This window comes from Asterias amurensis, chromosome 3, assembly GCF_032118995.1.
Source record: "Asterias amurensis chromosome 3, ASM3211899v1".
NCBI classification, from domain to species: Eukaryota; Metazoa; Echinodermata; class Asteroidea; order Forcipulatida; family Asteriidae; genus Asterias; species Asterias amurensis.
The window spans coordinates 12,877,543-13,021,721 of record NC_092650.1 but is presented as its reverse complement, the minus strand read 5'-3'; the positions used below and the strand labels follow the sequence as shown (position 1 = coordinate 13,021,721).

General features: G+C 40.6%; 1 protein-coding gene and 1 long non-coding RNA gene across 2 annotated transcripts; one reads left to right on the top strand and one right to left on the bottom strand.

The window, feature by feature from the left end:
• Nucleotides 1–49,005: 49,005 nt before the first annotated feature.
• Nucleotides 49,006–69,004, bottom strand: LOC139934574 (uncharacterized). The gene is made up of 3 exons (XR_011785718.1): nt 68,872–69,004; nt 61,413–61,538; nt 49,006–49,073 (listed from the first exon to the last, which is right to left on the bottom strand). It is a non-coding gene; the product is annotated as an uncharacterized lncRNA (long non-coding RNA).
• A 7,474-nt stretch (nt 69,005–76,478) lies between these two features.
• LOC139935174 (uncharacterized) lies at nt 76,479–132,516 on the top strand. The gene is made up of 4 exons (XM_071929646.1): nt 76,479–76,844; nt 111,640–112,062; nt 116,249–116,371; nt 131,379–132,516. The coding sequence occupies exons 1-4, from the start codon at nt 76,769–76,771 to the stop codon at nt 131,597–131,599; spliced, it is 843 nt and encodes a 280-aa protein (XP_071785747.1). The 5' UTR covers nt 76,479–76,768; the 3' UTR covers nt 131,600–132,516.
• Nucleotides 132,517–144,179: the final 11,663 nt, after the last annotated feature.

The following is a 144,179-nucleotide window of genomic DNA, read 5'->3' as shown; positions in this document are numbered from 1 at the left end:
TGACAAGGGGACGGGGGTCCATCTCTGAGCGAACTTATTGTCGAGCTTAATCAGCCGTACTACAAACTCTATGTCGCCGTTCTGCTGTTTGTTTATCTTACTTTAGGGGAACTTTCATTGTATTAAAGTCTGAATGTAAGCTTATTTACTTATGCATGAAATTCATATTGTACGGATTGCCCTAAGCTGTGGAGATGTAAAGGTGCAAAACTGGAAGATTGTTAAAGCTAAATTATTGTGGGGTACTTCTATAAATTGTAGTTTCTTTGTTATTTCTAATCTGGTGTCACTGTGTTCCATTCTTGTGTCTGGGTTTTATGTATGATATTGGTCTGAGTAGAGTGGCGCAAAGGTCCACTCTGCGACAGACATCTTGCACCCCATAGGTTTGGAGTAAAACCAGAAGAATAGGTCATTAGAACACCTCACTTATGCTATGACTGTCTCTTCTACAACTTTCACTGGAAGTTTAAAGACTGATGATGTCGAATATCGCAATATATTGTCGGCGATATATCGTCGGCGATATATCGTGAATAAAATAAATCGATATCGCCCAAGCTTACGCTAAATTATTTGTGCAGCAGTATATGGTGTTGTATTTCAGTACATAAGACCCTCTCTTTCCAAACTATTTGAAGTAATGGGAACTCAATGTAAATATCGAAAGCTGAACAGTTTTTAACATGTATTTGCAACTATGGGCTAAAATCATTGCAGTTCCAGGGGTTTGGTCCGGAGTGTGAAACGGACAGGGCCCAATTTCTTAAAGCCTGCAAGCAGAAAAACTTGCTTAGGATCCAGAAATTATTGCTTAACAGAATTGTTTTAATGCTTCTGTTAAAACATTACCAAGCATGTTATTATGCTAACAATTTTTTTGAGTAATTACCAAAAGTGTCCTGGGGTCAATTTCACAAAGAGTTAGGACTCGTCTTATCTCGAGTTGGGACGGGTTACTCGTCCTAACTTTAGGATTAATCTTAAGGTCTACATGCTACAGTGCGGAAACAAGGGTGAGTTTTCCCCGTTATTTTCTCCCGACCCCGATGACCAATTGAGCCTAAATTTTCACAGGTTTGTTATTTTTTATATCAGTTGTCATACACGAAGTGTGGGCCCTTGGACAATACTGTTTACCGAAAGTGTCCAATGGCTTTAAAAAACACACTCTGCCTTCAACAAATGAAATGATGTCATTATCAGTCTGGTCATTATATATTTCCTTTAATCTCTCTCTCGATTCCTCTATTTATCAAGACAAATGGGTAGATGAAATCAGTGTACATTGTAGCAGCCCCGTTTGTGTACTTGGTTAAATGGGTGTGTTAGTACTGTGGGGTAGGAGTGGGAAGGGCAAGGATGTTGTGAGACTGTGTTACCATGGAGGTAGAAATAGCATGACAACCAATGGAAAATAAGCCTTCACAATGTCTTTTGTCATGGTATGTATAGGGTGCAATGTGATTGTCCTGTTGAATTCTTACAATATCTTCCTCCCAACCCCAACAAAAAGGACAGCTGTAATATAAATCCGCTCAAATTAGAATCAATTTGGGATGGCCATCTGCCCCAAGGTCTGAGTCAGACGTATGGGAACATAAGACAAATTGACGTAGATTAGTCTTGCTCTCAACTAATGCCAGCAAATCTGCCCTACAAGGCATGAAGAAAACTGCCAAGTTCATTTAGGAGTTGTCTGCTACTACCCCCCCCCCCCTTCCCTCTAAAACATGTGGCATTCATATCCCTGTTACTCTCTCTCCAGAGTAATGATATGTTGCAATATGGAAAATGCATCATAAACGGGATACAGAAGAGCGACTGTGGGGGAATACCTTTTTGTCTTTGAGCAGGAAAAAGTATGTCAACGACGATTAGCAAGTTGCTGTCCTGAAATATGGCATGTAGAGCAAGTGCTGGACTCGCTGGCACCTGTTTCATATCAATCAAGTACAGTGAGGACATGACAGCTATGTAGCGGCTCTCTCTCGGCTCTCTCTCTTGCTGCTTGTTGTGAAGACTGTTCTTGCTCAATAATCAGTTGACTAGAGCAGCTGTCTGCTGCCAAATTAGCCTGGGTGGATGAATTTACCAAACTGGTTACCTGATACAGCCAAGCTACTTAAAGGGTCTTTCCACTTTACTTGCTCCTGGTAGTAGTAAGATGTTGCCAAATTGGCTGGAGTTGTGTCTGTGATGTTATCACCCCTGATTAGTACTGGCAGTCTAATATCATTTGTCATTTCTTATGACTTTATTTTCTACTGACATAGTTTAGAAAATTGAAAAAAACTACACTAAGGATGCATTACAAATATAGACATATAGTTACAACAAACATGTATTATATAGTGTGTATTATGTCAATATGTATTAGCAAGTGGCCTAACAATATCAAAATTATCACATCTTGTAACAACTTTATAAGGCTTGTTCATTTCTTTCACAAGAAAGTTGTGGAAGTTGTGAGAGATAGAAATTAGTACATGTATGTCTTATGGAGTCCTCTTGTTCGTAAGAATGTATATAATAAATAAAAATAATAAAAACATGTCTCTGCAAAGTCTATCTCCTGGTATTCAAATACATGTTATTGTGAAAACTAGTTCACACTTATTCAAAAACACTGTGATAACATTTTTAATTTGAAATCTGACTGATTAAGTCCAATCAGTACCAATCCTCCACAGAAACACCACAATCTGACAGAAACTTTGTCAAAACCATGAAAATAGCATTTGAAGACCCCAAACATCTGTTGCTTATTTTGACTTGGTGTATGTGAAGCTAGCCCAATAGCTCCGACCAATTACTTGTTCAAATTGTTGCCAATTTCTATTTCATTCTATTTGTTTGCAAGAATTCCTGTGTTTGTTTTTTTAAATACTGTAACTCGCGAGATCATTGCTCGCGCGAACTGCTGGTGGCCGACTTCTACTCCCCATACCATAATCATAAGAGCAGTAGTCTCGCGGGGCCAGCAGTCTCACGGGATCACCGCGGGAATAGCGGGTAGATTCGGAACGCTATCACCGCGACAGACATTTAACGACTTGTCCACAAGCCTATTTAAGATCTAGCCAACAGACCTTTTAATATATTAAAGCTGGATGTAAAAAACCCACATATTCACAAATCGGCCCTTGGCTGCCATTTCATATTTTGTATCCATTATAAAATAAATGAAGATAGTACATTACACAGTATTGGCTACTGCTTGCAAACATTAAAAAAATGAGTGGCACAGAAATGCCAAGTCAAAGAGTTATTGATTGCACTTGCCTGCTTATTATGGGTTAGTGCTGATCAACAATAACAATTAAAAAAAAAACTAAAAAAAAATTAATATTCTTTATCTCGACGCAAATTTAACATCTATTAATAACAATCTACCTGTTACAACAGGTAGATTGGTTTGCAGCTGCTTTTGTGTGTTATACCATTAAACATTCGAATGACTCAATCGAGTGACTGGTATTTTGCAAACACTTGAAACAAACTATTAAATCTAACAAAAGAGGGCGCTATACTACTTTAGGCATGGTGATGATTCTGATGATAAAAGACACTTTACATCTTGTATCAAAATCTCATCTAGTTTTTAAAGTTTCATTTGGGATTTGATGGGTTGAGACAATGAGGGTGTAACAATACAATCCCGTATTAAAATTAACAAAATAAACAACAACCAAAGTCACCTTACAAAAACCACACATAAAACAGAACAAGTGTTTTGTCATATTTGTTTAAGTTGAACTCACTGTCGTACTATAGAAAGAGTTCCCTCCTGAATCTTTAAAATCCTCCACCAAATGGTAGCTCAACACCTAGGTACCAGGTACATGTAACACTGGTATGCCTGGCCCATTGAACACAACTTGTTGTTTTGGCCAACACCACCAAACAAAACAAAATCATATAACTTCCTGAATAAGATTTCTGAGGATTTGGGAGGGGTAGGCATATTAAGCCTTGGCATAATTCAGAATTATTATCAAATATTAAACCATAAGGGAAACTGGCTGGGTAAATTAGTTTTAACGATTTGGGATTGAGCAAAGACAAATTTACAAGAGTAGGATTTGAATGCTCGGGATTAACAGATTAATGCGCCAGCGCTCTACCAACTGAGCTTTCTACAAGGTGTTGGTGGTCTCCTTTTTTTGTTAAAGACAATGGACACTATTAGCAATTGTCAAAGACCAGTCTTCTCACTTGGTGTATCTCAACATATGCATAAAATAACAAACCTGTGAAAATTTGAGCTCAATTGGTCGTTAAAGTTGCGCGATAATAATGAAAGAAAAAAACACGCTTGTCACACGAAGTTGTGTGTGCTTAGATGGTTGATTTCGAGACCTCAAATTCTAAATCTGAGGTCTCAAAATCAAATTCGTGGAAAATTACTTCTTTCTCGAAAACTACGTTACTTCAGAGGGCGCCGCTTCTCACAATGTTTTATACCATCAACCTCTCCCCATTACTACCAGGTAAGGTTTTATGCTAATAACTATTTTGAGTAATTACCAATAGTGTCCACTGCCTTTAACAAAGCTATTGTTTTAAAGCCATTGGACCCTTTCGGTACAGAAAAAAAAAAAAAGTTCACAGATTTACAAATAATTTACAGGGTTTACAGAAGGTAATGGTGAAAGACTTCTCTTGAAATATTAGTCCATGAAATGCTTCATTTTTTGAGAAAACGGTAAAACAATATAAATTCTCGTTAACGAGAATTACGGAGTTGTTATAAACACATGTCATGACACGGCGAAACGCGCGAAAACAGGAGTGGGTTTTCCCGTTATTTTCTCCCGACTCCGATGTCCGATTGAGCCTAAATTTCCACAGGATTGTTATTTTATATATAAGTTGTGATACACGAAGTGTGGGACTTGGACAATACTTTTACCGAAAGTGTATAATGGCTTTAAAACAAAGGTTCATGCTCAGTAAATTTTATTTTGTTTATCCTCAAACATCTGTATGTTGATTTTTTTAAAGGAGTTTGTGTTTTTTAACTGCATCAGGTACACGAAACTGAGAAGTTACCTTTAAACACAGATTTCTATGATTGAAATGAGGACACAGCAAGACGGGTCTATGGTTGAGAGAGGTTCAGAGAGAAATGTATAAAATGTGCACCTGTTATCCCATGTGTAGGCATAGTCCACATTGTTAGCATTTCCACTGTAGGCTTCAGCAATAATTGAACAGTTGTCATATTGATGATAGGTCTTATAGTACAGAACTCCAGGTTTGGAACTGTGGATAAGAAAACAAATTAGTTAAAATCCTACTTCTACAAAAACTAATCAACAAGATTATTAAAAAACACTATCTTATTCACAGCTTGCTATTTGCATTTGTACTCTACAAAAAGGAAAGACATATAGCAAGGGTCTAGACCAATCTTGTTTAGCCCAAGGTGCAAGAACTGGCGCCGCGACACTACTGGCAGCTCAATGTTTTTATGCAAAGACATGAAAAAACATTGGTTTTTTTCAATTTATATATGAAATGTGTGTCTTGCTCGATGCTGCTGAACACAACTTCCCAGGCAAGACAGGGCATAAAGATGTAGAACATTGATATCTGCAGCTAAAAAACAATCCTGACAAACAGTACAGGCTGCATGGTCGGTTTTATTGTATTATATCAGCAAAGTATACAGGACAATGTTTTATATACCTCTCCCCATTACCCAAGAAAGATTTATGCTAATAACTATTAGGGGAATTGTGTAAACAGTGAAAAAGGCACTTTATTCTTAAAAAAAACCCCAAGAAAACAATGTTTTAATAATATGAAGCATTTATATAGCGCTCTACGGAGAACAGAGTGTTTTACATAAGACTATGACAACAAAAGAAAAACAAACATGTTTACATGTTTGTGTACCAAACTTTGCGCAAACAGGGTCCCAGTAATGGGAGCGCAGCTTGCCGGTATGGTCTAAACAACATTGGCTAATACTCTACACACATGATGAGATATGATTAGACGCAGGAAATTATTTGTTTGAATTGAGTCTGATATAAAGCCTACTGCCAACTTCCACAGATTTGAGGATATTCATAATGAAGAGGGATTGATGTTTGTTTTTATGAATAACTTCATGATGAATGTGTGCTATTCCGGAAAATGAAGGATGATAACTTATCATTTTATGCATATATGTTGTCAAAAAAATAATCTTGATTGATTGAAAAGGGTATCTTTCAAGAGCAAAATCATGAACTTCAGCAATTCATTAGCACGCTAAAGAGCCTGCTTAGTTTGCAAACTACTTTCTGAATACTGAACTTTCATAATGTCTAAAATATCAAATAGGTTATTTGGGAAGTATTATCATAACTAGACTTAAGTTTTTGTCTGAACAAAAACAAGGTGTTCGGAATGTCATTAAATTTTTGGTTGTAACAAATCCCAGTTTAACTGTTTTCATTATAAGAGTACTTCCTTCCATTTCCTAAGACATAGAGAACGTTTAAAATGGCTGATGTAATTCGGGAGATCCGTTTTTTCCCCCAAAATATTTAAAGACAGTTGACACTCACTTGGTGTATCTCAACAGACCCTTTTTATGGTCGTAGATAAGCCCAAAAAATTATTTTTGAAGAATATACAGATGCAAACTTTGAAGTAGGGGTCATACAATCTTGGCGCTAACTTTTTAAATGTAGCCCCAGTCTTGATCTATCAGCTGCCAAATAAAAAGACCTACAGCAAATAGTGAATGGTCACTTTTTAAACATAAAACCCTTGTAATTCGACACCTGATGATTTCATCATGATGCGACTTAAACTATTTCCTCTCCTTGTGTTGATACAAAAACAAGGTGTTCAGATTCCGGGAGTGCACAAAAACAAGCCTGGTGGACAATTAACAAAAAAAGACAAATCCATGAAGGTACGCCTATTTAAAGGCAATCGATACTATTGGTAATTACTAAAAATAAATATCAGCATAAAACCTCACTAGGTATTGAGTATTATGGGGAGAGGTTGATAGTATAAAACACTGTGAGAAACGGCTCCCCTGAAGTGACGTAGTTTTTAAGAAAGAAGTTATTTTCTCCGAATTTGATTTTAAGACCTCAGAAGCAAGCAAGCAAACAAACAAACAAACGCGCAAGCAAGCAAGCAAGCAAGCAAGCAAGCAAGCAAGCAAGCAAGCAAGCAAGCAAGCAAGCAAGCAAGCAAGCAAGCAAGCAAGCAAGCAAGCAAACAAACAAGCAAGCAAGCAACCAAACAAACAAACAAACAAACAAACAAACAGGAACAACTAATGTTACTAAAAAACACTGTACAGGTGCACTTTACATTGATTACGGGTGTTCAAATGCATTAAGCGTAAATTAGCACCAAGGGTAAAGTATGCGCACCACGCCTATGTTGAGACCCTTCTAGCCGTGTTTATATCACAAACACATGTTTAAACACCCCCGCACTCCACCAATAGGAATTATAGCGAAACTGTCTTGGGTATTTATGAATGCTTATTAACAACCAATTAGACCACACACAGTGGAAATGACACATTCTTTAAGTCAATGAACTAATTTAACTAACGATAAAGCCTTCTGTACGAGTTGACTGAGAATGAGATGATCTTAAATCAATCTGTAGCAATTATGATTGAGTTTGTCAACACTCTTGGTTCATCACCAGGACCTCTAGAGTGGGCTATGGGTTCGTTTAGCCTCCACATAATCTTCTCTCTGGAGTATTGGTCTCCCTGGTGAGTTCCGAGAGGAAGGAACAATGTCTGGATGAGATAAGGGTGAGTGAGAGGTGGTGGCAAGGTGCTAGAATGCGTCATTTGCTCAAGGGTAGACAGTCTGACTGAAGACTCAACATCTGTTTTACACAATTTCACAAATTGGGAAATAGCAATTATTTCTTTCGCTTACAATGATAAGGATTGTTATCCCCCCTCCCTATCCCCTATTCCAATCCAACTACTTTCAAAAATTACCAAACGAAATTTTCCCATTTATAAAACAAGTACCATTAAGAATGTTCTCAAAAAGTACCAAACAAAATAATCCCATTTAGGCCTATAAGACAAGAATAGTTAAGAATGTTTTGTTATATTGTACTTTACATCTTACTGGGCCTGAACATGAAGTCGCAAAAATCTTACTAAACTTTGGAGTTTCTTGTCACATTGTGAGCCTTTCTTCTTAATGAGTAGGCCTCACATGTTTTCAGCGACAAAAGGGAATAACACGTTCGCTCAAATGTTTTCTCAAAACGAACGAAATTAATGAAAATTGTTTGAAACTGGTTTGATTAGAATTGGTGCCAAATTTTCCCTACAGCATTAATAATTTCTCTCATTGATGAAGATCAATCTAATATTCTGAAATTTTGAGGTAACTTGCCGCCAGACTGGCTCAGAACTGTGACAGATCCATGTATCGCCACCCTGAATGTCAACCAAATCGCTAATCCTTTTATCCTCAACAGAACCTAGACGAAAGAGGACCATAGTCTCTCTAAAATTGAACCTGTCACCTCACACAAATCCAATCATGAAAACTTAGCCAAACAGGAACAATTGTATCCATGGCTGTCAGAGCAATTCCAGCCCAAGTAATCCAGAGCTTTCCTCAGTTCCTCGCCCTGCTGATCTTAGACACTCACTGCACCCCAGTGATGGTCAACATGGGAAGGGTCAAATTCAGACTGATTAATACTATACGCGTATCTTAACATTTTTAATTGAACTCATAAGTGATACGGATTAACATACCCTTCCTCAAGTGGTTGTTTTGGACAAAATAAATAGCTTGGGCAAACACTCTACTAACTTGTCAAAGTAACCTTGTAAAGTCTGCAAAACAACACCAACAAGGCATAAAACCTGACTATGGGAAGATATATACATTTGAATTTTTTTAATAAGGGAATCAATGTGTGGTTAAGAGGTTTTCAAGTAGTGGTTTAATCCCAACAAGGCCTGGTTCTTGATAATTTTACCGAGACGAAGTTGAGGTAAATTATAAAGAACCAGGCCTCGGCAGGTTTAAATCACTAGTTGAAAACCGATTCAACACACTTTGATTCCCATTCATAAATACCTTTTCGGTCAAAAAACATCAACACCTTTGGTTAAAAAGTAAAATAAGTGCAAAAATTATAATTGTTCAGTGATTTCTTTCAACACAACACCCCTCCAGCTATATGAAACGGTAAAGCCCTCCGCCGCCCACAGGTAAACAACTCCTTATAGGGGAATGCTGTGCGCATCGCGCGTATCGCTTGATGTGGCACAACTGTTTCAGCCGTTGCTCTCGACCAATAGCAATGAAGAAACTGTCTTATAAGGTTGCGTGTCCACCCATGTTGTTAACACTTTTTACTGTGCATTAACAAAAGGTTTATGCACACCCACCGCGCTCTGCAGCAATAGGAATAGCGAAACTGTCTGAGGTATTTATGAATCACAAATAAAATTAACCGCAATAAAAACCTACTTGGTAAACAGCGACTTTTGAAAGTATAGGCCGCCTAAAGCATTTTGATTTGAAGGTATGAAAAAAAAAGTTTTTACCCCCAAAATTTGAATCTGAGAAGTGTTAGGTTTTGTTTCCATACATCATTATTTTGTGTCTGCTACTGTTTTAACTCAAACAAAATACATGCAATTTGCAGGGAGCCAGCTTAAACTTAACTTACATCTTACTATATAATAGATGTTAAATTTAATATTAAAAATTAATATTTACATCTTACTCTTTTAAAATGGTCCATATAGGAATGGCTAGTAAAACACCACTATAAATATAATGCATTTAATTAATTTAAATAAAGGATTGTTATTTAGAGCTATTGGCATGTTTTTGTGTCATTTTAAATATTCATAAAAACAGGCTTCACCTACCAAAGACAATTCACAGTATTTGAGCAGGCCTACATTTTAAGTTTACCATAGTTTGTAGTGAAGCGGGTGCTTTTCATAATTAAAGGTTCAGAAAAAAAATGTATAGTAAACGGCAATTAGATTTGAACTAAGCGTGTCACACTCTGGCATGGATGGCCAATCAATGGAAATTATTGTAGCAACAAGATTTAAAATATTTTTTGGGTTCAAGGGTTGGTAGAACTCAACTGTGTTTTATGTTGTATTGCGCCCTCTGGTGACAAGAAAGTTTGATGTCAAAGGTGACATTCTTTGAAGTTGACAAAATTCAGAAAGTTTTTTTTGGGATTCCAACACAATCAGTATTTAGTTTTATTTTATTTTCAAGTTTAGGTATAATTGTATATTTTCTCCTAATATTTTTATATGGAGCTGGTCTACTGCGGTAATTGCCTGCAAAGGAGTATTAAAGTTTTTTTTAAATGAATTGAATAGGTTTCAAGTTTTACGCAGGGGAGTGCTGCATGCATGCATGTCGCCATTGCTGAAGTGCTGGTTCAAAGATGTGAACAAATCCTTTTTGTTTTGTATTACATTTTATACTCAACAACTTTAATTACAATTTCCCCGGGTGGACAGCATGACTTAATAGTGAGCAACACTTGCCTGTAAATTTAGGTGTGTTATCTTATTTCGCTTAATGGTGAAGTTTTCCTAGTTATAAAAAACCTCTATGAGGCAAGTTTCTTATAAATGCACACTTCAAGGGGCACCAAGGCAATCACCGAGCGAGGGCATTTGGGAAGGTACATGTTTGGTAATTACTCAGAACCAAATAATTTTAACTTAAAAACTGACTTGGTAACGAGCATTGGAGAGCTGTTGATAGTATAAAACATTGTGGGAAACAACTCCCTCTGAAGTAACGTAGTTTCTCACTAAAATAATAAAAGACTTCTAGCTAGAAGTCTTTTATTCCTATCTGAATAAAGCACACAAATTTGTCCAACAAGGGTGTTTTTTCTTTCATCATTTTCTCGCAACTTCGATGACCGATTGAGCCCAAACTTTCACAGGCTTGTTATTTTATGCTTATGATGGGATAAACCAAGTGAGGAGACTGGTCTTTGACAATTCCCAAATGTGTACCTTCCCTTTAAGGCAATTAATACCAAAACATTTGTTCCTCGCTAAATTTGTGATAGTATGTTCAAACTGTTTCAATTGCATTATTCAATGCAGGTCATTCTGTAGCTTTAAAATCGTTTAAGCCCATTGGTGGATTATTTATTTTGTGGATGCAGGGGTCATGGCGATGAGAATAAAGCTCAAACTCCCGTTGAAGGGAGCCACCATCAGAGCAACACGCACAACATTATTTGTAGTGTAAAACAGGAACTCTATTTCTAAACTATTCAGATTACCATCAAGGAGACAAAGGATTAAACAATAAAAATAAGACGATTACAGACGATTTATTCAACAGGAACAGTATGTGATCAGCTCACATGAGCCATCTTCCCCCCTTCCTCTCCTGCAGCGATCCCACAATAAACCAGTCAACGACGGTGCAGCAAACAATGGACAATAATATTAATAATCATGAACGAAAACAATCGTAAAAGGTTTATCGCGATTCAGAACCACAATGCGTTGTGGGAAGGAATATGGGGCGGTTTCTATGACTCGCGCACGTAACGCCTATACCTTTGTGTGGGTTCAACAGCGCGCTCTATTGATATTTTGCTATTCGCGATAAACCTTATGCAAAAGCCCGCTACATTTCCTCCAATATCTAACTAAACTGATGTTTCATGTTAATATCATCCTTGCACAATTATAATTCAGGCCTGGGCTAACTTATATAAAAGTACTACTACTAGGGGGGTACGACTCCACCCTAGTAGCTGAGGATCCATCGAACGGATTCTTATTACCACTTTTATCATGATGCTATAAAAAGGACCATTATTTTGCAGACTCAGTCAAGTGTCAGCTAGAGTGTGACCATCAGTCACTCACTCGTCTCGTCAGCAGGGAGGTGTATTTTTATAACTGACACACTTTAATTTTACATTACCTTGGCTGTACTTCCATGTCTTCATAATAGTATATCAGGGTGACTATAATGTGCAATGATCGCCATAACCTTCCAGCTACTTGGGTTAATTTATGGCACTTGAGTACACTGTGCACTTCACCGATTTTAAGGCCATGTGCGACTGTCAAAATAAACGTCTGACACTTTTGACAGCAAATGTATGGCTGGCAACAGAGGGCAGCAGATTGTGATTCACTTCACATTATAAGGCCGGATCCGAATTGGCGGCTACGGCCGGATCGCCGCGTCATCATGCATTGAAGTATAGGACGCCCTTAGCAACACCCCTGGCAACAGTCGTAGCCGCATCCGTAGCCACCAATTCGGACACGGCCTAACCCAAAAGTTTTGTTGGCAACAGAGGGCAGCATGCTACCATTACGGCTCTGATTATGTCTTACTAGCGGGATGCCGCGCTTCGCGCGGCACCCCGCTAGATGAGGAGGATTCTAGTATACAAATGTTGTAAAAGGTAATGTGGGGGCAAGGGAGGTATTCTTACAGATAATAATCATTTCTTAGGATTGGATTAGAAATTGTATTTATAATCGGTATGGAAATTTGTCATTAATGTTGTATTTTGATAAAAATTAATTGTTGAGCGTGCACAACTTAGTTGTGAAACGTCGCGACGCGTCGCCTCCCCTCCTCACCTTCTCTCTTGCGTTCTCCAACTCAAGGAATTGGTGTTCGTTTCTGGAATTGAGCTTTAATATTGGGGATGGGTATACTTGGCAATGATGGTACTTGGCATGATATGTAGGGTATTTCGTAATATTTTAGTGTTGATCGAGCGGGCCAACGCATTATCCGTAATGTGGATTAAGTTTCGCCTCATTTACGCATAGTTTTAATTCAATCGGCTTTTGTCATTGTGTCAATTTTATCCACTGCACTGAGTATTTCCCAGCTAAGATGACTGTAAGGGTAACAATGCTTAGTCGACTAAAAATATAGCACGTACACTGCTCCAATGACACACTTATTTTATTGTGTTGAGCACATTTGGTATAATTCAGTTACACGGATTTGAGTGGTCTAAGTCTGGTCTCCCCCCTCAAAAATAATCACCGCTGCTAATAGCACAGGAGAAATCCGACTAAAAAGGCTTGTATGAAAGTGGTACCCTCTTTTAAAAAAAATTCATAATCACAGCCACTAATAGCCGCGGAGTTTATCTGACTGAAAAGGAAGCTTCGAAGAAGTTCTGGTATACAGCAGATTAAAAAAAACGCGTCAGTTGGTATGGACTTTAACGACAAAGTAAATTTCTGCAAATTGTATTGAAAATAAATATATTTAATGATTGGTTGCTATAACTGTTGAATGATTTTTGCTTCGTTTCCAATAACGTGTACACGATTTTAGAATCTAAGGCCCCATTCATCGTGATTTTTTGAGCGTACGTCCAGGACGCATACAAAGTTGTCTGAGCACCAAATAAAGCGAGTTTTCGGAACATGCTGTGCAACATCTAATCTACTGTTTTTACCACCGCTTTTGGGAGTAACAGAGCGTCTGCATCATTAATTTTTAGTTTATTGTCATGTCAATTAATTCTCATGTAAACTTTCTGGTCAACATCCGCCGGGGCGCGCGACCCGCGCGACCCGCGTGACGAAGTCCCCTGATAAAACATCTAATTTTATAATAAGTTATCATAATTATCTGTGGAACCCTATACAAACTAAAATAATAGAAACGGTAATTTTATTGGTCTTTAAAAACTACTCCTACATTCTCTCACTTAATTCACTTTCAGAAAACATTTGCCTAGTTATTTTGAGGGTTTGTATGCCAGCTACCCCTGCATCCTCTCACTTAATTCACTTTCAGAAAACATTTGCCTTGCTGTTTTAAGGGTTTGTAGGCCAGTTTGGTTAATTTTGTATGGAAAAATTCGTAAAAAAAAAACGACGGCCGATTGCCTAATACAAAAAGGATTTGGCAAAATCTGCATCCTGAGTCCTGACCAGGCTGCGTTCTAACAATGTTGTTGCTTCAGAACTTTGAATGGAATGTTCGTCCACAGCTTCAAAACAGCCGTTGATGTTTCACAAAGTTCGAAACTATGAAAGCATACTATTCTTAAACGGTGATTTCATGTACTCTTTTGTGGGTATACAATGTATATGAAAAGAACCAGTAATGCATTTACTTTCTTTTTGAAAATGTTTCAACTTTTGCGTGTATACGTTCTGTGTGCGGGGGATGACATATGGACTGTACCACTAATGGTGCAGAGTTAAATGGAACAAATAAAGTTTCACAACAATGGGTTGCTGTTTGATGCGTTTAAAAAATGTTGGAAAGTTGGGTAGGCCTACATGAGTGACTTAATTGTAATAAACACATATGTAACAGATGCATGTATTAAAGCCTAATGTTTTTTATTTAACACGCGAAATTAAACCCCCTGTACAAAATGGTATATTATACACAATGCCATTTACCCCTCTGCGAAACATCAATGAGTCACTCTGGAATGTTAATGGGAGTCCGAGGTTGCCACCCACTTCAAACCTAAAGAGGTGTGCAGCCTACAGCTTCCCCCCCCCCCTAGACCAACAGGTGGCCCATATCAAAACCAGACAACCACAGAGGTGACTCTGTGCGCGGCCTACGGCTTCCCCCTTCGACCAACAGGTGGCCCATATCAAAACCAGACAACCACACATGTAAGGAGACATTGCTCGTGACTCCAGCCAATCAGACAACGCGTAAGAGGGAGTTCGGTTCAGGGTTTTGTAGACTTGCAACCCGACGTCTGTAACGATACAACCGTGTTGGGTTCCACAAGGATGCCATGCCACTGGACCTTCTTATTTTCAAACCAAGATGGCGCGGGTTGCGCTTTTAATAGTATAGATGAGGAGGATTCTAGTATATCCTGGTTCCATGTGTTTTCAGTAGGATAACAGGAAAACTGTTCACAATCAAAAACTGAATGGTTTTTTTTTCAAATCATCTATCCAATGTTTTAACAATAACACTTACACTTCATGGTGTGTTGAAATTCTTAAAGGCAGTGGACACTATTGGTAATTACTCAAAACAATTATTAGCATAAAACCTTTCTTGGTGACGAGTAATGGGGAGAGGTTGATGGTATAAAACATTGTGAGAAACGGCTCCCTCTGAAGTGCCATAGTTTTTGAGAAAGAAGTAATTTTCCACGAATTTGATTTCGAGACCTCAGATTTAGAACTTGAGGTCTCGAAATCAACCATCTAAACGCACACACCTTTGTGTGACAAGGGTGTTTTTTCTTTCACTATAATCTCGCAAGTTAGATGATCGATTGAGCTCAAAGGTTTGTTATTTTATGCATATGTTGAGATACAGAAACTGTGGGGGCTAGTCTTTTACAATTACCAATAGTGTCCATCACTGCCTTTAAAGTTTTGGTTTTACATTGAGAGAGACTGTCACATGCACACACAGTACAAAGGAGACGGCGGAGACCTTTTTGAGCTTTGTTCCCATTTATTTGCACTCAGTGTCAGGTGTACATACTTACACAAATGAAACTATAAATAACAAATACATATTTATGTATTTATTAAACAACATGAAAATGCACATAATATTAAACAATAAGAGAAGGGAGACAAAGGTGAATCGAAACAGTCCCATGAAAACAACATGCAAGACGAAATGCAGCAATATAACAAGCAATGGCTGAGGACTGATAATGATATAGAGTGAAACTTGAACATTAAAGCCAGTGGACACTATTGGTAATTGTCAAAGACTAGTCTGCTCACTTGGTGTATCTCAACATATGCATAAAATAACAAACCTGTGAAAATTTGAGCGCGATCGGTCGTCGGAGTTGCGAGATAATTCTCAGATGCTTGATTTCGAGACCTCAAAAGTTCTAAACTTGAGGTCTCGAAATCAAAATCGTGGAAAATTACTTCTTTCTCCAAAACTATGTCACTTCAGAGGGAGCCGTTTCTCACAATGTTTTATACTATCAACCTCTCCCCATTACTCTTTACCAAGTAAGGTTTTATGCCAATAATTATTTTGAGTAATTACCAATAGTGTACACTGCCTTTAAGACACTACAAAGACAAATCCGGCGTTTAAATTACAACAGAGAAATAACCAATATATATATAATAAACTTACATCATTGCCGGGAGAAACTCGTATACTTCGTCCGTGCACATGGTAAATGATACAGCAGTGTTCTGGGGCATACAGCGGTTTTCTGGTATAAATATTACATGAACCAACGATAAGAATACAAGTTGAAACAACGGGGGAATTCTGAAGTATTCCGATATAAACATTACATAGACCAACAATAACTACACATGAAACAACGGGGGATTTAAACACTAAGAAATAATTCCAAGCAATAAATAAATAATGAAACAATAGCAAGAAAATGAATTACATGAGAAATATACTCCAGAGGCTATGAACCGTAAAAGGGGGATCGAGTGCGGGAATTGGCTCAAAACGGCGATTAATATTTATATTCAGGAAAACAAGAAAATTACATCTTCCTGAATATATTTACACAAGGAAAGTTTAGTCTGCGAAGGTTTACATAAAGATATTTATACATAAAGGGAAGTAAATGCTTAACAGAAATAACACAGTTGAAAACAAGATAAGGTTACTTACGGATATGGCTACGGAAAATTTACAGGTGTAGAACTAAAATAAACTCAAACAGAACGTAACGGAATCAGGAAATGAGCCTAAGGTGTACGCTGCAAGAATATAATTACCAAGCAGCCAACGCCCACTTCGTTGGTACCCAGGGCACACTAAACATTCCAAAGCAATACAAAGTAAATACCAGAAACGCAGTGGTTGAAATAAATAAAAAGGGAAGGCGGGCGGGACAATGGGCCGAATAAATAAAAACTAGCAATTACTTATCAAGTTAAAGGTCCAGCATTAGCAAGAAGACTGAAAAGTAAAAGATCAGGCATGAACATTTTGCTCGCGGGATTGAGATTTTACTTTCACAACAGTGTTACATTGGCCCGGTATTGGGTCAGTATTAAAGGAACACATTGCCTTGGATCGGACGAGTTGGTCTTTGAAAAGCGTGTGTAACCGTTTGTTATAAAATGCATATGATTAGAAAGATTTTTTTAAAGTAGAATGTAATCATCCAAACAAGTATCACTTGAAATTGCGTGGTTTTCCTTTTACCTCGTCGACAAACACGGTCTGCCATTTATGGGAGTCAAATTTTTGACTCCCATAAAACATGGCTGACCATGTTAGTTCGCAACGTAGAAGGAAAACCACGCAATTTCGAGGCACATTTGTGTGGATCATTTTATTCTACTTTTAAAACATCCTTTAACCATATGCATCTTATAACAAACGGTTATAAACAGTTTTCAAAGACCAACTCGACCGATCCAAGCCAACGTGTTCCTTTAAAGGGTTATTTTTCCCTTGGCCTAAAGATCCAACTATAAATGTCACTTATACATTTGTTGTATACTTTAATTGCTCTAAAAGTACCAATCTCTGGAGCTCTGGCGTGGAGAGGCTGGCTGTTTCCTCATCATAGCCACTGCCGCCATCAAAAACTTGACTAAGTGGAAACTATTGATCAGCGAGTCCATGCCTCTATTGTTATACTCCTGAATACCCCGCTATTGTGCTTTTCTCTGACCATTTATTAATCCGTTCAAGTAAATGGTGTTTTTCCAGTAAAAGGTTATTTATAGAGATTTGGGCAAATTCTCATGCCTGATCTTAAACTTATCGAAACTTGTTAATGCTGGCCTTTATACATACATACATACATACATACATACAAATCAGCATTTATATGAGGCGCCTTTTCCCCAAGGTTATACAAAGCACCTTACAGAAGATGCAACAAAGAAGTCCCTTGAAGTCTCGAAATCAACCATCTAAAAGCACACAACTTCGTGTGACAAATGTTTTTTTTCTTTCATTATTATCTTGCAAGTTCAATGACTGATTGAGCTCAAATTTTCACAGGTTTGTTATTTTGTGCATATGTTGAGATACACCAACTGTGAAGGCTAGTCTTTAACATTACCAAAATTGTCCACTGCCTTTAAGGTGACTTTGCAGTTTTTTCTGTTGCCCATGTTGGACAATTTCCCCCAGAGTCAGATCATCCACATATTTCCATCTTCTACAGCAATCTATTGAAGCATCGTTGACAAGAACAAGGACAATTTTTCGCCCCAATTTAGTTCCTTGAGGAACACCACATGAGATTGATTTGGTGGATGAAAAATGACCCATGAGTTTAGTATTGTGTGTGCGACCATTGAGAAAGCTGCAGATGATGGGAACTATGAATGGTCTGACTCCGAGATTCAAACGTTTCTGAATAACAATAGTGTGGTTAACACGGTCAAAGGCCTTAGTAAAATCAATTGTGCAAAGTTGGGCTTATCCAGTCCTTCAACAATAAAATTTAACATTTCAACAAGATAGTGTGTAGTGGAACAGCCCTTAAACGAACACGCTGCCTTGGATCGGACGAGTTTCTCCCCCTGATCTATCAGGAAATGACTCTGTGATGAAGGCGTTGAATCTTTTCTTTGCGGCCGCTGCTTCCTGGAACATCTTCAAGACGGCGCGAGAATGCGAATGTGTCAAGACACTCTAGAGACATAGGAAAAAGAGACACTCATAAAAAAACTAAAACAACTTAAAGCAGAGATAATAGATGTCAAACTCTGTATTATGAAAAAAGGTTTAAATTAATTTATGGGCCAAAGTGGACCGTACAACTACATGGCCCTACTCCATAAAGCTGTTAAGCAGAAAAAGGTGCTTTGCTATTTACTTACACTAAGCAGAAATAAGAAGGGAACCCAGCACAATTGATGATCTGGATAAAACATGTTAATAGCGAATGTAAGGATGAATTACAACCATTTTACTCAGAGCACTTTGATGCTACTTAGCAGCATCTACCTGCCAAGGTGACATTGCTGATGCAACAAATTACGATCAAAGGTTTGTTATTAACACCCTATTACTTTCTATAAGCTACTTCATACACAAGTATGTATTCTCCTGTTTCATCTGGACTCATGTCTGTCTAGACTTGTGCCTTTTATTTTTACTAATGTAATGAGAATTCTTAGCAGTATTACCTGAGCGTCTCTTGTTGCTGGACAACATCTGAGCAGAACACAAACAGTTGAAGACGTTTTTGAACATCTCATTCTCCTATGCTTTTCAGGCCGCATCTCTATCTGCAACTTGTCTTGAAGGATGATGGCAATGATTCTACTACAGTAAAGCTGCCATTGATGCCCTGATGGAATGCCTCCCTGCACATCTTCCAACACATCTGTTGTCTCATTCCGAACGATTCCTGCAAGGGCATATAAAAAAAGAAATGGGGTTTGAACAAGGACAAATTTACAGGAGCAGGACTTGCAAGTCCAGCTCCAGTAAATTTGACTTGTTCAACCAACATTTTTAAGATCTACCCAGTCAGTTTCCTTTCTGGTTTCTTACTTAATGAGTAAAAACAAGTGTACAAAACACAATGAAAAACCTAATAATGTCACAGGAATAAAACAGACCATGCAACCTACTAGCAGATTTGATAATACCATTTGATTTTATGATGTTATGAGACAAACCACTGTACTACACAGGTCATTGGTTCGTAATTTTTTCTTTGTTAAACCCCCAAAACCATAAACATTACTGCGACAAACGAGAACTCTAGCGTAAGACGCTGTATAGTTTCAAGATGAGCCTATTTTTTTGTGCAGTAAAGTAAAGACAGCATCTCCTTCACCTTGTTTTGCTCATGGATCGATCTTTGGTTTGTGACAAATACATACATTTAATAATCTGCTCAAAACACTTCATAGGAATTGCAAAGGGCCATGTTCAATAATTGTTCATAGCAACTGGTTTGGGCATTTTTGATATCAGAGTTGACCATAGAAGATATATCAATACCTTCTGACCAATATCCAAAGACCATTGATATAGGGAGTGAAAAACTGGGGCAAATGTGTTAGAAGGTGTACACCTTCTCTGGGATGATCATGGCTTTGCAGAAATTGATGTATGCCAAAATCATCTCTGTAGCCTCATCAGTGTGGCAGATGTTCTAAAGACCTCTCAATCCCTATAGGCCTACTAGAAGCATGCCATTAGAGTAGCCGTACCTCTTACAAGTGGTTAAGATGGTTTTAATCATTGAACATACTTGGGTAGCAGTTGAACAGAGTTATGAACCGACGAGACAACCCGGCCTAGATCATCATGTAAGTTTTAAGGCCGTTGTCCAGTCTGGATGGGCCTGCTTCCTCTGTCCGTCGGGTCCCTTGCGTTGACGCCAAGCAGTTGCATGTCACTGGACATGGAGCTCTGCCCTGTCTTGTGTGGTGAGCCAACAAGTGTGGCCCCACCCACAATTTACGTTGGTACAACTCATGACCCAGTTGGCATCCTCCTTTCTCTCCACATGACCAAACCACCTCAGCCTGTGCCTCCTCAATACGGTGCCGATCCCCTCCACTCCGACTCTCCTCCTCAGCTCCTCACTTGACATCCCGTCAGACAGAGACCCCCCACACATCCCCCTAATCATTCTCATCTCTGCTCGTTCCATCTATTGATGGTGCCACACCCTTTTGGGCCGGCCATGTCTCGCAGCTGACACCATGCAGCTTTGGACACATGTGGTGTATACCTGGCCCTTCATCTTCAGGCACGGCCCCTTCTATGTAAAAAATGGGGCCAGCTCCCTGAACTTCTTCCATCCACTCCTCACCCCAGATGTCAATGCTGCATCTGAATAGCTCCCTCGGCACCCATCATGTCATAAAGGTAGCAGAATGACTCAACCATCTCAAACATGTCAAGAACGTGATGCTAGCAGCCTGAAGACTACCTTTCATGCAACTACATCACCTGTGAACCCATGTCCTACAAATACACTGGACTGACTTTGCAGCTACATGCTTCCCACATTTCCATAGCATTCGTCAAGCATCCGTTCCGTTACCAAAACAGCAAACATTAGGCACAAAGACAGAAAATGAAGAGAAAACAAACAATCATCTTAGGTTGACCAAAGATCCGAGGGCAGAATGATGCAGAGGGCTTAAGATCACAGTATGTGAGTTTCTGATTTGCTGATGGCTTAGAGACAGAATAAAAGATACCAAAAACTGGTTGGTGATTTTGCATTCAATGTCTGGTATGGGGTTTCTCGGTAGGTATCCGCAAGTGTCAGTTGATGCCTGTAAGTGTTGTAAGTGAGTTTAGGTTAGAGTAACGTTTAGGGTAAGGGTTAAAAGGTTAGGGTGAGGATTAAGGTGAAGGTGAGAGTGAGGGTTAGGTTTATAGTTAGGGTTAGGCAGACCGCTACCTAGAAAACCCATTACAGACATGAAATGCAACATCACTTACTTAAAAGACAATTCACCTCAGTCAATCCAACATTTTTGTCAGTTTTGACACAGTCTCTCTCCTCCCAACATACCCAAGTAAGAAGCATGTCTCATCACCAAACAAGCCCTAAAAGTGGATCCCTTCATGACAGACCGCACAAGCCTCACTTCTCAACAAGTCCACAATCTTCTCATAACCAGTGTATTTTTATCAAGCTGGGTCGTTGTTGGAGCTCCTCTCACCCTGGTCCTGGCGGATTTGCTCGAACATGTATGAACTCTGTTCCAACTGTCAACTGGATTCCATCGAGAATGTTGATATTCACCTCTGCTCTTCTATGTTGATGATACCTTTGAGGTTTGACCCAGCTACAAGGCAGTTCCTCCAACACCTAAAAAACCAGCAGCCACTGATCAAATTCACCATGGAACAAGAGAAGAACAACACATAGATGTTCAAGTTACCAGAAAAGCAGATGGCACCCTCGTCCATACAGTAGACTTCACCGGAAGCAGACACAATGACTGGTTTCCATACAACCCTTCATTCCATTATCTACACTTCAAGTCTGCCATCCACAATACTTGAACCCACTGTGCCATCAACACCTAGAAAGCTTGTAGCACCACTTCACCACATCAAGACGCCGCTGCAACTCAACCAATATAGAGCAGCATGCGGAGGAGGAAGAACTGCCATCTAGAGTGTCCCTGATGGACTCGCTGTTGGCTCCTGTAGGTTGGTAAAAACCCACCTCTCGTTCCCATAACTGTGCAGCGTGCAGTGGAGGCAGCATTGCCGTCTGGTGGCAGAGAAGTCGCGTCCAATCTGGGCCTGCTGCAGGCCCTGGGTGGGCGTGCGTGTATTTGCTGCTCCTTAGGTTCCCACTAAACCCACCACTGGCGGGTCTCTGTGGATGTCGGCGGGAATAACAAACGAGGCTTATTTGTGTTTCTTTGCCGCTGGTGCAGAGGTCCCGTCCCGTTAGGTGGAGCGCATCACGCCGCTTGCATGGGCCTACGGGTGGAAGGAACAATGCATCCAGGACGTCCTTACAGGCCAAAGTCGCTAGGGTGGAGACTCTTGTAAATTGATCCAGGACAGTGCGCAGCCCAATATCCAGACAATGGAGGGACGCCACCATCATATAAGCCGGGATCGTCGAGTCCTCATTGCCTGCCAGCGTGAGGTATCCGGACAAGAGAAGCAAGAAGGACGATGTGCGTATGCCGAAGCAAGACACCGAGTCCATTTTCCTAATTACCTCCTCCATTTTTCCCCGCGATCTGTCGGCAAAGGGAAGTTTTGGGGAGGTTGACACCCTGTCCGCGACCAGTTTGTCTGACGCGGAGTCCGGCAGGACCGGGGTCGAAAAATATTTATCAAAATCCCCAAAGGGGAACCGATAATATGAATCAGCCCGCTTGGGGTAAGCAATCCACGAAGAAGCTGACACGCGATCAGTACATACGCGGTCGAGTGGCATAGCCCAGAAAATGTTCCCACTCCTCGGAGCAGGGCCTGTCCTCCTCTTAAACAATTGCCGTTCAACGGGGGAGTCATCCATTTTTTCGGCGGTAAGGTCCAGCACCCAGGCCATGTCCCTCTGGACAAGGCGCAGTTCAGTCTCGACAATTGAGAGCCGTTGAACACTTGAGCCCAACTCGTCCTCTTCCGGTGATGAGTTGCCTAAGCCAGGGCTGTGCCTAAGCCATTTTGCTCTACATCCCAATCAGAAACATAGGACCCTGAAGGGTGTATGCTGATCCCTGTCTGGGATTGTGCGCGTGCACCCGTGCGTGACCGCACACCACTCTGTTCCACAACACCCCTGTGCGGTGGTTGTGGGACGGTGCCTGGCAGAGGAGGCCAGTGCCCGGCTGACTGTGCATGGTAGGCCGCTCCGATCTGAGTGCACCCAGCCATGACTAGAGTGGTCGGGCTTGGTGTACGGCCCAGGAATTCGGGCAGAGTCCTGGACTTCACGCCGGCTGGATATTGAGGCAGCTAATGTCTGCAATGCCATCAAGAATTTGTCCTGAAATAGCAGTTTGCTACCCTGATGACGTTTCCTATGGGCATCAGGCAAAGACACGTCAAGTGACCGCAAATGATGGTCCTTTCTGGGCTTCTGCCTCTTGTCTGATACCTGGTCCAGGACGAGTCCGAGGCCTTCTCAGAGGAAGCCCGAGTTACAGGGATATCCGGGCAACGGGTGAAACCCTAAGACGAGGGCGGGCCCTGTGAGTGGGGAATTCTGTGGGAATCCCAGGAACCCGACGCTGGACCATTAATCCTCTTCCCCATGGCAAGCGCCCCACAGCCTATGGCGTTGGCGGGTGCCGTTCGGGTTGGATAAACTCGTAAATACCGTCACCCACCATCGTGGGGGAATCCCCATGGTCGGTGCGGGCTGGGTTCCCTGAGCCCTTTGGAGGGGGGATGCCCTTTGGCTTCAGAGACCCGAGGCGGTGCTGGGGAGCGGGCGGTGCGCATTGGAATGGAGCCACTCTTTGCCCTGCCTCTCTTGGTTGTTGCCCCGGCACTGGTTTTCTAGGCCTTGCCGTACTTCGACCTTTGATTTGGTTGACCAACGCACGCTGACCGAAGAGAGAGAGAGAGAAAGCATCCCCTCTTTGATCGGTGGGTCCACCGGCTTACGCAGCCGAAAATAGTTATTTGACTCTACCGAGAAGTAGAGTGAAGTAGACTTGAGTTGTTTTATTTAGCCAAACAAATACTTCAAGACCTGATCAGTGTGAATGAGGAGGACTTGTGGTTTGAAAGTTTCTTTCACAATCATTGCCAGTAAAAGTGTAATTGGTAGGCATATAGAGAAATAATTTGTAGAAGTAAAACATTAGTAAAAGTAGGTACAGAGGAAATTCCAGTGGGACCCAGCAGTTTGCTCAAAACTGTTTTTATTTCTTTATTCGTTTCGTTATTTATTCATTTATTTACTTGTTTGTTTAACAATATTTATTTATCATTTATTTGTTTATCTATAAATATCTCTTTACATTCAATAATTTATTTATCTATAAATATTTCTTGATGGGCGGAAGGGAAATCAGGATTGTGTATCTTGGGTTGACTGAAAAAACAATGACAGTTTTTGGGTGTGCGATGGCTTGAGCCTGACGGAAACATCAGAGCTGCTTGGTGATTCTGCATTCAATGACAGGGATAGAAGAGGTGGACAGGACCACAGTCCACAATCAACCACAACCCCTAGCTCTAACACTGAACCTAACTCTAATCCTAACTCAAGTCCACATCCTGATCCTGCAAACCTAAAAAACACTAAGCTACCAAGACACAACCAAAGCAAACTAATGCCACCATCTAAGCTATACCTCAAGACCAATCAATCCATATCATGTCGGCCACTGTGGTCATATCCACCAAGACTAGAACCATGAAGTGACTGACATTCTGTCGACCAACACTAACAGACGCCTACAAACAAACCCTATTCCCACCACAAAAATGTAAGATCACCAGGCAAGCCATCATCACAACTATCTACTGTCATCCCAAGCCCCTTGCATCCTCCCTCTGTTTACTTGTACTTGTACCTTTATTGTTTTATGATCATATTATTGGGATGTTATTTTTCACCTTCTAATGATTTTGCTTTTTATGGTTAAATGATAGTTATTATTGTTGTAAAGCGCTTGGGAGCATTTTGAATGGATTTGGCGCTTTATAAATGTGTTTAGTTATTACTTATTATTACTATTATGAGCAAACTGCTGGGTACCATTTCTTTAAACCAATTACTCGTTTGATATACGCGTTTCTAGTGGGTTTCATTCTGGTCTTCCTCACACACTTGATCTTTGATACTGCATTTTCCGTAGTAATTGCATGGTCCATTCTAAAAACATCACTGAAACATACGCAAACAATGAAAATGGGCAATTCCTCTTGGAAGGACACAAAAAGTGATGCTGCATGACTTATGCAGAATTATTTAAAAATTCAACGCTGTTTGTGATAACATAGGAAGTAACATTTGGCACTGTGGTTACACAAAAAAGTGCCTTTGCATAGATTTACAAAATTGATGCAATCTGTACTGACCTGATTCCATTCTTCTTCTTGCAAGCTTGAGTGTAGAACCGACCTTGACACAAACATTGATAATGCTTGATTTCCCATCAAACAAGAAGCCGTCAAGTCATGCATCTTGTTATGGTTCAACCACGTCTGGAAATAAAGTATGAGAACTTCAATTGAATGGGCAAGTTGTGATTTTAAATTTTCTGTGATGAACAAACAGAGGCATAAGAACCACAATGAGAGATAAACATAAGTATGCACCCATAATGGGCTCTTCCACCAGAGGGACAACCTTAGCAAAAGTAGGTGCCTGCCTCTGATCCCCAGGGAAAAAGGAGATATTGGGCATGATTTCCAGTACCATCTGTCCCTCTTTGTTTGAGAGAAATAAAGCTTAGCAAGGTAGTTGCTTGCCTGTGACCCCCGGGAAAAAGGGAGATTTTGAGAATGATTTTCAGTACCCTCTATCCTTATTCCTATGAGGGTAACAAAGCATAGCTTGGTAGGTGTCTGCCATAAAACATGTTAATAGCGAATGTAAGGACAATTGACAACCATTTTACTCAGAGCACTTTGATGCTACTTAGCAGCGTCTACCTGCCAAGGTGACATTGCTGATGCAACAAATTGTGATCAAAGATTTGTTATTTACACCCTATTACTTTCTATAAGCTACTTTATACACAAGTATGAATTCTCCTGTTTCATCTAGACTCATGTCTGTCTAGACTTGTGCCTTTTTCATTTTTCGGTTTATTTTTTACTAATGTAATGATAATTCTTAGGAGTATTACCTGAGCGCCCCTTGTTGCTAGACAACAACTGAGCAGAACACAAACAGTTGAAGACGTTTTTGAACATCTCATTCTCCTATGCTATTCAGGCCGCGTCTCTATCTGCAACTTGTCTTGAAGGATGCTGGCAATAATTTCACTACAGTAAAGCTTCATGGCATCAAATGGCACTTTAGGGGCATGAGCCACTTAAGCAGCCATTGCATGAGGCCCTGATGGAATGCCTCCCTGGACATCTTCCAAGACATGTGTTCCAAACGATTCCTGCAAGGGCATTTAAAAAAAGAAATGGGGTTTGAACAAGAACAAATTTACGGGAGGAGGACTTGCAAGTCCAGCTCCAGTCAGTTTGCCTTGTTCAACCAACATTTTTTTAGATCTACCCAGTCAGTTTCCTTTCTGGTTTCTTACTTAATGAGTAAAACAAGTGTCCAAAACACAATGAAAAACCTAATAATGTCACAGGATAAAAAAGACCATGCAACCTACTAGCAGATTTGATAATACCATTTGATTTTTTGATGTTATGAGGCGAACCACTGTACTACACAGGTCATTGGTGCATAAATTTTTCTTTGTAAAACCCCCAAAACCGTAAACATTACTGCGACAAGCGCTCTGCTATCGAACAGTTAAACAAACAGACCTTAATTTTTTAGGAGCGCGATCGCGCTTGCGCTCCTACTGCGCTCCTGGGGCTGTCTTCAAGTGCGCGATCGACAGCGCACCTCCTCGATCATTACGGTGTATTTTATTCAGAACACAAAAGCAGATTTCACGCCTGTAGTTGTTGTTACTTTGCGTGCGACAATAAATAAAAGAAACATTGAACGCTAGAGGACGCTTTGGAACAATGAACTAGCGTGATATTAAACGCCCTCTATTGGTAAAATCTACGCGAACCAGCAATAAACGCATTTAGACAAGGTTAGACGTGTCACGTGGGAATTTTAGCGCATTTCCAGGCAGCGCAAATACGATGGCGAAGCGCATATCCTCAGCGTACGTAGCTCAATCAACATCTGTTGTGCAATCTCGAGATTGAGCAGCGCAATCAACAAATTGCTAGCTTTACGAACTCGCACGTGTACAATGCATAATCTGCATGCAGCGACCTCCCAGCCGGATACATTCCTACACACACACGTTACGTCGTCGTCCGTCGTTGCAATACTAGAACCATGGATCAACGCCGTATTTTCTCGTTAGAAAATGTGTACACCTTCTCTGGGATGATCATGGCTTTGCAGAAATTGATGTATGCCGCAATCATCTCTGTAGCCTCATCAATGTAGCAGATGTTTTAAAGACCTCTCAATCCCTATAGGCCTACTAGAAGCATGCCATTAGAGTAGCCGTAGTTCTTACAAGCGGTTAAGACAGTTTTAATCATTGAACATATTTGGGTATCAGTTGAACAGTGTTATGAACCGACGAGACAACCTGGCATAGATCATCATGTAAGTTTTAAGGCCGTTCCAGTCTGGATGGGCCTGCTTCCTCCACCAGTAACCCTGTCCGTCGGGTCCCTTGCATTGACGCCAAGCAGTTGCATGTCACTGGACATGGAGCTCTGCCCTGTCTTGTGTGGTCAGCCAACAAGTGTGGCCCCACCCACAATTTACGTTGGTACAACTCATGACCCAGTTGGCATCCTCCTTTCTCTCCACATGACCGAACCACCTCAGCCTGTGCCTCCTCAATACAGTGCCGATCCCCTCCACTCAGACTCTCCTCCTCAGCTCCTCACTTGACATCCCGTCAGACAGAGACACCCCACACATCCCACTAATCATTCTCATCTCTGCTTGTTCCATCTATTGATGGTGCCACACCCTTTTGGGCCGGCCATGTCTCGCAGCTGACACCATGCAGCTTTGGACACATGTGGTGTATACCTGGCCCTTCAACTTCAGGGACGGCCCCTTCTATGTAAAAAATGGGGCCAGCTCCCTGAACTTCTTCCATCCACTCCTCACCCCAGATGTCAATGCTGCGTCTGAATAGCTCCCTCGGCACCCATCATGTCATCAAGGTAGCAGAATGACTCAACCATCTCAAACATGTCAAGAACGTGATGCTAGCAGCCTGAAGACTACCTTTCATGCAACTACATCACATGTGAACCCATGTCCTACAAATTGTACACTGGACTGACTTTGCAGCTACACCCTTCCCACGTTTCCATAGCATTCGTCAAGCATCCGTTCCGTTACCAAAACAGCAAACATTAGGCACAAAGATAGAAAATGAAGAGAAAACGAACAATCATCTTGGGTTGACCAAAGAACCGAGGGCAGGATGATGCAGAGGGCTTAAGATGACAGTATGTAAGCTTCTGATTTGATGATGGCTTAGAAACAGAATAAAAGATACCAAAAACTGGTTGGTGATTTTGCATTCAATGTCTGGTATGGGGTTTCTCGGTAGGTATCCTCAAGTGTCAGTTGATGCCTGTAAGTGTTGTAAGTGAGTTAGGGTTAGAGTAACGTTTAGGGTAAGGGTTAAAAGGTTAGGGTGAGGATTAAGGTGAAGGTGAGAGTGAGGGTTAGGTTTATAGTTAGGGTTAGGCAGACCCCTATCTAGAAAACCCATCACAGACATCAAATGCAACATCACTTACTTAAAAGACAATTCACCTCAGTCAATCTAACATTTTTGTCAGTTTTGACACAGTCTCTCTCCTCCCAACATACCCAAGTAAGAAGCATGTCTCATCACCAAACAAGCCCTAAAAGTGGATCCCTTCATGACAGACCGCACAAGCCTCACTTCTTAACAAGTCCACAATCTTCTCATAACCTGTGCATTTTTATCAAGCTCCAACTGCCAACTGGATTCCATCGAGAATGTTGATACTCACCTCTGCTCTTCTATGTTGATGATACCTTTGAGGTTTGACCCAGCTACAAGGCAGTTCCTCCAACACTTAAAAAACCAGCAGCCACTGATCAAATTCACCATGGAACAAGAGAAGAACAACACATAGATGTTCAAGTCACCAGAAAAGCAGATGGCACCTTCGTCCATACAGTAGACTACACCGGAAGCAGACACAATGACTGGTTTCCATACAACCCTTCATTCCATTATCTACACTTCAAGTCTGCCATCCACAACACTTGAACCCACTGTGCCATCAACACCTAGAAAGCTTGTAGCACCACTTCACCACATCAAGACACCGCTGCAACTCAACCAATATAGAGCAGCATGCGGAGGAGGAAGAACTGCCATCTAGAGTGTCCCTGATGGACTCGCTGTTGGCTCCTGTAGGTTGGTAAAAACCCACCTCTCGTTCCCATAACTGTGCAGCGTGTAATGGAGGCAGCATTGCCATCTAGAGCGTCCCCGGACTCGCCGACACGCCTGTAGATTTGTGAAAACCCAGCTGTCGTTCCCATTCCCGTTACTGTCCGTCGGCGAGAGGTCGCCTGGTGGCAGAGAAGTCACTTCCACAACACCCCAGGATACCGCAGGGCAGACGCACGAAAGTCGCAACCCATCTGGGCCTGCTGCTGGCCCTGGGTGGGCGTGCGTGTATTTGCTGCTCCTTAGGTTCCCACTAAACCCACCACTGGCTTATTTGTGTTTCTTTGCTGCTGGTGCAGAGGTCCCGTCCAGTTAGGTGGAGCGCATCAAGCCGCTTGCATGCGCCTACGGGTGGAAGGAACAATGCATCCAGATCATCCTTACAGGCCAAAGTCGCTAGGGTGGAGACTCTTGTAAATTGATCCAGGACAGTGCGCAGCCCAATATCCAGACAATGGAGGGCCGCCACCATCATATAAGCCGGGATCGTCGAGTCCTCATTGCCAGCCAGCGTGAGGTTTTTGCACAAGAGAAGCAAGAAGGACGATGTGCGTATGCCGAAGCGAGACACCGAGTCCATTTTCCTGATTACCTCCTCCATTTTTCCCCGCGATTTGTCGGCACAGGGAAGTTTCGGGGAGGTTGACCCCCTGTCCGTGGCCAGTTTGTCTGACGTGGAGTCCGGCAGGACCGGGGTCGAAAAACATTTATCAAAATCCCCATTGGGGAACCGATAATATGAATCAGCCCGCTTGGGGTAAGCAATCCACGAAGAAGCTGACACAATGCCCTCGATGCGATCAGTACATACACGATCGAGTGGCATAGCCCAGAAAATGTTCCCGCTCCTCGGAGCAGGGCCTGTCCTCCTCTTAAACAATCGCCGTTCAACGGGGGAGTCATCCATTTTCTCGGCGGTAAGGTCCAGCACCCGGGCCATGTACCTCTGGACAAGGCGCAGATCAGTCTCGACAACTGAGAGCCGTTGAACACTTGAGCCCAACTCGTGCTCTTCCGGTGATGAGTTGCCTAAGCCAGGGCTGTGCCTAAGCCATTTTGCTCTACATCCCAATCAGAAACATAGGACCCCAAAGGGTGTATGCTGATCCCTGTCTGGGATTGTGCGCGTGCACACGCGCGTGACACGACACCACTCTGTTCCACAACACCCCTGTGCGGTGGTTGTGGGATGGTGGCTGGCAGAGGAGGCCAGTGCCTGGCTGACTGTGCATGGCAGGCCGCTCCGATCTGAGTGCAGCCAGCCATGACCGGAGTGGTTAGGCTGGGTGTACAGCCCAGGAATTCGGGCAGAGTCCTGGAGATATTGAGGCAGCTAAAGTCTGGAATGCCATCAAGAATTTGTCCCGAAATAGCAGTTTGCTACCCCGATGACGTTTCCTATGGGCATCAGGCAAAGACACGTCAGGTGACCGCAAATGATGGTCCTTTCTGGGCTTCTGCCTCTTGTCTGATACCCGGTCACAGGACGAGTCCGAGGCCCTCTCAGAGGAAGCCCGAGTTACAGGAATACCCGAGAAACGGGTGAAACCCTAATACGAGGGCGGGCCCTGTGAGTGGGGTATTCCGCGGGAATCCCAGGAACCCGACTCTGGACCATTAATCCTCTTCCCCATGGCAAGCGCCGCACAGCCTATGGCGTTGGCGGGTGCCTATCAGGTTGGATAAACTCGTAAAATACCGTCACCGACCGAAGGGGGGAATCCGCATGGTCGGTGCAGGCCGGGTACCCTGAGCCCTTTGGAGGGGGGATGCCCTTTGGCTTCAAAGACCCGAGACGGTGCTGGGGAGCTGGCGGTGCACATTGGAATGGAGCCACTCTTTGCCCTGCCTCTCTTGGTTGTTGCCCCGGCACCGGTTTTCTAGGCCTTGCCGGACTTTGACCTTCGATTGGGTGTACCAACGCACGCTGACCAAAGAGAGGGAGAGAAAGCATCCCCTCTTTGATCGGTGGGTCCACCGGCTTACGCAGCCGACTGAGGCTGCGGGGCCGGTTGAAGGGCTGGAAGCCAGGCGACGGAGTGTCCCGAGCGCAGCCCTCAGAGAGCTCTGACTGTCCCAGGGCGTTGTGGGTAGGATGGTAGAGGGCGCTATTGTGTGTGTTTGGAAGTCTTAGCATTATTGCCTTGCTGCATAGGGAATTGCAAATTAGTTATTCGACTTTACCGGTAAGTAGAGTGAAGTAGACTTGAGTTGTTTTATTTAGCCAAACAAATACTTCAAGACCAATAAAACCTATAAGCAGCATGTACTGATCAGTGTGAATGAGGAGGACTTGTGGTTTGAAAGTTTCTTTCACGATCATTGCCAGTAAAAGTGTAATTGGTAGGCCTATAGAGAAATAATTTCAGAAGTAAAATATTAGTAAAAGTAGGTACAGAGGAAATCCCAGTGGGACCCAGCAGTTTGCTCCTAAAACTGTTTTTATTTCTTTATTCGTTTTGTTATTTATTCATTTATTTACTTGTTTGTTTATCAATATTTATTTATTTATTTATTTGTTTATCTATAAATATTTCTTTACATTCAATAATTTATTTATCTATAAATATCTCTTGATGGGCAGAAGGGAAATCAGGATTGTGTATCTTGGGTTGACTGAAGAAACAATGACAGTTTTTTGCTGTGCGATGGCTTGAGCCTGACGGAAACATCAGAGCTGCTTGGTGATTCTGCATTCAATGACAGGGATAGAAGAGGTGGACAGGACCACAGTCCACAATCAACCACAACCCTAACACTGAACCTAACTCTAACCCTAACTCAAGTCCACATCCTGATCCTGCAAACCTAAAAAACACTAAGCTACCAAGACACAACCAAAGCAAACTAATGCCACCATCTAAGCTATACCTCAAGACCAATCAATCCATATCATGTCGGCCACTGTGGTCATATCCACCAAGACTAGAACCATGAGGTGACTGACATTCTGTCCACCAACACTAACAGACGCCTACCAAGAAACCCTATTCCCACCACAAAAATGCAAGATCACCAGGCAAGCCATCATCACAACTATCTACTGTCATCCCAAGCCCCTTGCATCCTCCCTCTGTTTACTTGTACTTGTACCTTTATTGTTTTATGATCATATTATTGGGATGTTATTTTTCACCTTCTAATGATTTTGCTTTTTATGGTTAAATGATAGTTATTATTGTTGTAAAGCGCTTGGGAGCATTTTGAATGGATTTGGCGCTTTATAAATGTGTTTAGTTATTACTTATTATTACTATTATGAGCAAACTGCTGGGTACCATTTCTTTAAACCAATTACTCGTTTGATATACGCGTTTCTAGTGGGTTTCATTCTGGTCTTCCTCACACACTTGATCTTTGATACTGCATTTTCCGTAGTAATTGCATGGTCCATTCTAAAAACATCACTGAAACATACGCAAACAATGAAAATGGGCAATTCCTCTTGGAAGGACACAAAAAGTGATGCTGCATGACTTATGCAGAATTATTTAAAAATTCAACGCTGTTTGTGATAACATAGGAAGTAACATTTGGCACTGTGGTTACACAAAAAAGTGCCTTTGCATAGATTTACAAAATTGATGCAATCTGTACTGACCTGATTCCATTCTTCTTCTTGCAAGCTTGAGTGTAGAACCGACCTTGACACAAACATTGATAATGCTTGATTTCCCATCAAACAAGAAGCCGTCAAGTCATGCATCTTGTTATGGTTCAACCACGTCTGGAAATAAAGTATGAGAACTTCAATTGAATGGGCAAGTTGTGATTTTAAATTTTCTGTGATGAACAAACAGAGGCATAAGAACCACAATGAGAGATAAACATAAGTATGCACCCATAATGGGCTCTTCCACCAGAGGGACAACCTTAGCAAAAGTAGGTGCCTGCCTCTGATCCCCAGGGAAAAAGGAGATATTGGGCATGATTTCCAGTACCATCTGTCCCTCTTTGTTTGAGAGAAATAAAGCTTAGCAAGGTAGTTGCTTGCCTGTGACCCCCGGGAAAAAGGGAGATTTTGAGAATGATTTTCAGTACCCTCTATCCTTATTCCTATGAGGGTAACAAAGCATAGCTTGGTAGGTGTCTGCCTATGCACGCAGCACCATTGATGATCTGGATAAAACATGTTAATAGCGAATGTAAGGACAATTGACAACCATTTTACTCAGAGCACTTTGATGCTACTTAGCAGCGTCTACCTGCCAAGGTGACATTGCTGATGCAACAAATTATGATCAAAGATTTGTTATTTACACCCTATTACTTTCTATAAGCTACTTTATACACAAGTATGAATTCTCCTGTTTCATCTAGACTCATGTCTGTCTAGACTTGTGCCTTTTTCATTTTTCGGTTTATTTTTTACTAATGTAATGATAATTCTTAGGAGTATTACCTGAGCGCCCCTTGTTGCTAGACAACAACTGAGCAGAACACAAACAGTTGAAGACGTTTTTGAACATCTCATTCTCCTATGCTATTCAGGCCGCGTCTCTATCTGCAACTTGTCTTGAAGGATGCTGGCAATAATTTCACTACAGTAAAGCTTCATGGCATCAAATGGCACTTTAGGGGCATGAGCCACTTAAGCAGCCATTGCATGAGGCCCTGATGGAATGCCTCCCTGGACATCTTCCAAGACATGTGTTCCAAACGATTCCTGCAAGGGCATTTAAAAAAAGAAATGGGGTTTGAACAAGAACAAATTTACGGGAGGAGGACTTGCAAGTCCAGCTCCAGTCAGTTTGCCTTGTTCAACCAACATTTTTTTAGATCTACCCAGTCAGTTTCCTTTCTGGTTTCTTACTTAATGAGTAAAACAAGTGTCCAAAACACAATGAAAAACCTAATAATGTCACAGGATAAAAAAGACCATGCAACCTACTAGCAGATTTGATAATACCATTTGATTTTTTGATGTTATGAGGCGAACCACTGTACTACACAGGTCATTGGTGCATAAATTTTTCTTTGTAAAACCCCCAAAACCGTAAACATTACTGCGACAAGCGCTCTGCTATCGAACAGTTAAACAAACAGACCTTAATTTTTTAGGAGCGCGATCGCGCTTGCGCTCCTACTGCGCTCCTGGAGCTGTCTTCAAGTGCGCGATCGACAGCGCACCTCCTCGATCATTACGGTGTATTTTATTCAGAACACAAAAGCAGATTTCACGCCTGTAGTTGTTGTTACTTTGCGTGCGACAATAAATAAAAGAAACATTGAACGCTAGAGGACGCTTTGGAACAATGAACTAGCGTGATATTAAACGCCCTCTATTGGTAAAATCTACGCGAACCAGCAATAAACGCATTTAGACAAGGTTAGACGTGTCACGTGGGAATTTTAGCACATTTCCAGGCAGCGCAAATACGATGGCGAAGCGCATATCCTCAGCGTACGTAGCTCAATCAACATCTGTTGTGCAATCTCGAGATTGAGCAGCGCAATCAACAAATTGCTAGCTTTACGAACTCGCACGTGTACAATGCATAATCTGCATGCAGCGACCTCCCAGCCGGATACATTCCTACACACACACGTTACGTCGTCGTCCGTCGTTGCAATACTAGAACCATGGATCAACGCCGTATTTTCTCGTTAGAAAATGTGTACACCTTCTCTGGGATGATCATGGCTTTGCAGAAATTGATGTATGCCGCAATCATCTCTGTAGCCTCATCAATGTAGCAGATGTTTTAAAGACCTCTCAATCCCTATAGGCCTACTAGAAGCATGCCATTAGAGTAGCCGTAGTTCTTACAAGCGGTTAAGACAGTTTTAATCATTGAACATATTTGGGTATCAGTTGAACAGTGTTATGAACCGACGAGACAACCTGGCATAGATCATCATGTAAGTTTTAAGGCCGTTCCAGTCTGGATGGGCCTGCTTCCTCCACCAGTAACCCTGTCCGTCGGGTCCCTTGCATTGACGCCAAGCAGTTGCATGTCACTGGACATGGAGCTCTGCCCTGTCTTGTGTGGTCAGCCAACAAGTGTGGCCCCACCCACAATTTACGTTGGTACAACTCATGACCCAGTTGGCATCCTCCTTTCTCTCCACATGACCGAACCACCTCAGCCTGTGCCTCCTCAATACAGTGCCGATCCCCTCCACTCAGACTCTCCTCCTCAGCTCCTCACTTGACATCCCGTCAGACAGAGACACCCCACACATCCCCCTAATCATTCTCATCTCTGCTTGTTCCATCTATTGATGGTGCCACACCCTTTTGGGCCGGCCATGTCTCGCAGCTGACACCATGCAGCTTTGGACACATGTGGTGTATACCTGGCCCTTCAACTTCAGGGACGGCCCCTTCTATGTAAAAAATGGGGCCAGCTCCCTGAACTTCTTCCATCCACTCCTCACCCCAGATGTCAATGCTGCGTCTGAATAGCTCCCTCGGCACCCATCATGTCATCAAGGTAGCAGAATGACTCAACCATCTCAAACATGTCAAGAACGTGATGCTAGCAGCCTGAAGACTACCTTTCATGCAACTACATCACATGTGAACCCATGTCCTACAAATTGTACACTGGACTGACTTTGCAGCTACACCCTTCCCACGTTTCCATAGCATTCGTCAAGCATCCGTTCCGTTACCAAAACAGCAAACATTAGGCACAAAGATAGAAAATGAAGAGAAAACAAACAATCATCTTGGGTTGACCAAAGAACCGAGGGCAGAATGATGCAGAGGGCTTAAGATGACAGTATGTAAGCTTCTGATTTGATGATGGCTTAGAAACAGAATAAAAGATACCAAAAACTGGTTGGTGATTTTGCATTCAATGTCTGGTATGGGGTTTCTCGGTAGGTATCCTCAAGTGTCAGTTGATGCCTGTAAGTGTTGTAAGTGAGTTAGGGTTAGAGTAACGTTTAGGGTAAGGGTTAAAAGGTTAGGGTGAGGATTAAGGTGAAGGTGAGAGTGAGGGTTAGGTTTATAGTTAGGGTTAGGCAGACCCCTATCTAGAAAACCCATCACAGACATCAAATGCAACATCACTTACTTAAAAGACAATTCACCTCAGTCAATCTAACATTTTTGTCAGTTTTGACACAGTCTCTCTCCTCCCAACATACCCAAGTAAGAAGCATGTCTCATCACCAAACAAGCCCTAAAAGTGGATCCCTTCATGACAGACCGCACAAGCCTCACTTCTTAACAAGTCCACAATCTTCTCATAACCTGTGCATTTTTATCAAGCTCCAACTGTCAACTGGATTCCATCGAGAATGTTGATACTCACCTCTGCTCTTCTATGTTGATGATACCTTTGAGGTTTGACCCAGCTACAAGGCAGTTCCTCCAACACTTAAAAAACCAGCAGCCACTGATCAAATTCACCATGGAACAAGAGAAGAACAACACATAGATGTTCAAGTCACCAGAAAAGCAGATGGCACCTTCGTCCATACAGTAGACTACACCGGAAGCAGACACAATGACTGGTTTCCATACAACCCTTCATTCCATTATCTACACTTCAAGTCTGCCATCCACAACACTTGAACCCACTGTGCCATCAACACCTAGAAAGCTTGTAGCACCACTTCACCACATCAAGACACCGCTGCAACTCAACCAATATAGAGCAGCATGCGGAGGAGGAAGAACTGCCATCTAGAGTGTCCCTGATGGACTCGCTGTTGGCTCCTGTAGGTTGGTAAAAACCCACCTCTCGTTCCCATAACTGTGCAGCGTGTAATGGAGGCAGCATTGCCATCTAGAGCGTCCCCGGACTCGCCGACACGCCTGTAGATTTGTGAAAACCCAGCTGTCGTTCCATTCCCGTTACTGTCCGTCGACGAGAGGTTGCCTGGTGGCAGAGAAGTCACTTCCACAACACCCCAGGATACCGCAGGGCAGACGCACGAAAGTCGCAACCCATCTGGGCCTGCTGCTGGCCCTGGGTGGGCGTGCGTGTATTTGCTGCTCCTTAGGTTCCCACTAAACCCACCACTGGCGGGTCTCTGTGGATGTCGGCGGGGAATAACAAACAAGGCTTATTTGTGTTTCTTTGCTGCTGGTGCAGAGGTCCCGTCCAGTTAGGTGGAGCGCATCAAGCCGCTTGCATGCGCCTACGGGTGGAAGGAACAATGCATCCAGATCATCCTTACAGGCCAAAGTCGCTAGGGTGGAGACTCTTGTAAATTGATCCAGGACAGTGCGCAGCCCAATATCCAGACAATGGAGGGCCGCCACCATCATATAAGCCGGGATCGTCGAGTCCTCATTGCCAGCCAGCGTGAGGTTTTTGCACAAGAGAAGCAAGAAGGACGATGTGCGTATGCCGAAGCGAGACACCGAGTCCATTTTCCTGATTACCTCCTCCATTTTTCCCCGCGATTTGTCGGCACAGGGAAGTTTCGGGGAGGTTGACCCCCTGTCCGTGGCCAGTTTGTCTGACGTGGAGTCCGGCAGGACCGGGGTCGAAAAACATTTATCAAAATCCCCATTGGGGAACCGATAATATGAATCAGCCCGCTTGGGGTAAGCAATCCACGAAGAAGCTGACACAATGCCCTCGATGCGATCAGTACATACACGATCGAGTGGCATAGCCCAGAAAATGTTCCCGCTCCTCGGAGCAGGGCCTGTCCTCCTCTTAAACAATCGCCGTTCAACGGGGGAGTCATCCATTTTCTCGGCGGTAAGGTCCAGCACCCGGGCCATGTACCTCTGGACAAGGCGCATATCAGTCTCGACAACTGAGAGCCGTTGAACACTTGAGCCCAACTCGTGCTCTTCCGGTGATGAGTTGCCTAAGCCAGGGCTGTGCCTAAGCCATTTTGCTCTACATCCCAATCAGAAACATAGGACCCCAAAGGGTGTATGCTGATCCCTGTCTGGGATTGTGCGCGTGCACACGCGCGTGACACGACACCACTCTGTTCCACAACACCCCTGTGCGGTGGTTGTGGGATGGTGGCTGGCAGAGGAGGCCAGTGCCTGGCTGACTGTGCATGGCAGGCCGCTCCGATCTGAGTGCAGCCAGCCATGACCGGAGTGGTTAGGCTGGGTGTACAGCCCAGGAATTCGGGCAGAGTCCTGGAGATATTGAGGCAGCTAAAGTCTGGAATGCCATCAAGAATTTGTCCCGAAATAGCAGTTTGCTACCCCGATGACGTTTCCTATGGGCATCAGGCAAAGACACGTCAGGTGACCGCAAATGATGGTCCTTTCTGGGCTTCTGCCTCTTGTCTGATACCCGGTCCAGGACGAGTCCGAGGTCCTCTCAAAGGAAGCCCGAGTTACAGGGATATCCGAGTAACGGGTGAAACCATAAGACGAGGGCGGGCCCTGTGAGTGGGGTATTCCGCGGGAATCCCAGGAACCCAACTCTGGACCATTAATCCTCTTCCCCATGGCAAGCGCCCCACAGCCTATGGCGTTGGCGGGTGCCGTTCGTAAAATACCGTCACCGACCTTCGTGGGGGAATCCGCATGGTCGGTGCGGGTCGGGTACCCTGAGCCCTTTGGAGGGGGGATGCCCTTTGGCTTCAGAGACCCGAGGTGGTGCTGGGGAGCGGGCGGTGCGCATTGGAATGGAGCCACTCTTTGCCCTGCCTCTCTTGGTTGTTGCCCCGGCACCGGTTTTCTAGGCCTTTCCGGACTTCGACCTTCGTTTGGGTTGACCAACGCACGCTGATCGAAGAGAGGGGGAGAAAGCATCCCCTCTTTGATCGGTGGGTCCACCGGCTTACGCAGCCGACTGAGGCTGCGACCCAATTGAAGGGCTGCAAGCCAGGCAACGGAGTGTCGCGAGCGCAGCCCTCAGAGAGCTCTGACTGTCCCGGGGGCGTTGTGGGTAGGCAGTGGAGGGCGCTATTGTGTGTTTGTGGAAGTCTTAGCATTTTTGCCTTGCTGCATAGGGAATATGCAAATTAGTTATTCGACTCTACCGGTAAGTAAAGTGAAGTAGACTTGAGTTGTTTTATTTAGCCAAACAAACACTTCAAGACCAATAAAACCTATAAGCAGCATGTACTGATCAGTGTGAATGAGGAGGACTTGTGGTTTGAAAGTTTCTTTCACAATCATTGCCAGTAAAAGTGTAATTGGTAGGCCTATAGAGAAATAATTTTTAGAAGTAAAATATTAGTAAAAGTAGGTACAGAGGAAATCCCATGGGGACCCAGCAGTTGGCTCATAAAACTGTTTTTATTTCTTTATTCGTTTTGTTATTTATTCATTTATCTACTTGTTTGTTTAACAATATTTATTTATTATTTATTTGTTTATCTATAAATATCTCTTTACATTCAATAATTTATTTATCTATAAATATCTCTTGATGGGCGGAAGGGAAATCAGGATTGTGTATCTTGGGTTGACTGAAAAAACAATGACAGTTTTTGGGTGTGCGATGGCTTGAGCCTGACGGAAACATCAGAGCTGCTTGGTGATTCTGCATTCAATGACAGGGATAGAAGAGGTGGACAGGACCACAGTCCACAATCAACCACAACCCTTACACTGAACCTAACTCTAACCCTAACTCAAGTCCACATCCTGATCCTGCAAACCTAAAAAACACTAAGCTACCAAGACACAACCAAAGCAAACTAATGCCACCATCTAAGCTATACCTCAAGACCAATCAATCCATATCATGTCGGCCACTGTGGTCATATCCACCAAGACTAGAACCATGAAGTGACTGACATTCTGTCGACCAACACTAACAGACGCCTACCAACAAACCCTATTCCCACCACAAAAATGCAAGATCACCAGGCAAGCCATCATCACAACTATCTACTGTCATACCAAGCCCCTTGCATCCTCCCTCTGTTTACTTGTACTTGTACCTTTATTGTTTTATGATCATATTATTGGGATGTTATTTTCACCTTCTAATGATTTTGCTTTTTGTGGTTAAATGATAGTTTTTATTGTTGTTAAGCGCTTGGGAGCATTTTTAACGGATTTGGCGCTTTATAAATGTGTTTAGTTATTACTTATTATTACTATTATGAGCAAACTGCTGGGTCGCAATGGTATCTCGTATATTACTTTTTTGTTAATACTTTACATTTTTAAAGTACCATTTCTTGATATACACGTTTCTAGTGGGTTTCATTCTGGTCTTCCTTACACACTTGATCTTTGATACTGCGTTTTCTGTAGTAATTGCATGGTCCATTCTAAAAACATCACTGAAACTTGGAAGGACACAAAAAGTGATGCTGCATGACTTATGCAGAATTATTTAAAACTTTCAACGCTGTTTGTGATAACATAGGAAGTAACATTTGGCACTGTGGTTACACAAAAAAGTGCCTTTGCATAGATTTACAAAATTGATGCAATCTGTACTGACCTGATTCCATTCTTCTTCTTGCAAGCTTGAGTGTAGAACCGACCTTGACACAAACATTGATAATGCTTGATTTCCCATCAAACAAGAAGCCGTAAAGTCATGCATCTTGTTATGGTTCAACCACGTCTGGAAATAAAGTATGAGAACTTCAATTGAATGGGCAAGTTGTGATTTTTAATTTCTGTGATGAACAAACAGAGGCATAAGAACCACAATGAGAGATAAACATAAGTATGCACCCATAATGGGCTCTTCCACCAGGGGGACAACCTTAGCAAAAGTAGGTGCCTGCCTCTGATCCCAAGGGATATTGGGCATGATTTCCAGTACCATCTGTCCCTCTTTGTTTGAGAGAAATGAAGCTTAGCAAGGTAGTTGCTTGCCTGTGACCCCCGGGAAAAAGGGAGATTTTGAGCATGATTTTCAGTACCCTCTATCCTTATTCTTATGAGGGTAACAAAGCATAGCTTGGTAGGTGTCTGCCTATGCACGCAGCACCATTGATGATCTGGATAAAACATGTTAATAGCGAATGTAAGGACAATTTACAACCATTTTACTCAGAGCACTTTAATGCTACTTAGCAGCATCTACCTGCCAAGGTGACATTGCTGATGCAACAAAATATGATCAAAGATTTGTTATTTACACCCTATTACTTTCTATAAGCTACTTTATACACAAGTATGAATTCTCCTGTTTCATCTAGACTCATGTCTGTCTAGACTTGTGCCTTTTTCAATTTTCGGTTTATTTTTTAGATCTACCCAGTCAGTTTCCTTTCTGGTTTCTTACTTAATGAGTAAAACAAGTGTCCAAAACACAATGAAAAACCTAATAAAGTCACAGGATAAAATAGACCATGCAACCTACTAGCAGATTTGATAATACCATTTGATTTTATGATGTTATGAGACGAACCACTGTACTACACAGGTCATTGGTGCATAAATTTTTGTAAAACCCCCAAAACCGTAAACATTACTGTGACAAACGCTCTGCTATCGAACAGTTAAACAAACAGATCTTCATTTTTCAGGAGCGCGATCGCGCTTGCGCTCCTACCGCGTTTGCGCTCCTACCGTGCTCTTGGGGCTGTCTTCAGGTGCGCGATCGACAGCGCTCCTCCTCGATCATTACGGTGTATTTTATTCAGAACACAAAAGCAGATTTCACGCCTGTAGTTGTTGTTACTTTGCGTGCGACAATAAATAAAAGAAACATTGAACGCTAGAGGACGCTTTGGAACAATGAACTAGCGTGATATTAAACGCCCTCTATTGGTAAAATCTACGCGAACCAGCAATAAACGCATTGAGACAAGATTAGACGTGTCACGTGGGAATTTTAGCGCATTTCCAGGCAGTGCAAATACGATGGCGAAGCGCATATCCTCAGCGTACGTAGCTCAATTAACATCTGTTGTGCAATCTCGAGATTGAGCAGCGCAATCAACAAATTGCTAGCTTTACGAACTCGCACGTGTACAATGCATAATCTGCATGCAGCGACCTCCCAGCCAGATACATTCCTACACACACACATTACGTCGTCGTCCGTCGATGCAATACTAGAACCATGGATCAACGCCGTATTTTCTCGTTAGAAAATGTGTACACCTTCTGTGGGATGATCATGGCTTTGCAGAAATTGATGTATGCCAAAATCATCTCTGTAGCCTCATCAATGTGGCAGATGTTTTAAAGACCTCTCAATCCCTATAGGCCTACTAGAAGCATGCCATTAGAGTAGCCGTAGTTCTTACAAGTGGTTAAGACAGTTTTAATCATTGAACATATTTGGGTATCAGTTGAACAGTGTTATGAACCGACGAGACAACCCGGCATAGATCATCATGTAAGTTTTAAGGCCGTTGTCCAGTCTGGATGGGCCTGCTTCGTCCACCAGTAACCCTGTCCGTCGGGTCCCTTGCATTGACGCCAAGCAGTTGCATGTCACTGGACATGGAGCTCTGCCACGTCTTGTGTGGTCAGCCAACAAGTGTGGCCCCACCCACAATTTACGTTGGTACAACTCATGACCCAGTTGGCATCCTCCTTTCTCTCCACATGACCGAACCACCTCAGCCTGTGCCTCCTCAATACAGTGCCGATCCCCTCCACTCAGACTCTCCTCCTCAGCTCCTCACTTGACATCCCGTCAGACAGAGACACCCCACACATCCCCCTAATCATTCTCATCTCTGCTCGTTCCATCTATTGATGGTGCCACACCCTTTTGGGCCGGCCATGTCTCGCAGCTGACACCATGCAGCTTTGGACACATGTGGTGTATACCTGGCCCTTCAACTTCAGGGACGGCCCCTTCTATGTAAAAAATGGGGCCAGCTCCCTGAACTTCTTCCATCCACTCCTCACCCCAGATGTCAATGCTGCATCTGAATAGCTCCCTCGGCACCCATCATGTCATCAAGGTAGCAGAATGACTCAACCATCTCAAACATGTCAAGAACGTGATGCTAGCAGCCTGAAGACTACCTTTCACGCAACTACATCACATGTGAACCCATGTCCTACAAATTGTACACTGGACTGACTTTGCAGCTACACCCTTCCCACGTTTCCATAGCATTCGTCAAGCATCCGTTCCGTTACCAAAACAGCAAACATTAGGCACAAAGATAGAAAATGAAGAGAAAACAAACAATCATCTTGGGTTGACCAAAGATCCGAGGGCCGGATGATGCAGAGGGCTTAAGATGACAGTATGTAAGCTTCTGATTTGATGATGGCTTAGAAACAGAATAAAAGATACCAAAAACTGGTTGGTGATTTTGCATTCAATGTCTGGTATGGGGTTTCTCAGTAGGTATCCTCAAGTGTCAGTTGATGCCTGTAAGTGTTGTAAGTGAGTTAGGGTTAGAGTAACGTTTAGGGTAAGGGTAAAGGGTTAGGGTGAGGATTAAGGTGAAGGTGAGAGTGAGGGTTAGGTTTATAGTTAGGGTTAGGCAGACCCCTACCTAGAAAACCCATCACAGACATCAAATGCAACATCACTTACTTAAAAGACAATTCACCTCAGTCAATCTAACATTTTTGTCAGTTTTGACACAGTCTCTCTCCTCCCTACATACCCAAGTAAGAAGCATGTCTCATCACCAAACAAGCCCTAAAAGTGGATCCCTTCATGACAGACCGCACAAGCCTCACTTCTTAACAAGTCAACAATCTTCTCATAACCTGTGCATTTTTATCAAGCTCCAACTGTCAACTGGATTCCATCGAGAATGTTGATATTCACCTCTGCTCTTCTATGTTGATGATACCTTTGAAGTTTGACCCAGCTACAAGGCAGTTCCTCCAACACCTAAAAAACCAGCAGCCACTGATCAAATTCACCATGGAACAAGAGAAGAACAACACATAGATGTTCAAGTCACCAGAAAAGCAGATGGCACCCTCGTCCATACAGTACACTACACCGGAAGCAGACACAATGACTGGTTTCCATACAACCCTTCATTCCATTATCTACACTTCAAGTCTGCCATCCACAATACTTGAACCCACTGTGCCATCAACACCTAGAAAGCTTGTAGCACCACTTCACCACATCAAGACGCCACTGCAACTCAACCAATATAGAGCAGCATGCGGAGGAGGAAGAACTGCCATCTAGAGTGTCCCTGATGGACTCGCTGTTGGCTCCTGTAGGTTGGTAAAAACCCACCTCTCGTTCCCATAACTGTGCAGCGTGCAGTGGAGGCAGCATTGCCGTCTAGAGCGTCCCTGGACTCGCCGACACGCCTGTAGATTGGTGAAAACCCAGCTGTCGTTCCCATTCCCGTTACTGTCCGTCGGCGGGAGGTCGCCTGGTGGCAGAGAAGTCGCGTCCCATCTGGGCCTGCTGCAGGCCCTGGGTGGGCATGCGTGTATTTGCTGCTCCTTAGGTTCCCACTAAACCCACCACTGGCGGGTCTCTGTGGATGTCGGCGAGGAATAACAAACGAGGCTTATTTGTGTTTCTTTGCCGCTGGTGCAGAGGTCCCGTCCCATAAGGTGGAGCGCATCACGCCGCTTGCGTGGGCCTACGGGTGGAAGGAACAATGCATCCAGGACGTCCTTACAGGCCAAAGTCGCTAGGGTGGAGACTCTTGTATATTGATCCAGGACAGTGCGCAGCCCAATATCCAGACAATGGAGGGACGCCACCATCATATAAGCCGGGATCGTCGAGTCCTCATTGCCAGCCAGCGTGAGGTATCCGGACAATAGAAGCAAGAAGGACGATGTGCGTATGCCGAAGCAAGACACCGAGTCCATTTTCCTAATTACCTCCTCCATTTTTCCCCGCGATTTGTCGGCAAAGGGAAGTTTTGGGGAGGTTGACACCCTGTCCGCGACCAGTTTGTCTAGCGCGGAGTCTGGCAGGACCGGGGTCGAAAAATATTTATCAAAATCCCCATTGGGGAACCGATAATATGAATCAGCCCGCTTGGGGTAAGCAATCCCGAAGAAGCTGACACGCGATCAGTACATACGCGGTCGAGTGGCATAGCCCAGAAAATGTTCCCACTCCTCGGAGCAGGGCCTGTCCTCCTCTTAAACAATTGCCGTTCAACGGGGGAGTCATCCATTTTTTCGGCGGTAAGGTCCAGCACCCAGGCCATGTCCCTCTGGACAAGGCGCAGTTCAGTCTCGACAATTGAGAGCCGTTGAACACTTGAGCCCAACTCGTCCTCTTCCGGTGATGAGTTGCCTAAGCCAGGGCTGTGCCTAAGCCATTTTGCTCTACATCCCAATCAGAAACATAGCACCCTGAAGGGTGTATGCTGATCCCTGTCTGGGATTGTGCGCGTGCACCCGTGCGTGACCACACACCACTCTGTTCCACAACACCCCTGTGCGGTGGTTGTGGGATGGTGGCTGGCGGAGGAGGCCAGTGCCCGGCTGACTGTGCATGGCAGGCCGCTCCGATCTGAGTGCACCCAGCCATGACTGGAGTGGTCGGGCTTGGTGTACGGCCCAGGAGTTTGGGCAGAGTCCTGGACTTCATGCCGGCCGGATATTGAGGCAGCTAATGTCTGGAATGCCATCAAGAATTTGTCCTGAAATAGCAGTTTGCTACCCTGATGACGTTTCCTATGGGCATCAGGCAAAGACACGTCAAGTGACCGCAAATGATGGTCCTTTCTGGGCTTCTGCCTCTTGTCTGATACCCGGTCCAGGACGAGTCCGAGGTCCTCTCAGAGGAAGCCCACTTACAGGGATATCCGGGCAACGGGTGAAACCCTAAGACGAGGGCGGGCCCTGTGAGTGGGGTATTCTGCGGGAATCCCAGGAACCCGACTCTGGACCATTAATCCTCTTCCCCATGGCAAGCGCCCCACAGCCTATGGCGTTGGCGGGTGCCGTTCGGGTTGGATAAACTCGTAAATACCGTCACCGACCATCTTGGGGGAATCCCCATGATTGGTGCGAGCCGGGTTCCCTGAGCCCTTTGGAGGGGGGATGCCCTTTGGCTTCAGAGACCTAAGGCGGTGCTGGGGAGCGGGCAGTGCGCATTGGAATGGAGCCACTCTTTGCCCTGCCTCTCTTGGTTGTTGCCCCGGCACTGGTTTTCTAGGCCTTGCAGTACTTCGACCTTTGATTTGGTTGACCAACGCACACTGACCGAAGAGAGAGAGAGAGAGCATCCCCTCTTTGATCGGTGGGTTCACCGGCTTACGCAGCCGAAAATTAGTAATGTGACTCTACCGAGAAGTAGAGTGAAGTAGACTTGAGTTGTTTTATTTAGCCAAACAAATACTTCAAGACCAATAAAACCTATAAGCAGCATGTACTGATCAGTGTGAATGAGGAGGACTTGTGGTTTGAAAGTTTCTTTCACGATCATTGCCAGTAAAAGTGTAATTGGTAGGCCTATAGAGAAATAATTTCAGAAGTAAAATATTAGTAAAAGTAGGTACAGAGGAAATCCCAGTGGGACCCAAAAGTTTGCTCCTAAAACTGTTTTTATTTCTTTATTCGTTTTGTTATTTATTCATTTATTTACTTGTTTGTTTATCAATATTTATTTATTTATTTATTTGTTTATCTATAAATATTTCTTTACATTCAATAATTTATTTATCTAGAAATATCTCTTGATGGGCAGAAGGGAAATCAGGATTGTGTATCTTGGGTTGACTGAAGAAACAATGACAGTTTTTTGCTGTGCGATGGCTTGAGCCTGACGGAAAGATCAGAGCTGCTTGGTGATTCTGCATTCAATGACAGGGATAGAAGAGGTGGACAGGACCACAGTCCACAATCAACCACAACCCTTACACTGAACCTAACTCTAACCCTAACTCAAGTCCACATCCTGATCCTGCAAACCTAAAAAACACTAAGCTACCAAGACACAACCAAAGCAAACTAATGCCACCATCTAAGCTATACCTCAAGACCAATCAATCGATATCATGTCGGCCACTGTGGTCATATCCACCAAGACTAGAACCATGAGGTGACTGACATTCTGTCCACCAACACTAACAGACGCCTACCAAGAAACCCTATTCCCACCACAAAAATGCAAGATCACCAGGCAAGCCATCATCACAACTATCTACTGTCATCCCAAGCCCCTTGCATCCTCCCTCTGTTTACTTGTACTTGTACCTTTATTGTTTTATGATCATATTATTGGGATGTTATTTTTCACCTTCTAATGATTTTGCTTTTTGTGGTTAAATGATAGTTATTATTGTTGTAAAGCGCTTGGGAGCATTTTGAATGGATTTGGCGCTTTATAAATGTGTTTAGTTATTACTTATTATTACTATTATGAGCAAACTGCTGGGTACCATTTCTTTAAACCAATTACTCGTTTGATATACGCGTTTCTAGTGGGTTTCATTCTGGTCTTCCTCACACACTTGATCTTTGATACTGCATTTTCCGTAGTAATTGCATGGTCCATTCTAAAAACATCACTGAAACATACGCAAACAATGAAAATGGGCAATTCCTCTTGGAAGGACACAAAAAGTGATGCTGCATGACTTATGCAGAATTATTTAAAAATTCAACGCTGTTTGTGATAACATAGGAAGTAACATTTGGCACTGTGGTTACACAAAAAAGTGCCTTTGCATAGATTTACAAAATTGATGCAATCTGTACTGACCTGATTCCATTCTTCTTCTTGCAAGCTTGAGTGTAGAACCGACCTTGACACAAACATTGATAATGCTTGATTTCCCATCAAACAAGAAGCCGTAAAGTCATGCATCTTGTTATGGTTCAACCACGTCTGGAAATAAAGTATGAGAACTTCAATTGAATGGGCAAGTTGTGATTTTAAATTTTCTGTGATGAACAAACAGAGGCATAAGAACCACAATGAGAGATAAACATAAGTATGCACCCATAATGGACTCTTCCACCAGAGGGACAACCTTAGCATAAGTAGGTGCCTGCCTCTGATCCCCCAGGGAAAAAGGAGATATTGGGCATGATTTCCAGTACCATCTGTCCCTCTTTGTTTGAGAGAAATGAAGCTTAGCAAGGTAGTTGCTTGCCTGTGACCCCCGGGAAAAAGGGAGATTTTGAGCATGATTTTCAGTACCCTCTATCCTTATTCTTATGAGGGTAACAAAGCATAACTTGGTAGGTGTCTGCCTATGCACGCAGCACCATTGATGATCTGGATAAAACATGTTAATAGCAAATGTAAGGACAATTGACAACCATTTTACTCAGAGCACTTTGATGCTACTTAGCAGCATCTACCTGCCAAGGTTACAATGCTGATGCAACAAATTATGATCAAAGATTTGTTATTTACACCCTATTACTTTCTAAAAGCTACTTTATACCAAGTACGAATTCTCCTGTTTCATCTGGACTCATGTCTGTCTAGACTTGTGCCTTTTTCAATTTTCGGTTTATTTTTACTAATGTAATGATAATTCTTAGCAGTATTACCTGAGCGCCCCTTGTTGCTCTGAGCAGAACACAAACAGTTGAAGACGTTTTTGAACATCTCATTCTCCTATGCTATTCAGGCCGCGTCTCTATCTGCAACTTGTCTTGAAGGATGATGGCAATAATTTCACTACAGTAAAGCTTCATGGCATCAAATGGCACTTGAGGGGCTTGAGCCACTTAAGCAGCCATTGCATGAGGCCCTGATGGAATGCCTCCCTGCTCATCTTCCAACACATGTGTTCCAAACGATTCCTGCAAGGGCATTTAAAAAAAGAAATGGGGTTTGAACGAGGACAAATTTACTGGAGCAGGACTTGCAAGTCCAGCTCCAGTCAGTTTGCCTTGTTCAACCAACATTTTTTAGATCTACCCAGTCAGTTTCCTTTCTGGTTTCTTACTTAATGAGTAAAACAAGTGTCCAAAACACAGTGAAAAACCTAATAATGTCACAGGATAAAACAGACCATGCAACCTACTAGCAGATTTGATAATACCATTTGATTTTATGATGTTATGAGACGAACCACTGTACTACACAGGTCATTGGTGCGTAAATTTTTCTTTGTAAAACCCCAAAAACCGTAAACATTACTGCGACAAACGCTCTGCTAACAAACAGTTAAACAAACAGACCTTCATTTTTGAGGAAAGCGATCGCGCTTGCGCTCCTACCGCGCTTGCGCTCCTACCGTGCTCCTGGGACCGTCTTCAGGTGCGCGATCGACAGTGCTCCTCCTCGATTATTACGGTGTATTTTACTTAGAACACAAAAGCAGATTTCACGCCTGTAGTTGTTGTTACTATGAGTGCGACAATAAATAAAAGAAACATTTAACGCTAGAGGACGCTTTGGAACAACGCACTAGCGTGATATTAAACGCCCTCTATTGGTAAAATCTACCCGAACTAGCAATAAACGCAATGAGACGAGACTCGACGTGTCACGTGGGAATTTTAGCGCATTTCCAGGCAGCGCAAATACGATGGCGAAGCGCATATCCTCAGCGTACGTAGCTCAATCAACATCTGTTGTGCAATCTCGAGATTGAGCAGCGCAATCAACAAATTGCTAGCTTTACGAACTCGCACGTGTACAATGCATAATCTGCATGCAGCGACCTCCCAGCCAGATACATTCCTACACACACATGTTACGTCGTCCGTCCGTCGTTGCAATACTAGAACCATGGATCAACGCCGTATTTTCTCGTAAGAAAATGTGTACACCTTCTCTGGGATGATCATGGCTTTGCAGAAATTTATGTATGCCAAAATCATCTCTGTAGCCTCATCAATGTGGCAGATGTTTTAAAGACCTCTCAATCCCTATAGGCCTACTAGAAGCATGCCAGTAGAGTATCATAGTTCTTACAAGTGGTTAAGACAGTTTTAATCATTGAACATATTTGGGTATCAGTTGAACAGTGTTATGAACCGTCGAGACAACCCGGCCTAGATCATCATGTAAGTTTTAAGGCCGTTGTCCAGTCTGGATGGGCCTGCTTCCTCCACCAGTAACCCTGTCCGTCGGGTCCCTTGCATTGACGCCAAGCAGTTGCATGTCACTGGACATGGAGCTCTGCCCTGTCTTGTGTGGTGAGCCAACAAGTGTGGCCCCACCCACAATTTATGTTGGTACAACTCATGACCCAGTTGGCATCCTCTTTTCTCTCCACATGACCGAACCACCTCAGCCTGTGCCTCCTCAATACGGTGCCGATCCCCTCCACTCCGACTCTCCTCCTCAGCTCCTCACTTGACATCCCGTCAGACAGAGACACCCCACACATCCCCCTAATCATTCTCATCTCTGCTCGTTCCATCTACTGAAAGTGCCACACCCTTTTGGGCCGGCCATGTCTCGCAGCTGACACCATGCAGCTTTGGACACATGTGGTGTATACCTGGCCCTTCATCTTCAGGGACGGCCCCTTCTATGTAAAAAAAAGGGCCAGCTCCCTGAACTTCTTCCATCCACTCCTCACGCCAGATGTCAATGCTGCATCTGATAGCTCCCTCGGCACCCATCATGTCATCAAGGTAGCAGAATGACTCAACCATCTCAAACATGTCAAGAACGTGATGCTAGCAGCCTGAAGACTACCTTTCATGCAACTACATCACCTGTGAACCCATGTCCTACAAATTGTACACTGGACTGACTTTGCAGCTACACCCTTCCCACATTTCCATAGCATTCGTCAAGCATCCGTTCCGTTACCAAAACAGCAAACATTAGGCACAAAGATAGAAAATGAAGAGAAAACAAACAATCATCTTGGGTTGACCAAATATCTGAGGGCAGGATGATGCAGAGGGCTTAAGATGACAGTATGTGAGCTTCTGATTTGATGATGGCTTAGAGACAGAATAAAAGATACCAAAAACTGGTTGGTGATTTTGCATTCAATGTCTGGTATGGGGTTTCTCGGTAGGTATCCGAAAGTGTCAGTTGATGCCTGTAAGTGTTGTAAGTGAGTTAGGGTTAGAGTAACGTTTAGGGTAAGGGTTAAAAGGTTAGGGTGAGGATTAAGGTGAAGGTGAGAGTGAGGGTTAGGTTTATAGTTAGGGTTAGGCAGACACCTACCTAGAAAACCCATCACAGACATCAAATGCAACATCACTTACTTAAAAGACAATTCACCTCAGTCAATCTAACATTTTTGTCAGTTTTGACACAGTCTCTCTCCTCCCAACATACCCAAGTAAGAAGCATGTCTCATCACCAAACAAGCCCTATAAGTGGATCCCTTCATGACAGACCGCACAAGCCTCACTTCTTAACAAGTCCACAATCTTCTCATAACCTGTGCATTTTTATCAAGCTCCAACTGTCAACTGGATTCCATCGAGAATGTTAATATTCACCTCTGCTCTTCTATGTTGATGATTCCTTTGAGGTTTGACCCAGCTACAAGGCAGTTCCTCCAACACCTAAAAAACCAGCAGCCACTGATCAAATTCACCATGGAACAAGAGAAGAACAACACATAGATGTTCAAGTCACCAGAAAAGCAGATGGCACCTTCGTCCATACAGTAGACTACACCGGAAGCAGACACAATGACTGGTTTCCATACAACCCTTCATTCCATTATCTACACTTCAAGTCTGCCATCCACAACACTTGAACCCACTGTGCCATCAACACCTAGAAAGCTTGTAGCACCACTTCACCACATCAAGACACCGCTGCAACTCAACCAATATAGAGCAGCCTGCGGAGGAGGAAGAACTGCCATCTAGAGTGTCCCTGATGGACTCGCTGTTGGCTCCTGTAGGTTGGTAAAAACCCACCTCTCGTTCCCATAACTGTGCAGCGTGTAGTGGAGGCAGCATTGCCATCTAGAGCGTCCCTGCACTCGCCGACACGCCTGTAGATTTGTGAAAACCCAGCTGTCGTTCCCATTCCTGTTACTGTCCGTCGGCGAGAGGTCGCCTGGTGGCAGAGAAGTCACTTCCACAACATCCCAGGATACCGCAGGGCAGATGTACGAAAGTCGCGACCCATCTGGGCCTGCTGCTGGCCCTGGGTGGGCGTGCGCGTATTTGCTGCTCCTTAGGTTCCCACTAAACCCACCACTGGCGGGTCTCTGTGGATGTCGGCGGGGAATAACAAACGAGGCTTATTTGTGTTTCTTTGCTGCTGGTGCAGAGGTCCCGTCCCGTTAGGTGGAGCGCATCAAGCCGCTTGCATGCGCCTACGGGTGGAAGGAACAATGCATCCAGATCATCCTTACAGGCCAAAGTCGCTAGGGTGGAGACTCTTGTAAATTGATCCAGGACAGTGCGCAGCCCAATATCCAGACAATGGAGGACCGCCACCATCATATAAGCCGGGATCGTCGAGTCCTCATTGCCAGCCAGCGTGAGGTTTTTGGACAAGAGAAGCAAGAAGGACGATGTGCGTATGCCGAAGCGAGACACCGAGTCCATTTTCCTGATTACCTCCTCCATTTTTCCCCGCGATTTGTCGGCAAAGGGAAGTTTTGGGGAGGTTGACCCCCTGTCCGCGGCCAGTTTGTCTGACGTGGAGTCCGGCAGGACCGGGGTCGAAAAACATTTATCAAAATCCCCATTGGGGAACCGATAATATGAATCAGCCCGCTTGGGGTAAGCAATCCACGAAGAAGCTGACACAATGCCCTCGATGCGATCAGTACATACGCGATCGAGTGGCATAGCCCAGAAAATGTTTCCACTCCTCGGAGCAGGGCCTGTCCTCCTCTTAAACAATCGCCGTTCAATGGGGGAGTCATCCATTTTCTCGGCGGTAAGGTCCAGCACCCGGGCCATGTACCTCTGGACAAGGCGCAGTTCAGTCTCGACAATTGAGAGCCGTTGAAAACTTGAGCCCAACTCGTGCTCTTCCGGTGATGAGTTGCCTAAGCCAGGGCTGTGCCTAAGCCATTTTGCTCTACATCCCAATCAGAAACATAGGACCCCAAAGGGTGTATGCTGATCCCTGTCTGGGATTGTGCGCGTGCACACGCGCGTGACAAGACACCACTCTGTTCCACAACACCCCTGTGCGGTGGTTGTGGGATGGTGGCTGGCAGAGGAGGCCAGTGCCCGGCTGACTGTGCATGGCAGGCTGCTCCGATCTGAGTGCAGCCAGCCATGACCGGAGTGGTTGGGCTGGGTGTACAGCCCAGGAATTCGGGAAGAGTCCTGGAGATATTGAGGCAGCTAAAGTCTGGAATGCCATCAAGAATTTGTCCCGAAATAGCAGTTTGCTACCCCGATGACGTTTCCTATGGGCATCAGGCAAAGACACGTCAGGTGACCGCAAATGATGGTCCTTTCTGGGCTTCTGCCTCTTGTCTGATACCCGGTCCAGGACGAGTCCGAGGTCCTCTCAAAGGAAGCCCGAGTTACAGGGATATCCGAGTAACAGGTGAAACCATAAGACGAGGGCGGGCCCTGTGAGTGGGGTATTCCGCGGGAATCCCAGGAACCCAACTCTGGACCATTAATCCTCTTCCCCATGGCAAGCGCCCCACAGCCTATGGCGTTGGCAGGTGCCGTTCGTAAAATACCTTCACCGACCTTCGTGGGGGAATCCGCATGGTCGGTGCGGGTCGGGTACCCTGAGCCCTTTGGAGGGGGGATGCCCTTTGGCTTCAGAGACCCGAGGCGGTGCTGGGGAGCGGGCGGTGCGCATTGGAATGGAGCCACTCTTTGCCCTACCTCTCTTGGTTGTTGCCCCGGCACCGGTTTTCTAGGCCTTTCCGGACTTCGACCTTCGAATGGGTTGACCAACGCACGCTGATCGAAGAGAGAGGGAGAAAGCATCCCCTCTTTGATCGGTGGGTCCACCGGCTTACGCTGCCGACTGAGGCTGCGGGGCCGATTGAAGGGCTGCAAGCCAGGCAACGGAGTGTCGCGAGCGCAGCCCTCAGAGAGCTCTGACTGTCCCGGGGGCGTTGTGGGTAGGCAGTGGAGGGGGCTATTGTGTGTTTGTGGAAGTCTTAGCATCATTGCCTTGCGACATAGGGAATATGCAAATTAGTAGTTTGACTCTACCGGTAAGTAGAGTGAAGTAGACTTGAGTTGTTTTATTAAGCCAAATAAACACTTCAAGACCAGTAAAACCTATCAGCAGCATGTACTGATCAGTGTGAATGAGGAGGACTTGTGGTTTGAAAGTTTCTTTCACAATCATTGCCAGTAAAAGTGTAATTGGTAGGCCTATAGAGAAATAATTTTTAGAAGTAAAACATTAGTAAAAGTAGGTACAGAGGAAATCCCAGTGGGACCCAGCAGTTTGCTCATAAAACTGTTTTTATTTCTTTATTCGTTTTGTTATTTAGTCATTTATTTACTTGTTTGTTTAACAATATTTATTTATTATTTATTTGTTTATCTATAAATATCTCTTTACATTCAATAATTTATTTATCTATAAATATCTCTTTACATTCAATAATTTATTTATCTATAAATACCTCTTGATGGGCGGAAGGGAAATCAGGATTGTGTATCTTGGGTTGACTGAAAAAACAATGACAGTTTTTGGGTGTGCGATGGCTTGAGCCTGACGGAAACATCAGAGCTGCTTGGTGATTCTGCATTCAATGACAGGGATAGAAGAGGTGGACAGGACCACAGTCCACAATCAACCACAACCCTAACACTGAACCTAACTCTAACCCTACCTCAAGTCCACATCCTGATCCTGCAAACCTAAAAAACACTAAGCTACCAAGACACAACCAAAGCAAACTAATGCCACCATCTAAGCTATACCTCAAGAACAATCAATCCATATCATGTCGGCCACTGTGGTCATATCCACCAAGACTAGAACCATGAAGTGACTGACATTCTGTCGACCAACACTAACAGACGCCTACCAACAAACCCTATTCCCACCACAAAAATGCAAGATCGCCAGGCAAGCCATCATCACAACTATCTACTGTCATCCCAAGCCCCTTGCATCCTCCCTCTGTTTACTTGTACTTGTACCTTTATTGTTTTATGATCATATTATTGGGATGTTATTTTTTCACCTTCTAATGATTTTGCTTTTTGTGGTTAAATGATAGTTTTTATTGTTGTAAAGCGCTTGGGAGCATTTTTAATGGATTTGGCGCTTTATAAATGTGTTTAGTTATTACTTATTATTACTATTATGAGCAAACTGCTGGGTCGCGATGGTATCTCGTATATTCCTATTTTGTTAATACTTTACATTTTTAAAGTACTATTTCTTTCAATCAATTACTCGTTTGATATACACGTTTCTAGTGGGTTTCATTCTGGTCTTCCTTACACACTTGATCTTTGATACTGCGTTTTCCGTAGTAATTGCATGGTCCATTCTAAAAACATCACTGAAACATACGCAAACAATGAAAATGGGCAATTCCTCTTGGAAGGACACAAAAAGTGATGCTGCATGACTTATGCAGAATTATTTAAAAATTTCAACGCTGTTTGTGATAACATAGGAAGTAACATTTGGCACTGTGAATTTTAGCGCATTTCCAGGCAGTGCAAATACGATGGCGAAGCGCATATCCGCAGCGTACGTAGCTCAATCAACATCTGTTGTGCAATCTCGAGATTGAGCAGCGCAATCAACAAATTGCTAGCTTTACGAACTCGCACGTGTACAATGCATAATCTGCATGCAGCGACCTCCCAGCCGGATACATTCCTACACACACACGTTACGTCATCGTCCGTCGTTGCAATACTAGAACCATGGATCAACGCCGTATTTTCTCGTTAGAAAATGTGTGCACCTTCTCTGGGATGATCATGGCTTTGCAGAAATTGATGTATGCCAAAATCATCTCTGTAGCCTCATCAATGTGGCAGATGTTTTAAAGACCTCTCAATCCCTATAAGCCTACTAGAAGCATGCCATTAGAGTAGCCGTAGTTCTTACAAGTGGTTAAGACAGTTTTAATCATTGAACATATTTGGGTATCAGTTGAACAGTGTTATGAACCGACGAGACAACCCGGCATAGATCATCATGTAAGTTTTAAGGCCGTTGTCCAGTCTGCATGGGCCTGCTTCCTCCACCAGTAACCCTGTCCGTCGGGTCCCTTGCATTGACGCCAAGCAGTTGCATGTCACTGGACATGGAGCTCTGCCACGTCTTGTGTGGTCAGCCAACAAGTGTGGCCCCATCCACAATTTACGTTGGTACAACTCATGACCCAGTTGGTATCCTCCTTTCTCTCCACATGACCGAACCACCTCAGCCTGTGCCTCCTCAATACAGTGCCGATCCCCTCCACTCAGACTCTCCTCCTCAGCTCCTCACTTGACATCCCGTCAGACAGAGACACCCCACACATCCCCCTAATCATTCTCATCTCTGCTCGTTCCATCTATTGATGGTGCCACACCCTTTTGGGCCGGCCATGTCTCGCAGCTGACACCATGCAGCTTTGGACACATGTGGTGTATACCTGGCCCTTCAACTTCAGGGACGGCCCCTTCTATGTAAAAAATGGGGCCAGCTCCCTGAACTTCTTCCATCCACTCCTCACCCCAGATGTCAATGCTGCATCTGAATAGCTCCCTCGGCACCCATCATGTCATCAAGGTAGCAGAATGACTCAACCATCTCAAACATGTCAAGAACGTGATGCTAGCAGCCTGAAGACTACCTTTCATGCAACTACATCACCTGTGAACCCATGTCCTACAAATTGTACACTGGACTGACTTTGCAGCTACACCCTTCCCACGTTTCCATAGCATTCGTCAAGCATCCGTTCCGTTACCAAAACAGCAAACATTAGGCACAAAGATAGAAAATGAAGAGAAAACAAACAATCATCTTGGGTTGACCAAAGATCCGAGGGCAGGATGATGCAGAGGGCTTAAGATGACAGTATATAAGCTTCTGATTTGATGATGGCTTAGAAACAGAATAAAAGATACCAAAAACTGGTTGGTGATTTTGCATTCAATGTCTGGTATGGGGTTTCTCGGTAGGTATCCGAAAGTGTCAGTTGATGCCTGTAAGTGTTGTAAGTGAGTTAGGGTTAGAGTAACGTTTAGGGTAAGGGTTAAAAGGTTAGGGTGAGGATTAAGGTGAAGGTGAGAGTGAGGGTTAGGTTTATAGTTAGGGTTAGGCAGACCCCTACCAAGAAAACCCATCACAGACATCAAATGCAACATCACTTACTTAAAAGACAATTCACCTCAGTCAATCTAACATTTTTGTCAGTTTTGACACAGTCTCTCTCCTCCCAACATACCCAAGTAAGAAGCATGTCTTATCACCAAACAAGCCCTAAAAGTGGATCCCTTCATGACAGACCGCACAAGCCTCACTTCTTAACAAGTCCACAATCTTCTCATAACCTGTGCATTTTTATCAAGCTCCAACTGTCAACTGGATTCCATCGAGAATGTTGATATTCACCTCTGCTCTTCTATGTTGATGATACCTTTGAGGTTTGACCCAGCTACAAGGCAGTTCCTCCAACACCTAAAAAACCAGCAGCCACTGATCAAATTCACCATGGAACAAGAGAAGAACAACACATAGATGTTCAAGTCACCAGAAAAGCAGATAGCACCCTCGTCCATACAGTAGACTACACCGGAAGCAGACACAATGACTGGTTTCCATACAACCCTTCATTCCATTATCTACACTTCAAGTCTGCCATCCACAATACTTGAACCCACTGTGCCATCAACACCTAGAAAGCTTGTAGCACCACTTCACCACATCAAGACGCCACTGCAACTCAACCAATATAGAGCAGCATGCGGAGGAGGAAGAACTGCCATCTAGAGTGTCCCTGATGGACTCGCTGTTGGCTCCTGTAGGTTGGTATAACCCACCTCTCGTTCCCATAACTGTGCAGCGTGCAGTGGAGGCAGCATTGCCGTCTAGAGCGTCCCTGGACTCGCCGACACGCCTGTAGATTGGTGAAAACCCAGCTGTCGTTCCCATTCTCGTTACTGTCCGTCGGCGGGAGGTCGCCTGGTGGCAGAGAAGTCGCGTCCCATCTGGGCCTGCTGCAGGCCCTGGGTGGGCGTGCGTGTATTTGCTGCTCCTTAGGTTCCCACTAAACCCACCACTGGCGGGTCTCTGTGGATGTCGGCGAGGAATAACAAACGAGGCTTATTTGTGTTTCTTTGCCGCTGGTGCAGAGGTCCCGTCCCATTAGGTGGAGCGCATCACGCCGCTTGCGTGGGCCTACGGGTGGAAGGAACAATGCATCCAGGACGTCCTTACAGGCCAAAGTTGCTAGGGTGGAGACTCTTGTAAATTGATCCAGGACAGTGCGCAGCCCAATATCCAGACAATGGAGGGACGCCACCATCATATAAGCCGGGATCGTCGAGTCCTCATTGCCAGCCAGAATGAGGTATCCGGACAAGAGAAGCAAGAAGGACGATGTGCGTATGCCGAAGCAAGACACCGAGTCCATTTTCCTAATTACCTCCTCCCTTTTTCCCCGCGATTTGTCGGCAAAGGGAAGTTTTGGGGAGGTTGACACCCTGTCCGCGACCAGTTTGTCTGACGAGGAGTCTGGCAGGACCGGGGTCGAAAAATATTTATCAAAATCCCCATTGGGGAACCGATAATATGAATCAGCCCGCTTGGGGTAAGCAATCCACGAAGAAGCTGACACGCGATCAGTACATACGCGGTCGAGTGGCATAGCCCAGAAAATGTTCCCACTCCTCGGAGCAGGGCCTGTCCTCCTCTTAAACAATTGCCGTTCAACGGGGGAGTCATCCATTTTTTCGGCGGTAAGGTCCAGCACCCAGGCCATGTCCCTCTGGACAAGGCGCAGTTCAGTCATCCCAAAAGTCTCAAACATCATCCCAATCAGACCCTGAAGGGTGTATGCTGATCCCTGTCTGGGATTGTGCGCGTGCACCCGTGCGTGACCACACACCACTCTGTTCCACAACACCCCTGTGCGGTGGTTGTGGGATGGTGGCTGGCAGAGGAGGCCAGTGCCCGGCTGACTGTGCATGGCAGGCCGCTCCGATCTGAGTGCACCCAGCCATGACTGGAGTGGTCGGGCTTGGTGTACGGCCCAGGAATTCGTGCAAATGATGCAAATGATGGTCCTTTCTGGGCTTCTGCCTCTTGTCTGATACCCGGTCCAGGACGAGTCCGAGGCCCTCTCAGAGGAAGCCCGAGTTACAGGGATATCCGGGCAACGGGTGAAACCCTAAGACGAGGGCGGGCCCTGTGAGTGGGGTATTCTGCGGGACTCTGGACCATTAATCCTCTTCCCCATGGCAAGCGCCCCACAGCCTATGGCGTTGGCGGGTGCCGTTCGGGTTGGATAAACTCGTAAATACCGTCACCGACCATCGTGGGGGAATCCCCATGGTCGGTGCGGGCCGGGTTCCCTGAGCCCTTTGGAGGGGGGATGCCCTTTGGCTTCAGAGACCCGAGGCGGTGCTGGGGAGCGGGCGGTGCCCATTGGAATGGAGCCACTCTTTGCCCTGCCTCTCTTGGTTGTTGCCCCGGCAATGGTTTTCTAGGCCTTGCCGTACTTCGACCTTTGATTTGGTTGACCAACGCACACTGACCGGAGAGAGAGAGAGAAAGCATCCCCTCTTTGATCGGTGGGTCCACCGGCTTACGCAGCCGAAAATTAGTAATTTGACTCTACCGAGAAGTAGAGTGAAGTAGACTTGAGTTGTTTTATTTAGCCAAACAAATACTTCAAGACCAATAAAACCTATAAGCAGCATGTACTGATCAGTGTGAATGAGGAAGACTTGTGGTTTGAAAGTTTCTTTCACAATCATTGCCAGTAAAAGTGTAATTGGTAGGCCTATTGAGAAATAGTTTTTAGAAGTAAAATATTAGTAAAAGTAGGTACAGAGGAAATCCCAGTGGGACCCAGCAGTTTGCTCATAAAACTGTTTTTATTTCTTTATTCGTTTTGTTATTTATTCATTTATCTACTTGTTTGTTTATCAATATTTATTTATTTATTTGTTTATCTATAAATATCTCTTTACATTCAATAATTTACTTATCTATAAATATCTCTTGATGGGCGGAAGGGAAATCAGGATTGTGTATCTTGGGTTGACTGAAAAAACAATGACAGTTTTTGGGTGTGCGATGGCTTGAGCCTGACGGAAACATCAGAGCTGCTTGGTGATTCTGCATTCAATGACAGGGATAGAAGAGGTGGACAGGACCACAGTCCACAATCAACCACAACCCTAACACTGAACTAACTCTAACCCTAACTCAAGTCCACATCCTGATCCTGCAAACCTAAAAAACACTAAGCTACCAAGACACAACCAAAGCAAACTAATGCCACCATCTAAGCTATACCTCAAGACCAATCAATCTATATCATGTCGGCCACTGTGGTCATATCCACCAAGACTAGAACCATGAGGTGACTGACATTCTGTCGACCAACACTAACAGACGCCTACCAAGAAACCCTATTCCCACCACAAAAATGCAAGATCGCCAGGCAAGCCATCATCCCAACTATCTACTGTCATCCCAAGCCCCTTGCATCTTCCCTCTGTTTTCTTGTACTTGTACCTTTATTGTTTTATGATCATATTATTGGGATGTTATTTTCACCTTCTAATGATTTTGCTTTTTGTGGTTAAATGATAGTTTTTAGTGTTGTTAAGCGCTTGGGAGCATTTTTAATGGATTTGGCACTTTATAAATGTGTTTAGTTATTATTATTATTACTATTATGAGCAAACTGCTGGGTCGCGATGGTATCTCGTATATTACTTTTTTGTTAATACTTTACATTTTTAAAGTAACATTTCTTTAAATCAATTACTCGTTTGATATACACGTTTCTAGTGGGTTTCATTCTGGTCTTCCTTACACACTTGATCTTTGATACTGCGTTTTCCGTAGTAATTGCATGGTCCATTCTAAAAACATCACTGAAACATACGCAAACAATGAAAATGGGCAATTCCTCTTGGAAGGACACAAAAAGTTATGCTGCATGACTTATGCAGCATCATTTAAAAATTTCAACGCTGTTTGTGATAACATAAGAAGTAACATTTGGCACTGTGGTTACACAAAAAAAGGGTGCCTTTGCATAGATTTACAAAATTGATGCAATCTGTACTGACCTGGTTCCATTCTTCTTCTTGCAAGCTTAAGTGTAGAACTGACCTCGACACAAACATTGATAATGCTTGATTTCCCATCAAACAAGAAGCCGTAAAGTCATGCATCTTGTTATGGTTCAACCACGTCTGGAAATAAAGTATGAGAACTTCAATTGAATGGGCAAGTTGTGATTTTAAATTTCTGTGATGAACAAACAAGGGCATAAGAAGCAAAATGAGAGATAAACATAAGTATGCACTCATAATGGGCTCTTCCACCAGGGGGACAACCTTAGCAAAAATACAAAAACTTTTTCATAAGTGCAACTAAACCAGTGGCCGCGCTGGAGTAGGCCTTACGAGGAGGATGGAAAGAGCAAACCAAAGTTGTTTATTTTATTTCAATAGCTTGTATAATCGGGAAGCTATTCTCATTTAAACATGGCAGAGGGACGTTTTGAGTCTGTCAATTTTTTACTGATTAAGGCGCCTTGTCAAAACCTCCCGAGCGTTCCTCTGCTGACAGTCCGCTGACTGGACAGCAAATACCGCCGTTGCTAAGAACCTCGGACAGTCCGCGGAAGAACGGCCATGTGTGTGAAGCGCAGCGAAGTTAATGAGCTGTACATGCCGGGCGCTATTGTTGCTATAACAATAAGTCTTATGAATAAACAAGTTGTATTTTCAGGTCATGAATATCAGCGGCTTGGACGCGGACCGGCCGTGCCCTGCCAGAATAATACATTTTCAACTCATGAATACCATCGTTCTGGAAGCGGACAGGCCGCACCGACAAGACAATTACACCATAATGTTGGGTGTGCCAGCCGACCCTCCAGTGCATAAGATAATCGCACACTTCATAAATCAGGGAACGATTTCGCCAGTATCGCATCGCAATTTGTGATGCAATTTGGATGATTTGCTTTGCAATTCTAAAAAGTGCAGCGCAAATGTTGCGATCCAATTTGCGATGCATATTTAGCAACATTTATGCTTGATGCAAAAATATAGATTTTTTATTTGAAACCATTCAAATTTAATCAATTTTCCCGCAAGAAAAACGATGCTAAATTGAAATCACCGCCGACGACTAACGTTTTCTTCCGTGATGTTGAATACTTTTACACACCGCTCTGGATATAGGGCAAAATCGACCAATGAAAACATTCGTTACGCACTATATGAAAATTCAACAGCCAATAGAAACACGTGTCTCTGAGACTGTGGCTTTCTCCCCTCATACATTGGATGAACCATATTTGCAAAAATTATGATTGGTAGGCAATTTTCAGTTTGCTACTAATTGCATCATACATGTCCTGTCTTCCCCTATGACAAATATATCATTGCCATAATGTTCCAAGATATTCCCGATAATAAACACTACCCGTTCCCATAAATCTTCCCTTATTAAAAAACAAATTCCCAAATTTATCTCATCCCGGTCCCGCAGTGTCGGTATAACTTGTTCAAATCCCGTCGTATCACGTTTATAAACTCATTCCTGTCTTGTTCCGTCCTGTAACCATGTCCTGTAAATAAACACATTCCCGTTCCATTTTCCCGTATAACTATACATGTATGTATGTAGTTTTATGCTAATCATGATCGTTGCAAAAGATAATATAAATTTTAAATTGTCCCCCGTCACTGCTACTCTGACGCCCACTTGGAATGGAGCTTGCACGTAGCCTGAAACTTTTTTCAGTCGAAGCCGGGAATAAAGAAAACCATTTCTACAATTCACATGGCATGTAGGCCCAACCAAGATTGGAGGAAATGGCTTTTAGTTACACATCCACCCTTACTTTGCTTTTTAATATAAGCAAAGGTAAAACCATTGTTAACCACCTGCGTTCCTCCGCGGTTCCGCTGATCAGCTAATAAGCTGGACCTTACAATGGCCGCCCTTTAACAGACTGGTGTCCACATTCACGCAGCAACGCTTGCTGATACACCATTTTGAAGTCAGGGGACACGACCATTGAGATGGCCTTTTGCGGAGACACGGTGTGTATCGGATAGTCTTGGTGGGATCCGGAAATTAGAAAAACAGAGCGCCCGCTACATTCATTCATTACAAGCGTGTACAGTTTTTGCCGTGCGTACAGTGGCGTAACCAGAGGGGGGGCAGGGGGGGCCTGCGCCCCCCCTCAGAACCCTTGCCCTCGCCCTCTTGCCCCCCCATATGAAATCACAGAAAAGTATATTCTTATAAGCCCTAATATATAAAACGTTTAGGGCTGCATAAAATGCTGCCGTAAAAAGGAGAACTTTTATTTATATCAGTATGTGGACTATAACGCAGTCATGAAAAATGCATGGAAACGTGCGCGCAATCGTATTGGCGGTAAATGTATGTTGTGGTTTTGCGGTTACAGAGAGTGCAGAAAGTCACAGAGTTCTGTTTAATACGTTGTGGTCTGAACGCAGATCAATAGCTCCGTTAACACAACTTAGTCAGATCATGGAGCTATAATGGTCAGATGCACTACAGAGAAATTTACTACAGCAAAATGGCCAGCGAAAAAGACTGCTTAGACCATTTCTTCTCCTTTGAAGCAACAATGGAATTGAGAGGTTGGCCTATTTTAAATAACCGTTTCATAACTAAATAGTGACTATGTTACACCAACAATTTCAATCCTGTAGTTTGATTTTTATTTTTTATTATTTAAATTTTTTTTACACTTGTCACATTAAGGCCGATTAAAAAAAGAAACATGTTTAGCGTCCGGGTTTCTCAAAAAAGGAAGGAGTAGGGGCTTTTTATTTTTTATTTCAGGATGGCCGCCATTCTTTGTTAAAATGTCAAATAGCCATTGTTTTTTCGACTGCTGAAACACACAAAACATTAATGAAACATTTTGGTCAAGGCATTCAGACAAGACATTCAGATTGTTTTTGCTGAGATCATTACAATATTTTCAGCATTTTCAGTCTGAGAAAAATCAACACAATATGTCCGTATTTCATGTGTTCGAAAAACTGGGCAAAAATCACATTTTTATTCACATGAATTAATTCAAAATAGTACTTTTGGAAAGCTGACAAATTTCTATAAGTACATCATGTGCTTTGGTTTCTCACATAATCATGAAAGAAAGAGCACCCTCCAGTATTCGTGAAAATAATCCTTCTTGTGGCAGTCGACAAAATGGACAGGCAGAAATTTAGAACAACAAGGTGGGCTAGGAAAGGGTTATGCTACAAGACCAATGGACAGAGTATGTTCCGTTCTAGGGCAACAGGTTACAGTTAGCCAGTCATCAAAATTGTTACATGAATGGACAGATAAACTGTCCAGCTTCAAGAAGCCGTTTGATCCAGGCAACTGCGCGGCGCAGTTCACAAGTTATGGCAAGTTACTATACGTAAAACGAGTAGCGGCAATTTTGATAGTTTTTCACTCCCCGCCATAGGCGCGAGAAAGAAAGTCAGAAATTTAGACGCGTCAATATCTGGTCCCGAAAACGCAAAAGTAAACTTAAAGGAACAATACAGAATTGGTAAGAAACAAAAATTGTGAAGATCACAGATTTACATAAAACTTACACGGTCTAATGATGATGATAGTAGAAAACATCCCTTGAAATATTTCTGTCTGAAATTGCATATAATATTTGATGAAAAACAAATAGTCTAAATTTGCGTTTGGAGTTTATCGCTCAGGGAGCGTTTTATTCATTTTTGTTTTGGCATCGAAGCAATGCAAAGTTTGTAATCGGTTTTTCACTATTCTCTCGTGACCCAGACGGCCGATCGTTCTCAAACTTCTACAGGTTTGTCAATGGTGGATTACATAAAGTGCTTACACTGCCAGCAACTGTTTTCGCAAGCAAAACCAATTCTGCAGGGAAAAAAAGTGAGTACTGAGTAGAAAATTGCCTTTTTTGAAAAAATTATTGAACGTAACTCAACAAAAGGGAAATACAAGCATTATGAATGTATATTGAGTAGGATGGGGAATGCTTTAGGTGTACAGTACACAGGAAACTTCAGTTCTGGCTGGCTAACGGTCGCAAAACTTTCACCCATCAACGCTGATTTGAAAAACGGGTACAACTATAGAATGCAGGTACACTTCGAAGCTTCGACTGCGCCTCCGCGGAGACGGAGTTGCGGTGACGTTCATACGTACACAGTACCCCGGAGTTGAGGTCGCGCTCTGTTGCTTAACTATAAATATTTGGCAACCTAGGGGGCACTCTGAAAGATGCACAACAGCGCCCTCATTAGGCTCGAAAATACACAACTGCGCTATAGCTAATGCGCAGCTGTGTTGTCAATTTATTTTATACGATAACTCACAAGACCATTAGATGATTATTTCAATAATTATGGGAACTCCGTACAAATAATTAATAACTATTAATATTGCCGTACTACATATTACCCCAAAAGAGGATTATTTCCAAAAGGATAATAATTAAAGGCCGAATCATAATACATTAGAGGATTATTTAAAAAAGGGAAAAAAGCCTGAATTCTGTACAATTATTAATATTGCCCTCATACACTTGACCCCATTAGAATAGAGGATTATTTAAAAAAGGGAAAGAAAGCCCGAATTCCGTACAATAATTAATATTGCCCTAATACACTTGACCCCAATAGAGGATTATTTTAAAAAGGGAAAGAAAGCCCGAATTCCGTACAATTATTATTATTGCCCTAATTAATCCCATTAGAGGATTATTTAAAAAAGGGAAAGAAAGCGCGAATTCCGTACAATTATTAACATTGCCCTAATACACTTGACCCCATTAGAGGATTATTTAAAAAAGGGAAAGACAGTCCGAATTCCGTACAATTATTAACATTGCCCTAATACACTTGACCCCATTAGAGGATTATTTAAAAAAGGAAAGAAAGCCCGAATTCCGTACAATTATTAATATTGCCCTCATATAAGCTTGGGCGATATCGATTTATTTTATTCACGATATATCGCCGACAATATATCACGATATTCGATATAATCGCGATTAATTAAATTTGACATCTCAGGGTTCGAAATTAGCGGTCGCCCGATTGCCAAATGCGAGTGAAAATAGCGGCGGGCGACTGAAAACCATTTCTCACTAGCCCGCCGGGCGAGTCAAATAATTATTCCTTTTCACATATAAATGAGGGTTCAGTGGCAAAATCCCACAGAAAACTTCTACTAAAGCTTTTAAATTAGTAAGTTTGACAATTCTAGAAACTTGCTAGATTTAATTTTGTCATGATCGGGACCGGAATTGCTGTCGTTCGTATCAGAAAACACGTACAATCAATTGAAAACACGATGCACAAACCACATGGTGCCGAGTATCCTCACAGTACACGGTCGCCCACTGGTGGTACATCCATGCAGTGTGCACAGCACATACACAACGCACACAGTCGTCCAAAGTCAATTCTGACCAAATCTCTGCACGCTGTGATTGGCCGTTGATGGCTGTTAATAAATTCCATATTCATTATGTTCTTGACTAGACTTCAATGCAGTACATGTTCATGAACGGAGTAAAGAATTGCCGCACGTTGTGCATAATGACTGCAGACTGTGCACAATGTACAGCCTTGGACAACCAATAACATGGACAACTTTTGCCAACAGAGGGCGTTACGGGGCAATTCATTAATTATTTCTCGATGTGCGTTGTTGACTGATCGTTGATTCATGAAGACTTTGTTGCAAACGGAGTTCAAAACATGTTCAAATCAACCGACCCCCTAACCACAAAGTCATTAAAGTTGTTGTTGATGGAAAAGGGATAGTTTAAGGTAAAAATTCAGATATAAAATCCTCAAAAAAAGCAATTTTAAGGGCTTCACTTTCGTGTTTTTTTTTTTTTTTTTTTTTTTTTTCGTTTTGAAAATTTTGTGTATAATTACATGTGGGCTAGTGAAAAACCTGCGGGCGATCAAGAATTTTGGTTGACTCGCCCGGCGGGCGATTGAAAAAAAAAGTTAAGGGAAACCCCTGATCAGTCTTCAAACTCCAAGTGAAAGTTGTAGAAGAGACAGTCATAGCATAAGAGAGGTGTTCTAATGACCTATTCTTCTGGTTTTACTCCAAACCTATGGGGTGCAAGATGTCTCAGCTAGCAAATACATCGCGATATTTAATCGATATCGAAATATATCGATATTTCGATTAAAACCAAATCCATCCAATATCGAAATCGTTTCCAAATTAATATCGCGATATTCGATAATATCGTGATATCGCCCAAGCTTACCCTCATACACTTGACCCCATTAGAGGATTATTTAAAAAAGGGAAAGAAAGCCCGAATTCCGTACTATTATTAATATTGCCCTCATACACTTGACCTCATTAGAGGATTATTTGAAAAAGGGAAAGAAAGCCCGAATTCCGTACAATTATTAACATTGCTCTCATACACTTGACCCCATTAGAGGATTATTTATAAAAAGGAAAGAAAGCCCGAATTCCGTACAATTATTATTATAACCATAATACACTTCACCCCATTAGAGGATTATTTCAAAAGGGGAAAGAAGCCTTCACGATTGCATCATATGCACGTCTTCCTAAAAACGCCCTCTATCGGCCATTGCCAACACCGCGACTCCGCGCCTCTGCCTTTCCCGTCTTCACGATTGCATCAAATGCCCCTCTTCCTAAAAACGCCCTCTATCGGCCATTGCAACACCGCGACTCCCCGCCTCCAGCTTCACCGTCTTCACGATTGCATCAAATGCACGTCTTCCTAAAACGCCCTCTATCCACTGCTTCACCTACCTCACCACTAACGTCACACTTTGACTCCCTACGACCCTAACATTTTATCTGTTGTATTCATCAATAGCACTCAATACAATCAAGTAGTATATAGTACGACCAAGTTACTTAAACCGTACGTGACCGCGACTCCGCCTCCGCGGAGGCGCAGATAGAGCTCCGAGTGGACCTGTATTCTATAGTTACTCCGAAAAACGTATAGCGTTAAAAAAAAACTAAATATGTGACCCCTATAAGGCTCACAGGGGAGCCTTATAGTTTCTAGAAGTAGTTCCAAGATATTTTGTTTTCTATGGATTTATTAATCTATATTGTTTTGGAAAACTGAATCCTTGTTTGATTTGGACAAGGTTAACGTTATCAATTGGTGAGTTATTCACAGCTACTTTTCACACACAAACTGACAGACTCGCTACTTACAAAATGTACGTGTTTCTCTGTGTTTTAGCCAAGGGAGAGTTACAAGTAGACTCTTTGCTTGGCAAGTCAAACCACACAAAATTCATCTATTCTATGGCCATGTTTACATCGCGCGCAGACATGGCAGGTTATAAAACACTACAAAATTTGCCTCGTTCTTTCTCCATGATTTGACACCTTGGTGACATATCCTACGAATACGATACATGACGAACCACGATACCGTTCAAGGAAAGTGCCAGTGAATTTACGTACGGACGCGAATTTCGACAGAAGAAGTTTAACAAAACAAAGATTTACCTTTTCTTGGTCATTTAGAACTGCGTCATAGGTTCCACGTCCCTACCATCTTACAAGATGGCGACTGCAAAATGTTCTCTTTGTTCAGTCATAGAAAAAGAGTCTATAAACGGTTTTTTGTAAACCAGCCCAGCGCTAGAAGTAGAACACCCTTTTCATGTGGCGAGAGGAACATAGACTGGTGCGCACTACGTGATTCGCGAGCTTCGCAGTGTGTGACGTCTGGTGCTCATCCCTGGGTCGATCCTGGTGTGTCACGGGGTTTTTTCCAGTACAAACGTGGGTAATTAAATTAAAAAAACGCCGCACACCGGGGTCGACCCGGGGAAGCTGAACGAACGCACCCACTGGCTGTTCGACGAAAGACCGTCTGTCGCAAGTCACAGCTAAAAAAAGCCATGTTAATTATGTTTGGCATTGTATGGCAACAATTTTAAATTGTTGCCAACAATGCCAAACAATTATACACATGGCCATAATTTTTAACGTCACACAACTATTCCACAATAAACAGTGCATTTATTTTTTAATACAAAGCTACCACTTGTGAGATATAGTATTAAAATTAATTGAAAGCTTGCAAAAAAACCAAAACAAAACGTTTGGCCGGTAAGTGTATTTAGGACATACCGACAATTGAAAAAAAAATCGGGCCCCACAACTGTGCCGCCGAAGTGGTCGCCAGGGTAAAATAGTAATCCGCCCGGGATATCCGCACGCCCGGACGGAATATAGTGGAGCTCTGCGATTTGTGTTTTAATTGTTCTAAATATACTTCCGTAGGGTCGAGAACATCGCTTGATTCTTGAATGTTTCTTTACGTGATTTGTTTATCACTGAGAACATTTTTTGCTTAGTAATAGAAAGTTTGTGTGCTTTATATAACAGGCTTTGTGAAATTGGGCCCAGGTGACTTGCCTCCGTGTTTTTGTCCTCATCTGCTGTTTTTACCACCGCTATATGGGAGTAACAGAGCGTCGGCCTCATTAATTTTTTAGTTTATTCTCATATCAATTAATTCTCATGTAAACCTTCTGGTCAACATCCGCGGGGCGCGCGCCCCGCGTGACGAAAAAAATAAAAAATAAAAAATAAAAAATCTAATTTTATATGTTATCATATCTGATGTGGAACCCTAACCCTATACACCCTAAAATAATAGAACGGTAAATTTTATGGTCTTTAATGACTACTCCTACATCCTCTCACTTTAATTCACTTTCAGAAAACATTTGCCTTGTTATTTTGAGAGTTTGTACGTCCAGTTTGGTTAATTTTGTATGGAGAAATTCGTAAAAATGTAGTACCCGATTCAGCCGCACATGAGGGCTCTTTCGTTAACAAAACCCGACGGCCGATTGCTTATATAAATACAAAACGGATTTAGCAAAATGCACATACTGAGTCCTGACAAAACTGCGTTCTAACAATTTTGTTGCTTCATAAATTTGTCCAATAGAATGTTCGTTTATAGCTTCAAACAGCCGTTGATGTTTCGCAAAGTTCGTAAATGGTTTTAACTGGCAAAACATATAATATGAAAAGAATCAGTATAATGAATAGGATATGAGCCCTTAGCTTTCGATATAATCCGGACCTTCTTCAGAGGCATAAAAAAGTACAAACAAATACATATCCATTTATAGAAAAAGAGAGGGGAAAGGGATTAAGGAAAGGATCCAGAAAGAGAAGCGGGAAAATAACAGCCAATCAAAGTTTCTATTTCAGAAACAATATTGGTGGCTATGAACCAATAGGAGTGAAGTGGCGAGGACAAAGGATGTTTAGTATGAAAAGAATCAGTAATGTATTCTTTTTGAAAATGTTTCAACTTTTGCGTGTATGCATTCTGTGTGGGTACATTCGTTTTGGGGGTGACCTGAGGTGCATGCCGTCACCACGAGAGGGCGGGTGTGATCGTTCGATTAGCTCTTGTCAGGGGCTCACCCGAGTGAGCACCGCCGGGTCGACCCAGGGAAGCTAAACGAACGCACCCTTAATGGAAGTACGAGGTCGCCACCCACTTCAAGCCTAACGAGGTGGCCCTGTGTGCAGCCTATGGCTTCCCCTCTTAGACCAACAGGTGGCCCATATCAAAACCAGACAACCACACATGTAAGGAGATATCGCTCGTGACACAAGCCAATCAGACAACTCGTAAGAGGGAGTTCGGACGGTCAGGGTTTTGTAGACTTGCAACCCGACGTCTGAAACGACACAACCGTGTTGAATTCCACAAGGATGCCATGCCACTGGACGCTTTCGTATTTATACGCAGCAGCAGTGCAAGTGATGGTTACGATTATACGCGATACTAGCCGGTGTGGCGGGTTAGAAGAAAAAAGCTTGTGAGCGGTCTCCTCCCATCCCCTTCTTCAACCGCTGTCGTTCACCACTCGCTCAAAACACGCGTGTGGCTTGGGTTGGGGGTCCAGAATCACCGGGGACCATGTGTGACATTCCGTGGGTGCTTTGTTTGATGTATTATTGGACATTAACTTGGGAATTATTCGATCCCATTTAGAGGGCGGGGAGAGTTATTCTTAATGACCACCAGTTTTTAGTCAACTTTAAATGAAAACTGCATGCCCCTTTTAAAACCATATCTACCAACCCCGCCCGCGCCGCTTGGGTGCAACTTATTGTCGGACAATAAGCCAACCGAAAGGGCGCTATCACAATTTGATGAAAATGTTGTAGCGTTTCGTTAGCGGGTAGTAGTTCAAGAGAGGGTGCAAAGTAACGGCACTTTTCCCAGCCTCGCTCACCCTTAATAAATTATGTAGGCCTAAACTAGGCCTTACACTCACACCCATCAGCTTCATCCATAGTAGCTTACATCAATCCTAAACTGATTTAAAACTATAGGCCTAGCCTAAGCTCAAAACTAGTATGCTGACTGGGCTTCGGCGTGTATAATATAGACAACGTCACCGTGTTCAAAAAACGGCTGGTCATGTGATGGGATTTCCTGGCAGGCAAGGTTGTTATCGGTTATGTAACATTGGCTAGTTTCCATGTTTCTTGATATCAGTGTCCGCAAAAGGCCTACCACTTTGAAACAACCACACTTCAAAATCGATCGACTAGTCGATGATTATCACCAAAACTTGTATAGCGCCCTCATCCGGCAAACATGGGCACACCCGCTCAACTTCTCCAGTACTTCTCCAGTAGTCTCGTCCTTGGTCTATGCGTGGAGGTAAAACTCTGATGTAGCTCTTAGCCTTGCTGTAGCCTACAGATCCTTAAAGACGAGCAAGAATGGTACTCCCACATTAAAACCTCTATCGGATCTTGTTTATGTTGTTCAGCTATCAATTCATTGTTGTGGTCATGTTTTTCTCCAAATAATGTTGCTGCAATTTTTTTACCACAAAAATTGTACCTCGATTCTTCGTTTTTTGAAAATTTCCCGCCCTGTACTGGTTACCGGCAATCGAAACCAACAATGAAGTCCAAAATATAGTATCAGCGGACTTGTGCACCAGCGAAACGTGGTCAGTTGATCATTTTCCATGGACGCCATAATTGTTGCAAGACAGTGAACAAACCAAATGTCATACATGGTCGGATGCCTTTTTGTAGTCGACAAACACGGCAAACACCTTTCCACCTTGTTTCTCCAATCGGTGTTGGATGAGAAGTCTTAGGGCAAAAACTTGTTCTACTCTGCTGCGGCCAACCTTTTAAACTTTGTTTTTAAGTTATATCCAGCATGATATAATAAAAAATATTTAATACCTAAGCTTAAGGAAAAACAATCTGAAACAGACTTCTGTAAAAGAAAAAATTAGCTAATCACGGTTTCAAGAAACCATTATTATTCAGGTCGATTATTTTGCGGATTTCGTGTTGTAATGACGGCCCAGTTGAGTTTATCTTGGATACGCGTACGAATAACAACAAAATTGACTTGTAAAAACAAACTAACTGTTGTAATTTGGTACGAAGCCGGCGTGGCGTTTCAAAATAAAATGAAATAGCGCCCTCTCTTGAATCATCTTCGGTGGCACACTCGGTGTGGGAGACACGCACACCAGGGTGACAAAATCCCCTATGGCACTGATTGATATTAATCTTTTGTGATGTGACCACTGAAGAAAATCCTGGGGATAAAGGGAAATAGGGTAGACGGCAATTTTCAAAATCACCCCATCGTCTAAAGCACGGATTTAAGCTAGTAGGTGTGACGTACATTGTGGCGTATACATGACTCCATGTTTGGTTTCCCGACTATGCATCTTTAAAGCCATTGTACACTTACGGAACAGAAAAAAATAATAAAAGTTCACAGATTTACAAATAACTTACAGGGTATACAGAAGGTAATGGTGAAAGACTTCTCTTGAAATATTATTCCATGAAATGCTTTACTTTTTGAGAAGACATTAAAACAAATCATCAATTCTCGACAACGAGAATTACGGATTTATTTTAAACACAATGTCATGGCACGGCGAAACGTGCGGAAACAAGAGTGGGTTTTCCCGTTATTTTCTCCCGACTCCGATGACCGATTGAGCTTAAGTTTTCACAGGTTTGTTATTTTATATATAAGTTGTGATACACGAAGTGTGGGCCTTTGAACAATACTGTATACCGAAAGTGTCCAATGGCTGTAAACACAGTCGATGGTAACACTATATACTCTAGCTCCCGACAAATACACGTTAAGCGGTTAGTTCCCTGTCTCTTTTTGAAGTGCAACATCAACACAACAACTTTGCATAAAACTTTAAAGGGATTGTACATTGTTAGATCACTATATTGAAAATCGGTCCCTGACCGCGTCTGAGTAAAACAGACACTTAAAGGAAACGGCAGTTACACCAATGTCTATCTTGTCCCTTTATATGACAGCTTGATTTTGATTTTATTTTTTTCAATTCTTACTGATTTCCCTGATATCATAAAAATAATAATTCCAAATGGTTTGGTTGGCAGGATTCAAACTCTTGTATTCCTGAGGGCTCGGCGCTGTCGATATTAAAGTCACCTGGAAATATAATTTTTTTTTCTTTCAAACATAAGAGTATATTCTTACGAACAATAAAACAATTTTTGTAGTAATTGTTTGTCACGATTTATATGTTTAAAAGATATATAAAGTTGTTTGGGGGCTGACTCCGCTTACCCCTTTTGTGACGTCAATCGAGGCAGACTTTGCCTGCAATGCGTATAGTGAACACACATGCAAAGTACATTTCAAAAAGTGTTTTTCTGCATTCAGCAGCAATACACCTGGTCGGCATTGCCGGAAAAAACAATTTTTTTTTTTTCTTTTGTTGAAACGTACAAACTCACGACTTGGTCCGTACATGTACTTTGCAATTGTGTTTACTCTACGCATTACAGGCAAAGTCTGCCTCAATTGACGTCACGAACAGCGCCCTCTCGGGTCGGGGTCTACTCTTAAATTTGTAAATAACATAAGAACTGATTTTTTAAAACCACATTCCACTCATCAAAGCACATATATTAGTGACAAAAGCTTTATTTTGAAAAAATACCACTTCCAGGTGACTTTAAAGGCGCGAGAGGCAGGCTCCACCCCACTCACCGGGCACGTGCCAACATCCATTATTTGAACTGCGTGAACTGTGCTGTTTGCTTTCCATGTGAAACTATTATGTGATGAATCTCATTGTTTAATCACCATCGGGGTTGCATTCTTGTAATTTTGTTGAAAGGGGTTATAATCGGAGATATGAAAGCAACGGCGAAGAAGTGCCACTAATAAGGGATTATAGATCTAATACAATTTTACGCAAAAGTACACAATAGCCTACGGCTGTTTCCGAGGTGATCTATTTCACATACAACTTTTACAATTTTCTAAGTTTAAAGGAACACGTTGCCTTGGATCGGACGAGTTGGTCTGTAAAAAGCGTTTGTAACCGTTTTTTATAAAATGCATATGGTTGGAAAGATGTTTTAAAAGTAGAATACAATTAATGATCCACACAAGTTTGCCTCGAAATTGCGTGGTTTTCCTTTTACTGTAAGAACTAACACGGTCGGCCATTTTATGGGAGTCAACAATTTGACTCCCATTAATGGCCGACCGTGTTAGTCAACAAGGTAAAAGGAAAACCGTGCAATTTGGAGGCATGTTTATGTGGATCATTGTATTCTACTTTTACCTTTCTACCCATATGCATTTGATAACAAACGGTTACAAACGATTTTCAAAGACCAACTCGACCGATCCAAGGCAACGTGTTCCTTTAACGAAAGAAAAAGAGTGGAACTTTAGTGTCACTATTACAGTTCCATTAACTTTAGGATCTTACATCGAGTCCATTGTGGTGGGAGGCCTGATTTTCACTTGCGGCTGCGGCTGCGGCTACGGCTACGGCCGTTGGGGTGTTCCTACTGCCACCAATGCTTCATGGCATGCTGACGTGATGATTAAGCCGTAGCCATAGACGCTAATACGGACACGGCTTGACTAAACTGAAAGACCGTTCCTCATGATCGGATCTTACATAATGAATGTTGTCAAGCTTCAGGAATCATTGGAACTACACATCCCCCGCATACTCATTCTCATGATCGAAATCTTACATAATGAATGTGGTCAGGCTTCAGGAATCATTGAAACTACACATCCCCCGCATACTCATTCTCATTCCCCGCATGTGCTCATTCTGCATGTCTCAGAACACATGCAATCAATTTTGATTAGTTTTGGAAAGCATTTTAAACTTTTTATTTAATAATTTGTTAAATTTTAGCATAAAATAACAAACCTGTGAAAATTTGAGCTCAACTGATGGTCGAAGTTGTGAGATAATAATGAAAGAAAAAACATCCTTGTCATACGAAGTTGTGTGCTTTCAGATGCTTGATTTCAAAATCTAATTATGAGGTCTCGAAATCAAATTTGTGGAAAATTACTTCTTTCTCGAAAACTGCGTCACTGAAGAGGGAGCAGTTTCTCACAATGTTTTATACTAGTATAAAATAAAACATTGTGAGAAACTGCTCCCTCTACAGTGACGCATATCAACCTCTCCCATGCTAATAATAATTTCGAGTAATTCGCATTTTGTCGTCCGCCACCCCCCCCCCCCCAAACAAAAAAAAAAGAAGAAGAAAGAAGAAGAAGAAGTGCAACTTGAAACGTGGCGGATGCACTGACCACGTGATCGTCTGTGTATAACATGAGATTGTTAGTCAAGCTGTTGTATACACCTTTAAAATGCAAATGGAGGAATAATGTCTGATAAATCACGATTCTACTCACGGGGGGGGGGGTATGAATACCGTCCGTCACCGTATCTTAAAGTCACACTCCATAATTCATATCCTGTATAAATAACAATGTGAATTAATATTTAACTTCTTAAAATTATTGGGCTGAGCTTCAGAATTTTCTTATTGAGTGATATAGGGTTTAGGAACTGCACATTTTGGCTGTGTTGAAAGACAGTAAAAGACAGAATTTTTGAATCATGCAGGTGCAATCTGAGTGTACACGTAGAGATTGCTCACTATACTTCAAATACAAGATGCCTATTGGAGTTTGAGCACTAATCAATGCATGTAGCATAGAGAGAGAGAGTGGGATAGAAAGCTAGAGGCCGGCCGGCAGTGTGAACCAGGGTTACCTCAGTCGGCTCCGTAACAACCCTCACCCATGATTGTGAAAAGCCAACGAGTCTGGCGTGGACACCTTCATTGTATGGGAGTGTGTGAAGAGGTACTAACATCCTAAGATTCGGCCGTGATCTTCCAGACATGAGAATGCATTATTCGTGGACTAAGGCGGCTGTGTTGGCAAGGCACTGAGATGGTGTGAGCTACATGCATCCAGTACACGCGGGAAGTCTGCTGGTGACAAGGCATGATGTAGCGTGCGACTCAATAACTCAGTCCACGGCGGGGAATTATGCGTCTTTCTCCACTGATGTTAATCACTTTCCTTGCCATATTTTGTTTGCCTGCTATTTCTACGTACCGCATCAGTAAGTTTCATTTTCGTTTTTTTGTTTTAACTTGTGGCCGTCTCAGTTGGGTCATTGCTTACGGGTGAAGAACTTTATTGTACCAAACGGTAATTAGAGCCCGCAGTGTTACATATATGCAGTGTTCATATTTAATGGGAACCCGTGTTGTGATCATGAAACTCAATTCCTGCTAATGTAATTCAGCGAATTAAGGGATGTACATTGTCGTTTAGTGTGGCAGGGTAAGAGATGACCTGTAGATGTGCTGGCTTAATGTAAGCTGCACGCCACAGGCTTCAAGTCACAGCATAATATAGTCAATTTCTATTTCTTCAATCGTTCTTGGTTACACGCTCAGAAGAAAAAAACATGCACTCAGCGAACAGCATCAAAAGTGTCAGTGGTACAGGAGTCAAAATGGCAAAAGTCTTATGCCACTAAATTATAATTCAACTTGTGATGAAAACAAAACCTCGTTTCACTTTAAAGACAATGGACACTATTGGTAAATGTCAAAGACAAGTCTTCTCACTTGGTGTGTCTCACCATATGCATAAAATAACAAACCTGTGAGAATTTGAGCTCAATTGGTTATCGAAGTTGCAAGATAATAATGAAAGAAAAAAAATACCCTTGTCACACAAAGTTGTGTGCTTTCAGATGCTTGATTTCGAGACCTCAAATTCTAAATCTGAGGTCTTGAAATAAAATTTGTGGAAAATTACTTCTTTCTCGAAAACTACTCCACTTCAGAGGGAGCTGTTTCTCACAATGCTTTATACTATCAACCTCTCCCATTACTCGTTACTCGGTAAGGTTTTATGCTAATAATTATTTTGAGTAATTACCAATAGTGTCCACTGTCCACTGCCTTGAAATAAGCCAGTTATCGAATTGACTTATAGCAAGCAAGCAGCAACCCACAAATGAAAAAACACCACAGCTATATTAAATCGAACAATATACATTCATTAAATATCTGTTCATTAATTGGCCGACAGTCAAACTTAAAAATTTCGACCATACTATCTTATCGTCGGTTTGGATTTTTTTTAAACTTCTAACCAACTATTTCAAAATCCGCTAGCTCACATAAAGGACCAACACTCATTTGACACATTTTTGTTGTTGATATAACTAAATATATGATAATAAATTTCTCAGAGTCCAGCTTTCTCCAGAAGACGATCAGAGCATACTGATCGAAACGTCGAGTTGAAACCAACGGTTCTTTTCAGAACCACCCTAACTCATTAGAGATAGTCATGACATGGGCCCAATTTCATAGAGCTGCTTAAGCAAAAAATTTTGCTTAAGCAAAAAATTCATTGCTTAGTAAAATTAGATTACCGGCCAAGACTCCACTCAATTGTAATGCTAAGTAAACAACAGCTTAACACTAGTCATATAAGCAATGTATATGGCAGGAAACTTTGGCCAGTAACATGTGTAAAATAAGCGAGCTATTTTCGTGCTTAAGCAAATTGTTTGCTTAAGCAGCTCTATGAAATTGGCCCATGGTGTTACCGCAAACCTTTCTATATTATATAATAAATTTTGTCAGAAAGGTGTTTTAAAAATGCTCATATTAGAGTCGCCTGTATCATCCCGCACGAATTTACAACTAATGTCTTAATGAACATGCAATGTTTTATCCATTTTCTCATGTAGTCCTAAATGTACAATAAGTTTCTTGAGATACTAAAGGATTGGAACGAATTTGACTCGCAAAACAGTCATGCACTTCCCCTTAAAGAGAAGGTACACGTTTGGTAATTACTCAAAACAAATAATAATATCGAAGTCTTATATGGCGCATGTATCTACCAAACAAGGTACTCAAGGCGCTGAGTATATACAAACATTACCTTAAAAACTGAGTTGGTAACGAGCATTGGAGAGCTGTTGATAGTATAAAACATTGTGAGAAACGGCTCCCTCTGAAGTAGCATAGATTTTGAGAAAGAGGTAATTTCTCACTAAAAAAAAACACAAAAAAACTTCGAGCCAGAAGTATTTTATTCCCATCTCAAAGGACACAAATTCGTCCAACATGGCTGTGTTTCTCTCATCATTTGTTCGCAACTTCGATGACCAATTAAGCTAAAATTGTCACAGGCTTGTTATTTTATGCTTATGTTTGGATACACCAAGTGAGAAGACCGGTCTTTGACAATTACCAAACATGTACCTTCCCTTTAAAAGACAAGAGTATACCTTTGTTTTGGAACAGTTTCGATCTGTACATCAAAACTAAACATGTGGACATTTCATTTCAAAAGGTGGTCAAGTTTTGTAGATATCGCAGAGAATCTGGGGCAGTGTCCTATATGTCCAACCAGGAAGAATGATTCCTGACAGGGGGCCAATTTCATAGAGCTGCTTATAAGCAAAAAATTTGCTGAAGCACGAAAATAGCTCGCTTATTTTACACAGGTTACTGGCAAAAATTTCATGCCATATACATTACTTGTGACTGGTATTTAGCTGTTGTTTGCTTAGCATAACAATTCAGTTGAGTCTTGGCCGGTAGTCTGACTTTACTAAGCAAGGAATTTTTTGCTTAAGCAAATTTTTGTGCTTAAGCAGCTCTATGAAATTGGGCCAGGGATACACAATCTGAGAAATTTTCAAATCTTTTTCCATAACCGCAGTACTTCGAAGTCAAATGTCTCTTTAAAATGCACTATACTCTCCAGGTCTGCTGTACTTTCAACACACTTAACTTGTTATGCCATTAGTTTGCAGAGTCTTTATACCAAACTTAATTAACAGACCCTTTAATCATAAGTAATTTGTTTGGTGTTTTTGCTTGAGAGCTTTTAATCGTTGAGTTACTGTCCACTTTAGCTGATTGCAGTCAGACTTCATCCAGAATAAAACAGCCAGATACACTGTTTTCCCAAGAATGTTGGCAAATATTGCGATACAATTCTTACATCATTTTGGTGTGTAGGTATTTGCCGATGTTGTTGTTAGGGCCGGCTAGAGAAGGGATGTGTCGGGGATGGGGGTGTGGTGGTGATTATGAGGAGGGGGGGAGGGGTATCATTTTGTGTACAAACACACAAGGCAGGTAATGTTCTTCTCACATTAAAGGCAGTTGACACTATTGGTAATTACTCAAAATAATTATTAGCATAAAACCTTTCTTGCTGACGAGTAATGGGGAGAGGTTAAAAAATAAAAGATAAAACATTGTGAGAAACGGCCTCCTCCAAAGTGCCATAGTTTTCGAGAAAGAAGTAATTTTCCACGAATTTGATTTCGAGACCTCAGATTTAGAACTTGAGGTCTCGAAATCAACCATCTAAACGCGCACAACTTTGTGTGACAAGGGTGTTTTTTTCTATCATTATTATCTCCCAATTTTGATGACCGATTGAGCTCAAATTTTCACAGGTTTGTTATTCTATGCATATGTTGAGATACACCAGGTGAGAAGACTGGTCTTTGACAATTACCAATAGTGTATACTGTCTTTAAATAATCATTTTTGAAAATAATGTTTTTTAACTCAATAATGTTTGAGTTTCACATTGTGGTTTTTGAGATCTTGAAACCCCATTTTTATTGCCCGCGACAGATATTATTTAGGCTGTTAAAGTTGATTGTACGACAAGGTTTTTGAAATGTTTACGAAGAACAAAATGCTGTCTGCTTCTCCTATATAGGATTATTGTCGGTGTATAGATAGACATAAATCAGATTATTGCCATGGCAACTGAAACTGTTTTCCGGTTACCTCATCTCGTTTTAATTCGTTCTATAATCAAAATGGATTCACTGGTAATCCATTTCTAATACGCCCATGTAGTCGACGTTTCTCAGACAGAACACACGTAACAGAATACAACCCATCGGACGTTTGGTATCGCAAGTTTTAGATGGCAATTCAAAACTTAAACAAAATGTGTGTTGACATATACATATTTATATTCTTGTAAAAACAAATTTGTGAAAGAGGCAGTCCGCAGTTGGTATAGTCTTCAAACTTAGAGGGAACGTAGCCCATGCCTTTTTGCAACAGTTCGACTGGTTTTTTTTTATGAATGTAGATATTTTATATACAAAAACCGAACCTGTGGAAATTCAGGTAAATGTAATTTTAAAAAACTATATTTTTAAAACCGCTTTTTAATGTCTTCTTCTATGGTCACCTTGCCAGTTAGTTTAGAATAGGGTTAGAGGCATCTGTCTCCCGAAAAGGTCAAAACATTACCGATGCCAGCAGAGATAGGCCTATGTAATAAGTAATTAATTAGTTCTCTGTTGGTGGGACAGACGTATCCCCATACTTTTGTTTGGGCACTGGCCTGGTGACCAGTCTTTTTTCTTTGTCTTTATCTTCCACTCTGTGATTTTCAACATGTGTTGTGCGCCTCTGATCAGTTTGTATGTAAGGGGCGCAATATAAATTTTAAATATTATTATTATTATTATTATTATTATTATTATTACTATTATTATCATTAAGTTTCATTTCAAAAGGTAGTAGCGTTTTTTTATTATTTGTATTTGCATTTGCACACATTTATTTTATTGCTGCCCTACATTTAAACTTACACTTTTTACAAAGTTTTATAAATATATTCAAATTATGAGTAGTTTACAGTTTTACTTAGTATCTTAGGATATGAAAGTTTACAATGATTTAGATAGTTATATATAAGGAAGCTTTTGAGTAATAGGAAGCTTTTTGAGATATCATTGGAAACCCGGAGAGGTTAATTCTACGCTGGACGAATAATCCGTAATTGGAGTAGGCCTACACAATCTGAGAAACGTTTCTGACAGTAACGTTTCTCAGATTAAAAATTGTTCGGGACAAAAACTGATATCTTGTTCCATAACCACATTACGTATGAGGTAATAATTCTATAATATTGTTTTATATTTTCGAAAGCTGCTGTACCAAGTGAGTTAAGTTGCTCAGTTTTTTATTGTCGTTAATTATGAGTTTTTACAAAACGTACGCAATCATCAGTCTTTATTAAAGGCAGTGGACACTATTGGTAATTGCTCAAAATAATCATAGCATAAAACCTTACTTGGTGATGAGTAATGGGGAGAGGTTGATGGTATAAAACATTGTGACGAACGGTTCCCTCTGAAGTGACATAGTTTCCGAGAAAGAAGTAATTTTCCACGAATTTGATTTCGAGACCTCAGATTTAGAACTTGAGGTCTCGAAATCAACCATCTAAACGCACACAACTTCGTGTGACAAGGGTGTTTTTTCTTTCATTATTGTCTCGCAACTTCGACGACCAATTGAGCTCAAATTTTCACAGGTTTGTTATTTTATGCATTTGAGATTCACTTAGTGAGAAGGCTGGTCTTTTACAATAACCAGTAGTGCCCAGTGCCTTTAAACTGCAAAGTACGTCATCGTTTATGGAAGAGTAAACTAATGAGCGTAACTATGTATAGGATGTCAATTAAAACACCATATATAATTGTCAACATATACAACATATTAATACCTTGTCGCAATCAAACACTTAAAAAGTTATGATGTCACACGTCTGTACGACAAATACGATTTGAATTTATTAACAGTGATATTACCACATGCAATCTACGTTTATTTAACTAATTTTAATTGAATCTTTGATTCCTAAAGACCTCGTCACGGCAGTTAAAGAAACACGTTGCCTTGGATCGGACGAGGTGGTCTAAAACAAGCGTTTGAAACCGTTTGTTATAAAATGCATATTGGTTGGAAAGATGTTGTAAAAGTAGAATACAATGATCCACACAAACATGCCTCGAAATTGCGTGGTTTTCCTTTTGCTTTGTGAACTAACACGGTCGGCCATTTATGGGAGTCAAAAATAAGTGACCGACCGTGTTAGTCGACGAGGTAAAAGGAAAACCACGCATTTTTGAGGCATATTTGTGTGGATCATTGTTTTCTACTTTAACAACATCTTTCCAACCATATATGCACTTTATAACAAACGGTTAAAAACGCTTTTTAAAGAGCAACTCGACCGCGCCGGTCCAAGGCAAACGTGTTCCTTTAAATTTATTCATTGCATTAATTGAGTAGAAACACAACTCCCATTGACAAATTAATATGATCAAAAAAACCAAACAAAATGTCCGATTACATTTTTATGTTATTTCAAAACCAAACGAAAAATGTATGGAGATTTTTCATGTTTGTCTTTTTTCACAAACATGTATTTCTGTTATGTTTTATTTGTGTAACTTCCGTTGAAGGAACACGTTGCCTTGGATCGGTCGAGTTGGTCTTTGAAAAGCGTTTGAAACCGTTTGTTACGAATTGCATATGGATAGCACAAACATATCTCGGAGTTGCACGGTTTTCCTTTAACGTTGCAAAAAACAAAACACGGTCGGCCCATAAATGGCCGACCGTGTTAGTCGACGATGTAAAAGGAAAACCACGCAATTTTGAGGTGTATTTGTGTAGATCATTGTATTCTACCTACACAACATCTTTACTCCCATATGCATTTTATAACAAACGGTTACGAACGCTTTTTGTAGACCAACTCGTCCGATCCAAGACAACGTATTCCTTTAAGCCTACTGAAACTCCAGAAGACGACCAGAACATACTGATCGAAACGTCGAGTTGAAACCAACGGTTCTTTTCAGAACCACCCCCATTACATGATGTTACCGCAAACCTTTTTCATAACCTACTGAAACTATTCTTTTAAAAACATTGCAGTCGTTATGAAAAAATGAGTTGTATGTAGTCGAAAGCGCCATACGGTGTTATTGAATTAAAAGCGAATATTGCCACAATAGTAAAACCAAACTAGGGCATCTGAAGCTTACAGTGTAATTTTGCGGCATTATAAACAGTTTCCAAGGTACTGTATTGTGCTAAGAGCTTTATTAGCCGTACATCGCCTTGCCATATTGTTAACCATGCTGCTATGATAATACGCTGCTAATGCACTTCTCCATTTTTCTAACACGTCAACAACAACAAATGCAATAAATCTTTTAAAGGGAAGGTACACGTTTGGTTATTACTATGAAAACAAATATTAACTTAAAAACTGACTTGGTAACGAGCATTGGAGAGCTGTTGATAGTATACAACATTGTGAGAAACGACTCCCTCTAAAGTAATGTAGTTTTTTGACAAATAAGTAATTTCTAGCTAGAAAACTTGTATTCCTATCTGTAGGCACACATATTCAGCCAACAATGTGGTTTTTGTTTCATCGTTTTCTCGCAACTTCGATGAACAATTTGAGCCCAAATTTTCACAGGCTTGTTATTTTATGCTTAGGATGGGATAAACCAAGAAAGAACACTGGTCTTTGACAATTACCAAACGTGTACCTGTATAATTATGTCCATGGAATAATCAGGGTTATGATTGGGATGACCAGGGTGGTGATGGGATGATCAGGGTGGTGAATGTGATGATCAGGGTGGTGATGGGATGATCAGGGTGGTGAATGTGATGACCAGGGTGGTGATGGGATGATCAGGGTGGTGAATGTGATGATCAGGGTGGTGATGGGATGATCAGGGTGGTGAAGGGATGATTAGGGTGGTGATGGGATGATCAGGGTGGTGATGGGATGATCAGGGTGGTGATGGGATGATCAGGGTGGTGAATGTGATGATCAGGGTGGTGATGGGATGATCAGGGTGGTGAATGTGATGATCAGGGTGGTGATGGGATGATCAGGGTGGTGAATGTGATGATCAGGGTGGTGATGGGATGATTAGGGTGGTGAATGTGATGATCGGGGTGATGATGGGATGATCAGGGTTATGATTGGGATGATCAGGGTGGTGATGGGATGATCAGGGTGGTGATGGGATGGTTAGGGATGATTGGGATGATCAGGGTTATGATTGGGATGATCAGGGTGGTGATGGGATGATCAGGGTGGTGATTGGGATGATCGGGGTGATGATGGGATGATCAGGGTTATGATTGGGATGATCAGGGTGGTGATGGGATGATCAGGGTGGTGATGGGATGATTAGGGTGGTGATGGGATGATTAGGGTGGTGAATGTGATGATCGGGGTGGTGATGGGATGATCAGGGTGGTGATGGGATGATCAGGGTGGTGAATGTGATGATCGGGGTGATGATGGGATGATCAGGGTTATGATTTGGATGATCAGGGTGGTGATGGGATGATCAGGGTGGTGATGGGATGATCAGGGTGGTGATGGGATGGTTGGGGATGATTGGGATGATCAGGGTGATGGGATGATTAGGGTGGTGAATGTGATGATCGGGGTGATGATGGGATGATCAGGGTGGTGAATGTGATGATCGGGGTGATGATGGGATGATCAGGGTGGTGATGGGATGGTTAGGGATGATTGGGATGATCAGGGTGGTGATGGGATTATCAGGGTGGTGATGGGATTATTAGGGATGATTGGGATGATCAGGGTGATGATGGGATGATCAGGGTGGTGAATGTGATGATCGGGGTGATGATGGGATGATCAGGGTTATGATTGGGATGATCAGGGTGGTGATGGGATGATCGGGGTAGTGATGGGATGATTAGGGTGGTGAATGTGATGATCGGGGTGGTGATGGGATGATCAGGGTGGTGATGGGATGATTAGGGATGATTGGGATGATCAGGGTGGTGATGGGATTATCAGGGTGGTGATGGGATTATTAGGGATGATTGGGATGATCAGGGTGATGATGGGATGATCAGGGTGGTGAATGTGATGATCGGGGTGATGATGGGATGATCAGGGTGTTGAATGTGATGATCGGGGTGATGATGGGATGATCAGGGTTATGATTGGGATGATCAGGGTGGTGATGGGATGATCGGGGTAGTGATGGGATGATCAGGGTGGTGATGGGATGATTAGGGATGATTGGGATGATTAGGGTGGTGATGGGATTATCAGGGTGGTGATTGGGATGATCAGGGTGGTGATGGGATGATCGGGGTTATGATTGGGATGATCAGGGTGGTGATGGGATGATCGGGGTAGTGATGGGATGATCAGGGTGGTGATGGGATGATCGGGGTAGTGATGGGATGATTAGGGTGGTGAATGTGATGATCGGGGTGGTGATGGGATGATCAGGGTGGTGATGGGATGATTAGGGATGATTGGGATGATCAGGGTGGTGATGGGATTATCAGGGTGGTGATGGGATTATTAGGGATGATTGGGATGATCAGGGTGATGATGGGATGATCAGGGTGGTGAATGTGATGATCGGGGTGATGATGGGATGATCAGGGTGTTGAATGTGATGATCGGGGTGATGATGGGATGATCAGGGTTATGATTGGGATGATCAGGGTGGTGATGGGATGATCGGGGTAGTGATGGGATGATCAGGGTGGTGATGGGATGATTAGGGATGATTGGGATGATTAGGGTGGTGATGGGATTATCAGGGTGGTGATTGGGATGATCAGGGTGGTGATGGGATGATCAGGGTGGTGATGGGGTGATCAGGGTGGTGATGGGATGATCGGGGTGGTGCTTGGGATGATCAGGGTGGTGATGGGATGATCAGAGTGGTGATTGGGATGATCGGGGTGGTGATGGGATCATCAGGGTTATGATTGGGATGATCAGGGTGGTGATGGGATGATCAAGGTGGTGATGGGATGGTTAGGGATGATTGGGAATATCAGGGTGGTGATGGGATTATCAGCGTGGTGATGGGATGATCAGGGTGGTGATGGGGTGATCAGGGTGGTGATGGGATGATCGGGGTGGTGGTTGGGATGATCAGGGTGGTGATGGGATGATCAGGGTGGTGATTGGGATGATCGGGGTGGTGATGGGATGATCAGGATGGTGATGGGGTGATCGGGGTGGTGATGGGATGATCGGGGTGGTGTTGGGATGATCGGGATGGTGATGGGATGATCGGGGTGGTGATGGGATGATCAGGGTGATGATTGGGATGAGCAGGGTGATGATTGGGATGAGTAGGGTGGTGATGGGGTGATCAGGGTTGTGATGGGGTGATCAGGGTGGTGAGTGTGATTATAAGGGTGATGATGAGATGATCAGGATGATGATGATTGGGATGAGCAGTGTGATGATTGGGATGATCAGGATGGTGATGGGAGGGTCAGGGTGGTGATCAGGGTGGTAGTGACGGGGATGGGGGTGATTATGATGAGGATGATTAGGACGATCGAGGATGATCGGGGCGGGGATCAGATTGATGACAGAAGGTGTAATGGTTGATTAATTTATGACGATAGTCAGGTTGATGAGGGTGATTATGAAGAAGATTATTAGGTCGATGTTGGATAATTATGAGGGGAATGATCGGGTTGCTGATTAATGATCACTAATTAGTGATGGTAGCAGATGATCAGGGCGATGGGGATGATTATGATAATCGGAATGTTGATTGATGACAAGGAAGGGTTACGGTGGTTGCAAAGGATGGCGGCGATCAGGGAAACGAGATGATAGGGATGACCAGGGTAAGTATTGATGATAAAGGTGACGATAACCAGGGAGGTGAGGGGTTGATAAGACTGATGATATAGAGGATGGTGATGGGTATGAACAGGGTGATGAGGGTAACTTATTTGGGTAATGGTAATGATCAAGAGGAGCGTTGGGGATAATAAATGTATCACCCACGGATTTCATGATTGATTTGACATTAAAATGCTAGTATCATATCTTAAGTCCTATAATGTCGTGTACAAGTTCAGCCAATGACTAATAAGGTGTGGTGTCAAGTTGCACCAACGAGCACGTCAGCAAACATGCCCTTTGCACCAAGACCAAGATACATCGAAACCAGCGTGGTTGACTCGTAAAGTCAGCTACCACATCAAAAAAAATAGGGGGGACAAAAACTTTTTTATTTTTTCGAAATGTAGGCGTGATCATTAAATCACCATTATCCTGATCATCCCCATCTCCACCCTTAAAGCAATCGCACAGTATTGTCCAAATGCCCACATTGTCCAAATGCCACACATGACTGTGTTTAAAGCCATTGGACACTTTCGGTATACAGTATTGTTCAAAGGCCCACACTTCGTGTATCACAACTTATATATAAAATAACAAACCTGTGAAAATTTAGGCTCAATCGGTCATCCGAGTCGGGAGAAATAACGGGAAAACCCACCCTTGTTTCCGCACGTTTTGCCGTGTCATGAAATGTGTTTAAAATTAATCCGTTATTATTCACGATATCGAGAATTGATAACTGTTTTAATGTTTTTTTAAAAAGCAAAGTATTTCATGGAAAAATATTTCAAGGGAAGTCTTTCACCATCACCTTCTGTAAACCCTGTAAGTTATTTGTATAGCAGCAGCAGTTTCACAAACTGCGTCATTTCTTGATCAATGTAAATATGTCTTATCTTGATTCAATGAGGTTTTATTAGAAACCATCATCGTATGCCACGATACTCCATATCTTGATTCATGGAGAATGTATTAGAAGCCATCATCATACGCCACAATGAGCCTTATCTTGATTCAATAAGGATTTATTAGAAGCCATCATCATACGCCACTGTGTACCTTATCTTGATTCAATAAGGATTTATTAGAAGCCATCATCGTATGCCATGATATACCATATCTTGATTCATGGAGGATTTATTAGAAGCCATCATCATACGCCACAATGAGCCTTAAGGCCCGGTCACACAGGCCCCGATAACGAGAACGAAAACGATAACGATAAAAATGCACGCCCTCGATTGGTTGAATGGGCGTGGGCGTATTCTGCGTGGAGCAATTCAACCAATCGCGAGCGTGCATTTTTATCGTTCTCGTTTTCGTTCTCGTTATCGGGGCCTGTGTGACCGGGCCTTTATCTTGATTCAAGAAGGATTTATTAGAAGCCATCATCATACGCCACTATGTACCTTATCTTGATTCAAGGAGTATATATTAGAAGCTATTATCACATGCCACTATGTATATTATCTTGATTCAAGGAGGATGTATTAGAAGCCATCATCACAGGCCACTATGTACCTTATCTTGATTCAAAGAGGATGTATAGGAGCCATCATCACATGCCACTATGTATATTATCTTGATTCATGTAGGATGTATTAGAAGCCATCATCACAGGCTATTATGTACCTTATCTTGATTCAAGGAGTATATTAGAAGCCATCATCACAGGCCACGATGTACCTTATCTTGATTCATGGAGGATGTATTAGAAGACGTCAGCACAAGCTACTTTGTACCTTATCTTGCTTCATGTAGGATGAAGTCATCATCACAGGCCACAATGAACATTATCTTGATTCAAGGAGGATGATTAGAAGCCATAACCCCAGGCCACTTTGTATCTTATTTGATTCATGGAGGATGTGTTAGATGCCATCATCACAGGCCACCTTGTACCTTATCTTTATTTATGGAGGATGTATAGAAGCCATAACCAGAGGCCACTATGTACCTTATCTTGATTCATGGAGGGTGTATTAGAAGCCATCATCGTATGCCGTTATGTACCTTGTCTTGATGCAAGACACATAGTGTCTGAAAACTTTAACAAACTACGGACTTCTTTCTACATGGAGGCATGATTATTACATAAAGAAGACCAAAAACACGCATATAATTATGTTAAAGCCATTATACACTTTCGGTAAACAGTATTGTCCAAGTCCCACACTTCGTGTATCACAACTTATATATAACATAACAATCCTGTGGAAATTTAGGCTCAATCGGACATCGGAGTCGGGAGAAAATAACGGGAAAACCCACTCCTGTTTTCGCGCGTTTCGCCGTGTCATGACATGTGTTTATAACAAATCCGTAATTCTCGTTAACGAGAATTTATATTGTTTTACCGTTTTCTCAAAAAGTAAAGCATTTCATGGACTAATATTTCAAGAGAAGTCTTTCACCATTACCTTCTGTAAACCCTGTAAATTATTTGTAAATCTGTGAACTTTTTTTTTTTTTCTGTTCCGAAAGGGTCCAATGGCTTTAAGAAGAGCAACTTTCGAAAGTTGCCTTAGTTTCATGATACGATTTTTATGGACATTATCATCATATAGAACCCATCATCGTATGCCACTGTGTACCTTATCTTGATTCAAGGAGGTTTTATTAGAACCCATCATCGTATGCCACTGTGTACCTTATCTTGATTCAAGGAGGTTTTATTAGAACCCATCATCGTATGCCACTGTGTACCTTATCTTGATTCAAGGAGGTTTTATTAGAACCCATCATCGTATGCCACTGTGTACCTTATCTTGATTCAAGGAGGTTTTATTAGAACCCATCATCGTATGCCACTGTGTACCTTATCTTGATTCAAGGAGGTTTTATTAGAACCCATCATCGTATGCCACTGTGTACCTTATCTTGATTCAAGGAGGTTTTATTAGAACCACCATCGTATGCCACTGTGTACCTTAGCTTGATTCAATGGGGTTTTATTAGAACCCATCATCGTATGCCACTGTGTACCTTATCTTGATTCAAGGAGGTTTTATTAGAACCCATCATCGTATGCCACTGTGTACCTTATCTTGATTCAAGGAGGTTTTATTAGAACCCATCATCTTATGCCAATGTGTACCTTATCGTGATTCAATGAGGTTTTATTAGAACCCATCATCTTATGCCACTGTGTACCTTATTTTGATTCGATGAGGTTTTGTTAGAACCCATCATCGTATGCCACTGTGTACCTTATCTTGATTCAAGGAGGTTTTATTAGAACCCATCATCGTATGCCATTGTGTACCTTATCTTGATTCAAGGAGGTTTTATTAGAACCCATCATCGTATGCCACTGTGTACCTTATCTTGATTCAAGGAGGTTTTATTAGAACCCATCATCGTAAGCCACTGTGTACCTTATCTTGATTCAAGGAGGTTTTATTAGAACCCATCATCGTATGCCACTGTGTACCTTATCTTGATTCAAGGAGGTTTTATTAGAACCCATCATCGTATGCCACTGTGTACCTTATCTTGATTCAAGGAGGTTTTATTAGAACCCATCATCGTATGCCACTGTGTACCTTATCTTGATTCAAGGAGGTTTTATTAGAACCCATCATCGTATGCCACTGTGTACCTTATCTTGATTCAAGGAGGTTTTATTAGAACCCATCATCGTATGCCACTGTGTACCTTATCTTGATTCAAGGAGGTTTTATTAGAACCCATCATCGTATGCCACTGTGTACCTTATCTTGATTCAAGGAGGTTTTATTAGAACCACCATTGTATGCCACTGTGTACCTTATCGTGATTCAAGGAGGTTTTATTACAACCATACTCGTATGCCAATGTGTGCCTTATCTTGATTCAATGAGGTTTTATTAGAACCTATCATCGTATGCCACTGTGTACCTTATCTTGATTCAATGAGGTTTTATTAGAACCCATCATCGTATGCCATTGTGTACCTTATCGTGATTCAATGAGGTTTTATTACAACCATCATCGTATGCAACTATGTACCTTATCTTAATTCATGGAGGATGTATTAGAAGCCATCATCACAGGCACCCATGTACCTTGTCTTGATTCAAGCCAAATAGTGTCTGAAAACTATAACAAACTACGCATTTCTTTCTAAATGTAGACATGATTATTACATAAAAAAAGACCAAACATAATGCATATAATTGTGTTAAGAAGAGCAAGTTGAAAATTGCCTTAGTTTCCTGTTTGATTTTTACGAGCAGCAGTTTGACATACTGCGCCATTTCTTGATCAAATAAGATGACGCACCACAACATGCCACGGTGTACCTTTACTTGATTTACGGAGGGTTCAAATTGAGGCACAATTCTGTCAACATCACCAACACCGTACATTATCTTGAATCAAAGATATTTGTTTAGAAGTAATATCAACAATATTGTTTTTATATTGATTAAGTTGTTTGTCAACATAACAAATCGAAGATTTGATAAGTTTGATAACATTAGTTTTGCAAAAGTAGCAGTGTTATTGAGACATGGGTTTGGAGCATTCTGCATGAAATCTGAAACGCATTATGCATGATTGTAGACCATGGACATTTTGAGCTAGTTTCCCATCTGCGGTTAACAAACAACATTCCTCCCACGCTTTCCGTGCTGAGGTTTCAACATGCCGAGTGTACATGAAAGCTGTTTGGCATGGCATGCTGGTTCCTTCATTCTCTTTAAGTATTTAATTGTTTGACATTTTAGAAGTACATGAAGAGAACGCAGCCAGTTATTTCTGACATTATTTCTAGGTCTAAACTATGCTTTAATTTCCTTTGTGATGAACTCTATGCTTGTCGTTACATTTGAGACGGCAATAATGTTTTCATACTAATGAGCATATTAGGAATAACATTATGAGTTGTATTTAAAATAAGGGTTTATGTCATGGGGAAATACTCAGCCGTTGTATGTTTGACGATATGGCAACACGACATTAAGTATCCATACAATAATGTACAATTACTGAGGAATTCGGAACGGACACAAATTATTCTCAACCAAGGTTGAAAGAAAAGGGGGAAATAACACAATTTCAGCAGCAGGCAGAACTGGTATTACTTTGTGTACCACATAATGATCGCTGAAATATTGTGGAACAATGGTAGTGATCAGTTAACCTGTAACAATACACTGTGAATGCTAAACTGTTATAATGAGAAATCCCAATTCTTTGTTGGAAAGTTACCTCTTTCTCTAAAGCTACAAAAGTTCAAAGGGTGAATTTTCATTAAACAAGGTTTTATAATGTTAACTGATATCCACTGCTTTTCTGTTACAAAAAGAAAATCAGGGTCATTCCGTTGTGGAGTACAGCTTATTTAAAGGCAGTGGACACTATTGGTAGCCCTGTTCGCATTGGACTTAAAGGCAGTGGTCACTATTGGGAGTTACTCAAAATAATTATCATCATAAAACCTGTCGTGATTACAAGTAATGGGGAGAGGTTGATTGTATAAAACATTGTGAGAAACAGCCCCCTCTGAAATGACGTAGTTTTCGAGAAAGAAGTAACTTTCCACGAATTTGATTTCGAGACCTCAAGTTTAGAATTTGAGGTCTCGAAATCAAGCATCAGAAAGCACACAACTTCGTGTGACAAGGGTGTTTTTTCTTTCATTATTATCTCGCAACTTCGACGACCAATTGAGCTCAAATTTTCACAGGTTTGTTATTTCATGCATATGTTGAGATACACCAAGTGAGAAGACTGGTCTTTGACAATTACCAATAGTGTCCACTGTCTTTAAATACATATTTAATGCATTGAAATAGTGTGGAACAAATCAGCTAACCTGTAACAACGATACACTGTGAATGCTAAACTGTTATAATGAAGTCCCCTCGCTCACCATAACACCTTTCTAAACACACAATGCATCATTGGGCTAATATTGCCTCTATTAAAGAAAGTCATTATTGAGCAAGTTGATCTTGAGTATTCAGCAAATAATTGTGCCATGGCGACTTCATTTATATGTAGCTGGAGCGACAAATCGCCCCAAGGCAGAGCAAAGAAATCGCAAATATTAATTTCGATATTTCAGCCAACTCTCACATTACACTAAAGCTCATCAAATACAATTTACTATCGTTCTGCGTCAAACGAGTATGTCATTATTTTGGTTGGTGGAATAACTGTCCATGGAGGAAATCATCTGTGATTCATATGCATTAGGGAAAATAGCTAAAGCATTTTTCGAATTGCTTGGCACATTATCTTTGGGTTAATTTTGCAGATGTTCTTGGCACGCATGCAATGCTTCCAACGTTCAGAAGGGGAAACTGGGCGCATGTGGTGAAAACATTTTCACTACAGACATTAAAGACGTTATGATCTTTCTAAAAAAAAACAGACAAATGAATAAAAAGGTACACACTTACTAAAATTAACAAACTAACTCAACCGATCAACTAACTAACTAATATAACCAACTAAATAACTTTCTAACTAACTTACTTACTTACTAACTAGCTTTACCGATACGAACAGCTAAACAGCAATCTGAGTTAATTAATAAATAAATAACGCACAGCAAGGGCTGTTGTTTTCACTACAGACTGAATGAATACTTATGAACGTACTACAAAAATAAATAAATAAATAAATAAATAAATGAATACATAGCTATAACAACTAACTTACAAACTAATTAACCAACTAGCCTACTCACAACTAAACAACTACTTGAATAAATATATAAACAAACAAATAATGGACAGCAACGGTTGTCATGTTCTTTTTTAAATTCGACCTGCAACCGTGCCCTTCAATTCAACTTTGTTTTATTACACATTATTAAATTTGAAATGTCGACCTGGGACAATTAAAGGAACAAGTTTTTATTCCTTTTGTCTTTAATCTCTCAAACAAATGCAATCGTAATGTACGTTATTTGTTTTTATAACCTCAAGGTGCAGATGGATAAATGTTGAATCGGTTATCTCATAAGATAAAGCCACAAACTCCAAGAATTATGCTTGTGGTGTAGTTTTTGACAAGAGCGCCTCCGAAGGTGTTACAATGTGTTTCTTAGATATTCAACTTAAAGAGAAAATAGAAAGGAAACAAAACAAGGCATTTTTTTTGCATGAAAAATTAACGCACCATTTGTATGCTTTATGAACCTTTTGTGAACCATTCTAATCCGGAAAAAATGAAATAAACTTGCTTTGAAAACGATTGTGTCTTTGAAAACGGTTATTTACTCTGCTCTTTTAAGCCAATTCCTTTGGATTTGTTACGGAAAGAGTAAAGCGTCGATTTTAACGATCATACGTTATTAGGCTACATACTAATTTCTGGCTGAAATGTAAAAAAAAATTCTATAATTCCGAAATGCCGTACAAAGCATTAAAGCGTTAAAAAACTATTTCTATTATATTTATTGACCAAACCAACAGCGGACGAGCCGCCAGTTACAGGAAAGGATACAAAACAATTAGAAATATTCATATAGCTTATATAAAAACAATCTGATATGTAGAAAGTTAACAATTAATTTAAAATAGAATCATCTTAGGAAAGAAAATTAAAGCATACATTGAAGATTAAATAGAATAAAATAGGGAACAGAAACAGACCACCATGAACGACTGTGAAAGTATATTTAAAATAAATTTTAAAAGCAAAAGCCTACATTAAGTTATAAAATAGAATAAACGATAAAAGACAAGGGAAATAAATTTAAAATCAAATAAAAAATAAACAAAAATATAAACAAATCTAGTGTTCTAGTGTTTGAGATGATATCCTTTAAATTATCAGCTTTCAAGTACAAACTAAACTGCTCACAAAAAGTAAGGAATTTTTTAATATCGTATATATCAATGCAAAGCTTGGTCAAGTCCAGCAACATGTAATCATTGTAAATGTGGTATCATTTTAAAGAGGAACAGATCAGCTTTGCATTGATATTATACCATGTACAAAGAGAGTATTAAATAATGACAAAATATACTGGATTGAAAAAAAGTTTCCTTACTTTTTGTGAGCAGTCTATATTGATGATTAGTAACCAAAATAGAACTACTTTTCATACAACATATAAGCTTCGATCAACCTTCGTCAGATGATAACTTGCAAAGGCCTTGCATAATAATGCCACCATTATAGACCGACATGAGTGATGTATAGGTCCCTGGTGATAACTAATTTACATCACATTGAGTTCACTATAGAGGAACATCTACAGAGCAGCACATTAAACCTGCACTTGGATTATTTCAAGTGTCTGAAGCTAACTAATCAAGACCATTCTCCGCACCCCCAAAGGAAATTGTAGAATTGACACTGTGGCTTAGATATTGTTGAGGTTTATCTCCCCTCAAAGCTAATTTACCTTGTAATGTTGAAGGTTACCGATAGTGATGAAGATGACATTGCGGGGGTAGACAGCTGCTTTTAGCAACAACTTGTTTTGACACATCTTTCTCAAATCCAACCCACTTAAATGTTTTTAAAGTCACCTGGAAATATAATTTTTTTTCTTTCAAACATAAGAGTATATGCTTACGAACATTAACACAATTGTTTTAGTAATTGTTTGTCACGATTTATATGTTTAAAAAATATATAAAGTTGTTTGGGGGCTTCCCCTTTTGTGACGTCAATCGAGGCAGACTTTGCCTGCAATGCGTATAGTAAACACGCGTGCAAAGTACATGTACATCCAAGTCTGCCTCGATTGACGTCACGAACAGCGCCCTCTCGGGTCGGGGTCTACTCTTAAATTTGTAAATAACATAAGAACTGATTTTTTAAAACCTTAGTTAACTGTTTATTCACATTCCACTCATCAAAACACTTAGTGACAAAAGCTTTATTTTGAAAAAATACCACTTCCAGGTGACTTTAAAGCTTTCTCCCGTAAATAACTGTATATAGAGAAATGAGGATCTCAATTGACTGGTTCTTGCTGCGTGAATGTTTATTATACCGATTATTACTCACAATGTATTACCAACTGCAAACGGCGTCTAAAAGATCCATTGACTGGTCACCCTTTGTGCCCAAGTGCGGTACTTAAACATTGAGGTTTGAACATGCTTATTATTTTATGCGGCAGATCAATTGACAACCTTTTAGGACAGATGTTGATATGATATCCCGAACAATCTTGTAGTACAAACAAGTTTTTTTGAAGGGGCACCATCTTGCACTTTTAACCAAGTTTAGTGAAGTAGGCAAATGAAAATTATGTTGTTAGTTCTACTTCGTATCTGTAAATAAAATGAATCACATCTCATTTTAAATTCGGCCAGTCTCAATTTCGAGTTTGCATGAATACGAACTATAGGCTACCCTGTAAGTTATTTTAAGCTGCGATTATCATGAGATTACCAGAAGTTTATCGTACGGTCTCCGCAGTCAAAAGCCCCGATTCGTACACATCAAGACTAATTTTGTTTTGTAATTTATTATTAAAATATTTTTCTTCTTTTGTTTCTTTCCCCTAAGCCTGATCAGACTACTGATTAACAAACCGTATTCTCATTGAGAACTTTGTAGCTAGATAGCACTATAAGCAAAATGGTCGGCTATGAAGCATAAGTTTGTGTTACAGTATATAATCCACTAGATAGATGGTGTTACATAATACACACAGATCCTAGTAATTTGATTGGTGACAACACACGTCACGTGTTAACCTTTATTTTGCCATGTAAACTGCCGCGACGCTCTACGATTATTCATGGAAGTCATTTATCGACATTTATGGAACGCATGTAATTAATGAATATATTAATAAAACTAAATCATTCCTAAGTTGTATTGTAACTTTCATTAGAGCAAATTTTTTTATTTTTTTGATTACGCATGTTGAAAAAATTCCTTGTGAATATATAATGTAGGCTTTAATGCAAAACATTGTCAGTGCCGTTGACGGGAAGCTGGAACATGAGCCAGTGAGTTGGGCAAGCGGTGAAGCACACACAGTGCAGCATACATCCAATTGCCTGCAAACCTGTCTTCGCCTTGATTTGACTGAACAGACGTTTGTCTCAGAAGCATTTGCATAAATGTCTGCTTGTGCCGTCTGTACCGGGGTCAGACATGTGAGTACCGTATAACAGTCTGACTGGCAGATTTCAGCTTTCCCTCCGGCTCAACTTTAGCATGAATTAGATCGGCCGCATATGCAAAAAAGGCCGCATAAATCTACAATGCTGTGTACTAATTTATCCCTATATACGCGAAGTCATTGTGTTTGTCTTTTCGTTGGTGTTAAAGTCCCGTTATAGCTCAAACCCTGGTCTAACAATAGGTTTAGATTAACCTCGTCAATATATGTATTATCAATGTGGTTGTCATTGTTATAATCATCCCATGATCATAATTTTAAATCTCTATATTCCAATCACCACTGATAATGATCCCAATCACCGCGACCTCTTCATCCACTTGACTCATGATTCTCACTTAGTATCATCATAACATAACCAACATCAACATCATATACATGAACCACACAGACTCATTGCCATCCCACGGTACCATATTCTCCACATTCCCACAAATTCACCCACCTTCCCAAACACCACCTTCATAGGCACGATCACAAATATATTTACGTATCCATTCATAACACTATCATCATCACCCAACCATCATTATCATCTCCATAAATCACCGTCACATTTACCAATATCATCTTAATCCCTATCACTGCCACCTGTATCCTCATTCACTCTTAATGATCACCGACATCATTATTATCATAATCATCATTATCGGAGCAATCGGTATCACCGTTCATTGTTATTAGTAACATTGTTATTAAGAGATTAAGAGCATCGATATCACCAGTGTCATATCACCGTTATACTGCAGTTTTAAATATCACCACATGACCATCAACAACACCAAACAATACTACCGTTGTCATGATGACCATCAACAACACCAAACAATACTACCGTTGTCATGATGACCATCAACAACACCAAACAATACTACCGTTGTCATGATGACCATCAACAACACCAAAAAATACTACCGTTGTCATGATGACCATCAACAACACCAAACAATACTACCGTTGTCATGATGACCATCAACAACACCAAACAATACTACCGTTTTCATGATGACCATCAACAACACCAAAAAATGCTTCCGTTGTCATGATGACCATCAACCACACCAAACAATACTACCGTTGTCATGATGACCATCAACAACACCAAACAATACTACCGTTGTCATGATGACCATCAACAACCAACCAATACTACCGTTGTCATGATGACCATCAACAACACCAAACAATACTACCGTTGTCATGATGACCATCAACAACCAACCAATACTACCGTTGTCATGATGACCATCAACAACACCAAACAATACTACTGTTGTCATGATGACCATCAACAACACCAAACAATACTACCGGTGTCATGATGACCATCAACAACCAACCAATACTACCGTTGTCATGATGACCATCAACAACACCAAACAATACTACCGTTGTCATGGTAACCTCTATCAGGATCACCGTTATCATAGGAATCATTCCCACTGTTACCACGACCACCAAAGTCAACACTATAACAGTCTCACTATTATCATTGTATGCTTTATGCTCATCGTTATCATGGTTATCAATATCACCAGAATCAATATCACCACTCGTCATATCACCATAATCTCAACATTAACAAGCTCACCGATATCATTACCATCACCACCGTGCTCAACAATAATTATCACCGAAATTGCAGTTGTCAAAATCACCCTTTATGATCAACCAATACTACCAATGTCATGGTCACCACTATCAAGATCACCGTTATCATACAGTAATCATTCCCACTGTTATCACGACCACCCAAATCACCACTAATCAGTCACTATTGTATATGCCATATGCTCATCGTTATCATAGTCATCGATATCACCAGAATCAATATCACCACCCGTCATATCACCATAATCTCACCAGTTAACAAGATCACCGATAATTCATCAGCATCACCACCATGCTCAACAATCATCATCACTGTAATTGCAGTTGTCAAAATCACCCTTAATGATCACCATCAACAGCCAACCAACCAACGTCATGATCACCACTATCAGGATCACCGTTATCATGTAGTAATCAGCCCCACTGTTATCACGACCACCAAAATCACCACTAAAACCAGTCTCACTATTATCATATTATGCTCACTGTTATCATAGTCATCGATATCACTCGAATCAATATCACCACTCGTCATATCACCATAATCTCACCATTATAAACCCACCATAAATAATACAATTCCTCTTCTTTCACCACAATCATCATTCCTCATCAACATTATCAACATTATCATGCTTGATATTGATAATAATTTTAAGAAAAACAAATGATAGGTCTAGACACAATGTACCTTAACTAGGCCTCAATAATAATATGTCGCCCATCATCTGAACTTAGACACAATCCAGGCTGTAGGCAAATGGTACGCATCAGCAGAAAAACGGAGACGAGAATTTATGATTTTGCTGAGGTCTGTTGCATCAGTCTCCTGCATGTATTTAGAATTATGGACGAGAATTGAGAATGATGCTGTAATCAGTGCATGGGTTTATCATAGGAGGCCCACAGACGGGTTTCCCAGAACATTAGGATAATTACTACCCGCAATATTTCAGTCTAAGAATATTGGGGGAAAAATCGATAGGTTTTAAGTGGTTTTAAAAAAGTAACTGAAAATTTGCATTAATGTAACATTTAGAAAACATCAACAGCATCCAGTGATCATTTATGATAAAAAAAAATTAAAAAATTACCAAATATTGAAAAAATAAGGATTTTGGTATTTTTTCAAAATGTCCATAGATTTACATTAAACTTACACAGTTTGAAGATAATGATTGTGGAAAGTTTCCCATCAAATGTTCCTTACTGAGGTGCTGTAGTTTTTGACAAATGAGTAAAACAATGTCATGAAAACACGTTTGTAAATTATTAAAATAATTTTCGTCTCATGAGACGAAAATTATTTTCATGACATTGTTTTACTCATTACATAGACCCTTTAATGTTGTGGTGGCACGCTATGGTGAAAATGAGAAGGATTGTGTTATGGATTAAAATTGATAATGCGATAGTTATGTCTCTGCTGTTTGGTTCTCATGTTTATTCTGGTGCTGGTTTGTATGTTGTTCCTGTTGATCGTGCCTTGCTGCAGTTGTTGTTGCTGCTGTTGTTGTTTTTGTTGCAGCTGCTTGTGTTGTTGTGGATTTTCTAACGCTGCTGATATTGCCGTTCCTATTGCTGTGCTGATGTTGCTGTTTGATGCTATGCTATGATTGGCTGGTGTTGCTGCTGCTGTTTATGACTTCTATGATGGCTGTATCTGTGTGTATAGCTGTACCTGCTGTTAAAGTTACTGCCAGGGCCCAATTTCATAGAGCTGCTAAGCACAACAATTTCCTTAGCAAGAAATTTCTTCCTTGGTAAAAACAGGATTACCAACCAAATTTTCATTTGTTGCATACTGCTTGTTAGTTTGATATTCAGCTGTTGTTTGATTATCCTAAAAATCCCGTGAAAATTTGGTTGGTAATCCTGTTTGTATCAAGGCAAACATTTCATGCTAAGCAAATGTTTATGCTTAGCAGCTCTATGAAACTGGGCCCTGCTCATAGCTGCTGCTGATGAAGCTGTTGTTTCTGCTGTATCTGAGTTGATTGTGGTGCTCCATGGTGCTAAAGCGGCATGCGGTACTGCTGTAGCTAGATATGATGAAGATGTTGTTGCTGATTGTGTTGTTGATATCTAACATAGTGTTTGACTAGTCGACATTGTTGGCAGCGAGAATCGTTAATTTGTTTTAATTGTTTTGTGGTATAGCAAGTACTCTAGCATCAGGATTGTGGAAATGATTAAACCCCTTAAGATTAATAAGTATAAAAAACACGGAGATAAGAACAAACATCTATTCTAACAAATATGTTGAGTATCAAAGCTCAGATCTTTAGAACCCGTCATTGCTCTTTCACATAATATCTCTTTTGCAAGGGTTACAAAACAGGGTTTTAAATCAAGGTTCGATGTTTTAATCAAAATGCTAAACTGTGAAAACAGCATAAACTGGAGAATGTGACACACGAATATAAGCCGTAACATTACAAGTTAATCATCTTTCTCAACGAGACACAATACATGCCTCCGTGCACCAGTCTAAAACAACACGACAACGAATTACTTGTGGCCTACTCACAGCCCGTCTGAACTTCATTCGCATAATATGATTCTGTATCTACCCACACACTTAATCATTGTACATGATGGGACCCCTGTGCCCAAACACCGCCCGGGTAAATCGGTCATCTCGCCCCGCCAGCTGACGGGCTAATACTGTGAATTGTCTCATTTCTAAGACATCCGATGTTTTCCAGCGTCTTGCTATGTCAGCAACAGTTAGCCACAGGAAATTCGGCAGCCATTTTATCGATCGGGAAAAATTTGTTGCATTAGCCGAGGACTATACCGTGACAAGCATGCCTTGATGTTATACACTTATACACTGACGACCCTGAAGAAGTGATGATGAACCGTCAGAGGGCGCTATTATAGACAATAGACAATAGCCAACTTGTTAAACATACAAAGAATTTTGGTTGGTAATCCCGTTTTATCATGGAAGAAATTTCATGCTAAGCAAATTGTTGTGCTTAGCAGCGCTATGAAATTGGGCCCAGTATGGTAGCAGCTTTCAAACGAGCTTGGCGTATTTTAACATTATACATCAGAAACACTTAGGCCTAACCATAAAAACAAGACAAACATATAAACTGCTTCGTTTTAAAGGCAGTGGACACTATTGGTAATTACTCAAAATAATTATTGGCATAAAACCTTTCTTGGTGACGAGTAATGGGGAGAGGTTGATGGTATAAAACATTGTGAGAAACGGCTCCCTCTGAAGTGCTATAGTTTTCGAGAAAGAAGTAAATTTCCACGAATTTGATTTCGAGACCTCAAGTTTAGAACTTGAGGTCTCGAAATCAACCATCTAAACGCACACAACTTTGTGTTGTAAGGGTTATTTTTCTTTCGTTATTATCTCGCAAGTTCGATGACCGATTGAGCTCAAATTTTCACAGGTTTGTCATTTTATGCATATGTTGAGAGACACAACTGTGAAGGCTAGTCTTTGACAATTACCAATAGTGTCCACTGCCTTTAATATTGCGGCTAAGTCTGTGCCGCCAGCTATCTTATTTTAGCCAGACGTAAGATCAAGACGTATTGAGCTAACATTTATTGTTTCCAATCATACCTTAAAGGGTCTGTATAAGTCTGGTAATCACTCTAACAAATTATTGCTAATAAATTTTACTTGGTTAGAAGTACAGCAGCTTTCGCTAGTGTAAAACATTTTGAGAATAATATTCACGTTCTTCAAAGTAATGTGGTTAAGGAGAAATACACCATTTGAATCTGAGAAAATAAATTGTCAGAAACGTTTCTCAGATTGGGTATTCCAAGTACGGATTATTCTCCATCGGTGGATTAGTCGCTCCAGATTGTCGCCGGTATCTAAAAAACGAGGCAACTATTTTCACAGGTTACTTTTTGTTTTAGTTTTTTTAGGATTAAAGGCAGTGGACACTATTGGCAATTACTCAAAATAATAAATAGCATAAAACCTTTCTTGGTAACGAGTAATGGGGAGAGGTTGATAGTATACAATTTTGTAAGAAACGGCTCCCTCTGAAGTCATGTAGTTTCGAGAAATAAGTAATGACCCACGAATTTGATTTCGAGACCTCAGGTTTAGAATTAAAGGTTTCGAAATCGAGCATCTGAAAGCACACAACTTCGTGTGACAAGAGTGTTTTCTTCTTTCATTATTGTATCGCAACTTCGACGGCCGATTGAGCTCAAATTTTCACAGGTTTGTTATGTTATGCATATGTTGAGATACACCAACTGTGAAAGCTAGTCTTTTACAATTACCAATAGTGTCCAGTGTCTTTAAACCAAACAAAACAGTTCAAATCAAGATACACTTTCCCTTTAAATGAGTCTTATACCGTTTCCGAATTAGCTGCCGTGGCTTTGGCTAGCTTACTGAGTTAACACGCGTTGAACTCAGCATCCATATCATCCAACAGCCAAAGCCGCATCCATTGTCGCCAATCCAGACGCGGCTTAATTGTGTCTCAAGCTATACCTCCTTGCAAATTACTCTTGTCCCAAATAACTTTTACTGATTTAGTATTGTAATTTCACTCGACGTAGATTTTGATTAACAATTGAAACATATCCATGTTGGTTGGTTTTTCCTTGACAATTTGTAATATATTGTTTTCATTTGCCCATTCGGTCGAGAACTTACAAGATAATGCAGAAATTGAATGTTTGTATGGGTGAAATTGAAGAGAGAAACACGAGCGTGCCCAGCTTGGAGCGTGCCTATCTAAGATGATCATGACTACCCTTGTTAGTATCTGTTGACATCGAAGTTCTTCCATATTATACTGATGATAAGGAATGAAGCGTGGAAATTACACTGAATAATTAAGGTGAACTTCGTAGATGAGGAACGAGGATTGATTTATATGGCTTGACATGAAATTGTCCGTCAGACACACTCTGGGCTCGTGGGAATTGGATGCTTCGGGAAAAACAGGAAAACTCATTGGAATAGTGACGCGTGACTCAATATACTTTTGGTTATCTTGGAGTTTGTGGCTGCAACTGTCCCTATGTTACGCTGTGTTTAAAGGGTTCGTCACAACTAGATCTAATTTTCGGAGTTGCAGAAGTTGCAGGGTTTTTATTTTCTTTCGGAATTCAAGTCTGTTATGGAGCGAAACCAGTGGAGAGCCATTGTCTGAAATGCCCGAGTTAGCTCGATGGTGAATTATGTAAATATTAGTCACAAGCAGTACAAAGAACATCAGTTAACAATGATTTAAAGGGGATGTACTTTTTCCTAACAAAAAACACAATGCCCACAGATTTACATTAAACTGACACAGTTTGAAGATTATGATAGTAGAAAGCTTCCCTGAAAATATTACTTACTGAGGAACTGTAGTTTTTGAGAAATGAGTAAAAGTAATAATTTACGTCTCAGTTTTAGCATGTAAAAACGTATTAACCAGTTATGCTATGGTTTGGTGTAATATCATAACTGGTTAAGGGGATTTTACATGCTAAAATAATTTTGGTCTCAAGAGACCAACATTATTTTGTGACTTGTTTTACTCATTTCTCAAAAACTACACAACATTAGTTAGTAATATTTGAACTGAAGCTTTCCACTATCATTATCTTCAAACCCGGTAAGTTTAATGTAAATCTGTGGACATTTTGAAAAAGTACCCGAATCCTTTAATTGTGATTATGTATTTTCCTTTCTGAAACAACAGACTGTGTCATGTAATTTGGCCCTAGCTTCTCCAGTACAAAAATACCTTGATTATCATGCAGGTTTTAGTTTTAGGTGATGCCGACACCCTGAGAAAACAATGGAACAACTTAAATTCATAGAAGGCATTTTTAATTTCCGTCAAGATTGAATTGTACGGTGGAAATTCAATAGTTAAAATTTAATTCTAGCTAGACACATATATTTTGGTTTCAAAATACAATTATCTCAATAATCTACACCATAATAATCAATAATTAAGCTTTGTTATTATTCCAAAATGTAATTATACAACTTGTTGTATAGTTGATTCTGCTAAGCATTTTGGCATATGGAAGTTTGTAAACAACTAATCGGCTCAAACAAACAAATAGAAAGATAGAAAAGAAAAAGAAAGGAAGATGTAGATGTTCCCTGAATAATAGAGAAACACATGCGCTGCTACAAACAATCGTAGGTGTCCTATATAATTACTGACTGATAATTACACATCAGCGAAGTAATCTAAACACTAGGGGTTGCTGACAGCAAATCTCGCCATGTGTTGAAAGCCGTCTTACGAAAGGTGCTATAAGGCGTTTTGGGTTACGGTGTTTTGTAAGCTTGAAAACGCGAGCCTGTAAGGTAAGCACTTCGGGAGACAGACTGGGACCCCGTCTGCATCGCTGAGAAAATTTAGAAGGTGACTCGAATCTTGAAGAGTTCTATTTGTAGGACTATATTGTATAGTTCAAACTCCATGGTTGAAAATAAAATTAGTTTTCAAAGAGCTCATATAATCCAACTGCGTGTTCGAAAATTCAAAAAGGTTTCGACTGCTAATCTGCTTGGTCTTTCGGTTGAAATGTAGTTTTTTTTAAGCGTATGCCTACGTCTTAATCAATCAAAACCCAACGACGTAAACTCTACTCAGAAAATCAAACTGGTAAACACAGAAATGTAAATAGGTTTTTAAAATAAGAAAGGCAAGTATGAAATAATATTCTAATTTTTACAGTAACCTGTGACATTTAAGGAGTTAGACGTAAATGAAACACTTTACATGATGAAATATGAACGAACAAACTCAGTCAGAAGAGGTTTGAACATGTTTGATTCAATGCATCCAACCAGAGAGTGATCTTGATTTGGTTTTCTTAACACGGAGGCATTAATGCCTTTTAAAACGTTTCATGCAAAGGAAAATTGTTTGCCATTTGCAGCGAACTTTCTTTAGGCCATAGCCACGTAATCAAGTGTAAAAAAGGTGTTGAAAAAAGCACAATAACATACCCTAAGCTTCTGAGACAGCGGATAAGTGTCATGTCCTAGCTTATACATTAAGTTCATCTTTAAAGACGCTGGATACTATTGGTAATTGTCAAAGACCAGTCTTCCCACTTGGTGTATCTCAACATTTGCATAAAATAACAAACCTGTAAAAATTTGAGCTAAATCGGTCGTCGGAGTTGCGAGATAACAATGAAAGAAAAAACACCCTTGTCACGAAGGTGTGTGCTTTCAGATGATTGATTTCGAGACCTCAGGTTCTAAATCTGAGGTCTCGAAATCATAGCCGTCGAAAATTACTTCTTTCTCGAAAACTGTGTCACTTTAAAGGGAGCCGTTTCTCACAATGTTTTATACTATCAACAGCTCCCCATTTACTCACTGCCTTTAAAGCAAGATTTAAAACTGTTGACCTTCCTTGTTTCACTTCATAAATTGATAAAAATCACGTCATGTGGGAACAGTTTTGATTATTTCATGTAATGACCTGAAACAAAAATAGGCTTTTTAATCAACAGACAATTATTTTAAGTTCACCCTCTTTGGTTTTTATTTTTGTTATTATTGTGTTTCTGGAATAGGCCCACCAGCACCTTCTGCTGTGTTAGGAATTATCCTTGGTTTCGTTTTGGTGGTTTTATGATGATAGCCCATGTTGTTTTCATATTGCCGTATATGTACATCATGACCTTTTACGTTAGGCCTACCTCGGAGACCCGGAATTCCTTGCAAATTATCCAACCATAAATAATTTAGCCATGGATTCTAGGTTCATGAATTTTCTTTCATATATAAATAGGGGCCTATAGCCTTTTTGGAGCTGACAACGCGGCTAACTCCCTTGCCAATATATTCACAGATTAAAAGGGATTCCACTATACTTTTCTTCTTCTTCAGGTCACACCTTTAAAAGCTGAATGTTTTGGATGATAAAAATGTGCAGATGTTATTTGTATGAACAGGTTTCGTGCCGTTGCAAAGATGTTGTCGTTTATGCATGATCGAAGCCTCGTCTGGATGAACAGTCAAGGGAAGATCTACTGATGGAATATTCAATTCATACTCACTGCTCTGCTTAAAACAACAACATCATCTACGTACATGTCTACCTCTCTGAAACGGTTGCCCCGAAAAACAACATTTACATTTCTTGGCCTGTCTCTGTATGTAGAAGTCTTTATTGGTCAGCATAATTTGTTTTTATAACATCAGTAATGGCACGAATGCGCAAAAGTAATGTCACACAAGTACATGAATAAAATGATGAAAGATTCAACTGTTCCATCGGGGTGGGGGGTGGGGGGTTGGGGTTGGGGGGTACAAATTAATACTAGCGGTACATCTTTAGAATGATCATAATTAAGTTAACATTAAAGACAGTGGACACTATTGGTAATTGTCAAAGACTAGCCTTCACATTTGGTGTATCTCAACATTTGTATAAGATAACAAACCTGTGAAAATTTGAGCTCAATCGGTCATCGAACTTGCGAGATAATAATGAAAGAAAAAAACACCCTTGTCACACGAAGTTGTGTGCGTTTAGATGGTTGATTTCGAGACCTCAAGTTCTAAATCTGAGGTCTCGAAATCAAATTCATGGAAAATTACTTCTTTCTCGAAAACTATGGCACTTCAGAGGGAGCCGTTTCTCACAATGCTTTATACCATCAACATCTCCCCATAACTCGTCACCAAGAAAGGTTTTATGGGAATAGTTATTTTGAGTAATTACGTACAGTGTCCACTGCCTTTAAGTTGTGAGTATTCATTTTGGTTTTTACCCATACACTGATGTGTTTTAACACTGTATACTCAGTACTTTCCCCAATTCCCTTTTATTCACAGGACTCGGGAAAGTACTAAGTATACAGTGTTAACACACATCGGTGTATGGGTTAAAAAACGAAAAAATTATATTCTTTATCCCCGATGCAATTTTAACATATCTCATATTAAGTTGTGAACCAAACGCAAATCATTAAACAAAATCAATTTGTGATGGTATGCGATTTAGCAATGGCCTAGAGGCAGTCCTCATTTTAAGTGGGGAAGCTAAAAATCATTTACCAGTAATTGACCAAAGAAAATCCTTACCAACCAACGTTTCCAGATTTGAAATGGATTTCTAGTAGCTTGATGGTTTTGTCATCTGGTGTATTGACAGAGATTCATTTAGCTCATCGTGAGGATCAGCGAACATGGAACAAATAGTTCTTGAAATTGTTTGTTTGTACAGCCAATTTTTTCTCACTGTCCTTTCTCTTAAAGCCATATACACTTTCGGTACAGAAAAAAAAAAAGTTCACAGATTTACAAATAATTTACAGGGTTTACAGAAGGTAATGGTGAAAGACTTATCTTGAATTATTATTCCATGAAATACTTTACTTTTCGAGAAAACATTAAAACAATATCAATTCTCGATAGCGAGAATTACGGATTTATTATAAACACATGTCATGACACGGCGAAACGAGGGGAAACAAGGGTGGGTTTTCCCGTTATTTTCTCCCGACTCCGATGACCGATTGAGCCTAAATTTTCACAGGTTTGTTATCTTGTATATAAGTTGTGGTACACGAAGTGTGGGCCTTGGGCAACACTGTTTACCGAAAGTGTCCAATGGCTTTAAGCCGTATTCGCACTGGATTAATATTTTGGGTAACTTAACCATGACGCACAGGGTAACATTCCGACGGGTTAACTTTCCCACCGTCAGCACTTTTATTTATTTGACTCGGGTAAACTTACCGAGACCGTGGGTAAACTATCCGAGCTGGCCCCCTGCGTAACGTTGAATAGTTCGATAATCACGAAAATCTTATTCTTCCGAGACAATACATGTCAGTTTCTTCGGGTCACTGACGGATGGGAGATTTAACCGCATTGGACTTTCTGGCTCGGTTAAATTGACCTGGTCAGTCCTCCTGGGCGCATTTGGCTCGGTTAAACTACCCATTCGGGTCGGGTTAGTTACCTGGGAGGAAAACTTCCTGGGCTGTTCACATTGGACTTAAAATGGGTAAGTTACCCATTGGCTCGGTTAGTTTACCCAAATTAAAGACAGTGGACACTATTGGTAATTGTCAAAGACTAGTCTTCACAGTTGGTGTATCTCAACCAATGCATAAAATAACAAACCTGTGAAAATATGAGCTCAATCGGTCGTCGAATTTGCGAGATAATAATGAAAGAAAAAACACCCTTGTCACACGAAGTTGTGTGCTTTCTGATGCTTGATTTCGAGACCTCAAATTCTAAACTTGAGGTCTCGAAATCAAATTCGTGGAAAGTTACTTCTTTCTCGAAAACTACGTCATTTCAGAGGGAGCTGTTTCTCACAATGTTTTATACAATCAACCTCTCCCCATTACTTGTAATCACGAAAGGTTTTATGATGATAATTATTTTGAGTAACTCCCAATAGTGACCACTGCCTTTAAGTCCAATGCGAACAGGGCTTAAGATGAAGGCTGTATTGTGTTACGTCACCCGATCTACAAAAGAAAATGCAATACGTTTAAATAGAATGTTGATTTTAAAACCAGATATTATTTCACTACATTGAATAGGAAGCCCTTGGCGACATGAGTCAAGTTCGTTCTTTCTTCTCTACGAATACGCTATATTTGTTAACATGTGCCCTATTTGCAAATAAGAGGGCAGATGATATTGAGTTACAGTCAATGACAAGCAATATGAGTGCCTTTGTTGCTGCTTTTGAGTGTGAGGATTTGACGAACATAAAGGTTATTGCGAAACGCTTAGAGCGAAATTCACTGAAAGACCAAACAATGAGTTATTCACCATTCACGGATTGTTAACAAGAAACCGAACAAACGTCTTGTAATTGCAGTTTCTCAGCATTTTCTTTTCTCTTAAAGGCAGTGGACACTATTGGTAATTACTCAAAATAATTATTAGCATAAAAACTTACTTGGTAACGAACAATTGAGAGCTGTTGATAGTATAAAACATTGTGAGTAACGGCTCCCTCTAAAGAAAGAAGTAATGTCTCACTAAAATATTTGAGCCGAATTCGAGACCTCAGCTGTGGTCTAGAATTCAAAAAGGCACACATCTTGTGTGACAAGGGTGTTTTTTAAATTTTTTCGACGACCACTTAAGTTCAAATTTCCACAGGTTTGTTATTTGATGCATAATGTTGTACTACAATAAATGAGAAAACTGGTCTTTGACAATTACCAAAGGTGTCCATTGCCTTCAATGAATTGAGTTACGGTTTCAACTTTAAAAATATTGTTTGTCTGTTCTCGTGAACAATAAATTATTATGTGATGGTTTTCTTGAATAGTTACTTGATGCACGAGCCATAGGGATATCATGCTCTGATAAGCAATTGACGACTACGAGTTTCTGATCTTCTAATAGAGATCTCATGCAAACGTGGAAACACTTATACAAGTCTCTACTTTACATAATGGTGTAAAATGAATCTGTAGTTAGTTTATACCTTTTCTGCGCGTAATTCAAAACATTAAGTCTTTGAACGTTGTCTATATACTTTCCAAAGACAATTTGTGCCCGTCAAAAAGGTTGAGTTTAAAGATGCTATGTCAGATTTTTTGGCCCCAAACATTAAAAAATAGATTTATTTGAGTGAATGGTATTTCAAAGAGTATCACCCGCTCTAACGAAAAAAAGTTTAACTTTTACTTTTAATGGTCAGGAACCATGACAAAAATTTAAAACGTTTCTTATAAAACACATAAGAATTGGTCACGTGATATATTGTCGGGATCCCGACAAAAACTAATTTTGAGCACTTTATTTCACTGCTTGGCGGACTTTTTTGAGCAATGGCTCAAATGAAAGCTTGTAACTTTCTCGACCCCCATCCAAATACATATTGAATTTTAAATCAACATTAATTTGGTCAAATCGGCCAAAAATCTGACATAGCATCTTTAATGACACTTTGTCTTGAATAGCGTCAAAGATCAACTAAAACTTCTGCATAAATTTGAAGGGTATCAAACACAGTGGTATTGTATATCACTTTAACGTGGTGAAGTTTTCACCTTGACTAAACTATCGGAAAATGATCTTGTATAGCCCTTCTGTAAACATTGACAATTTGTAGCCAATAAGAATAAAATCTTTGTCATTTTGTTCCAGGTCAGATTCAATTTACATTTTCAGCTTGAAAAAATTTTTATTATAGAAAACGTTAAATACTGGAGAAAAAAAAACCCGCTGAATGCTTATTTCTCACATACTTTGCTACCCTCCGTTCCCAGATAAAACCGGACCTCTTCAAATCCCATCTCAAAACTCACTTGTTCACTCAATCTTTTTTGTAATATTGTATTGTTTAGTTTATCTGTTGCTTTCTATTGTATAAATGTGTTTATTTGTTTTGTAAAGCGCATTGTGAGTACTTGCAGTAATGCGCTGTATAAGCATTTCTTCTTCTTCTTATTATTATTAAACCATGGAATTTTCTTCCTCCATGATAAAACCATCCCTCCATGTTGATATACTTCTACCCTAATTGGAACCACATTCTCCCAATGGGGCTATATTATTTCCAATCAGGATACCCCCGGGGTGACACTGACGCCTTTAGCATCAATAAGTTTCATCTTGGTACAACGCAAACGGAGGTTAATAATCTACACTGTATAACTATCATTTCATAATAATAATTTCAAGTTCTTTTTCTTTCCACAGTTCCTTTTGTCGAGTACTGCCCCCAGCCAGGGTGTACCATCTTGGACGATCGATCTGGTGAATTGAAACTCAACTTTTCTGAGATCACGTACTTTCGACAATGTGCTCTGGTTTTTGCTGCCCCCTATTACAGAAATCAAGTCTTCCTTAGACTGGTCTCCGACCCTGAGGACTGTCATGGGTTTTCGTTGCATGTGTATGACGGCAGAACTTACTCCACAAAGCATGAACTCAGCATCGGTGGTATTTGTACCAAAAACACTAATTCTTCCGTTCCTCATTCCAAATTCCGGTCTTTCATGACGAGTGGCCGGGAATTTAGTATGGTGCTGGAGAAGAAAAGGGGCGTAGCCCTTGGGGAAAAAAGGGTTGTGTTTACACTGTACTACAGGGTCTTCGACCAAGAGGAACACTTACTTCAAGGTTTGTAAAAAGTATAACATTCAAAAGAAATAACTTGAAGATGTGGAGTTGATGTTTGGGCCTATTGCACATTATAGTTGTCATAAAGACACTGGACACTGTTGGTAATTGTCAAAGACTAGTCTTCTCACTTGGTTTATCTCAACATGTGCACAAAATAATTAAACCTGTGAAAATTTGAACTCAATTGGTCGTCGAAGTTGCGAGATAACAATGGAAGAACACACACCCTTGTCACATGAAGTTGTGTGCGTTTTAGATGGTTGATTTCGAGACCTTAAGTTCTAAACCCGAGGTCTCGAAATCAAAGTCGTGGAAAATTACTTCTTTCTCCGTTTCTCACAATGTTTTATATCATCAACCTCTCCCAATTACTCGTTACCATGTGAGGTTTTATGCTAATAATTATTTTGAGTAATTAAAAATAGTGTCCACTGCCTTTAAGAATAGAAAATGATCACCCATTAATTTTGTTCGCTCTACGAGGTTTGTTAAGCAACATTTAAAATTTGAGTGTTATTCACTGGAAACGTTTCTTATAGCGTCCCGGGCCTAATCGCAGCTGAGAATTCGCTGAACGCTATTTTATAGTTGGAAACGATACCTTTAACTTTGTTCCTTATCACCGATTTACTTGAAGACCCCGAATAGATACCAATGACAAAAACACTGACGTCATTTCTATACAAAAATTTCTCCCCGAAAATTTCGTGCAAAATTTCATGTTTCTGTGACTTTCTCTCTGAGCCGACAAATTTTACATCAAATTTTGAGATTTTATCCATAAAATGTTAACACGTGAGTGTAGCTACTAGACCTCCCAGGGATTGTGCAGACAATGACCTGGGACTGAGAACTACAGAGTCCCCAAAGGGACGTGTAAAGAAAAAGAACAATTACATGACAAGGACATGTACCTTGCTCCCTTGAAATAATGCTTCGAGTGTACGAAATGATTTCCAGGGAACAAAACATTTCCAGGGAACGCAACGTTTTCTTTTCTTTGTTAAACTGTTCTGTTTGCTTTTCTTCACATGTCCCTTAAGGAACTCCATAGTGAACGGCCTTAACGTCTTAACGACTGCCGTTTTCATTGTGTGTTCAGCATTGTATCGAGATATGCACTGAAATATTCTCAGCAAACTTGATGGATTTTCGGTGTTCCACGCACTATAATAATAACATGAGTTTTAGGCCGTTACATGAGGCAAACTTGCAACCAGCCAATACCAAAGAAGAGAATACATTTGGAGAAGTACTCTTGTGCTACAAAAGTAGTATTGTTCTTTATAGAGTGACTTTAGTTGGTTGCTTCCAAGTTTCCTGTCAAAATTGTCTCGTTAGGACCGGGCCTTTTCGTGCAATTTCTTGCTACCTTTTGCTGCATTAAAGCCATTGGACACTTTTGGTACAGAAAAAAAAATCACAGATTTACAAATAATTTACAGGGTTTACAGAAGGTAATGGTGAAAGAATTCTCCTGAAGAATTATTCCTTGAAATGCTTTACTTTTTGAGAAAACATTAAAACAATATCAGTTCTCGATAGCGAGAATTGCGGATTTATTTTAAACACATGTCATGACACGGTGGAACGTGCGGAAACAAGAGTGGGTTTTCCCGTTATTTTCTCCCGACTCCGATGACCGACTGAGCCTAAATTTTCACAGGTTTGTTATTTGATATATTATAAGTTGTGATACACGAAGTGTGTGACTTGGACAATACTGTTTACCGAAAGTGTCCAATGGCTTTAACAGCCGCTTAGCGCACAGTAGTCATTGCTCTTCCTATAAACCCACAGTGATCAAGAAGAGTATCAAATTATATTTGGTTACAATCAAATCATAATAAGGTGTCAATGAATTCTACGATGAGGATTGTATAGCTGATTTATGCTGTCAGGCAATTAAACGACGGTGCGCTAAATGCACCTAGGAGCGTCACATCGACACATGAATATGTTGATTTTTGAAAAGTATAGTGTTGTTCGTAGGTGAGTCATTGGATCTAAGCTGACACCACTTGCCATCGTCTGGGGACATGTCCTTCACACGCTCCGTGATGTGTTGATGTCAATAATTCACGTGTCGTGAATTTGAAGTCTGATTGTCGTGAATTTTAAGTCTGATACACGTGCCACGGTAAGCTCCAGCAACGTTGTCAGAAGAACTTTTCGCATAAACATTAAGTTTCATCTTCAAGTTCAACAACTAATATAAACCAAATGTGATTTATTTCACCGTACTCTTTCTACATCCATCGATTTTGAATCCTGAATGGTTGACCTCATTTGATACCGCAGGAGTGCATGATCACACGGTCAGGATGGCGGATCAGCCGTGGGAGGTTGATGTTGATATTGACAATCACAAACAGTCTCCTGACTATGACTAGAGCAAGCTAGTCCAGACGTTGAGACCAATTCAGAACTGACTCCGCGACAGTACAGTTAATTACGATCCTATAAGCTAAAGTTGAAGTCCAGTCTATATGCTATACCACCCGCCCTGGTAATAGTTAAAAAGCAGGACAGTTCTTTTCAGAACTGAGAAGTCTCCTGAACCTCCGATTATCTACTCCGCGGCAGTAGAATAAAGCGAGACAGTTCTCTATAACAACTATACCTGGCAAGTAGATACACACATGGTGTTACCGCAAACCAAATATACATAGACAATCACAAACTAACAACCTCAATCATGGCGGTTGATTTAAAGGATTGGGGTACTTTTTCAAAATGTCCACAGATTTACATTAAACTTACAGGGTTTGAAGATAATGATAGTGGAAAGCTTCCCTTCAAATATTACTTACTGAGGTGCTGTAGTTTTTTTAGAACCGAGTAAAACAATGTCATGAAAATACGTTTGTAAATGCTTAAAATAATTTTGGTCTCATGAGACCATAATTATTTTCATGACATTGTTTTACTCATTTCCCAAAAACTACAGCACCTCAGCACGTAATATTTTCAGTGAAGCTTTCTACTATAATTATCTTCAAACTGTGTAAGTTTAGTGTAAATCTGTGGACGTTGTGTTTTTCGTCCTACAAAAAGTACACACACACACACACCCTTTAATTGAACTTCTAATTATGTGCTTCTTTGAAACAGAATCTTTATTGTGTGGCTTCAATAATGCTTTGCTACCAACAAAAACATTAACTTAGTACAAATCCTCGTATTATATCCATTCACATTAATCTGTTTTGTTCTCAGAAAAAGTTCAAGCTCGACAAATGCAGGAAAAAACTAAATGGAAAAAAAAAATGCGATAAAAACAATTTCTACTTTTGTTTCTTTGCCCATCTTTATACTGATGCATTATAGCAGAACAAGACAAATAACATAGTTACGCAATACAGGGTAGTCCGTTAAAGTCATCTTGATACCTTTTTCATTTTATTTTTTTGTTTTTATGCCAGACATCTGACAGCTCGGGACCTTTCTTGTATGTCGGTCCAGTTCACATGCAGATCATCTTCCTAACCACATCTCAACAACAATTTGTTTTCAAACTGTACAACAACAGAAAATGGACTGAACTTCATCCCAAGTAGATTCCAGCTGATTCCTAATGTGATCTGCATTGATTTCAGGCGGCGTGGGACACAAATTACCTCATCTTGACATTGACCGAGTGGCAGTAAAATACATACCGTCTAACGCGCCGTGACCTCGGATTACATAGTTCACCGCACACGCTTTCAGAAAAAAAGAACACCACGTCAGGTTTTTCTCTGTTGAAGTATTTTGGGAAAACAAAATCTGTGAAACCTTTGATTATTATTAGTTTCACAATCGCCGACCTTGAACCTTTTGGGGATCTCACAAAGATTTACTGAATTTGAATGTTTATTTTTGGCACACATAATTGTTTAAGGAAACATGTTTGAAGCATAAATTTTAGAGGAGGCGTTACCAGATAGGCCTTAAATAATCACAAACAGGCAACATATTTGAGCTACAAAAGTCGTTTATGAATTTGAAACAAGTCCAGTGAATATTTTTTTTAGACGAATCGCAAGACTGGATTTTCTCTTTGCTCATCAGTCGGCCGTGTTTATCAGTGTTCCAAACTAGTGACAGTTCTAGTTTAGCCAATACTCAAAATCAGTATTGTTTTTGATTTTCTTTGAAACAATTCTCAAGTGTCATTTTTTTTCTTGTTTCATATCCACAGAAATTTGCCATATGTGCCGTGAAAACCATACCCGGGAGTCGGAGAATAGTGTGTGTGAGGGGCTAATGCCCAACTGTACGGGTATTGATGCTGTGGTCAAGGGAACATGTCTATCTGAATATGGTACGTATCACCTCATATTATGGAGTATTTGAATGTTTTTGAAACAGCGTAATCAGCGATTGGTAAACCTGAAACTTGTTTTGCTCGACAGCGACAATATATGGCACGGAGACTCTGCCGGAGCCACGACCGGGCAACAAATTTTTCCTGCACTTAAAAGGAACACATTCCCTTGGGTCGGTCGAGTTGGTCTTTGAAAAGCGTTTGTAACCGTTTGTTATAAAGTGCATATGATTAGAAAGATATTTTAAAAGTAGAATATAATGATCCACACAAGTATCACTTGAAATTGCGTGGTTTTCCTTTAACCTCGTCGTCACACACGGTCGGCCATTTATAAATGGCCGACCGGAAATCATGGCCGACCGTGTTACTTCGCAAAGTAGAAGGAAACTCACGCGATTTCGAGGCAGATGTGTGTGGATCATTGTATTCTACTTTTTAAACATCTTTTTAACCATATGCATTTTGTAACAAACGGTTACAAAGACCAACTCGACCGATCCAAGGCAACGTGTTCCTTTGAGAATTACGATCCTCAAAAATTAATAGCTTTCTTAGTTATTCCCTTTTGAATCAATTTATAAAAAATACATGAAATGAAACGCATTTACGACAAGGCCAATTTCGTAGTGCAGACAGGCAAAAACAATTGTGGCCACGCGACGGCACCCGTAAAAGACACGTTCTCATATTATTATACCATTCTCAGTGTACACAACTTGATATAAGATTCAAATGCTCAATTTTAGTGACCAGTCAACATGTACACAAACTCACCCAACATTTGAACGCGATTTGGTTGAGTCTTGCTCTTTTTTCTTCTTTTTTTCTTATGCAAGTCGCCTGACACACAATTCAAGGTGTGGGCTACAATTTTTGTTTCCAGAGGCAGTTGCCACCTACTCCTAGGGCTGAAACATGGTTACAGTCCATACAAATGTAGGCTGGGGTATCATCAAGAAAGCACTACCTCCCCAATGTTATGCAGCAAGTGTCACGACCGGGATCCGAACCCACACCCTGCTGATCAAACACCAGTGCTTGAATCCGGTGCTCTTTAACCGCTCGGCCGTGACACTGCCACTGCTAGTGATACATTTTTTCCCTTCTCTCCGGGTACAAGTTTTACACATGAATCCTTGTGGGAGCATTCTTATTTGAGGGACCCCATGCATAACAGGACTATATACATATTGACAATTAATCACACTGGTAATTCATGAAATTATTTATTAATCGAATTTTGTAAACTGGGTCAGTTAGTACGTGTCTGAGCTTCGAAAGCTCATGGCTGAGAAGTTCGCTTTGGTACCCCTCTGAACAAAACAATTCAGGAGGACTAAATTACTATGCTAAGGCATGATTGGCAGTCGGTATGGGGAATTGTGTTTAGCACAAACCGATTTTGCCGACCGTAAATGCAGAAACCTGTTTCAAGGCAATGAACACTATTCGGTAACTACTAAACATAAATGTAAGCTATTGGTAACGAGCAATTGAGAGCTGTTGATCTTATAAACATTGTGAGAAACGGCTCCCTCCTCCTAACGTAGTTTTTGAGAAAGGGGTAATTTCTAACTCAAATATTAAAAGACTTCAGGTCTGAAGCTTTTCATTATGCATAAAAAGCACACATTGTTCTTTCATTATTCTCTTGCAACTTCGATGACCAATTGAGTCTGAATTTTTACAGTTTTGTAATTTTATGCATTGGTTAGGACGCATGGTCTTTGACTGCAACTAGGTTCGAGTGGCTGGTATTGGCGGTAGCGTGACGTGTGGCCTCATTTTAGGTTACAATGGTGACGTCATGCATGAATTTTAAAGAGAGGCGTATGTATTATTACTGAATGTTTCCAGTGCATTTAAGTTATATTGCGCTCCATGAAGCTTGATCTCTGCTAGTCAGTCCAACCACAGTTGGATAACGAAGTAACGGTGTGAATACTCATGACATTCATCGGTTAAAAATAATCTGACATTAAAGGCAGTGGACACTATTGGTAATTACTTAAAATAACCATTAGCAAAAAAACTTACTTGGTAACGAGTAATGGGGAGCTCTTGATGCAAAACACTGTGAGAAACGGCTCCCTCTGAAGTAATGTAGTTTTCGAGAAAGAAGTAATTTTCCACGAATTTGATTTCGAGACCTCAGATTTAGAATTTGAGGTCTTGAAATCAAGCATCTGAAAGCACATAACTTCGTGTGATAAGGGTGTTTTTTCTTTCATTATTTTCTCGCAACTTCGACGACCGATTGAGCTCAAATGTTCACAGTTTTGTTTATGCATATGTTGAGATACACCAACTGTGAATGCTAGTCTTTGACACTTACCAATAGTGTCGAGTGTCTTTAAACATTAACTACTGAAGGCAGCTCCATATGCAACTAAACGCAATTCACTTAACCAATTAAACAGGGGTTGTCATTGCAAACATACAACATCGGTCTATAGTCATCTACATTGAATTTTGCTTGCTTATTGGAACTATTTTTACATTCAGAGGAAATGTTTGTGACTCGTGAAGAAAGCGAACATTCAGAGAGATTTCTGTTAAAGGTTTCGTTGGACGTCTGCATGCATAGAGAGGTCAAGTGCGTCTGGACTGGCACTGGTACAAACATGGACCCATGCCCTTATAGGACAAGTGTTATTGATGACAACAACTGCCATGAAAATGGGAGAAGATACTTCGTTATTGTGTTCTGAGACATTTGATGTATTACAATAGAATACGTAAAGGTTAAAAAAAAAACAGAATAAAAGAAAATTACTCTTAGATAGGCCCTACGTCTTTTTGTTTAAACTAGTTTTGTGTGTTTCTTTTTACAAAATGAAGACACATTATACAAGCTCATTTTAGATCTGAAGCCATCTCTGCTCATCGTGCATTTCAAATTCCCTAGAACCTCATGGTGGTTTCATCTTATCTTGGAGCAACATCCCTAAAGGTCTTCAGAGACATAACAAAATATGAAGTATGTGAAAGTGTCAGCGCGCTCGTCCCACGTGGCAAGTGCAATTTGCCAACACAAGATCAGGTTCGCCAACAGCTGTGTACAGAAAAGATTTCATCTGTTACAGTATGAAAGGTCGCGCCTAGACTTGAAGTGCTCAACACTGTTAATACTGCACCAGTGTGAAACACGCCGTCTGAAAACAGACAAGCCAGATTTCTTGAAATCAAAATTCATGAGCGGAATCAGGACGCTTGGTGGGCGAATATAGGGTTAGAAGGCCACCGGCACCACACTATACTCCGATGTACACGCGGCTGTATGCGGTTGTCTGTATTGATTTTAGTGTGTTTGTGTGGTATAGATTGCTAGACAGACTTGGGTGTACGTGGGCATGCGTAATTAGAGGCCTTAAGACGGGGGTTGCTAAACAATCTATTTTCTTTGTAATATAGAAAGATGAAGGTCAATTCTTTGATTAAGTGTTGAAAATTACAGTGTTAACCTTATTAGTCAATTTACCGTCTTATGTAGAAACTGAAAGATCATCAAGAAGTCATCAGGCAGTTGTCTTAGGCTTTAAAGCCATTGTACACTTTCGGTAAACAGTATTGTCCAAGTCCCAAACTTCGTGTATCACATCTTATTTATAATATAACAAACCTACCTGTGAAAATTTAGGCTCAATCAGTCATCGGAGTCGGGAGAAAACAACGGGACAACCCACTCTTGTTTGTTTCTGCATGTTGCGCCGTGTCATGACATGTGTTTAAAGTAAATCCGTAATTCTCGCTATCGAGAATTGATATTGTTTTAATGTTTGCATGGAATAATATTTCAAGAATAGTCTTTCATCATTACCTTCTTCTGTAAACCCTGTGAATTATTTGTAAATCTGTGAACTTTGTTTTTCTGTACCGAAAGTGTCCAGTGGCTTTAAGAGTGTGCATGGTTAGAAGAGTATTGATCACATACTTTTCAATATCAAATACAATTATTTACGAACGGTTAATCGCATTCTTAATATAGGTTTTCTCGATCAATTTCGGAAAATGAGCAGCCAATTTAACCACCAGCCTATTCTATTTCGCATGAAATCGAATGCTACTGAAAAGGGTCATTCGATTTCGTTTTATGACAAGTCAAATGTAATGTTGCGTTATTCGATTTAACAAAATAATCATTCACATTAACAGTTCATCAAAGCAGCATTCAAATTCGCAGACGCTTCTTGAGGCGTGTGTGTCACGAAAAAGAATGACGATTCGCTAAATTGAACAGAGAGCTAAAGGAATTTGACTCGACTCAAAACGAAATTGAATGGCCGATATCTGAATTTGAAACGCAGTAAAAACCGGAGAGGCAAAATAGCTTTTATTCGAACGCATGAAAATGAAATTGGCTGCTTATTTGCCGAATTTGACTGAGAAAACCTATACTTCAGTGTGGTGAACGTGTGCTGATTCGGAAATTGGGAACATTTGCTTCCCCACGTATATTGGTCCACGTACATGTATATTGCCTTGGTTTCACGGTACTGCCCGGTTTCCACCCATATTGCCTTTTGGTTATACTGCCCTGGTTTCCATTGTGCATTTAGGTTTCCACGTTATATTGGCCTGATTTTCACGTATATTGCCCTGGTTTTTCACGTATAGTATGGGAATATTGACTGCTATGGGGGGCATAGTTAAAATTATAGGCCCAAGGTGATGTCAAAACCATGACTATGCCCGAAGCGAAGCTGAGGGAATAACCATGGTTTTGACATCACCGAGGGCCTATAGTTTTAACTGTTCCCCGATTACCAAGCAGTCAATATTTCTTTTATATACCGAATAAAGATTCGTCTAATCAACAACACTCTAACTATACGGTGAAAGGTCGTCTGCGAAGAAAGGTCGCCACACGGAACGCTATATAGTCGTACATTCTACATAACAAAGTTGCGTTATTTTTAGAGCGGGCATAGCATAGTCAATTGACTATGCCCCGGGCATAGTCACTATGACGTCATCTTGGTAGAAAAATGGGGCATAGCTATTTCCATGACTACATTTTTAACCAATCAGATGATTAGAGGATTCTCTACATGAGGTATATAATCCTTATTATTGCCCTGGTTTCACGTATATTGCCATCAGTGGTTTCAAGTATATTTCCCTTTCCACGCATGTTGCCTTATTGCCCGGTTTCCACGTATTATTGTCAGGTTTTACCCTGGTTTACCCGCACTATATGCTTTAAAGCCATTATACACTTTCGGTAAACAGTATTGTCCAAGTCCCACACTTCGTGTATCACAACTTATATATACAATAACAAACCTGTGAAAATTTAGGCTCAATCGGTCATCGGAGTCGGGAGAAAATAACGGGAAAACCCACTCTTGTTTCCGCACGTTTCGCCGTGTCATGACATGATTGTGTTTAAAATAAATCCGGTATTCTCGCTATCGAGAATTGATATTGTTTTAATGTTTTCTCAGAGAGTAAAGCAATTCATATAACAATATTTCAAAAGAAGTCTTTCTGTACCGAAAGTGTATGGCTTTAAGTTATTTCCCGGTTTCCACGTAATCCTTCCATTGCGGCCGATTTCCACTTATATTGCATTGGTTTTTAAATATAAACTTGGGTTTCTTGCGTACATGTATCGCTATAACGTTGGAAAAAGGCGAGATCACCTTGACTCAAAACGATAAACCAGTCAATAAAAGTAAATGTTGGCATCTGCTTTCACAAGAACAAAGATGGATGACCAATGTCTTCTTCAAAGTGAAAGTAACTTGAGCAATTGACAAAACAATGTTTACTTAAAGATGGTCTCAACTAGGCCTTGCCTTTTAAGCAAAATGCAGCTTTTAGATTTTGGAAAATTCTGAAATCAGAAACACGTCCAGCCTCCGAAACGTTCCACTGCCCTCCACTCCAGTCCATTTCATGAAGGATTTACTGCGAGACGTTCAAGTACGTGACTTGCGTCTGGAAAATATTGACAAAGTAGCCCACGATTGTGGTATAGGGTGGGTACATACCATACATGTAGGTGCATTACTCTCAGTGGAGTAAATGTGTTGATAGAATTGCTGCACGTCGAAGGTTATTTGTAAACTGACAACAGTTGTTGATGTATAAATGTAGATTAAGACGTTACACCAATTGAGTTCTGAAACTAATTAATTGGAAACTTTTCCTTTATTCAGGTATTTCTGTCAGGTTTCAATTTTGCACTCAGCACAATCAGTTTCGTTTCCAAAATGAATGCTCCGTTGAATCAGCAATCAATAGCCAAAAGAAGTAATTTAATTTCACTAATTAGCATTCACTGGTCAAAATAAGTCCATTCAATAGACTGTGCAAGTCTCGCACGTAGCGAAAACGAGAACTTAATTCGAAAAAAAGTACATTTTTGTACGAAACCAAATTGTATTGAAATTGTTATTTGTCAAAAAATTCTTAAAGATTATTATTTTTAACGTACTTTTTGTATAATTATTATTTTAATTCGTGTACATAATAATTGTTTTGTTTAAATTAACGTAAAAATTATACATTTATCGGGACGAGGATCGCTGTTCGACATCGACCTGGATGGTTTTTCTAATAAACCCCGTTTGTGAATCACGTCCAATTGGTGCGATCATCACAAAGGTTCAGCGATAATGGGAACGTCAATTGGGTAATATTCTTAATTGTTTGGAGTAAACCGGAAACTGGAGGTCAAGTTTTTTTCTTTAGTTTTCTTCGTTAATTTGTTGAATTGATTTTACTTTTCTGTTTTTAATCACTTATTTTTACATTCCCAAGAACATATTCACTTTTTAGAGTCATAACTTATGTTAAACTAAAATTACTGACAGAACAAAATCTCCCCAACGTAAAACACCATTAGGTTGGGACCACAATGGTCCCGGAAGTTCAATTTCTCGCGAGACTTGCACAGTCTATTCCATTAGGCCCCAAGACGAATTTTACTTCGCTAAAGCCAACAGCAAGAGCTAGTCAACCATTCAATTTCAAAATGTTTAACCAAAGATGCTCTCACCTATTGGAGTTGAAATGAATAATAATTAGTCTTTAAAGTTCATACCGATTTCTGAACTTCTGGCCGAAGGTAATCATGATAGCTGTCATCCCCCCCCCCCCCCGCCAAACGCACAATTTCATTTAGTAGTTTGTGCTATTATGCCCTCTCATTTACTCATTTTGACAAAAACCTTACAATCAAACTTCATAAGAGCACTAGTTACCTTGACTAGGAATTGTACAAACTAAAGTAAATATAATTGTATACGACTATAATATGTGTTGAATTTGCATCGGGGATAAAGATTATTAATTTTGGTTTTTACCCATACACCGATGTGTGTAAGCACTGTATACTCGGTACTTTTTTCACAGGACTTGGGAAAGTACTGAGTATACAGTGCTAACGCACATCGGTGTATGGGTAAAAACCAAAATTAATATTGTATACAACTAACAAAAAACTCAAATTTTGTGCGGTTTTTGTTGTTTTCTCTCTCCCTCCCGTTCCCATATCCAAATTCAACTAGTTTACTGATCCTTGTTCCTTTTGACGAGGGAGGAAGTGTAACATCAGTGTCTTCCATAGCTCTTGTGTAGTGAACATTGCCTTCAACAATTATGAAATTAATTTGTTTACACATTTATAACCAATTATATTATTCCAATGTACGTCTTTACATGAAATGAACCGATTCAAGAACGAAGGGTATGCGTGTATTCGGAAGAAAGTTAAATGTTTGTATTCATTAACAAAGTATAGCTCAACAAACAAATTGCTGTTCTAAATTAATTTATTGTCAATAATGACTCCAGGCTTTCTATGGATGTGTTTTTAAGTGTTTTGATAATAATGCGAGTTAAGTTAGAAGTACGACTGTACGTTTGGGTTATTTCCGAACACCCCCGAAGCAGAATATGGGAGTGGTTTTCGACTCTAAAATTCATATAATCCCGCTGCGTACGCAAATACCCTCAGTCCGAAGTGTAATCCCTTCGGTCATCTCTTCATACTTGTAGCTAAGAGTTGTTTAATATTGAGTAAGGAGATGTGATTGTGTCTGTGTTTGGCAAGGCACTGCAAATGAGTTTCACTACAGACCGATGGGTGAATAATGACGCATGTACATTAAGTACACATGTACCCATAGGGCCCACACTCAGTCTGAAACTTGCTGAAAATTTTCAGCAAGGCATCATTTACTTCAACAAGCGGGGTAATTTTGAAATCCAGAAAAAGGGAACACATTCAAGGAGTGTAAAGTCTCCAGGCTGATTTACATGCGGAGTAGAAAATAGTGTTCCTGAAAGAACAGCTCGGTGTTGAAGTGAAGATGATGTACGTCAGTATGGGCTTGAGGGTAACAGCAGAGTGTACACGACAGGAACCATTAAGGCTTTTAATTTGGTTATGTTACTGTCATAAGGCATGCTAGATCAATACTGTAAGAGTGATGTGCAACGATTGTTAAAAGGACAAACCCCAGCAGGCTGTTTACAAACATAACACAACACCACGCTTCTCTTCTATGATTTGTACATTCATGTTTTGCATCAGGTATAAATAAACACAAATAATGGACCACCATAATTGATGTGTGTTTATGCAAGACGTAGAGAGTCTGTAAATTCACTTACTTTACATTGGTCAATAGTCCACTTCAGTCCACCTAACTCTGTAAAACGCCTACGGACTGAATCCAGAGTCCAATGATTAATGCAGCAAAGAATTTGTGCAGTCACTGGGTAATGGTAAGAATCATGCGATACGAAACTAAAAAATGCAATTATTGTTTAACCTTCTGGCTTGGAATCAATTATTAATTCATTAACATTATTTTCAGTCTTGTCGAATCGTTTTAGTGGTTGAACAGTGGCTTGGTTGAATTTTTTTGAGTTAGATGATGTCCAACACTAGCTGGCACATTGATGGGGGAAGCAGATCTTAACACAGTGTAAATTTATTTGTCAATTTATTTATTTGATGTTTAGGCGTTGTTGTGTTTGAGTTCTTGGAGGTGTTTTGGTGCTGTTTTAGGGATCGGTGTTTCATCCTTAATTAACTCTATACTCAAGTTGAAAAATGAATGAAAGTTTAATTTTACTGTTATTATTAGATAGCAAATAAAGCAATAGCTCATGCAATCGCAATTTATTTGTTGGTAAGAAGTACGTTTACCTCCAATTAAGTATTGGCTAGTTGATATTTGAATTCCCCTCTGCGCAGTTCACACGAATTGACGTAGTGAAGCCCATAATGGGACCCCTTTCCTGTTAATAGTAACAGAGTTAAATCATTGCTCAAATCGCTCCCGCCAAATCACAGACATTATATCAAACTCGACTACACAGCGCTTAGGTCTGTTTCTAACTCGTCTTATAGTCTATTTTCAAGTCGTCACATCTCAAGTTGTTGAATTTAGTTAACGAAACTACAAAGGCATTGCTTTTGTCGTTATGTTACTAGGCCACGAATCTTGCAGTCTCTAAAAACACCCAATAATAGCTTCAGTTGAAAACATGAATACATGACAGACAATAGTAGCGTACTGCCGCCACATGACCAACTCGTCCAATCCAAGGCAACGTGTTCCTTTAAGTAAAACAAAAATGCGGTTTTTCTGCATGCCTTCCAATGTACCGTGCATATTATGAAGAGTCAGCACTGTTCGGCAATATTTTTGACAAAAACCTTCTTTTTGAAAACAATTCCAAAGCAACATTTTTTGCGGGAAAGATAATTGCTAACCGTGGGTAATGCGATTGTGATTGCCTGAAAAGACATGGTAAAAAACCTGATTGTATTCTTCTTTTGTGTCACTTCAGGTGTTAAGATTAATCAAAAATTGCAATTTCCAAAGTTTTCTCACAGTGATTAAGGAGTGTAGTACTGATTCAACCGGTCACTCTTCGGTAAAGCAACCATTACATAAATAAAGAAAACACACAAATTTGTTTTAAACCACAATTGGCTGAAACAGAACTGGAGAAGACCGAGTAAAGAATTGAAGGACGAATGCAAAACTAAATCCCCATAGTGGACGGCCTTTCAAGCATAAAGAGCTGATCAAAACGAAACAAAATGAAGTATTCTGCAATCCGGGCTAGAAATAGAAACAAATCTTGACTGACACTTCAAGTTGAAAGTGAAAAAGTGAGTGTTGCTACGGTTCATGGTTGGGGATTGTAGGATGTCCGTAGTGTATTGTCTAGGGTCGTTATCAATGATATATGATCATTTCTATGTCCCATGATCAGACAGAAAATGTCACTCAGTCCCCGACGGAAAAGTGAATCTAAATATAGAGTTATCGTGATCCTTTCCCCCGGTTCATTATCATTATAAACACATTTGCTTTTTTCATGTTCGAGACCAACGCACACAATGAACCATTTGCATTTTGTTTAAAACTAAATCCGTATAACGAAAGCTTCCTTTAAAAGGTTTTACGTAACCGAACCAAGAAATCAAAACAAACAGTAAATTTGGCATATAATAATTTAGAATTTGAACAACTTGGAAGTGGTTATTTTGTCTAAAAATTTATTTTGTTAAAGCCACAGATTTACAAATAATTTACAGGGTTTACAGAAGGTAATAGTGAAAGACTTCTCTTGAAATATTAGTCCATGAACTGCTTTACTTTTTGAGAAAACAGTAAAACAATATCAATTCTCGATAGCGAGAATTACGGATTTATTTTAAACACATGTCATGACACGGCGAAACGTGCGGAAACAAGAGTGGGTTTTCCCGTTATTTTCTCCCGACTCCGATGACCGATTGAGCCTAAATTTTCACAGGTTTGTTATTTTATGTATAAGTTTTGATACACGAAGTGTGGGACTTGGACAATACTGTTTACCGAAAGTGTGTAATGGCTTTAACAAAAGTCAGGGTATAGATAAATCAAACCCTTTCAACTGTGTTTTATGTGGTAACTGCCTCATCTTGAAATCACTAGACCCCATACCATTCATAGGACATTTCATTTTACTCATGGGGTGCATACACTGAGGCTATGAAAGTACTTGAGTTCTCTGTAACCCGGTAAAAAATAGTGATTTATGTGTGAATGTCACGAAGGGATAAAGAAATTATGACGTTCAGTGGGTCGATTTAAGATCTCTTACAAAAGAGTCCTCCTCTCCCACTATGTAACATAGCTTTTCTCTCCACTTATTTATTTTCTTTTGTCGTCTTCAGTTAGCCTGGTTTAATATTCTTTGTATTTTGTCGTCAGTATTTTGTATTGTCATTGTGTAATTGTCTTCTCCTTGTTTCTTCTTTGTTGTTTCTTCTTTGATGTTTGTTTGTTTGTTTGTTTGTTTGTTTGTTTGTTTGTTTGTTTGTTTGTTTGTTTGTTTGTTTGTTTGTTTGTTTGTTTGTTTGTTTGTTTGTTTGTTTGTTTGTTTGTTTGTTTGTTTGTTTGTTTGTTTGTTTGTTTGTTTGTTTGTTTGTTTGTTTGTTTGTTTGTTTGTTTGTTTGTTTGTTTGTTTGTTTGTTTGTTTGTTTGTTTGTTTGTTTGTTTGTTTGTTTGTTTGTTTGTTTGTTTGTATGTTTGTTTGTTTGTTTGTTTGTTTGTTTGTTTTTTTGTTTGTTTGTTTGTTTGTTTGTTTGTTTGTTTGTTTGTTTGTTTGTTTGTTTGTTTGTTTGTTTGTTTGTTTGTTTGTTTGTTTGTTTGTTTGTTTGTTTGTTTGTTTGTTTGTTTGTTTGTTTGTTTGTTTGTTTGTTTGTTTGTTTGTTTGTTTGTTTGTTTGTTTGTTTGTTTGTTTGTTTGTTTGTTTGTTTGTTTGTTTGTTTGTTTGTTTGTTTGTTTGTTTGTTTGTTTGTTTGTTTGTTTGTTTGTTTGTTTATTTGTTTGTGTGTTTACTTGTCTGTATAAAGGCTGTTGTCTGCAAGCCACGGCTTATCTAACAGCCTCATGCTCTCGCTCCTGTCGTGTACATAGTTAATTCCTAGTTATTAATTTATTATTTGGTTTTATATTATATTGTTTTTTGGGGGTATAATTTAATGCACTTTAGATTTATTACATTTCTCTGTACTGTTTAATTCTCACAATTGTTTTCTTTTTTCAACAAGAGTATTGAATACACCTTTTATTGAATTGAAAACTATTTGCAGAAGCACTATGGGCTTAAAAACAAATCCGAAGTGGATTTAGATTGGAAGGGTGCATATAAACCAACAATATTAGACTTGCATAATCCATGATATTATTTGAGGAGATGTTTAATTTCTCTGTTTTAACTCTAAAGCATCAACCAATAAAGTAGTCAACACAAATAAAGTACACTGTTGGATAGCAAAGTGTCTGAAAAAAGTAATAAGCAGTCTACATACAAGTCTTACTTCATGGTTCTACAGACATATCAACTCAAACATTGCGTATAGATCAAAAGATAGCAGTCAACACCAACACTCAACATTAAAAGCTCAGAGGGCACAATGGTAAATATCACCAAATATTACCTAAAACACTTCCTTATTGTCAATGAGTTACTGTAGAAAGAAAGCTTGGCATTAGTATACTAAAACATTGTGCGTTACTGGTAATGAGCCCTTGAAGTGACAAAGTACATTCGAGAATGAAGTGATTTTCCAGGAATTTGATTTCGAGACCTCAAGTTTAGAATTTGAGGTCTCGAAATCAAGCATCTGATAGCACACAACTTCGTGTGACCATGTGCGACAAGGGTGTTTTTTTCTTTCATTAATATCTCGCAACTTCGACGACCGATTGAGCTCATCTTCACAACTTATGCACATGTTGAGATACACCAACTGTGAGAAATATAGTCATTGACAATTACCAACAGTGTCTAGTGTCTTTAAAATACGTTAAAATTCTTGCCGGTGTGGCAATAATTACTTTGTTGTTCAATGCCTTATACAATCATGTCACAGTATTAACTTCATTGAATTATGACGGCGGAAATTAAAACTGTTTCATTAGCTTGAAATGACATTTAGCAGATAATCCATTCTCTTTCACTACCATCTTCGGTTCTATTCATAGCTCGGGCTACAATTGATGGGTCTATTTGGGACCGGACGGCTTTAACTGCAGCACCCTCTTTCAGGAAGACTGCCTACTCCAATTCTTTAGTCTTCAATAAGCATTTGCCCTTTCCAACCTCATCACTCTTAAAGTTGTTTTTGTGCCGATTTTAAGGAAAACTTTTTCTTATTAATCTGGAACGACATTTTTGAAAAAAACAACAGCAAATTAACAGCCAACGTTGTGATTTTCAAAATGAGGGTGATATGCATAGACTAAAGAAAGACGGTTAATTCAGCAAGCGGTCTGTTGAATACGTATCCGTTGGGTCTATCCACCAGCCGTTATGGGAATTAACCGATGAGATCAGCTTAAAGGAACACGTTGCCTTGGATCGGTCGAGTTGGTCTTTAAAAAGCGTTTGTAACCGTTTGTTATAAAATGCATACGATTAGAAAGATGATTTCAAAGTAGAAACTTAAACAATGATTCACACAAATTTGCCTCGCAATTGCGTGTTTTTCCTTTTACTTTGCGAACTAACACGGTCGGCCATTTATGGGAGTCAAAAATTTGACTCACACAAATGGCCGATTGCGTTAGTCGACGAGGTAAAAGGAAAACCTCGCAATTTCGATTAATACTTGTGTGGATCATTATATTCTACTTTTCAAAGACCAACTCGACCGATATAAGGCAACGTGTCCCTTTGAAGGAACACGTTGCCTTGGATTGGTCGAGTTGGTCTTTGAAAAGCGTTCTGTAACCGTTTGTTGTAAAATGTATATGGTTAGAAAGATATTGTAAAAGTAGAATACGATGATCTACACAAATATGCCTCGAAATTGCGTGGTTTTCTTTTTACCCTGTCGACTAACACGGTCGGCCATTTATGGGAGTCAAAATTTTGACTCCCATAAATGGCCGACCGTGATAGTCCGCGACGTAAAAGGAAAACCGTGCAATTTCGAGTGATACTTGTGTGGATCATTATATTCTACTTTTCAAACATCTTTCTAACCATATACATTTCATAACAAACGGTTTCAAACGCCCTTGCTCAAGGCAGTCGAATTATTCACTCCGAAAAAAGACCGCCGCTGTGTAACCCACCCGTATTCACTGTGCGTAACATCGCACGACACGATGCCCCCGTACACTATCCGCATGCGGAGGCCGTCAGGCCGACAGCCTTGAAGGATCTGTATCTTCCGGGTTTAATGTGTTGTATTGAAAAAATTCCAATAGTGGACGAAATTGGGGGGGGGGGGGGCTCGAGGATATGCTAGTATGCAGCTCATGAATATGTATATCGTTCGTCAGACCTATCAGACAACACAGGATGTGAGACAAATGAATTATTCATTTTGACGACCAATCACGCACTTCCCTTATCACGACCTTTTGGACCCTATCATGCGTCCGTGGTGGTGGTGTGTGAGGTAAACATGTCTCGTCTTTCGCGGGCATTATGGTAATGAGCTGACCGTGGGAACTCTTCGCTTATTATAGTAATGAGGTCAGTGGCTTCAACACAGATCCTACAAGGCTGTCGGCCTGACGGCCTCCGCATGCGGATAGTGTACGGGGGCATCGTGTCGTGCGATGTTACGCACAGTGAATACGGGTGGGTTTTACGCACAGTGAATACGGGTGGGTTTGTACACAGCGGCGGTCTTTTTTCGGAGTGAATAGTTCGACTGCCTTGAGCAAGGCTAGATCCAAGGCAACGTGTTCCTTTAACCATCATAATGGCAACCATAATGGTTATGGTTTAAGGGCCCACATTCGGCAATGCGCATTTCTCCGTATCCCAATGAATGCAGGATTTGCAGCCTGCCATAAATTTGCAATAAATTTTGTGTGAGCATTAGGGAGCTTGAGAATGTGGATATTATTTTCAATAAATCAAACATCACTTCATGCGTGGCGCCGTCTGTCATCATTCTTAACGAACTGCTCATGTTTATGGTCAATAACACTCTTCTTTTTATATTTTTTATATCTAGCTGACAAACTAGTGAGAAGTAAGCGAACCGAGGCATTCGGTATACTGATGTCAGGTGCCGTCATCTTCACCATTATCTTTGTAGCACTGCATTGTGGTGGGACTCCACCAATCAAGGTACGTCCCACAGTACCTGCAGAGACAGGAGGCAGACACGTCACAGCTAATGCAATGTTTGCCGGTCGGGCAGCAAGGGCACCCGGGCCAGTTGGGCACGTGTAGTTAGAGTATTATTTTTGGTGCTTTATTATTTTAACAATTTGAATTGTCCAACATTAATAATGATTTATTATAGTAGGTAATTTCTTTAAAATGCTTTTAATGAAATTAACATTATTTTTGTACTTTAACAATTTGTTCGGAAGATTATTCTTATTTGTAAATTAAAACAAATAATAATTAAGAACATTAAGCCCTTATTGATGGTTATCAAACGCAGGTGTACCGTTCATTATATATCATATACCGGTAGAGATGTAACTAAAAATGCTAAACAATTTAGAGGAAATATTGAGCCCTATAGCGTCATGAGCTTAACAACTATTGCCTTGTTCTATCTATGGAATGTGACGTCAATGCGTTGTATAGTGTGTATGTATTCTAATGCACTGCCCATCGTGAAAAAACACATAAAATAATGTTTGGTATTGTGAACACGTAAAGCAGCAACCAAAAATGATTAAAAATGACAAGTATAAAGGAAAAATATTACATAATATGTAACGAGGCGTGTTGTTTTATGTCACGCACTTAATACGAACCCATGTGTTGTGTGCAGTTATATAAACGTATATTACCTGTAACCAAAAAACTACGTGTTGCATTGTTGTCGATTGCAGAAAAAAATTGTAACAAAATAATCTGTCAACACAAGAGAGCAGAGTTAGATTCAAAGACAAGGTAAAACATTAACTAAGAGCAAGTTGGATGTAGGGCATAAGTTCACTATTATTCAAACCTAGGTCACGCATGAAAAACCACACCAAACACTGCAGATAAAATCGAGCAAACCTCATTAAAACGCATGGGTTGCGGGTAGACTGTAGTGGTTTCTACAAAATGGTCGCTGATCGAACTTGCCCCAAGCATAGGGTGCCATCGTTTAGCTTCGCTTGGTCACCCCGGTCTGCCCCGGTTGGTTCGAATAGCTTTGACGGGGCTCACCCGGGTAAGCCCCCCTCCCCCCCCCCCCCCCCCAGTGCCCTGCTTTTGGAGTGGGTCACTTGGGGGTGACTTGAGTTGCATGCCGTCACCACGAGAGGGCGAGTGTGATCGTTCGTTTAGCTCTCGTCAGGTTTGTACGTACGGCTGCAAGTATGTACGGCTGCAAGACGTGAAATGAATGTAAAGGTCAAAGGTACATCTGGCAGCATCCGGCCAGGCAGGTATCTGCCGGCCATTATTCAGGAACCTCGAAGTGTGACATCAGGGCCCAACTTCATGGCTTCTTGCTTACCGTCGAATTCTGTGTTTACGAGCACGATTCCCCGCTTACGTGCAAGCGCCGAATGTGTGTGCTAGCCTTGTAAGCGTAGAATGCCTAGTAACGTGGAGTACGCACGCGCAGAAGCCAAAATTCGATTCTAACCCGTGAAATACGCTTGCCGTAAGCACAGAATTCCCTGCTTCCGTAAGCGCCGATTATGTGCTTACGGTAAGCAGAGCAATGAAATTGGGCCCCGATTATGCACTTGCAATAAAAGTATTGTAAGTCTCGTGTCATTGGCATTTCCAACTTGTCCATCGCAACATGATGCCTTTCAAAAATAGTGTCTCAATGCTTACCGGCACCTCGTGGTGTGGTGCATTGCTTTGGACACCAGTAACCTTGTGAATTGTGGTGTAGTGTTCGCACATGTAGACATTCAAACCAAACTCTTCTTCGGTTGACCTATGACGTTTTAATACAGAAAATTACTAAAAGTATTATTTTTAAAAGCTGACATCATTCAAGTTCCTGTTGTATTACATAACAATATTGATAACCTACTTGTCCTTCACCAAAATGTTTTACCTTGTCTTTGTATTGGTTCGAATGCAGCGAGACAAATTAAATTAAAAGTTTTAAATAAATCATTAAACTAAACCATACTGGTATTGTCATTAGTTAGTTCAGAAGTATGACTTAAGGTTTAAGTTCAAATTTCATGTCAACATTCCAGTTTTGAAAAGCAGTAGAATGAAGTCTTTAACATGGTTAACCGCAGGCAATAACTGACAAAAAGAATGAATAACATTTATTAGGTAGACATATTTTGATTGTTAAAAAACATGGTTTCGTATGAACACGAAATGTTGAGAGGTGCACTTTGCAATGTAACTTTGAATAAGTAGCTGTATAAATAAGGAACGAAAATTGGACTGGAGGAGATAGCCATGCAGTGACCAAAGAGGGAGGCCAAATACCAGTTTTTGAAAATGGCATTACATTTTATGTTTAATTAATATTATACCCACCTTTTCTTTAAATTCTGTACAAGTTTTCTTCATTCAAAAATCCGGACCGAACTCCTTTTAAACATTCTCTCCATACAGAACAATTGGTTCGAGTAATCCGGAGAAATTATTCGAACAAAGTCGGTAAAAACCTATAGCATGGGCCGGGAAAGAATAAAGCGGCCTCTCATGAATAAGCAACTTGTGAAAACGCGTCAACACTTGGTGTAAACTTGCGTCAACACTTCGTGTAAACTTGTTTGTAAATCGTGAGGACGAATTGCTCAATCCTTGAAACTCATTTTATTATGGTAATTTAGATACTCCATCCCTACTGCTATGTGCAATTTGCCCTTTCGTTGACATTGTAGGATAGGTGCGCCCTCAACATACATAAGAGCAATTTCTTTCCAGCATTAGCAATGTGTTCATTTAATCATGGAAACAATCGCGAAAGTAACTTCTTTATGGAACAACGTCAAAAAAGAGCCCTGCACACTTTCCATGAAGATTTCTATTGCTGATCAATTATTAATATGTTTACACAGTTGTCAATAGTAATTGTTGTTTTGAAGAAGATGTTTTGAGACCAAACTATTGTAGAATGTAATTTGCATTTTTCATAACTATACCCACTTAAATTGTCTGATTTATTGATGTAAAATTTGAACACCATTATGATCTTCCTTAGATTTTGGTTAATCTTGTGTTTTGGTTTGAAGTTATTTGTTTGTATTTTTTTTTCTCGAAAAGTTCCGAAAAAATAGCTCAGAGTTTTGTGTATTTATGAACCCTTTTTGTAAATCTAATTCAGGGCCTTATATTTATACGTTTATTTAATTGAGATTTGGAACAAGTTGCTTGCCATTTTTATTCACCGCAAAAGTGCATTTTGTACAAATATGTATTTGAATATTAATTTTCTTATTTTGTGTTTTTAACAAAAAATATGCAATTTGAAGTGTATAGATAAATGCAAACCCTAATTGTGTTGTATCAACTTGGTTGGGTCAGAGTACGGGGCGAGTCGAGGAAGGGCTGGGAGGGGGCTGCGCTCAGGTGGGATTTTGTATGGATTCTCGAATGAGATATCATGCATCAAGTGATGAGTAGCTCGAGAACTGTAGATTGTGTGTGGTGTGTATCGAGAGGTTTGACTGCAAGTTGCAGTCTGCAACTACAACTTTGACATAAATTTTAACAATGCAAACTGTTAAATCAGCGCCCGCTGTGGGTGATCTAGCGTCATTTTGGGCGTCATCAACTTGGAATGGATGGTAATTTAAACCTCTTGGAAGAGATGAGCTTGACCCAATTTTCCTGTGTGTTATTGAAGTATTATAAGTTTACCAATATTAAGTTGTCCATAAAAAAATGTAAACGAGCTCAATATCTAAAAGCGGTTCATTATAAGATATTACCGAACTTATGTGAAATCGTAGTAACGGATTTATATAGTAAAGCGGGTAAAACTTCTTTTCTTTATTCATCCATAAACCCATTACGTCTAGAAGGATTTCATAAGCCGTGTTAATGGATTATAAATCCGCATTTTATTATTTAGAATGTTATTAACGAGGATTATTTTCAGAGGAAAACATACGCCAATCCCTTATGGCTACTGGCTGCATACGAATTACAGGCGGCCATGAGTACATCAAAGCATACCGTTACATTAATAAATCACATGTCCACAGACACTGGCTGATTCAAAAACTGAAATATTCAACAGATTTTTAACTCCAGAGTATACTGGCAACAGTAAAAGGAGAGTGTACACTAATCCGAATTCTTGAATATTTTCTATATGGGCTACGGTCATTTTTCCGGAGCACTTCCCTTCAAGAACTCAAAATGAATGTTGGTGAAAAAAGTTCACCTATTGCATAAATTTAGTTGGATGATTGAGGCGGTGAAAAAAATACCCGAATTTCAATAAACAAAACACTCACGTTGACTGTTTTGATTTTGATCACGGTGTGAATAGTCGCTGCGTTTGGGGTTTATGGTTAAGATTTGTACTTCAAAGAAATATTTTGTTATTTGTATTCAGCATTTTTGTTTTTGCGATACACCCCGCGCAGTTCCTCGTATTTTGTTCAAGGTGTTTGGGAGTTATGGAATTCATCATCATTTGTTTTATTCCAAATTGATGAGATAAACAGTATTACACCCAGGCTTATTTCTGTATAATTATTCCTCAAATGTTGCCACCGTGGCCCAGTGGTAGACAATCATACAAAATGGTTTCACTAACTATCAACGGTATTTAAAATTTGATTATCAAATAAAAACTAAATATAGGCAGAAATTGCCAACTTTCCCTCCATAAACATGTACGGGGAAATTGTTATGGTTGGATGTTTTGGTGTTTACAATTATTTCATACTGTTCGTTAAAGATGTTATGTCAGATTTTTGGCCCCAAACATTAAAAAATAGATTTTTTGAGTGAATGGTATTTCAAAGAGTATCACCCGCCCTAACGAAAAAAAAAGTTTAACTTTTATTTTAATGGTCAGGAACCATGACAAAAATGTAAAACGTTTCTTATAAAACACATAAGAATTGGTCACGTGATATATTGTCGGGTTCCCGACAAAAACTAATTTTGTGCACTTTATTTCACTGCTACTAATAACTGGCGGACTTTTTCGAGCAATGGCTCAAATGAAAGCTTGTAACTTTCTCGACCCCTATCAAAATACCTATTGAATTGTAAATCAAAATTTTGGGGTCAAATCGGCCAAAATTCTGACATAGCATCTTTAATCCATCAAAGACCTTCCCCCCTTTTTTTGACGCCACTCGAAACCCAGCAACATATATTTTTAAAGACGTAGAGTCAATGTAACTTGGACTGGATGGAGATTCATGTGCGAATGACTCTCATAAATCTACGCCATCAACGCTTTAAGCTTCCAATGGAACCATTCGCGAATGGGAAACTCTTAAAACTATACTTAACGAGTTTTCAGTCAATAGTGGACATGGTTGCCGAAGAAAATATTGCAACTGTTCAGAGTAAAAGTTAAGTATTGATAAATGGGAAACGTTGACATTATAATTATACGATAATCAGGGTCTTCCGAAATCATACCTTAAAGATGCATATTCCATGATGATCGATTTCAACCCTTCAATAAGTCATTGTAATATCCAACTCTATTCATTCAGTGCTGCTGAAGTGAAATCGGTTAATGACTGAGCTTACAAAAAAACTCTCGGTCGGAACTGACCCAGTTTAATCCGGAGCCTCTGTGTCAAACTAAGGCCGTTTCCAAATTGGTGGCTATGGCTGCGGCTACGACCGTTGCCAGGGGTGTTGCTGAGGGCGTCCTATACTTCAATGCATGATGACGCGGTGATCCGGCCGTAGCCGTAGCCGTAGCCGCCAATTCGGATCCCGCCTAACTGAAAGTGATGTCAAACTGACGTTACTAATCCGTGTCAAATCACATATTATTTTCAACCAGCCTAACCCAGACGTGGGTCCTAAAAAGATACCCGGATTTCCGGAACCTGAAGTCAGGAGTGCATTGATTCTATGGCCGTGTCCGAAACGACTACTTCGGCTACAGCTACGTCTAGATCAGCGCGTCTACCAGTGTTGAAGAATAGGTAGACGCGGGCGATCTAGCCGTAGCTGTAGCCGAAGTCGCCGTTTCGGACACGGCCTATCAAACCGTGGTCGGATCTACAATGAGAGGAGTATTCCAGAATTCATCCCATTGTTTGGAAATATCGGAACAGTAATGTGCACATTTTTGGTTCAAAAAAACAACAAGAAAAACATCAACATGGAGTATACATTTTTAACAAATGTTTGTATAAATTCTGTATAATAAAAGGAAGGTTTCAAAATGTAGATACAAAACATTATAGTGTAATCAGAGTATACGAAAGTAGCTGACTATATTAAATAACGAAAACAATAAGACTGAATATGACGCATATCTCGGCACCGAGTGCTTATAAGTGAATGGAATTAAATAAATTACTTTTAAAAAGTAAATGATGTACAAATAATCTTTTCAAAGGTATTCTGTAATGGTACCGTACGAAATACCTTCTGATTAAAGAGAAAAAGGCAATTTTAAATATAAACGGGAAACCTATTTTCGAAGTCACAATCCGTGACAGCAAAGCTAAAGTATTAGTGCTTTGGAAAGCAGAGAGTCTTAATAACCTTAAACACTTTGGATGATTACAAAATTTGAACTAAGTGTGGGGTGTCAGCAGTTAATTTGATTAAGAATAATAAGGTTGGATGTACAGTTTCTGTAAAGTCTGTAAAAAACCTCCCTGTTATCTGACTGCACTGTGGCAACAATGTAGGGCTTCTGGAGTGTTCTGGGCCCAATTTCATAGCTATGTTATGCACAAAAATTTGCTTAGCAAATCAAGGAATTTCTTCCTTGATAAAAACAAGATTAACAACAAAATGTTCACATGTTCTTCAGGAAAAGCAAACAACAGCTGAATACCAGTAACAAACAATATGCAAAAAATGGAAATTTTGTTGGTAATCCTGTTTTTATCAAGGAAGAAATTTCATGCTAAGCAAATTTTGGTGCTTAGCAGCTCTATGAAATTGGGCCCATGTAAAAAGAAATGCTTTATTTCAATGGTGTTGCATTCGTCTATACAGCTCTTTAAGGGTCTTGGAAATTTGTAGAATAAATTAAAATAATAATAAACTTTGTTTGTTCTAACAAACTTCTAAAAACTGACATCGGTGTTTCAACAGTAATTTTTTTGCAAACATCAATTAACAAATTAACATAATAAGTTAAAGTTTTTCAGACTAAGGGGCAAGCACACTTTGAGTTTGACATTGTGACATCAAGAAGGTTGATAAAGTATATAATAACATAAAAACTGTTAATCAAAGGTTCATCATTACTTAGAATTTCAACATGAAAATAAATTGAAACGTCATTGCTTCAATTGATGTGATTCGTATTTGGAAACTTTAACAACGTTACATATTGATCTTAGCCGATGTTGAGGCACCACGCTCTTTTAAGAAGGTTTTAGTTCGAGTCCCGCCTAGTTCCCATTTTGGACGATGTCTTTTCAAAACGTGTTCGAAATTCAGGGTGGCGCTTGTGATCAGCAGAAGTTATTGCCATTTAAATAACAAGACATTGTAAGCTGTTATTGACTCTAATATTGTGTAGTGTGGTCTGTCGTGGTTCCCGCATCTGTATACACTAGTTGTGAGCAATTTAAACCTTAAGGGTACCGTTCAAACCATTCCACTTAACATTAATGTATGTGCCTGCTGATTGGTCAATAATGAATCAATGTAAAACTGCACACAACGCTTTAAAGCATTCTTTATAACCGTCTGAAATAAATTATAAGTAAGCATTGAGTAATATTGGTTATAGAGATATTTATTACACTTAAACAAATTGTTCCCGAGGTATTTTTGAGAGTTTTCAGTCGGGTGGACTCAAAGACTTTATCAAAAGGTTTTAGAAACAATGAGTGTACTGGTTTGCTATAAAGATATTGCACTTCCTATGACATAAAAGTCCTTGGTCCACCTTATGGTGAACTCGACCCCCATTGTGTTACACCGTACAACATATTTAAATTAATTGTATCAAAGTAACAAAAAACAAAAAAAGAAATTACGCAACACTAATGATTAACGAAATAAAGAGTTTAATAAAAACTCGCCTAAGTCTTTCGTGTGTTTTAAGAATGACTTTGTTTACATAATTATGTTATTCGAATAAAACAAAAAACATGATGAAGTTAACTGAGATGTTGCTGTTTTTGCATTGTGGCGAAATTAAAGCAAAATGCAATGATTTGTCTTTGTTTCCGTCTTCATTTTTAATGTGTGTTTTTTGGTGAACTTATTGAGGCACCATGCATCCCCATTCCATGTGACCACGATCCCGTCTGCTACTTCCATATAAATAGCGGATTTGATACTTTATTTATTGAGATGCTCCATAATTCACGAGGTTGATCTACGATTCAAGAGGATGGTCCATAAATCACTGGGGATGGTCCATAAATCACTGGGTATATGCTCCATGATTCACTGGGCAGTGTTACATAATTCACTGAGGGTGCTCCAAGATTCACTGGGGATGCTCCATGACTAACTGGAATGTTCCATAATTCATTGTTATACCTCTGTACAAATTGCGAAGTTTGATTGGTCGAGAACCAATCACGTGCAGTGCAACAAAAACGCTTGTTATACCTCGGCAACAAACTGTGAAGTTTGGTTGGTCGAGAACCAATCACGTGACGCGCAACAAAAACGCATGTTACATGGCTCGACTGGCCGGGTAACATGAAAAGTGGTGTACACTGGTGTACATCACCTTGATCGTTCCAAGCGTTGGTCGATTTCCAGCGCTCTGTACGAAACAACCGCGGGTTCGATGGAATTGTTTCGTCGTAATAATGTTTGAAGATGACAACAGAACTTCGAGAAGAGGAATAATACTAAGTCCGGGAAGGGACAGTGGTAAGAAAAAAATATGCAGGGGCTAATTCGTTCGAACGAATTAGGTCGTTCGAACGAATTAGGAATCCGTTCAAACGAATTAATAATCCGTTCCCACGGTTTAGTTATTAATCTGTTTGCATGGTTTAGTTATCCGTTCGAACGAATTAGCAATCCGTTTGAACGAATTAGTAATCCGTTCGCACGGTTTAATAATCCGTTCGAACGAATGAGCCCAATTTCATGCCTTGGCTAAACCGTGCAAACGGATTACTAATTCATTCGAACGGATTGCTAATTCGTTTGAACGGATTATTAATCCGTGCGAACGATTTACTATTTCATTCGAACGGATTACTAAATTGTGAGAACGGATTACTAATTCGTTCGAACGGATTGCTAATTCGTTTGAACGGATTAGTAATCCGTGCGAACGGATTACTATTTCGTTCGAACGGATTACTGAACCATGCGAACGGGTTATTAATTCGTTCGAACGGATTACTAAACCGTTCGAACGGATTATTAATCAATGTGAACGGATTACTAAACCGTTTGAACGGATTATTAATTCGTTCGAACGGATTACTAAACCGTTCGAACGGATTACTAAACCTTGCGAACGAATTAGCCCCTGCATATATTTTCTTCCACTGTCCCCTCTTGGGCTCCGTAGAATAACAATATACAATTTTAGCTGAACCTGCTGGGAGAGCAAAAGCGTGCGCAATCTGCAAACTTGCGCTCTGTTTGTACGGCAGGTCAAGTTGATGGTTCTAATAAACTGCGTGCAATCTGAAGATTGTGCAAACATTGTAGATTGCGTTTTTTGTCAGTCGAGCGCGATTTTGCAATGCATTGTCGTTATTTTTATTTGGCCCCAATGCGTGAGAAAATGGTTGCTGTGCGTGTGAGCGTGAGACAGAGCTCAAATGCTTGAGTCTCACGCCTAATGCGTGAGACTTGGTAGGTCTGTACTGGGGATGGTCCATAATTCACTAGGATGGTCCATGACTCACTGGGATGTTCCATAATTCACTGGCATGCTCCATGATTCACTGGTGATGATGCCCATAATACTGGGGATGGTCCATAATTCACTGAAGATGGTCCATGATTGACGAGGATGGTCCATGATTCACTGGGGATGGTCCATGATTCACTGGGGATGCTCCAAGATTCACTGGGGATGCTCCATGATTCACTGGGGATGCTCCAAGATTCACTGGGGATGGTCCTTAATTCATTGGGATGTTCAATGATTCACTGGGGATGGTCCATGATTCAACGGGGATGCTCCATGATTCACTGGGGATGCTCCCTTGATTCACTGAGGATGGTTTATGATTCATTGGCATGCTCAATGATTCACTGAGGATGCTCCAAGATTCACTGGGGATGGTCCATGATTCACTGGAATGTTCCATGATTCACTGGGGATGGTCCATGATTCACTGGGAATGCTCTAAGATTCACTGGGGATGCTCCATGATTCACTGGGATGCTCCAAGATTCACTGGGGATGGTACATGATTCACTGGGGATGGTCCATGATTCACTGGATGCTCCAAGATTCACTGAGGATGCTCAGTGATTCACTGGGGATGCTCCAAGATTCACTGGGGATGCTCCATGATTCACTGGGGATGCTCCAAGATTCACTGGGGATGGTCCATGATTCACTGGGATGTTCCATAACTCACTGGGATGGTCCATGATTCACTGGGGATGCTCCAAGATTCACCGGGGATGGTCCATGATTCACTGGGATGTTCCATGATTCACTGGGGATGCCTCATGATTCACTGGCATGCTCAATGATTCACTGAGGATGATCCAAGATTCACTGGGGATGGTCCATGATTCACTGGGATGTTCCATAACTCACTGGAATGGTCCATGATTCACTGGGGATGCTCAATAAATCACCTTACATGTTGAAATAATTGGAATATAAGATTCACTGAGGATGCTCAGTGATTCACTGGGGATGCTCCAAGATTCACTGGGGGTGCTCCAAGATTCACTGGGGATGGTCCATGATTCACTGGGATGTTCCATAACTCTCTGGGATGGTCCATGATTCACTGGGGATGCTCCAAGATTCACCGGGGATGGTCCATGATTCACTGGGATGTTCCATGATTCACTGGGGATGCCTCATGATTCACTGGGGATGCTCAATAAATCACCTTACATGTTGACATAATTGGAATATAATATGGACAGCTGATTATTGTCAAATAATGTGCCATAAAGAGACGTCATAATAATCGATGGGATGTTACAGGGGATCGATTAGTAACGAATAATTTATCAAGGAAGTAATTTGTCTTCATGTTTATCTAGATCTTTAATTCCATCGAGGAATTTCAAAACAGTTAGCACTATCTACAATACAATTTAACATTGGTGTCATCATCAAAACTCTCGGTTAACCAATGAAGCAAATGAGAACACATTGTTGCCTTCATTTTTTTGTAAGGTTTACAGACGGTGGACACTATTGGTAACTGTCAAAGACTAGCCTTCACAGTTAATGTATCTCAACATATGCATAAAATAACAAACCTGTGAAATTTTGAGCTCAATCGGTCATCGAAGTTGCGATATAATAATGAAAGAAAAAACCACCCTTGTCAAACGATATTGTGTGGGTTTAGATGTTGATTTCGAGACCTCAAGCTCTAAATCTGAGGTCTCGAAATCAAATTGATGGAAAATCACTTTTTTCTCGAAAACTATGGCACTTCAGAGGGAGCCGTTTCTCACAATGTTTTATACCATCAACCTCTCCCCATTACTCGTCACAAAGTAAGGTTTTATGCTAACATTTATTTTGAGTAATTACCAATAGAGTCCACTGCCTTTAACCAATGAAGAAAATGACAACACATTGTTGCATTAATTTTTTTGTAAGGTTTAATTAAATCTTCACACAAAAAATGAGAGTAAAAATCACGAACCCCTGCGTGAAACATCGCCTATACACGCCACTCTCGTTTTGGATCATTAGCATTAATGAACCAAGCCACGTTGAACAAAGCCATCTGTCAAAAAAGATTAATTGCAAATAGCCTAGGCCTAATGACTGTTCTGTTAATGATTAACATACTAATGGCTACAAAGTTTAAGGCTAATAGTTTAATGGCTATACGTTAATGGCTATTAACATTATTGGCTAACATAATATGTTTGAAAGACATAACTTTCAGCCCAAAGTGTATATAATATTACAATAAAACAAGTAATAAATGCCAAAGTTAATCACAATACGCTTTTGCATTTGTTTTCGAGCCAACGGCGAATAAATAAATAAAGCTATGACCTTAGGCCTACATGGTTCAAAAAATCGTACATATTTTTTTTAATGTGCATTATCTTAGAAAATTAAATAATGAAACCAAAAATGGAAAAAAGACTGATTTTTTCGACCACGCACGTTCAAGTTGGGACACTGTGTAGGGGTTTTGAAATTATTTAACTAAACCATCGACTATTTCATCTTCATCGGTTAAATGTGTTGTCGACAGACAAAAACAGAAGCATCTTCTTACAACAATAAACGTGACCAATGAACAAACAGCAAATTTACTATTCAAAACAGTCTAAATATTATCAAATTAAAATCGTTATTATTTTATGCTGAACGTACGTCTTCTTACAAAATAAAAGACACTGGACAATGTTGGTAATTGTCAACGACTAGTCTCCACAGTTGGTGTATCTCAACATATGCATAAAATAACAAACCTGTGAAAATTTGAGCTCAATCGGCCGTCAAATTTGCGAGATAAAAATGAAAGAAAAAATACCCTTGTAACACGAAGTTGTGTGCTTTCAGATGCTTGATTTCGAGACCTCAAATTCTAAACTTGAGGTTTCGAGA

Bases quoted from the DNA above. Each gene is read 5' to 3' on its own strand.
- LOC139935174 (XM_071929646.1), top strand. From the start codon at position 76,769: ATGCGTCTTTCTCCACTGATGTTAATCACTTTCCTTGCCATATTTTGT. The intron at 76,845-111,639 runs GTAAGTTTCATT...TTCTTTCCACAG, and splicing joins TATTTCTACGTACCGCATCA to TTCCTTTTGTCGAGTACTGC. The intron at 116,372-131,378 runs GTACGTATCACC...TTTTATATCTAG, and splicing joins AACATGTCTATCTGAATATG to CTGACAAACTAGTGAGAAGT.